The 130,588-nt window shown below is 34.4% G+C and overlaps 4 protein-coding genes and 1 long non-coding RNA gene across 5 annotated transcripts; 3 read left to right on the plus strand and 2 right to left on the minus strand.

The window, feature by feature from the left end:
- Positions 1–39,099: 39,099 nt before the first annotated feature.
- LOC125659068 (uncharacterized) lies at positions 39,100–40,121 on the minus strand. The gene is made up of 2 exons (XR_007363908.2): positions 39,895–40,121; positions 39,100–39,764 (listed from the first exon to the last, which is right to left on the minus strand). It is a non-coding gene; the product is annotated as an uncharacterized LOC125659068 (long non-coding RNA).
- An 11,195-nt stretch (positions 40,122–51,316) lies between these two features.
- On the plus strand, positions 51,317–58,244 carry LOC125659006 (uncharacterized). Its single transcript, XM_048890493.2, has 4 exons — positions 51,317–51,376; positions 51,473–51,771; positions 51,857–51,955; positions 57,783–58,244. The coding sequence occupies exons 1-4, from the start codon at positions 51,352–51,354 to the stop codon at positions 58,086–58,088; spliced, it is 729 nt and encodes a 242-aa protein (XP_048746450.2). The 5' UTR covers positions 51,317–51,351; the 3' UTR covers positions 58,089–58,244.
- Positions 58,245–63,189: 4,945 nt separating this feature from the next.
- On the minus strand, positions 63,190–78,392 carry LOC125658885 (DCN1-like protein 1). The gene is made up of 7 exons (XM_048890321.2): positions 78,230–78,392; positions 77,932–78,145; positions 71,723–71,891; positions 68,792–68,922; positions 67,102–67,184; positions 66,753–66,849; positions 63,190–63,537 (listed from the first exon to the last, which is right to left on the minus strand). The coding sequence occupies exons 1-7, from the start codon at positions 78,335–78,337 to the stop codon at positions 63,461–63,463; spliced, it is 879 nt and encodes a 292-aa protein (XP_048746278.2). The 5' UTR covers positions 78,338–78,392; the 3' UTR covers positions 63,190–63,460.
- A 4,508-nt stretch (positions 78,393–82,900) lies between these two features.
- On the plus strand, positions 82,901–99,033 carry LOC125659222 (DNA replication licensing factor mcm7-like). Its single transcript, XM_048890827.2, has 14 exons — positions 82,901–83,115; positions 83,220–83,299; positions 84,397–84,561; positions 86,437–86,567; positions 87,480–87,660; positions 88,723–88,860; positions 91,234–91,338; positions 91,507–91,584; positions 91,754–91,967; positions 92,095–92,178; positions 95,074–95,285; positions 95,718–95,983; positions 97,426–97,704; positions 97,864–99,033. Exons 1-14 carry the CDS (start codon positions 83,085–83,087, stop codon positions 98,069–98,071), a joined length of 2,172 nt encoding a protein of 723 aa, XP_048746784.1. The 5' UTR covers positions 82,901–83,084; the 3' UTR covers positions 98,072–99,033.
- Positions 99,034–102,774: 3,741 nt separating this feature from the next.
- On the plus strand, positions 102,775–113,766 carry LOC125658909 (uncharacterized). The gene is made up of 11 exons (XM_048890360.2): positions 102,775–102,856; positions 102,934–102,963; positions 103,189–103,271; positions 106,353–106,424; positions 106,755–106,878; positions 107,206–107,300; positions 107,512–107,580; positions 107,673–107,829; positions 109,181–109,582; positions 110,376–110,771; positions 113,307–113,766. Exons 1-11 carry the CDS (start codon positions 102,826–102,828, stop codon positions 113,678–113,680), a joined length of 1,833 nt encoding a protein of 610 aa, XP_048746317.2. The 5' UTR covers positions 102,775–102,825; the 3' UTR covers positions 113,681–113,766.
- The last annotated feature ends 16,822 nt before the right edge of the window (positions 113,767–130,588 follow it).

The raw sequence follows: 130,588 nt of genomic DNA on the forward strand, positions 1-130,588 counted from the left end.
TGGTTGAGGGGTTGTAATTCTTTTCATTGGTATGGCTACATTCATGGTATTTATTGCTACTTTAATGATAATCTTCAAATAATTTTCAGTATGATCCTATTTTCCTTCATTGTATTGAAATATTAACTTATAGTTGATCGCTTTTGGGGTTGTTTTTCAGAGAACAATATGGACAGGATTTTGGCAAGAGTGAACGAATACGGTGTAGTGCAAAATACATTTAACGTTAATAATTTAAGGACTAGGGAGGATATCTGGGAGGTTTTGGACTTCATTCACGGTGGACTTTCCGACAGTATGGCCAACATCACAATTATCTGTCACGTGGATTGCGCGCGCCGTATATTGAAAGAGGTATTTGCTGATTTCATTAATGTTAACCTCTACATGTTCATATCTGATTAATAAGTAAAACAATTATCCAGGTGGAATCAGGTGCCTAGGAGGAGTAAGCATCCCCTGTTGACCGGTCACACCCGCCGTGAGACCTATATCTTGATCAGGTAAATGGAGTTCTCCGTAGTCATAATCAGTGTGCCAAGAATGGTCTAACAATTGGTATGAAATACGTCACAGCATTTGTCCTAATCATAGGTTGTATTCATTTGGCAAGCGAGATCGTTATTACGACTATAAAATTTGGGAAATGCTGACGTTAAACGACCGTTGAAACCCCTTCACCATCAACTTGTTTGTTAGTAGCTTGAATCGATTTTAAAAATGATCATCTGTGGAACAAACTCTTGGGTATCGAATCAGGTGAGAGATATAAACACCATATGCAGGTGATAATGCAATATTGTTAAATAAATATGGGAACTTGACGATGAAGAAGCTGAAATCATCCAGTTTATCATAAAGTTGAATGGTTAGTTTGCCGTTAATATCTAATTTCAATAACATATCCAAGTACGAAGCAGAAGTGGACGACCCTGTGGTGTCTTTTATTTCGAGTTAATAGGGATATGTCGAATCAACATATGAATGAAAATTAATATTGTGAATAGATTGAAACATCGTCGATAAATATAAATGTCGTATAGAAGGCCACAGCAAGAGATTTTTTTCCATCTCACGTAGAAGTTTTTTAAAGATAAATTCTGCTTTATAAGAATATAAAAATAGGTCACCTAACAAAGGAGCACAATTCATGCCCATGGGAATTCCAACAGAAATGTATCTATCTTCGTTACTGAAATAACTATGTTACGGATTATGGTAAGTGTGTAATGTATGTAAATTGGGCTTTCTTTAACATATGTGGTAAAGGAAGAGAGGAGGGTACTTTCTTTTACTAACTATATTAAGTGTTTATATGAGAACACATTGTATCAGAACAAGGTGACACATATCTGCTTCGAGAGTCTTCTTTAAATGCTTTCTGAAAAGGTTTGCATCTGACTTTCGTAGCATTATCAAGTTTTTTAAAAGTATATTTCAAACTTTTACATTAAAGGAGCTTGGATCTTACTGCTTCTTATCGATCAACAAAGTGTTAAACATGACCTTTTTGCACTTAAAAAATTACTTACGATTTCTTTGCAGGATTTAGTTTTGTTTGTTTATGTGAATACTACATAGATAAAACAAATCAATCCTTACATCTAAACAATGCATACTCATGTCGTCTAACAACAGAGGTCTTAAAAAGGTTAATGTTAATAAATTGGAAGGTGAAGATACGGAACAGTGATCAATCTCATACCTTCTATACGCAATACAAATAGAGAGTTGGGCAAACAGGGACCGCTGGGTATAGCAGAGGTGGGATAAAATGCCTAGGAGTAAGCATCCCCTGTCGATCGGTCACACCCGCAGTGAGCCCTATATATTGATCAGGTAAACGGAGTAATTTGTAGTCAAACTCAGCATGCCAATAACGGCCTAACATTCGGTATGAAAGAAGTCAGACAGCATTTGACCCAGTGATAGGTTGTATAATAATTACTTCCATTTATCACACATAAAATTGGTCATGAAATTTGAGAGTTAAAAAGAATATAGTACGAGTATCGTCAGTGTTTAAATAAAAATAAATGAAGATAACAAACATTCATCAATCAAACTAATCCTATAAAGGGAAATCGCCGACCCTGAACTTACCAGCTTCCTAGGAGGTATAAACATGCCGTTGTTGCCCGGTCACAGACGCTGTGAGTCATATATGTTTATCAAGTACCCAAAGTAATGTGTAATAAAAATCAAAAAACAAGATGTGTTTGTGAAACACAAATGCCCCCGATAATGGCCAATTCCGAAGATGGCCAAGGTCAAAAGGAGAAATATCTTGGTACCAGTAGAAATATCTTGTCACAAGAAATGCTCATGTACATAATGAAAGCTCTAATATTTACCATTTAGAAGTTATGACCTATGTAAAAAAAAAAAAAAAAAAAAAGTAGGTCAAATGTCAAGGTATAAAGGTTTAGTACCAAAGGAAAGGTCTTGTCACAAGGTATACTCATGTGAAATATCAAAGCTCTATCACTTACTGTAAAAAAAAAAGTTATAAGCAAGGTTAAAATTTTCAAAACGTAGGTTAAACTCCAAGGTCAAGGGTCAATAATGTTGGTACCCACGGAAAGGTCCTGTCACAAGGAATACTCATGTGAAATATCAAAGCTCTATCACTTACTGTTCAAAAGTTAATAGCAAGGTTAAAGTTTCAGACAGAATTACAGAAGGACAAAAACAACATGCCCCCCGGTCTTCGATCTCGGGGGCATAATAAAGAACGACTTATTGGTATGATACATCCCAGATAGCATTTGTTCTAATGACAGGTTTTATTTGTAAATTAGATTATTATAATGACAATATAATTTGCGAGATATTGACCTTAAAAGAGATTGTTAAAAATCCTGAAACATCAACTTTTTGCCAGTAGATTAATTAGAACTTGTTCTCGTATACTGAAGTAATTGAGAGACATAAACACCATATGTAAGTGAAAATAAAGAAAAATGCATCTTATAGTCAACATTTTGCAAACCTTATGGTAATAATAATGATTTTATTTGGAAAGACAAGCTATCACTGGGATGCATGCTGTCTTCTTAGTCCGGTCTTCACATACTGATTTTGACTACGGATTATTCTGTTTACTTGATCAAGATATAGGGCTCATGGAGGATGTGACCGATCAACAAGGGCTGCTTACTCATTCTAAGCACGTCTGATATGTCAGGGGGTTGTTATTTGCTCTGGTGTCGATGTTTGTAGTTTTTGTACGAGATTCATTGCGGTTCTTTCTTTTCACACTATTTATATGAACTCATAGCACAGGGTAGTTTGTTGGAATTTGAGTTTTAAAGAAAAAATTCTTTCAGATGAATAAGTTGATTGTGATGGATGACTTTAAACTTCTGCTATACACAGTCACATTTAACATTTAGGTACACTAATTATTAGTTTAACTTTACCATATTAAGCTTAAAAAAAACAAATAGTCTATCAATTTCATTTATCAAAACATATATCTTTGTTTTCAATTTTGTACCCAGATGTTAAACACACATTGTCATAAATGAAAGGTGAAGATAACGAACAGTGATCAATCTCATAACTCCTATAACCAATACAAAATAGAAAGTTGGGCAAACACGGACCCCTGGATATACCAGAGGTGGGACCAGGTGACTAGGAGGAGTAAGTAAGTTACGTTAATCATACGATCATAGTAATGGTAGACACAATTTCTTTATTGTTTCAGGCAAATGGATATGACAGTCTGCCAGCAAACTTCCGCCGTACGGCACTTCGAGATCACACTTTTTGGTTCGTGCTTACTTCACTTCCCTGCGACTTGAATGATTTAGTGAATGTTTCCAGTGTGCTCGACAATGTATGTGTGTTAAATCTGAACGTAACCATGGCCGAATCGGTATTTGTAAGTCTCAAACTATTTAACTTTTGTCTTTCTGCATGTAAGCTGAAGATATAAAACATTGCTTTTATTTAGCCATCACAAATACTCAATTACAAAAGTAAGAGCTATGAAAATGGACAAATACATGTTTTCAGAAAGCCTGAGAGCTAAACTTCACGCTTAAAGTCTCATTCAAATCATGATTCCCCAGTGCTTTCAAACAAAAGACATTCAAACAGATTGAATGACATCTAAATTAAAATTGGACAGAAAAAACATGTTACAATTCATAGAAGGAAAGAAAATATCATCCCCAACTTAAAACAATGACAACAAATTCTAATCCAAATTTGAATGGGTAATACAGATAATATGATCATTTATGAAACGATACAACATATGAACACGCTATCTGTACATTATATGAAAGGTGAAAATAATGAACAGTGATCAATTTCCGAATATCATCATTATGGTTTACAAAAATAACTGGAAAATCATTCACGTTTGAATAAATATGGTTATACCTTACTATGAAATATCGATAGATGTGACCGGTCAACAGGAAAGTTTTACTCATCGTACGCTCCTTATCCCATCTGGTAGTCCAGGGGTCTGTGTTTACCATACTCATATTTTTTTTAATTCTTTATAGAAATTATGAGATTGATCACTGTTCCTTATCTTCTCTTTTTCATTCGTGTTTAGCCATCCAAAAATTACTTTTATAAACACAATTCAAATTTCACGCACAAGTATTCTGAAGTTGATATTCAAAAAGATGCTTCACAAAGATTTCAACAGTCTCGATTAAAGTCAACATTTCGGAAATTCTGTCGTCATTATAACGCTCTAGTTTGCCAATCCATTCTCATTGGGTCAAATGCTGTCTGACGTGTTTCATACCAATTGTTAGGCGGCTCTTGGCACACTGACTTTGACTACAGATTACTTCGTTTACTTGATATAAGGCTCATGACAGGTTAGTCCGAAACATCTGACGTTTTCTTGGCTTTTTTATGATTTTGATATTTACCGTGCCAGGAAAACGTCAGAATCGGTGCCATCACATAAACTGGAAATATCCAGCTCGAGGCGGCATTCTCGGGCCGATTTTAAATACTTGCGAACCGAATTCAATGTTAAACTCACAACTAATCAATAAAACGATGCTTCTTGTACTTACTAATATCGATTAAAAGAAAATATCACTTCAAAATTCGGTAACAGAAGCACACAATACGCCAGTTTTGAGATTAGAGCTATCCTGTGTAGGAGGTGCATTTAGTGGAACTTTGAATGCTTAGGTGGGACAGAGTTGTACTACAGTCAATGAGAAAGATAATAAAATGTATTAAAACCGACTTCTTTCTAAATACTTGATGTTGAAAATATGAAATACTATCAAATGAAATGTTTTACTAAAGTGGAAACATCAATACATTGCTATATTTCCAAGCAATACCCTAGATATGATAGGTAGGAGCAACAACATAACGTGATATAATAAGAATTCCAAGTATTTAATTACTTCTTGAATACTTATCATTTACTTAGTTTGTGTATCAGTCGAAATTGGGTGATGAAACTGCGTATGATAAACTTACTGAGCAGATTCACTTATGCAGTGATGAATATCGGTCCCACTCCCGTGTGTAAACAAGTTGTTTTGCACCTTACTAAGTACGAGAATTCTCCAGAGGGAAATAACTCGGACGTATCTCTAAACCGGCGTATTGTGGTCAACCGAATTTTCGCTGTCATATGACTCAATACAAAGCTCGACAGTTTGTTAAAATGTTTTCAAGAGACTGTTTATATGATAAAGAAAGAACCCATTAGATCGATATTAGTATTGATGAATGAATTCGGCTCGCAAGTAATTATTAATTATATAGTGAATATTGATGGATTGAATTCGGCTCGCAAGTATTTAAAATCGGCCCGAGATTTTCAGTTTACGCAATGGCGCAGGTTCTTACGTTTTCCTGACATGGTAAATATCAAAATCATAAAAAACCAGGAAAACGTCAGATAGTTCGGACTAATGGCGGGTGTGACCGGATGACAGGGGATGCTTACTCCTCCTAGGCACCTTATCCAACCTCTGGTATATCCAGGAATCCGTATTTGCTAAACTTTTTATTTTGTATTCCTTTTGGGAGTTATGAGATTCATCACTGTTCGTTACCTTCACCTTTCCATGTTGGAGTTCCCCTTTAACATTATTTACGTAGCCTTTGGGGGTCATTTCTTACGAAAGCATGTGTGTATTCTGAAGAAGCAGAATATTTTTGAAAAACTTCTACATGAAAATGATAGAATTATTATTCTTGACATTTGGATAAAAAGATGAAGATAACTAACAGTGATCAATCTCATAATAGAAAATTAAGAGTTGGGTCAGCATAATCTCATAACTTCTATCAGGAATTAAAAAAAACATTGGGCCAAGATGGACCCCTTGATATACCATGGTGGGCCCTGGTGCCTAGGGTGAGTACGTATCCCCTCAAAATATGTGTTTAAAGAACGTCAGACAGCATTTGACATAATGACAGGTTGTACATGTATTGGGAAACTACGTAACGACTATAGAATTTGCAAAGTTTGCGATGAAGACGCTGAAATTATCACGTTTGTCATGAAGTTGATTTGTTAGTTTGCCGTTAAAATACGATGTTCAATACCATACATATTTAATACGAAGCAGATGTTGAGGACTCTGTGGTGTATTTTATTTCGAGTTCACTGGGATATATCGAATCGACATATCAGTGATATGTAGACGATGTTTTATCTATTAATAATAAGCATTCTCATCCATAGGTTGATTCGATATGTCCCAGTGAACTCAAAGTAAAAGACATCAAAGTGTCTTCCATATGGCTTGGGGTTTCAACATTTTTCTTAAAGTAAACATTTTACAAATGCTATGGTAGTGTTAATGATCCAATATGTAAATACAAGCTATCACTGGGTCGAAAGTTGTTTTAGGTGTTTCATACCAAAACGTTATAGTGGATCTGAGAGGATGGAGGATTTAAAATAGTTTGTGAACACTTCTCTTCCTATATGGTTTATCGGTTAGATTTGAAAGTTTGTACAATGCTTCATTGCTATTTGTAAATGTGCATCTTGTAGGGACAGGAGGATCCAAATATTTCCCTAAAAGTTATTGTGGAACTAAGAGGGTGGGGGATGTTAAAATAGCTTGTGAACACTTCTCCTTCTATATGGCTTATCCAATAGACTTGAAATTTTATACAATACGTCCATGCCATTTCCAAATGTGTATAGTGTAGGGACAGGAGGATCGAATTGTTTCCCTTAAAGTTATAGTAGATCTGAGGGGTGGAGGGAGTAAAATAATTTGTGAATACTTCTCTTGTGTGGCTTATCTGGAGGTTTCATTTCGAGCAATTCCAATTTGGGGAGCTGGGGAGACATTTGTCTTTCATAAAAACAATTTCTAGTTTTATAGGATAGATGAATTGTTCTGAAATTTGTTTACCACTGCTTTAGAACTACACATACAATCGAAGTTTGACCAGGCCAACATTTTGCCGAAGGTATCCGTTATCTACGCTAATGTGGAAAGAAAACTCGGATAATTGGAAAACAGAACTAGTTAGAAGATTTGAAATCATTGGAGAAGTTGAAACTACAGGACAACATCATTTTCACTCGAAACTATTTCCAAATACTGAGTACGGATTCAACATGCGGAATCTGCTGGTCACCACCACTTGGGTAATTGTATTAATGGATATATTGTTTCCATGTTAGCATTACGATACACCTTAAAGGAATTGTTTGAAAGGTGAAGATAACTAACAGCGATCAATGAAAGGCGAAGATAACGAACAGTAGTAAATCTCACAACTCCCACAAGCAATACAAAATCGAGAGTTTGACAAACACTGGATATATCCCTGGATATACCAGAGGTGGGATCGGGTGCTTATGAGGAGTAAGCATCCCCTGTAGACCGGTCACACACGCCGTGAGCCCTATATCTTGATCAGGCAAACGGAGTAATCCATAGTCAACATCAGTGTGCCAAGAACTGCCTAACAGTTGGTATAGCACAGGTCAGACAGTATTTGACCCAATGATAGGTTGTGTTGGCAAACTACATTCTGAATCTACTCATATCATATACAGGTTTTTAACATAAAACTTTTTAGAAAGTTCTATCGAATACAACTTCCCCCTTTCATCTTATCTATTATGTAGGTGCATGTACCCGCTGTACTCAATCATAACAGCACAGTTCCTAATACATGAATCTTTACACTTCTTTAGAATCATTTTTCAGAACTATTTTCCTGCAAATGTGACAGAAAGTATTTTGGGGTAAATATTATTTAGAATTAAATAGTGTTAATGGAGACAGGACAAAATTACTTATACCACCCTCTCTATAGAACCAATCAAAGTTTCTAATTGCTTTTTTGTTTGTGTTTTGTTTCACGTCCTATCATGAAAAATAGCAAAATACAGTATAACATCTAAGCATCATGTTTCTGCTATTATAAATGTTTGTGCATTATCATTTTAACAACATAACATTCTACGCTATCTGCTGCTATCGCATTGCATAGCTAATGGTTTGGGGATTAATTTTATTCATAAAGTATTCAAACCCTTGGGTGAAGGGTTGTATCCTCTACTGAAAAGTAAACTTCTAGGACTTTTATCTGGATGGAAAGAAAATCCCGGTCCTTTTGACATCACACATGGGAGCTTACCACATGTAAAACCAATCATATTTCATGACTTGTACATAAACGGTCAAAACTCTTTAAATTCTACTTTATTAACAATATTAATGGGCGAAAAACTCCTACCTTGTCTTTCGTTTGAGATATCTCCTCCCACTTCCAGTACAAAAAGGATATTTTCTCCTGTTTTTCGTTAAATGGGATTTTTACTCCTACAGGAAAAAAAAATCCCATAAGATGTATTTCTCCCATATGATTTTTCATGGGACTGCTGAATGGAGTGAAAATTCCACCGTAATCCCATGGGATTTTATGATTTCATGTTAACTCTCTTAAAAACTGCAACAACAATTACAGCTGTGTTAACGGCAGAAAATCCACTAATTTTTATGAAGGATTTACTTGCATCCTTGATAAAAGGGTTGACGAAAGTCCGGACTTTTTTCATGTACTGAGTTAGATGTCGCACTGTTTATAGTAATCAAACAGTAGTGTTTGGCAAATCGTATGTGATGGTTTCATTGTCCTTCCGATTGCCTCAAGGCTGCGGTGGGTCTCATGTTTTTGCCATGAAAATATCCTTCACTCTTATCAAGTACTCTAAGGTTATGAAAGTACATTTTGCTAACTGGAATGTATAGTGTAACCCTTTCAAAGAAAAAACTTCAGCTTTGCAAGATCATTGCTACATGTATCATGCAAGAACAAGAGCACTTAATTGTTTCTTATCATGTGTACATTGAAATGATTTAAAGTATCATGTGGAAAATATAGACCATTGAAAACTTATACATGGTTACTATATCTGGAAGAGTTTGATGTAATGCTGCAAATTATTAACATTGGTCCATATTGCATATAGAGGTAATCATTTTCAGAGATTCAAATGTCTTTTAATTATTTATTCTTTGGAAGGTACATCCTCTTGTTTAACAATTAAATACAAACATGCTAACCGTAACAAAATATATTATAGAAAACTTTAGTCTTTTGTGAAAGCTACATGTAACTATAGTATTTTAATGCAGTAAATCAAGAAAAAATTATGGTAGTAAATTATTTCAAATAAAGTTCTGTTTGATTAATTACACTTATTTGATTAACCTTCTTGACCCCTCGTATTTTGGTGACGATTATGATGTTAGCAATTATCCAATAGGGTGCCTCTAGTGTGTTACAACTGACCAATCAGTGTCCAGCATCTTCATTATTCTTTGTTTCATGTTGAGAGTATCTGCTATTTTTCTGCGCTACCCACCTCCACCCCAGCTAAGTCCCTACCACCTTGTATTATTTTATCCACTTTGTTGAGTATAACACTTCGTCAGTGGCATTGCTTGGCCACCTTTTTGCCTTTATTCTATACTGTGAGACAATACGTACATGATGTATGTGATCTGCCCAGTTTTGGGCCTAGATGGTTTGTTTTATACAATGCGTGTTTGGGGTGGCCTCTCGGTATTTGATACGATGCTTGAATTTCGTCATTTCAAATAAATGACAATTATTGAAACAAACTGGTTTTCACTTTGTTTGGCAAAATACTAACTTCATTGAAGGCAACGCTGTTGCTTTGGCATTAAGAACTTTTAGATCAAAGGTTTTGATATTTATTTTGTCAAAGTATACACCCTTAATTTTCTTTTAGAAAAGCATATAACTAGATTCATCCAAAATGTTTACGAATATCTACTCAAGTAAATGAATGTGTAAGATTTCATTTCTATAGTAAATCAAAGTAAGAAGTTTGCATTAAAGCAAACTAAATAGCTACAACAGTTTACTATAGCAAATCAATGTGTCAAAGTTTTCATTTACTTTTTGTTTTGTTTTGTTTCTTTGTTGTCTTGCCACCTACGTTAAAACGAAACTGCGTACCATACATCCTACTGTATTTAGTAGATCAGAAGTGATGAAACAGGTAAATACATGTAAGTCCCATGAGGAATATGTACTGGTTCCCGCTGACAAAGCTTGTAACAATATTGTCTTTGTCTGTAAAGTTCATTGTTACAACTGTATTCAAGATGAGTTTGGCCTCCATTCCACAATTGGTAAACCAAACAAGGTTCGCGCAATTCAAAAGAAGAAATTATTCAAGAATAACTTTGCAGTTTTAAATACATTTAAGAAAACGTCCCAGTCTATGGGACGGATGAATTTGAGTTACTGTGCCTATACTGAATTTCCAAACTTTACAAAAAACCCTTCAAGCAAAGATACATTGCTGGATCCAGTAAATATTCTATCAATCCCCTATCTTTACTCCATACAAAAATTATTGAGTGATGTGGAAGCGCACTATGCCACAACATATACTAGAAGTATTGTAAATCAAATGTTCATTTTGAAAAATTCCAAACAACTTTTCGTAAACTTGAAATCACAATTCTTTTCAAAATCCAACAGTATCAAAATGTACGATTTTTCAATACATTTTAAAAGTTTAAACTGCCATTCCTAACGTAATTGTAAATAACGTTTTGACATCAAAGACAGCTGCTTCTTCAATGAAAATAGAAATGGAACATATTCATATTCTCGCTTGTGATTAATCATATAAAAAATCTTTTGGGGTAGAATTTATTTGTTAACTTCTACAAAAGAGAAGAAAAATCCCCTGTGGCTCTCAACTCGGTATTTAGGTACATTGAGGTCGTTTTATGTTAACAATGAATTTATATGTCGATTTGAAATTTCTCAGGACACACTACGATACATGTACAAAAGGGTCTTCCACATTTGATTCATATTTTAATATTCCACTGATCATAGACATTAGCGGCAAACTAGCAAATAACCTTTATAAAAAAAAACCGGGAAGACTTCCGCTTCTCCATCGTCAATTTTCCATATTTATGTAGCAATATCGTATCATCATCTGCATGTGGTGTACATGTCTCTCAACTGATATCGTATTTGAGAGCATGCTGTGTGTGAGATCAATTTTCAAATCCAGACAGGCTGCTATTAACAAATGAATTTCAGCAATCTCGATTAAAGTCAACATTTCGTAAATTTATTGTCGATATAATGACCAAATACAACTAAACTGATTTGACTACGGATTGCTCTAGTTACCTAATGAATACATAGGGCTCATGGTAGGCGTGACAGGCCAGTACGAAAAGCTTACTCCCCTTAGGCACCTGATCCCACGTCTGGTGTTTGTAGGGGTTCGTCTTTGTTCCACTCTAAATTTTATATTCTTCATATAATTTATGACAGATTCCTGTTCGTTATCCCCACTTTTTTTAGTTCCCTACCGACGAAGTCGAGAGGGACTTTAGGTTTGCACACTGTCCGTCCGTCTGTCAGTCCAATAAATCAGTTTTCCACACTTTTTTCTCTGTTTATGCAGATATTCATTTGATATTTGGTACATTGATTTGTTATAACAAGTTACAGATTAAGTTTGAATTTCGTCTCGAACCGTTGATGTTTTACTACATGTAAGTTTTGGACTTTGAAAAATAGCATGAATTATGTTTTCCGGACTTTTGTTTTTGGTGTGTTTGTAGATATTTGGTACATTGCTTAATCACTACAAGTTACATATCATGTTCGAGTTTCGTCTCGGTCCGTTGATTTTTCATTAAGTTATTGCCCTTGGACTTCGAAAAATAGCACGAATTATCAGATTTCCGGATTTTTGTTTTTGTTGTGTTTGTAAATATTCATTCTATATTTGGTACATTGCTTTGCATTAATAAGTTACACAACAAGTTCGAATTTAGTCTCGGTTCGTTTATTTTTCACTAAGTTATTGCCCTTGGACCAAAAAATTGCATGAATTATCAGTTTACATCCAAGTTTCTCATTATACCCCCCGAACGAAGTTCTGGGGGGGGGGGGTATATAGGAATCACTCTGTCTGTCTGTCTGTCTGTCCGTCTGTCCGTCCGTCCGTCTGTCTGTCTGTGCAGATTCGTGTCCGGGCCATAACTTTGTTCTTTGACTTAGGCATACCATATTTGGCACACAGGTAGATCACCATGAGACGATGTGTCAAGTACCTTCATGACCTCTATATGACCTTGATCCTTGACCTCAAGGTCAAAATTAAAGGTTTTTACAATGGATTCGTGTCCGGGCCATAACTTCTTTGTTCTTTGACATAGGCATACCATATTTGACACATGAGTGTATCACCATGAGACGATGTGTCATGTACCTTCATGACCTCCATATGACGTTGACCTCAAGGTCAAAATTAAAGGTTTTTACAATGGATTCGTGTCCGGGCCATAACTTCTTTGTTCTTTGACATAGGCATACCATATTTGACACATGAGTGTATCACCATGAGACGATGTGTCATGTACATTCATGACCTCTTTATGACCTTGACCTTTGATCTCAAGGTCAAAATTATAGATTTATGCCATGGATTTGTGTTCGGACTATATCTTCCATTTTCTTCTACAAATGCATACCATATTTTTACACTCAGGAAAGAGGTAATTTATACCTATTAACAACACTCTTTGGGAGATTGGGGTAAGCGGGGGGTATTCTTAGTGAGCATTGCTCACAGTACATCCTGTTTATATAGATAAAAGTAAGTACACTCATTAAACCTTCTAGCATAGTAATACAACAATGTAGCTAAATTATTCATGAGCACTTACATTTAACAGTTCATTGACTGCGTGAAAGACAAAAACTTACTTTTTTAAACACCACTCTGATTCCACGCACAAGTACTCTGAAGTTGAAATAAAAAATATGCTAGAGCTCCTCATTGACAATATCTTCGTGGTCTTTGGTGATCAGGTCTTCCAACAGTCTGTTGGAATTCCCATGGGCACGAATTGTGCTCCTTTGTTAGCTGACCTGTTTTTATATTCATATGAAGCAGAATTTATCCAAGAACTTCTGCGTGAGAAGAAAAAATCTCTGGCTGTGACCTTCAATTCGACTTTTAGATATATCGATGACGTTTTGTCTATTAACAATGATAGCTTTCATTCATATGTCGATTTGATATATCCCTGTGAGCTCGAAATAAAGGACACCACAGAGTCGTCCACTTCTGCTTCATACTTAGATATTTTATTGAAAGTAGACATTAACGGCAAACTAACAACTCAACTGTATGACAAACGGGATGATTTCAACTTCTCCATCGTCAACTTCCCACATTTATGTAGCAATATTCCATTATCACCTGCATATGGTGTTTATATATCTCAACTGATTCGATATGCAAGAGCTTGTTCTGGGTATAGTAAGTTTTTAAATCGAGGTAAGCTACTGACAAACAAGTTGATGGTACAGGGATTTCAACAGTCTCGATTGAAGTCAGCATTTCGCAAATTCTATGGTCGTTATAACGATCTAGTTCGTCAATACAACCTCGTATTGGGTCAAATGCTGTCTGACGACGATTGTTAAGCCTTTCTTGGCACACTGATTTTGACTGCGGATAACTCCGTTTACCTGATCAGGATATGGGGCTCACGGCGGGTGTGACCGGTCAACAGGGGATGCTTACTCCTCCTAGGCACCTGATCCCACCTCTGGTGTGTCCAGGGGTCCGTGTTTGCCCAACTATCTATTTTGTATTGTTTGTAGGAGTTATGAGATTGATCACTGTTCGTTATCTTCACCTTACCTAAACCTAATTATAGATTTGTCTTTTTTCCTGGTCTAGTCTTTGTACTTGAATGATTTCCAACCATTCCTCTCCTATCCTGCTTCCCCTGTGTTCCCCTTTACCATAATAAAATTTGAGTACTGTTGCGGTCCAAGAATTTTTGCAGCCAGTAGGGGACTATGTATTGCCATACAATACTCTCAGAATGCTTGTTCATTTGGTCATCAACATGTGTAGCATTTTATTTTCGTTAACAGTAGGTCATTTCTTTCGAAGTATCTCTATTTTGTATTGCTTATAGGAGCTATGAGATTGATCACTGTTCGTTATATTCACCTTTCATCAATCAAAGTATTTTGTATAATATCAAATACAATGTATCTATCATATTCACTTTGCTATTTGGTCTGCAATGACAGTCAAGTTTTGAAATAAATTGCTCATATCAAATGTAGTCATTTTGGGTCGAGGATACAGTGCTCCATGATATTCTGTTCTCTACTAAAATGTAAATTAGGTGACGTCATAGATTATAGAGAAATGATGCAATTTATTTATATAACTACAACATGTAAATATGCAATTGTTTACGACTTTTCAAAAAGTAAAATGTCCTCTTTGTAGTGGCCGCTATTTACAGAGAGAATCGAGAAAAATGGCATTATCATTGGTTATTATGGATTTTGTATTGACTTACTAGATGATCTTGCTAGAGAATTAAATTTTACGTGAGTATAGTTTTATTTATTACGTTCAACATTAACAACATGTAGCATACATTGAGTTTATAAAAAATACACGTCTCAGTTAATAATATTTCATTCTCTCTCTCTCTCTCTCTCTCTCTCTCTCTCTCTCTCTCTCTCACACACACACACACACACACACACTCTCTCTCTCTCTCTCTCTCTCTCTCTCTCTCTCTCTCTCTCTCTGCCAATTCTGTACGAAATCAAAGAGGAATGGAATACCATCCCAACTTAACATCTTTATGGTTTAGAAATTGCTGAAACACACAGAAAATCATTGAAAAATGCATAAAATACGCTTCCAATTGTTGTTTTTTTCTTTCTGAGTCGATGTATTGATTAAATAGACACATTTCATTAAGTAATGAAGGAAGATATGCAATACGCAACCATGAGGCAGTAAACATATAAATACGGAATGAACGATATGGTTGGTGATGTCACAATGCATTCGCAAGAGGTCCTGTAAACAATGTCAAGTTCATTGATGGAAACAAGCTATGAATTTAATTTTGCGAGAAAAATGATGAATTGTGAAATTATAGACATTGAAATGTTGAACAGTTTTCAAGTAAAACCCCGGAAAATTTTGAATCAAAAATATAAAGTAAGAAAACGGAAGACAATATCCCCCAATGACGAGGAATCATGATTATACATGTACAATATATAGAAGTTTTCAACATTACATGGCGAGTTCGTGTGTAGTAACTTCAAGTAAGAAGGTCAATCACTAAGGACCCGGAAACTATATTTCTAAATATCTCTCTCCAGTTTTCTTCACATCTGACCTTTTGGTTCCTAAATTGACAAGGGTCATACCATGGTAATACTCGATAAGAATTACTTTAAGTAAAAAGGGAAATCATATAATGTATAGAAACAGTTTTCGTATTTCAGTGTTTTTTGAAAACCCAATATGAATTATACACATGCTATACCGATTCTATATTGGAACTCTGGTAACTCCAGATGAAGCGTAAATCAGAAAAATCAATTGGGATTGTTAGTCAATTTCTGAAGATTGAGGACTCCGAGAGAAATGAAATATCACTTAAGGTCTAAAACAAATATGCCAAAAGAAAGACGATGTAACCTGTTTTCAATATCCCACAATTTTCAAGAAATAATTACTTTTCTATTCACAGGTTAAAACATCACCCTCTCTTTTATGGATATGTATTTCTATTTCACATCTTTAGTAAATGATATCAAAACATTTGACATGCAAGCTAATCACTCGATAAATCCAATATTAAACATGTTAGGTATACCTACACTGAGCTAATCACTCGATAAATCCAATATTATACATATTAGGTATACCTACACTGAGCTAATCACTCGATAAATCCAATATTATACATGTTAGGTATACCTATACTGAGCCGTTGGATAAGGAGTATGGGCGTATTTTCCCGAACAGATCTTGGAGTGGAATGATTGGACAACTAGAAAGGAGAGTAAGTTTTACTTTTTGTGGATGTTGGGTATGTTGTTTTATCCCATTTAGGATTTTTTCATTGATGTTGTCTGATGTGTTGATATCAGTTGTAAGGCTGATATTTTCATACCGATTACCTAATGAGGACAGATGGCTCGCGGCGGGTGTGACCGGTGAACAACGTTTTCAGAAGTCTGTCTGCCCTGTTATTGATTTTGTATTCTGTAGAATTTACCAGATTGTTCGCCGTTCTTTATTTTCACTTTTTATAGTAGCGCCACGAAGTATTGGTGAAGTGTCAGCAAAATTTCGTAATTGTGTTGCGTTCAAACCGTAACAGTGTGGATTCTTTATTGTCCCATTGTCTATCTACCTGAACACGAGACTTAATGCACTTTTCTCTGTCAAATACGAAAGAACCACGACTTTCACTTTTCAATTTGAACCAAGACAGTTCGCTTCATTCACTACTCAAACACGTTCGACTAAAACACACTAACTTTTAAAACAAATCCTAAAGCTTTTCGTTGTTTGTAAATGTTAATTTTAATATTTCATATCTAATATTTCCAAACATTTGAAACAAACAATCATAATTCAGTCAAGACGATTCGGCCCATTCATGAGTCAGCCCAGACGATTCGAACATTGAAGTTCGTTCTCCTTAAGTAACATATATATCATATAATCAACAGAATTCTTCGGTGTATAACCATATTTCGGTATATTATTCAACATTACTCAATGTACATTACAATGAATATGCACTCAAATTATTCAGAACAAGCTCTTAAAACCCCCTTAAACATTTATGAGGTCAGATGGCAATGCCACACCATTTAATGTTTGTTAGGCAAATTAGATTTTAAAAGAACACTCAAAGCAGCTAAGTTTAAATGGAAGTTCGTTTGAACACCGTCTCACATGTTGCATAACGCGGTGTGATGGGTTAGGAAATCCAGAGTAGTTTTATAATAATGTCTAGTGAGTTGCGTCGGGATCTTGCGAATATGGGCCAAATGGTTCAACCCGAATTGTCAGGATCAAATTTTCCCTTTATTTGGTCCGCTTTGTCAATGAGCCAAATTGTCAGGACACCTAGATTGATCATAATCTAGGTGCTTGCTGGCTTATTTTGTACTAATGCATGATTGTTTTGCGACGGTGACAGATCATTTGCAACGGTGATCGTTTATTTGGCATTTCATCTACTGTTTTCTTTCACCTGTATATTTTGTTATCCATTGTTTTAATTTCAACCTTTTCGCCACTCATAATGAAGGCCTTTTAAGCGTACGAGGGGACGTTTGGATCCGGAGTCAAATCAGAAACCTCCCGGTTGCGAAGCAAACTTCCTAACCGGTCAGTTGAGGTGATGTAGTGCACAGGTGACAATCGAGGAGCTATCAATATCTGCTTTGCTTCATGATATGAGAATTTTGTATGAATTTTATCGGTATGAGTCGAAGAAAAAAGTATTTAAGTTCTCGGTATATTTTAAACGCTTATGCATATTCATAGTACTGAAAGTGGAATAGAAAACGGAAAATCAAAAGGGAAGTATTGTAGTGATAAAAATTCAAAATGTCATGAAAGGAGTGTTTCGACATTACTCTTGTTCATTTGCTTCAAGAAAACTATACAACGTCACAATTGAGAGGGCGTCATTGTAGGCCACGAAGGCACGGCTCCAAAGCGGAGCAAATGTGGTATCAGTGAGTATGAAATTGATTTTCTCATAAAAGTTCTCATGATCCACTGAGACGACACCCCGATTGCAATTAGTGACGTTGTATACGGTGGGAAAAAAAGTATTTGCAGTAACCCGTAACCCATAACTTCTTCCATTTGATCCGCACGATTTGTCAGCGTTACTACATAAAAAAAACTTTCGGAGCATATTTATCATCATTATTCAATTTTTCATAGGAGGTGGATCTGATGGTCGCAGCATCCTCAATACAAGCCGCCAGGGAGCAAGTAATGGATTTTACCCATCCTTTCTATTACGACACCACCACGATTCTGATAAAGCGACCTAATCCTGATGAAAACAAAATGTTTACTTTGGCAAAGCCGCTAAGAATAGAAGTCATAGTCTGCATTGTCTTCATACTTCCAATTTCGGCATTCTTACTGTTTATCATCGAGAAATTATCCCCGTACTATAAAATTCATGGACCAGACAGCAGACAGAACTACCAGACGTCATTCTGGTATATGTTTGGTGCGCTGCTCACGCAAGGTTTGTGTGAAAATACTTTAAAAAAATTAATTCTCATATGTTCATGGGTTTAAAATGCTTCGTAAAAATCACCTACCACTTCACAAAGTTTATCTTGTGTTCCGAAGTCAGGTTACGGTGTCTCATTGATTTTTATTATAATTGTATTTTAATTTTTTATACATCTGCGACTGTTTTTTTTTTTATTTCGCGGCTATGGTCTATGTGACTGGTATTTATTACTGCATCTATCAAAAGATGAGAGAATGAATTATTCTGGTTCATCCGGCCGAAATCTTCAAACAAATCTCTACTATTCTTATTTTCATCTCTATTATTTACAATGCAAGTAATGAGAGAAAAGTCCATTATTGGTTTATGTATGCAGGATATGAAGGAAAATATAACCTTCCAAGATGATTATTTCTGTCTAAGACTTGACAATGCAGATTGCGTTCTTGATCGAAATAAGTAACCCCTTTTGTGAAATCTTTCTAATCCAACATACATACGCATGATATATTCTTTAAGTAGTATTCTCAAATATCTCCTTTCTTGACTGCATAATTCCATTTGTGAAGTTTGATCAATATCTTCATCAATGAAGCTTTTTTATAGTTACTTTTTATCATCGTTTGATATATAATTGCAGTATACATTTTATTACCTGTATCACACAAGCAGAATTCCATAATACTTTTGTTTGTATATTGTTTTACATCCCGTTTGGGAATATATACTTATATAAATACGTCACCAGCTGGAGTGAATATTGAAAATGGCGATTAAACGACATGTTTATCATGTCATAAATACGGTTCTATGTCATTTTGATTCAGTTGCGTGGAGATTGGTACATAAAGTATTCTGCATTTTGAAACAAAACTACAAATTGACCTATGCATGGCTTGCACAGCCATAATAAGAAGAGTTCTTTATCGTATTAACGTCTTCTGTAACAGGTGTCCTGTGTTTTTAAGTAATATCCCAAATACCCGTGAATTTCACACCCCATGTTGGATGCTTTGTAAAGGAACAGTCATTGATTTTGTCAAACATCTTAGGTTTGACGCAACGCTGTGGTCATATATTGCATACGAGACCTTCCTGTTGCAACCCATGTGTCCTAACTCATTGGCAACTACGATCGGTTTTCGCAGCTTAGTTTAGACTCCCGAGAAAAATTATAGTACTGTACAGAATTGTACCTCTGTTAACTTCATTCTACACAATGAAAACATATGTAATACAGGTCTATCGTCGTATCGCGGGAAAAGTAATATTTTCTCGCTATCTACTACCGCTATCAAGTGTTAAGCTCTTTGCATATATAAATCTGCTTCTCAAATGCTTGTCAAATGATCATTTTATGCCCCGTTTGAAAAAGATGGGCATATTGTTTTGAGTGTACACCTGTCGGTCGGTCGGTAGGTAGAACAATTCGTGTCCGCTCAGTATCTTAGGACCTTTTGCTTGACAGACATCATACTTGGAACACTGGTACATCTTTAGAAGGAAAGGCCCTATCGATTTTGAGTTCACCTAATCAAGGGTCAAACTGGATATATCAGTATATGGTCTCATCTATATTTTGAGAACCGTTTGCTTGATTAAAACCAAACTTCGTACACTGGTACATCTTAAAGAGTAAATGAATTATATTGATTTTGAGGTCACATAGTCAAAGGTCAATACATTCTTGGCATACGAATATATTGCCCGTCCAATTAATACCTTGGGAACCCTTTCCTTGACAGACATCAAACCTAGTACACTGGTACATGTACATCTTAAAGGGAAAATGACCAATATTGATTTTGAGGTCACATGGTTGAAGGTTAGTGATCAACTCACTCTAGGCATAGAAATATATTTTCCTCTAATTATCTTAAATGGTTTCGGCACTATTATCAATTAAATGATACATGTGTATAACCTTTCAATTCTTTACCACGGAGGGATACATGTTTCTGAAACATTTCTTGTTTATTTTTCTTTGCTATTATACAGGTTTTCAATTTCAATATATAGCATGAACTACAGTAATTTTGATATTGTGACCTTGAAATCGTTCCTAATGTACCTTTGGAATAAGAAGGTAAAAATGAGTGTAAACAACGAGGCGGCACAAGTGAAAGATGGTGATCGTTTGCTGGTATTTTGTGTGGAATAATGAGCAGAAACATGTAATCTCTGCGAATCTTGCCGGGGAAGTTACAATTTATTTTGATGTTGATATAATTGATCATTGTGATAAAGACCCTCATATTTGACATTTTGGTCGACAATTAACTATGCTAGTAATTTTTATGACATCCCAAACATTTCTCAAGTAAATCTGACTACGCTCTACCTCTTCAATTACTTTATATTTCAATTGTATGGCATCTTTCATTTGCGTTAAAGCTATTTATTGTAGGATCTTTGAAAATTGTAGATATTGGATCATGTGACAATAAAAGGGGATCCTCTTTGGTATATCAAATATTTCTCATTACATCTAACTAATTAACAGCTGTATGGCGACATGGATTTGGAGACATAATAGCAGTTTGTGAAGTTGCTAACTTTATATAGCCCGGGTAACAATAAAATCACTGTGTTACGCTTTTCAATCACAGTTGAATTTCAATGTCCGTTTGAGAATGAGAAAAGTATGATGATTTGGATACATCCTCTGATTTAAACAAATTCAAAAGTTGTCTAATCCTGTGCATATGTTTATTGCTTTTATATCTTCGAATACATTTCAGACATTATAGTTAAATATTTGATAAAAGTTCAGTATTGATAGCTATATGCATTGGCGGTTTTTGTGCATGTACAAAAATGTTATATAATACTGTCTTACACGCTTGTACATTAAATTACAAATTGCCTCTTCAAAATATGGTTCCTTCTAGATCTACAGCTCATCTACCGCAAATAGCAGATATTGCTATTTATCTCATACGTGTGGTGTATATTGAGAGTGAGATAAAGCGTTAGCTTTATCACACGCCCGTTCGATAAAGCACTTCCCGTCCGAACTACTTTTGACACTGTCCCTGCTTGGATGACATATTTTCTGTGTTTATGCATATCCATGCATGAAAATGCATATCCATGCATGAAATAAAGCGTAAAACTTATTATTCTGTATTTATTTAGAATTTCTTTTATAGCAAAATTAAAATAATGTTGCCCCCACTGACATATAATGCAAGTTACCGGCCACAAAAATGCCAACTCGGTCTGTAACTACTCAAAATTTCGATCAGAAAACACAAATATATGCACACTATTATCATCGACAAGGAATCGACGACCTACTGGACAAGCCTAATCGAAAGTACCTCGACAAGCTGCGGTACCAAGTATTCACAAGCACAGTCTCTTTTTTCTGGAGCATATTAAATGTAACAAATCTCAACAGCTTTACTTACTAGGCTGAGTTAAGGCCTATTTAAAGTGCCTCAGGATTTCCTCTCGCCCTTAGATCCAAAGAAACTACGTAAATAAAATCCAAATGCACAAACACTTCATCTACTTTTCATTGTAAACTTTTGAACATTCTAATAACTCTGCATTAAAATATATTTTCCTTGATCTTATTACACATGTTTATTTCAAAACGACGACGACATCAAACTTGTATCAGAAGGTCAGGCCTACGTCAAAAAATTAATACTCGGTCAATAGTTGTTACTTTGTTGGAATGGCAAAATCATTATTAATTATAAAATATAATCCCTTCTAAAACAATTTTCATCCATGATTTCTTTTATAAAAATGACCTTTTGTACTGTATATTAATGGTTTATAAGCGCACTATTTTTTCCCGCGTAAGGTAGACAGATTAAGCACGACGTCTTAGCCATGGAATCAAAACAAATTCAATCAGCTGTTTCTACCATACTGGGGATCATCTCAAAATTAAGTGAAAGAAGACGTATTAGATAAATAGAACATCTATAATTGCGTATTTTGATATTTGGTTTATCCAACTCGTTGATATAGTGTATTTATTCGCTCGGCAAGCCTCGCGAATAAATACACCATATCAACTTGTTGGATAAACCAAATATCAAAGCACGCAATATAGATATCCTCTATATATGTGATGTGTACATCAAACTGTCTGTTTTGGACCGTAATAATTTTAGTAAACTCTAGCACATTCTCTACACCGTTCGGTGGAATTTCTTACAGGATTCTGTCTTTTTGTACAGTGATGTATATATGGCATACATACTGTTTATATATATATATGTTGAAGGTGGGGAAAATCTACCCAATTCACCGAGCGGCCGCACGATGATAACTTTCTTCTGGCTATTCGCCATCATTTTGGTTGCCACATACTGTGGGAATTTAATAGCCTTCTTGACAGTGACAAAGGAAACACGCCCATTTGATTCCCTGGAAGAACTGGTAGAGCAAGATGAATACAAATGGGGATTTGTATCGGGAACATATTTTGTGACATGGTTCCAAGTAAGGCTTTCCACAATTTTGTTATTGAATTTGACAAATTTCCTACATAATACGCGATTCATGCGTATACATATTTCTGGAGAGATGTTTGAGAATTAACAAATTTTTAAATATATATTAGACGTACTTCTTGTTTTTCATAAAATGTGTATTGACTTATTTCATTGAAACATCATGTTACTTTGATTAGTAAACATTAACAATTACATACTGATCCTCAAAATTGTGTAGAAATGCATTACTTTTATAGTATAACATTGTTAGCTGGGGAATTCATATCTATGTTTCAATAATTAATTTCAAAACTTTGAATTCATCATTTGCAAAACAAACCATACTGTTTTGAATCGATGTCAAAATCTTTAGAAAAATGAATTCCCCTTATATTGATTGATTGTATATTTTTATTTTTCACTCATATGGAGACGTCACAATTTTGGATTATGTTCGACGCTTACGGCCTTTGAGCAGCGAGGGATCTTTATCGCGCCACACATTGCGGCCTCATTCAAAGGACCGCCCCATTTAGCCGCCTCTTACGACAAGCAAAGGGTACTGAGGATCTATTCTAACCTGGATCCCATCGGGATACTATTATAATGTTAACCGATTATTGGAAGAAGTTTTAAAACAGTATAATAAAATAAAGCTAAGTGACATTTATGCAAAAGGAAGCCCTTTTTTATGACCGGATGTTGATAGGTCGCTTGACATATTCATGATGTTAGCGTCTAATTATATCGTGCCTAAGACCAATTAGACTAAGAGTAATGATTTTGCTCTTAATTCAATTAATCGTAATCAGTTTTGATCTTTAAATCACCAAATCACCAATTTGGAAGAAGAATAGTTATACTTAGCATAATTTATAGTTTGATCAAGATTAAGAATTTACATCACAACATATAAACAGAACAAAACCAGTGTATACCAGGTTGTCAATCTCTAAGAATCCCCCGGGGATCCGGGTTAGAATAGGTCCTCAGTACCCCTTACCGAGGTCCAGAGTCACAAGAAGTGTGGCACGATAAAGATCCCTCCCTGCTCAAAGGCCGTAAGCGCCGAACATAAAGGCCTACGTTTTGCAGCCCTTCACTGGCAATGGTGACGTCTCCATATGAGTGAAACATTCTCGAGTGGGACGTTGAACAATATAAAATCAATCAATCGATCTTCAAGAAATGAAATGACTCCCTAGTAAAAATGTGACCTCATTTTGGAAAATAGCTGTTCTCCAATATGATTTGACAAGAACATTAAAAAACTTTGATGAAAACTTGCTCTCCATTAAATTCTCAGTCGATCCTATATATTTTTATAGTACATACTTTGATAACCTTAACACAAATCGAATGAATTCTGTTTCTATTTATGTACTATTTTAAAAATTTGAATATTTTAAAAAGTTGATTGGTTGATATGGGAATTGTTGATACAAATTGATCATGCTACCTAATTTTATAACTACCCTGACATAACTCCATTGTACATTCATTATGTTTTGTAATTTGAAATCTAACCATAGATGCAAGAATGTTTCAATATTCTTATGTTTCTATATTTTCATTTGCAGGAGTCCCCTTTTGAAGTTCTACAGAAGGTCTGGGCTGGAGTGGCAAAATTTAACACAACCGATACAGATGTATTAAATCTTGATCCGAAAGCACATGTTGACAAACTGTACAAAGAAAAGTATGCGTTTATAGGAGAAAAAACTTTTATGGAAATGAAAATGGCAAATAATTGTGAACTCGTCACAGCGGCAGAAGAAATTCCGAATATGTCCTACGGGGTCGGCCTTCCTAACAACTCTCTGTACACGAAAATATTCTCCGACAAGTAAGCAACTCTACAATATCAATAGACAAAACAGCTTTTCGTCTCAGGAAAGACGTTTAAAAACTTAATTCCATAAATTCATTAGTTGGATTTCACCATCCTTTCGAACACATTTCGCATATGCAAAGCCACAAATTATATTACTCTTTACCTCATCTTGAGGTCCTGAGTCATATACATGTAGCTGTTATGGTTCTTCATCGTGCTAAGATCTATCATGATACAAGACTTTGTATTTTAAAATATCATCCGAAAGACACCCCTCACACTTTTCCCTATAATGTCGACCACTTGGTGTAGGATCAGGCGTAATCTCCTTTAAGGATCCAGCTCTGTCGCAACCTGGAATCGAGCCAAAGTCGTATGCACACCAAGCGACTGAATGAATGCCACCTACTTACATGGAGCACTTTATTTTGCACAAACAGTGCGTCTCTTAGACACGATCGACTAAGATTTTATTCTTCATACTTTCCAATAAATGTATGTGCCAATTGCATATATACGAAAGCATTTATTTATTCCTTATGTCTACATTTATGGATTCTAAAACCATACAAAGGAAAGGTATAGATTTTCGTACTGATGAATATGTTATTAGAATAAAGTATCGTTAAAAAATTATTTAATGTTATAGTTTTCGTGTGTATCTTACAAATAACACATTTACATACCGGTATCTATGTTTGTTTACAAATTCATTAAAGCCTCATTTTCATTCACAGAGTTCTCTACCTGCAAGAAGGTGGCATACTACAGACCTTCAAGCAGAAACATTGGCCTATTGCTGATAAATGCCAAGGATCTGTGGTGACAGAGGCTAAAAAGATCAGGTTGATCGATGTTCAAGCCGCATTTATTGTAATTGGTGTTGGCATCGTATTTGGGGTCATTGTACTTTTCATCGAAAGAGTTGTTAAACATTTATCAGAAAGGTTGTGTGTGATAAAAGGCCGAGATGAGTGTGAACGTAATGAAACAGTTCCATCAGGAAATGCATGACTTTATAGTCAGCTTGTTTTAATATGTATTACTATGATCTACACAGACGCATTAGGATTGGAGTCTTTCTACAAAACGTATTGAAATTGTATGTAACAATGACCATATCCGACTCTGAAATTTAAACATGATTAAATCAATGAAAAGGTGAAAATAACGAACAGTGATTAATTTTGTAAATCTTACAAAGAATATAGAGTAGGACAAGCACTGAACTACAGGGATATATCATCGATATATGAATGAAAATTATTAATGTTAATAGATAAAATGTCGTCGATATATCTAAATGTCGCATTGAAGGCCACAGCAAGAGATTTTTTTTCTCACGTAGAATTTTTTTTTAATAAATTTTGCTTCATAAGAATATAAAAACCTGTCAGCTAACAAAGGAATGTAATTCATTACTTCATTGGGTTAATTGTAGAGAGCTAATTCGATAGAAAACACTGCAAGTGAAAAAAGCGAGCAGGCATATTTATAACACAATACAATCTATATTTCATCAGCTCAAATTAAATAAATATGAATGAAATATTCTACTCTGCAACTCTTTGTGGTAACTTTGATGTGTATTTTTACGACTGTTATAATTCTATCAACTTACGTTTTTAAACAAACGATGTCTCACAGTGTCTTTGTATTTAATTGATTTGTATTTAATTCTTAATTTCTGAAATTGTCTATTTATATAGTATGCGTGTAATACAATATTGACTGACACGTCGCCCACTATAGAGAGGTGTCACTCTGTGGAGTCTATAAGGGGCACCGGCTCCAACAGTTTGGTTGGTGTCTCTCGTATTACCCTTCGAAATATAAAAGATTTGTCGTATGTATAGTCAAATAATAATCACCGTTGGTACAAAAATCAAAATTCATATACCCAAATTAAAGATCGCATGTGCTCGTTCTCAAAATGTTCCGTAAAAATTGTAAAACTTATGATATACTAATCACTAGAAATCCATTTAGTAGTAATCTCACCGGACGTAGTTTCTGTACCAAAAATTTTGATAATTTGACATGTAAATCTTCTAACGTCTACGCTATTGAGTTTAACCCATGTGGCTAATTTATGTGGGAGAAACTAAGATTCCATTTAATAAAACAATATCGGGGCACAGATTTCTAATAAATAATGGTGACAACCAACTTCTTTACAATAATTTTAATTTACCGGACCACTCCATCTTGTCCATGGAGGTCAGGATTTTGGAGGGAAAATTACCATCACAAAAATAGTCCAATATTAAGTACCCCTTTTCGTAGACAACGAGAAGATCCCTGGATCAGGACTTTAGGTACGGCATTTCCATATGGATGCAATGATAATGTTTATGATATGGGACATTTGACTAGTCCACAAGGAAATAACATGAATGGGCCTCTTTCCCAATATTCAAAGACGGAAACGCGGTCATGGACATTCGTTCATATAAAAGACCAAGTATAAATGATGTTAGGTTTGATTTACTTTTACCTTACGTCAGCAGACAATTAGGTCCATATCATATTCGCATAAAACTTTACTCTGTTCCATTGAGAGTTTTACATGCACTATTTCAAGAAGCCACAGCTAGTCTATACTTGGATTTTTCAACACCTGAATATAGACTGAACTCTATGATTATGGATATTGCCAATCACAGGTCATGGATGATATTCCTTCCAAACAATGCCGCCAGTTCCTTAATTTTAAATTGATAAACAAAGGAATAGATGCCGTCAACATTAGCAACATTCTTTGTCATAAAAGAGTTCAGTCGTGTATTCCAACTCATTTCAAGTTTAAGTCTACACTCTGTATATCCTACAAATATACTTCTACCATTGCATCCAAACTTTTTAATCATAAACAAACTTTGCAGTACGTGTTCTTGTTCTTTATCTTCTTTCAACTATAGTCCAGCTGGACATGATTGATTTATTGATTGAATATTGTTTAATATCCCTCTCCTTATCAGGATGGATCAAAAGTATAAGAAGATTAAAATCACGTGTTAGACACGTGTGCCGTCTATCCTTCTGTGTTTAATAAACCAGAAATGATAAAAGAATTACAAGGTTTCATGATAGGTTTCATAAGGAAGATGTTTTGGTTCCAGCTGTCAAAGCTTGTAACAACATTGTCTTTGGTTGTAAGGTTCATTATTACAACTGTATTGTAAACGAACTTGGTATTAATTCCACTTTTGTTAATCATACTTATACTCCAACTGCCCTGGCAAAAGACGAAATTCTTTAAAACCAGTTTTAGACACATTTAATATCCCAATCAATGGGTCGTATGAATGAATTACCGTACCTATTCTGGATTCCTAAACTTCATAAAAAACCCTTACAAAATTAAACAAAGATACATTGCTGGATCCAGTAAATGTTCTACCAAACCACTATCTTTGCTGCTCACGAAAATATTAACAGCTGTGAAGGAGAAGCTTCAAATGTACTGTGCCACAACATATGCCAGAAGTGGTGTAAATCAAATGTGGATTCTAAAAAATTCTAAAGAACTTTTAGTAAACTTGAAATCCCAAAACTTTTATCAAATCAACAACATCATATCGTATGACTTTTCAACATTTTACACAACCATTCCTCACGATAGATTAAAGGCTAGACTTTTTGACAAAAGTAGAAAACGCAAATATTCCTGGGTCATCCAAAAATTACTTTGTTAAACGTTACTCTGATTCCACGCACAAGTACTCTGAAGTTGAAATAAAAATATGCTGGAGTTCCTCATTGACAATATCTTTGGTCTTTGGTGATCAGATCTTCTAACAGTGTGTTTGAAACCCCATGGACACGAATTGTGCTCCTTTGTTAGATAACTTGTTTTTATATTCTATAAAGCAGAATTTATTCAAAAACTTCTACGTGAGAAGAAAAAATCTCTTATTGTGGCCTTCAATTCGATATTTAGATATTTTGACATTCAAATATTGATATTCAGAGTACGTGTGCGTGGAATCGGAGTGATATTGATATTATCGGTATTGTCAGTTTTCGTTTTGATAAAAAAAAAAAAAAATGTCATATTTACAAAGAAGGTTCACAAATTCGATGAATTTGGTCATGATATTTCTTGAATATATGTTTCACCCATTCCATCGTCCCATATGATTTATTCTTGATGAAGTCTTGTGAAACTTATTCTGTGTCCCCCTTCCGTATTCCAATAAAGACAAGGTTGTCCCTCTTAGACCGCGCCTTCACGTCGGAGACATTTTCTTGTAGATTGGTGTTAATATCTCTGATTTAACAGTTCTTTCTGTACCTTGAGATCCACTGTTTTCTGTAACCGACTGTGCTGGTCGAGGGGTTTTCTGTTCTTCGTGATGGCGCGTGTGTTTGTTACCGCTGCGTATTTCACAGGGTCGGACACGGCGTAATTCACAGAGTCGGACACATTCCCGAGAACATTTATATTTGAATCCCTGTTTCGGAAGTCATCTTTTATGTTCTTCATCTCAGTATTAAGTTTATTCCCTTTGGATTTAAAAAGTTTCAATTTCAATCTACCCGATTAATGAATGATGATGTTGAACTGATATCTAATTCTTAATTCAATGCTTAGAATTTTAATAACGATTGGTATTTTGTTTACCAATGCTTATTTTCGATATGGATAGATAGGTGATACGTTTACAATGTCCATGCGTGATACTGTATTTTCTGTAGGTGGACATTTATGCGATTTAATCCCTTAAAGGTAGCAATTATATATTGCGTTTCCGATTTATGTGGTTGTATTATACCGTTTCGCCATAAAGTGGCTAAAATCATACCAAAACGGCGTAAAACATCGATCAGCCATACCCAGGGCCGTAAATTAACCTTCAATTTGGAGGAGGCAGGAAATTAGGCGGGCGCCTGGGCGGCCCCCAGACGCTGAGCACATTTTGTGCACACTGAACACGTTTCGTGCAAAATCCTTGATTCTAGGGCCTTCTAAGATGTTACTTGACTAATTCATTCTAAAAGAAAGATTTGGAATGCTTTTTAAGGGAGGTATCATGTTCTTAGTTATTGGAAACAACATAAATTCTAATGAACTTTAAATTTTAATTTTTTTTGGCTCAAAAGTTGGAGGAGGCAGCTGCCTCCTCCGCCTCCATGTAATTTACGGCCCTGGCCATACCTATATAACCGGTCCCGTGGAGATCCGGGTTAAAATAGGTCCTCAATACGCCTTGCTTGTCGTAAGAGGCGACTAAATGAGGCGGTCCTTCAGATGTGACCGCAAAAACCGAGGTCCAGTGTCACAGCAGGTGTGGCACGATAAAGATCATTCCCTGCTCAAAGGCCGTAAACAATAAAACAATATTTCAAAATATCGAAGTCATCTTGAAGTCGAATCACCTTCATCTGTTAGAAAACATCCTTGTACGCCCTTGTAAAGATTAACGCTAAAACGAAGAATTTTTACAGCAAGATTTTATGCAAATTACAGGCAATATAAGACAAAAAGGTCACAGTGATATAATCATCAAATTCATGTTATCGAGATATAGACTAATCAAGTAGACAAAGAGATGAAATAACCGAGAAGAATGGGTTTGAATCATCTATTTCAACGCTTTAGTTCTACTCATGATACACTAACGAAGTGTTGAAGGTAAGTACAGGTTTCTGAAATTTGGTGACGCTTGATATGACATATCTACAATACTCGATGCAATTTGACTTTTGCAGAAATGTTTATCCACAGTTACGTCCCTTCTGTTGTGACGCTGTATGCAGTGAAAACACAATTTTACAAGGCCACCAATAACCAGAAATACTTTATAATTCATTTTCAATTTCATTTTACCCTGATAAATGAAAATGTTGATTCACCGTAGCAATATTTAAAAAGTTGATTTAACATTAATTCAGAGATAATCCTGAAAACTAATGGAATGATTCAAATGTTTTGAAGTGATAAAATTAGCAAACATGTAATATCGTACTTATTTATATTTTAAGTCAGGATTGTTTTATCTAAGTACTACATTTGTTTAATGTTTTGCTGTTTGTTGTATAATTTATCAGATTGATCAATGTTCGCTATCTTCATTGAAAAATTAAATCCCAATAAGAACAAATTTCATTAGCTCAAGCTCGAAACACTTTAATCTTACTTGAATTGATAAATAGAAAATGAACATCTCTTAAGATACGCTCTATTTCATAAATTCACAATCAAAACTTCATAATTATTTTAAGTAAAGCAATAAAATGTGAGTCACTGTTTACATATATATCACGTAGGAGAAGATTGCAATAATCAGCGCGTCAAGATGGGGTAAACGCAAAATTTTCACAACAACTTACAAATTCAGTATCTTAATTTTCTGAACAGAAAAACTATGCCGTCAAGATAAGCACCTCGTACACAATTCCCCTACATGTTCTTCCTCTGTTTATTTAAATCATAAATAATGTACCAGCTTTACATGTCAATACTGGCGATGTAAATAAAGTTGGAAATGACGACCTGAAGCCAATAATTTCAAAAGATCCGATATTCAAACAGCTCCAGGCTTTCAATTGGCGACAGAACTTCATCTCTCTTATGACATCTGTCGAACATTGTGTCAGATGGTTGGATAGATATGAAGTGGAAGAACCTGACATTTTGCCAAACTGCATAAAGAGCATCAGAGGAATCATTCTAAAGACAGGTTGTATTTGCAAATAAGATCATTATGACGATATGCATAGAATTTGTAAGAAACTGACTTAAAACGAGAAACCCCTGTTACATTAACTTATTTATCAGTCGCCCGTCTCGAATTTAATCAGTTGAGAGAGATACATAATTGTTTTTGTTTTGTTTACCGTCCCTCTCTATAATTTTTCTGTCGTGTTGAGACGTCGTCATTGCCGGCGAAAAGCTGCAAAATTTAGGCCTATGCTTGGTGCGTACGGACTTTGAGCAGGAAGGGGTCTTTAACATGCCACACCTGCTGTGACACTGGGCATCCTTTTATAAGTTCATCTTCGAGGACCCGTGACATTCACACCTGAAGCCGAGCGAAGATACAATCAATCTTCATGTCGAGTTGAAGCCCACAGCAAGAGATGTTTTTCTTGTCATGCAAGCCTCATACGAATATATAAACAGGTCAGCTAATAAAAGAGCACTATTCGTGCCTATGGGAATTCCTACAGACTGTTGGAAGACCTAATCACCAAAGAATACGAAGACATTGTCAATGTGGAACTCCAGCATTATTTTAATATCAACTTCAGAGTACCTGCGCGTAGGAAATCAAAGTGGTGTTTAACAAAGTAATTTTTGAAATGTTTGATCACTAGATATGAATATTTGCTTTTTCCCATTTTTTGTTGCATAAGCAACTACATATGACGTCAAAGAGTTTAGTCTTTAATTTATCGTGCAAAGTGTTGAAAAATCGTACGTTTGAATGTTCTTTAGAATTTTTTAAAATCTACATTTGATTTACACCACTTCTGGCATATGTTGTGGCACAAAACATTTGAATTTTCTCCTTCACAGCTATTAATATTTTCGTGAGGAACAAAGGTATGGGCTTGGTAGAACATTTACTGGATCCAGCAATGTATGTTTGTAAGAGTTTTTGTAACGTTTAGGAACCCTGTATAGGTAAAGTAACTCGCATCTATTCGTCCCATTGACTGGGATATTTTAAAATGTGTTTAAAACTGAAGCATAATTTCGAAGAATGAAATGTTAAGGTAACGAACAGTTATGAATCTCATAATTCCCATAAGGAATAGAAAATCAAAGAGTTGGATAAACACGGACATCTGGATATACCAGAGGTGGGATCATGTGCCTAGGAGGAGTACGCATCCCCTGTTGACCGGTCACACCCGCTGTGCACCCTAAATGTTGATCAGGTAAACGGAGTAAATTTCATCTTTTGAAAAGGTAGTTGGAGTTTAAGAAGGATTACCAAATTTGGAATCAATGCTAAGTTCGTTTAAAATACAATTGTAATAATGAGCTTCACAAACAAAGACAATGTGGTTGTCAGCTGGAACCAAAACATTTTCCTCACGAAACCTATCTAATTCTTTTATCATTTCTGGTTTATTAAACACAGAAGGATACACGGCACACACACTCTTGTTTTCATGTGTCTAAAACGTGAATTTAATCTTCTTATACTTTTTATTCATCCTGACAAGGTATCAAGTTCGTTTTCATATTTAGCCCATCGTCTGGCATAATCTTCGAGAAATCTAGAAATAATCTTAAAATAAATCTACACCAAAAACTAATGACATTCTTCATTCATAATGTTTGATACTTTTGGGATTTTATAACCTTCCGTAATAGTCCTTGAGATTTCCATGAAAGCCTAAAATTAAATGACACTGGCTGAAGCAACAATCTATACCACCGAAGCAAAAGGATATTCAACTTGCGTTTGAGTACATTAAAATTTCTAATGTCGAACATTTTATTATATTCTCAGACTCCTTATCATGTCTACAGTCAATAAACAACATGGATATTGATCATTCATATATTTGAGATATTTTAAACCGGTACTATCTTCTGACTAAACTAGGTAAAATAGTTGAATTCTGATAGACACCAAGTCATATTGGTATATGTATCTAAGGCAACACCAAAGCAGACAAAGCGTTAAAAAATGCACTTCAAGATGATATTGCACACTTTAAAATTCCTATTCTGAAACTCTATGTAAATTCTCTTTGGCAAATCTATTGGGAGTTTTGTGACACAAGTAAACTTTATTCTATTCAAAGCAAAGTAAACAAACCGTAAAAGATCGCAATGAAACGCCCTGACGGAGTAATTATTTCGAGAATACGCATCGGACATTAAAAATTGACTCATTCTTACCTACTAAACACATAACTTCAGCCTGAATGTATCTTGTGACTGCTCATTAACTATACATTATATTCTTTTATAATGCAGTGGATTTACGCTCCTACGAAAGAGTAAGTTAATAATTTGCAATTAATGCAAGAACTTGTTACGAATATTGATAGTCATTATTTTATTATACAATCTTTACAAGAATGTGATTTTTACAGAAAAAAATTAACCGAGTTTCACTCTCATTATTACAAAGTCTACCTCCGTTAGCGTCGTAAGAACACACACACACACACACACACACACATACAGCTTATGCAGCCAAACTGACATACTACTAGACTAGTTAGAACAAGGATGACAGAGTTATCACGGCTGCCTTGAATTTATATTTGTTAGTGTTTCTCTACAAAAACACTAACCTTTCAATTTGGCATTAAAACGTGTGTATATATGAATGAATGCCTAAATTGTTTGGATTATGGAAATATGAAAACAATGGAGACATTTGTCTCATAATCAGCATCGCATTGAATACTTGATTATTACCTTACTTAAACCACAGGCCTAAGTAAACAGTTTCTTACCAAACATTTTTCTACTGTATGTCTTTATCTTTTCATCTTTCTACGCACATTCCAATCAAACTTTGCACAAAGTATCCTTGGATGAAGGGAATTCAACATTGCTCAAATCAGAGGTCACATTCCCCTTCTATGCGGTATTTCCTCTCAGGAAATAAAATGCGATGTTTATAAATACCAACCAATGGACTGGAAAAGCCAAGCATAAAATCTTCATTATATTGTACCGAGTATAATGAATCAAGTTTGTACAAATCATGACCATCGAATTTAGGACGGACCCAAAGCGGATTTAAAAGTTACAAAAATATTTACATATATATAAATATATACTATGCATTTGGAATCGTTATATGCAATGGGAATCAATATTATTTGGATTTCGAGGCTACACCTACATGTAATACCCGAATTTAAAACCACAAATTAAGCGCACAATTTATGCAACTGGTTCAAAGCGTTGCTGGTCATACTCACTTGTATTTTCAAACATGAAATTTGTTTTTATCTGTAATCTTATTCTATTTTCATTTCTGTCGGAACTTACCGTCCTTAAGATAGACGTACTATATTATTCAAGATTCATACGCACATTGTTCACAGCTGCAGCGAATTCATGAGGAAATGGTTACCATTACGATTTGTAAAGATATCAAATACAAAAACAATATCAATGCTGTAATATGTACATTTGTACTGTTTCAAATGTAACGATATTATATGTTAGTGCGTGAAAGTTAATTAACTATGTATAAAATGTGAAGATATCGAATAGTGATCAATTTCTATAGGGAATATAAAATAAAGAGTTGGACGCCTTGACATACCAGAGGTGGGATCAGGTGCCTAGGGTTAGCATCACCTGTTGTCCGATCACACCCGCCGTGAGTCCTATGTCTTGTTCACGTAGATGGAGTAATCCGTAGTCAAAACCAGTGCGCCAAGAACGACCTAACAATCGGTGTGAAACATGTTAGACAGCATTTGACACAATGATAAGTTGTAATGGCAAACTAGATCATTATAACAAACACAGAATTGGCGAAATGCTGCCTTTAAACAATACTTGAAACCCTATTTCTCAGTAGCCTGTCTTGATTTAAAAACTAATTATACGTAGAACAAGTTCTTTTGTATTAAATCAATTGAGAGATATAAAAACATGCAGGTTGTTGTGTATATTACTATTTGCGCTAAATTGAAGTAGATTGTTCCATAGCCTCATGTTTATTTCTTCATTGACACCTGTGACCTAGATTGTTTTATACCGCTATTATTTTTAGTAGAAAGATGACGTAGTGGTTGCATCACTGTCTTTCAAATTCATTCCTATTAGAAATACACTGAAATTCTGATGATGAAAAGAAGTTCTGGTTAGACACTTTTATATGCTTTTCTATTTTATTACACTGGGAACTAGGATTTTGGAATTACTATTTTTGTGTGTGGGTTTGGGTTGATTGTTCAGTAACTAACTGTAAATTAGTATTTTGCTATTGTTTCAATTTTCTGTCAATTATCAATTGTAAATAAATATTATCAATTTATTGTTTGATTGTCTTTTGTTAGTAAATTCTGCTGTGCTATGATATTAAGGGTTTGTTCTGACTTATAACAAGGTGATAATGGATTATGGGAAGTTGACGATGGAGAAGCAGAAATCAGCCGTTTGTCAAAAAGTTGAGTTGTTAGTTTTTCGTTAATGTTCATTTTCAATACAAGTTCTGTGTGCGAAACAGATATAGAAGACTTTAGGTGTCTTTTTTTTCGAGTTTACTGGGTTATATCGAATTAACATCTGAATGAAAAGGATTATTGTTAATACATAAAGCCTCGTCGGTATATCTAAATATCGAGTTGAAGGCCACAGCAAGATATTTTTTCGTCACGTGTAGAAGTTTTTGAATAAACTCTGCTTCGTAAGAATGTAGAAGCAATTATCAGAAAAGTAAGCCGAATAAATTTGAGTCTATATTCATGATCATGCAAAACATGATCATTCTGTAAAACACATTATGTGCATGTACATCTATTTAGTTTTGCATTACTCAGTCATCTATGTAATGTTACTAAACAATATACATATACTAGTGGGTATGAATTTACTTTTAGTCCTTATTGGAGCAGTGTCATAATATTTTGATAGTTCAAACCCATCAAGTGCACATGCACATTAAACCTTTACGACGGCATGTCCTCCTGTCACAAGCAAACATTAAGGTCAGACAATACTATATAGCTATATATACATCTATGCTGACCTCAAATACAAGCTGAAGTAAAATGGAAACAATTATGGAATATTTGTGTGTGGTGTGACATCAAATAGGTATCTTTGAAATTCAAACAAGTTGAATAAACCAATGGTTTTCGTGCAATATCATGATATTGTTTAAATTCTTATAAAGCAGAGTTTCTAATCAGAATGTCAATTAATGTAGTGCATTAGTTTTCAATGGAACCCTATTCTCTTCTCGTATACGTTCAGTGATCGTTTAAATAAAATCAGTTTCAGAAAATTGTACTTGTTCAAATGTGATTGCCTTTTACGAAATTCATATCACCCTTTCCTATGCCATACTTTCCTGAAAATGTATTTTATTTTCCGTAAGTGGAGTTGTGTTTTCAGAACTCGGTCATCCCTATCTAGAATTTCATTACCAGTACATACATCTAATATGCGTAATCTCTCTCTCTCTCTCTCTCTCTCTCTCTCTCTCTCTCTCTCTGGCATTTAAAATTTCTGGGTTATTCATTTCCTTGTTGTTCAAAGAAAATAGATGTATCTTGAACATGAATGCAGGTGCCTCTTTTCATAGGAAGGGTTTTTAATAATCACAAATGAGAGTTTAAGGTACAATATATCAAACATATGAGGTTCGATGCAGCCGCGCTTGACATTAAAAACATACTGAAATTCCTTACTGGGAATAGCTGCACGTACTCTTTGGCGATCACGTCTTCCAGCAGTCTGTTCAAATTCTCATAGACACACATTGTGCTCTTTTATTAGCCGACCTATTTTATTCTTTCGAGACAGAATTTATTCTAAAAATTCTACGTGAGAAAAAGATATCTTTCTGTGCCCTTCGAAGTTCGACATTTAGATATATCAACTACATTTTATCTATTAACAATAATCATTTTATTTGATATATTCCAGTGAACCTGAAATAAAAGACGCCACAGAGTCATCTAAATCTAATTTTTTTTTACATTGATGTTAACAGCAATTCATTTTTATGACAAACATTTTTATGATTCTTCATCGTCGACATTCCCACAGTCTCCCATATTTATGTAGCAATATTCCATTATCTCCTGCATGTGGTGTTTATGTTTCTCAACTGATTCGATACGCAAGAGCTTGTTCTGTGTATGATCAGTTTTAAATCGAGGCCGACCACTGACAAACAAGATGATGTTACAGGGGTTTTGATAACATTATATCATTGTATACCCATTGTATATAGCTTTATATGTTGCTTCTGCTCTTTTTATCTATGCAGCGTTTATGTGTGTGTCTGCATGGCTCAATAGACCTTTCTTTTCTATTTTTACTTTTATTATTTATTTTTTAGTAAATTCCATCAGCAATGAAATTTTAAATATTTACATGATTAATTTACTACCATCATTTATTTTAATTATATTTAAATTATTTTCAAAAACTCTTATACTATACAGCTATACAGCAAACATAGCTAATTGGTTTGAAATTTAATGATGCTTTTTATACATATACTCTTGCTTGTAGTATTTTATTTCTTCCTCGTAGTTTTATGCTTTCGTATCTGTATATTCTTGTGTATTCTTGCATGAAAGTTTTCTTTTATTTTGTATTCTTTTGTTAATCTGTGATATGTCTGTGTATATGTGTACATGCATGCTATGTGTCTTTGTCCTTGATATACTTGAATGTGATAGTCGGTTAAAAAGCTCTACAGAGCTTGTGTTTGACATGTTGAATGTATATAGTGCCGACTTTAAATAAAATTTACTTTACTTTACTTTACTTTATTGTTTAAAGTCAGCATTACACAAATTCTATGGTCGTTATAACGATCTATATGTAGTTTGCCAATGCAATTTTGTCATTGGTTTAAATGATGTCTGATGTGTTTCATATCAATTGTTAGGCCATTCTTTACACAATCACTTTGACTACGAATTACTTCGTTTACCTGATCAAGATATAGGTCTCACGATGGGTGTGAACAATCTACAGGGGATGCTTACTCCTCCTAGGCACCTGATCCCACCTCTGGTATATCCAGGAGTCCGTGTTTGCCCAACTCTCCATTTTGTATTGCTTATAGGAGTTATGAGAAATATTGATCAATGTTCGTTATATTCACCTTTTCGTTGCGATCTAAGAAATTATTTTCCAAATCCTTTTCAAAGTTCACCCAGACATGCAGTTGGGAAACTTGGTTTGCTTTTATATGTAAATGTGGTGTTTTTTTCAAACACGCTATCCCTATCTGAAGTTTCAATAGCTTGATGAAATCAGATTAAGGGTACATGAAATTATGAAATCAATCTCTGGGTAATTAATCACTTGACTTTCTGTCGTGCTTTTTAAGTATATTGATATTGTCCTGAATTAATTGTATAAGAATTGCAAATTCAAGACGTAAAAGGTCAAGGAACCAGAGACTTATCTACACTTTGGGGGTTTGTGGAAATCCGCTATCGAGAAAGTCAATAGTCCTGGTTTATGAAATCCAGTTTCTCCAATATATGTATACATATGCAGTTTTTCTTCTTTAATAAACATGTAGAGTTTCCACGCATATCTCTCCCTTCTAACACCAGTATTCAATATTAAAATTCTCAATTTCCATATCGTCATAGAATATGATATAAAATTAAATTCTGCCAACTCGGAGAAATATAACACATCTACAAACCATTTGCCCATGACATGACAATTAACTTTTATTACATTATACAAGCAGATTACATATACTTTCATAATATATCTGACACATAATTTGCATCCTTCGCACTGATAAAAATGACATTTATTGTTTTTGTGTTGTGCTCAATATTGAAAGATTAAATTCACAAGCATCAATACATGCACTCCCTGTTACATTCATTATAGGTATGTTCACAATTGAATGAGGAATCGTTTGTTACATATTCTCGTTGTTTTGGGCTGTTTGCAACTTCTCGATGACATTCCATTGTTCTGAACTATAAATTCACTTAGAGGACGTCTAATGTGAACAACACTTTAAGCTGTTATTCCAATTTTTTTTAAAAATCTGAGACACAAAATTTCAGGTTTTGCCTGCATAGTCCAATCCCCATTTGAGACCCCATGGATACCCCATTGAATCCACGACATGTATCACGAAGAGAAAGATCAGCCAAATAAATAGGAGCTTCAAGTAATCCATTGTGGTGGTTATTCTGAAAGAATAAATGAAAAATATAAGGAAATGACTACTCCTCATTTCTTCATTATAAGCAAGGCATTTCAAATAGCGGAATCAATTAAAACACACCTATGATATTAAAACTTACAGACCATACAACTTACCTGATCTGCAGCTCCTATGTGGTGCATTTATATGCAAAACAAACATCAAAATGCTTAGGCGTTGCATAAACAGAATGTTGAGTAAATGTCATTCGTGACACCGGGAAATATTGCACCAGGTGCAACCTTTAAATCTTGAAAAAAAATTCATCCAGATTGGAAAGATGCATCTTCAGATAGAATTAGCCGGTATTGCGAAACCCATGGTTTTTTTGTTGTTGTTCTTTATGTCTTGTATATGTCGTATTTTCAATGTGTGATATAAAACTTTTGCTTATATATATATATTTTTCTCACCAAATAAATTCATACATTTAACAGACTGATGTGGTTGTACATGCATTTTATTTCAAGTAATAAAGGAGAAGAGACATAAATCATCATGATGTCGTCTTGTGTCTGTTTTGTAATATTTACAAGGACATTTTTGCATAAACAGCATGCTTTGTAACCCGTTTAAAGTTCAGAGTGTGATATGTCAGCCTTCAAAATTATGAAAACGACAATACATGCTAGATTTTAATTCATCATATGATAATCATGATGCTGATGAATCTTGATCTGAAGAAACACAACTGGGAGTATACTGATATTTGAGATTTCATAGGAAATACATCATTCTTTTCAACGAATAAATGTTAAATTTTGAACCATGAGATACGATAAAGATATCTTCAGTGTTCAATGAAGTATTATAATATCGGGGTTTTGAGATGGGGGGGGTCTATAAAATTTCATATGCATATTGTATAACATCTATTTTCAACAATTTCCACATGCATGCAACTCTCAAATTAGCTGCAATTTTACACCACGAATAATTAATATTCATCTAAAATGGGGAAATTGTTAGAAAAATTTGCTGAAATTCTACATTCATCTGTTTTATCTGACTTGGATTTCCGATGATTTCTAATTCGTGGAGATCACTTTTCATTTATATTAACCATTTTTCAAATCGTTTTAGGATTTATTTTTTCTTCATCTGAAGTGTTTCTTTCATTAAATTGTTACTGTTTGTTTCAGATCGAGATTTATAGCCTCTTGCATGTTTACTAACCTATTCTTTAGCAAAGAAAAAGATAGGTCAAAGTTAAAGAAAAAATTGCCATCGCAGGACTATGGAATAAGGAAAAAAATTAATGAAATAGATATGGCTTCGTAAGTAATTTTTATTAAAACGAAAATTTTTATTGATGAATAACTCTTAAAACTATCAATTATATTTTGGATAGAGATATTTTTTATATAAATCTCATTTTTCGAATTAAAAAAAATAATGAAACTGATTGCAAAGAAGATGGTTTGGTTGTTGTCATTTTTTGCCATTGAAAATCAAATATTTTACTATTTTACAATACTTTAAAATACAGTAATCGGTTTTATTTCGGGTATAACTGTTTAGCAAAGATATAAGATATGACGTCACAAAACTTCGAATTTTCATATTTTTACAAAATATGTAGACAATCGAGGGTTTTGTCGGCGGAATATTCAATATTTTATATGGTCTGAATGAGTTCAACATCAGTTTTGGAGAAATTCTCTACAGCGCACTTTTGCTGCCTCTTGAAAACATTTAATTGATGAATACATGTATCAGTGTTTAGAAAATATATAAACATGCAGATATTCTATTTAAAACCCTGCTGTTTTAAAAAAATTGTACAAAATATTTTGAATTTATTGTTTATATATGATAATTGTTTCAGATTAAAAAAGACAGTATCATTTTAACTACATTTTATTGATTGATTGATTGTATCTTGCTCAACGTCTCACTCGAGAATTTTTCACTCATATGGAGACGTCACCAAGACCGGTGAAGAGCTTCAAATTTTAAGCCTATACTTCGCGCTTACGGCCATTGAGCAGTGAGGGTTCTTTAGCGTGTCACACCTACTGTGACACGGGTCATCCGTTTTTAAGGTCATCTCCGAGGACCTGTGACATTCACACCTGATGCCGAGCATTTGGCGAATGAACTGTCACTACCTGTTTTAACGACTTAGGTGTGTCGCGGTCGGGATTCGAACCCCGGGTCTTCCGAATGCGGGGCGAACGCTCTAACCTCTCGGCCACCACGGCGGAAACCACATTTTAAAAATCTAGGATGATAGATATGAATGCAAAACGAGGCAGCAATGTAATGTAACCCTTGTCAAGCCGGTGTAGTTTTTTTTTTTTTTTTTTTTTTTTTTTAAATAATTTTTATCATTATTATTAAAGCAGGCAAAAAAAACCCCAAAAAACAAAAAACAAAAACGGAATGAACTGAGAATGTTATTTTGCTGTACAACATAATTATATATAAAACATATGCTATACAACATAATTATATACAAAGCATGTGAAGTTTTATTGCGTTAAAACAGTGACGACGGGGCTCTGCTTTGTGAAAACAAATCAATAATGATGACATGACTAAAATCAGGAGTCATTTCCATGAGTTACAAAGTATTGTAAATATAGGCAAAAAAGACCACAGAATAAAAAACAGAACATATTGCAAAAACTAAGGATACAAACATATATTAACAACGAATTATACAGTAAAATTCTGTCTTCTGTACTTTTCACATTAAAGTTTGAAAAAATATATCATTTTCATTCAAATGAACGCTAAATTATGAAATACATTTCCACTGTCTAAACCAAAAGTATCAGTTATATGTGTAAATTTTATGGTAATGTGTTTGTGTAGTCATTAGTGTTATGCTGTTGAACAAGTTGAAGCTGACACGCTCTGATAAATGGGAGACAGGGTTTATCACCTCTGTGAAGTTCCTTGCCAATATACGGATGTTCAATTTTTTTTCTTCATTTTATTGCTGTTAACTTGGATATCAAATGGCACATTTATAAATCAAATACTGATAGCCGATAGGTCATTTGCCTTTATTCAAATGATTTGAATAAGGTTCACAACATAAGACTTTGATTAGCCGGACTTTAATGAAAGCGCTGGCTGTAGACTCGCAAATCTCCAGTTTACTATAAATGGCATAACAAAAAATAAACAAAAAACATAACAGCCTCAAAGTAAAAGCTTTCGAACTACAAAATAGAGACGATAATTTATCAAACATATGGATGAAATTGAACTTTTTGATTGGGAATAGAATGGGAGTGGCAATATGGATTTTCTTAATTTTTATTAGGTCTCCTGAGTAAACTCAGGTGACCTTCTGCAATTGGTAGTCGTCCATCGTGCGTTAACAATTGAACATTTTTAACTTCTTGGTAACTACCATTCCAATTCTTTTCAAATTTGATATTAGACATAGTTGGGACAAGGGGGACTTTTGAGGGGCTAAAAACTGCCAAAAATTGACAAATTTTCAAAAATCTTCTCTACAATCACACACGTGTAAGGAAAACTAAATGCATAGTGTTGTAGAACAGGAAGACCTCTACCAAAATTGTGAATTTCATGATCCCAAAGGCAGAGGTTCTGACCCCAGGGCGGGACTAAACTTGATATATAGTTTATGCATAAAACGCTTTTAAAATAACATTTTCTTTAGTGCTATTGATACTAAATTGAAACTAAATTGATATATATAAAGAATGGTCAGTTATTAAATATATGAATAATAGAACATTTTAAACTTCTTCTTGGTAAGTACCATTCAAATTCCTTTCAAATATGGTATGATGCATCTTTTGAACAAGAGGGATATAAAATGTAAATTTCCTGCACCCCTGGAGCCTTATGGGTGGGGCAGAAACTGCCTATGTATAAGAAAAACTAAAAACATGGTGATGTAGAGCAGGAAGGCCTCTACCAAAATTGTAAATTTCATGATCCCCGGGGTAAGGGTTCTGACCCCAGGGCGGGGCCAAACTTGGTACATGCATATGACGTTTATGCGTAAAACATCTTCTTAGTGCTATTGATATTAAATTGAAACTAAAAAGATCTTTAGATAGAATAGATATTCCTTTCCCAAAATTATGAATTTGATGATCCGAGGGGTAGGGGTTTTGGTATCACGTTGGAGTCAAAATGGTCAGTTATTGAATGTGTGAACAATAGAACATTTTTAACTTCTTGATAAGTACCAAGTTCCAATTCCTTTCAAATTTGGTATGAATCATCTTTTGGAAAAGAGGGACATAAAATTGTAAATTTCAGGACTCCTGGGGCCTTAGGGGCGAAGTAAAAACTGCCAAAAATTGCTGAATTTTCAAAAATCTTATTTACAATCATACATGTGTAAGAAAGGTTAAATGCATAGCGATGTAGAGTAAGAACGCCTTTACATAAATTGTAGATTTTATTATCCCTGAGGTAGAGGTTCTGACCCTAGAGTGGGGACAAAGCTTAGTATTATATAGTATAAATGTGTAAAACACTTAAATAATATCTTCTTTAATGCCATTGATGCTAAATTGAAACTAAATAGATATTTAGAAGTAGTAGGTCGACCTTTACCAAAATTGTAAATTTTATGATCCCAGGGGGTAACGGCTTTGGTTTCAGAGCGGAGCCAAATTCCTTATAGTGATTATTGTCTTTACCATTTGAAATACTTCTGTATGTTTGCTGTTACGGTATAAAAACTAACTGCATATTTAGGAAAAACAGGGAAAGATGTACTAACATTATGAATTTTGGAACCTTAGGGTTTTTACTCTAGGACATGTCCACATTAGTCATATCGTGTTAATGTCGCATACATTATATTATGTAAAGCCTTTCTTCAGTATAAGCACTTTCGGGGGTATTTGAATTTTAAAAACACATCTTGTTTTATACTTTTGCTAAATATTAGAATTTAGCTTAGATATGCAAAATAGGATTTCATAGCCCCTGGCACTAACGATACTTTTAACTAATACTCAGGTGACCGATAATTTCTGTGCGCCTCTTGTTCATATCATAAGGACACCAGTAATCAATATATAAATGTTGCATCACTTTCGGCTTATGAAAGCGGATGCGATGAAACAAACATTCTCGAGAAATGGTTCCAATTGCAAAAATAAGCTGTCGCAGGGTTTTATCAGCACTTACCATTCTATTTTCATTCATATGTGTACATTTTTTATTATGTTAATCAAAGGAAGCTAATCCAAAGGACCTCCCAACTTTAGCTGTAGCTTTTGGGCCTTTTTACCATCCCTCTTTTCAAAGAAAAATTGATTTATCTATCATTCTTTTATGGCAAATATTAAACACTGGTGTACCTTCAGTAAATTCAGTTCTTTTTCCATGGGATATTGGAAAATAGGAGTAAAAAACTCAGTTTTAAATGGTCACTCTTGGCCTGAAAACTACAGAATACTACCCGAGGTCAATACAGGCAAATAAGGTAGAAAGAAAAGGTATAGTTTTTGCAGATTTTTATTGTATTTATTTTTATGAATTCCATCACTAGTGCAGCACAATGTCTAGTCTTGCCTTTTGGATATAATTTTCTTTATTACAAAAACGAATAGAAAAGAGAAATCTGGACAACCTTGTGCTCGATATAAACATTTCCATTCTCAATGACCGTGTAGTGTGTGACAGCGTGGCGAGAATTCCATCGCCATTGAAATTCGGAAATTTGGTTCCGCAAGTCGTGAGTTCAGCCCTATATATATGTATATATATATATATATATATATATATATATATATATATATATAAAGTGACTATATGAAAGTTCTACCTCAAATAGTTCAGATTTGATTGTACAGGTAAGATTTTTATTAAAACTAGGCCAAACTTCTAGGCCAAGGTCTTAAGATTACACACCATTGCATCACATTTTAGGAGAGGGTCTACATAGGCTATGCCTATTTTATTGAGTTTCTCAATAAAATATGTTAAACTATAACATGAAAGGTCTTTCCTTTAAATTGTATATACAAAATATGAAAGCCTACTTCAAGAGTTATTTGTTTTTTAAAAATCCCATCTATCAGCATATAACAATCTCACCCTCCATTGTGCCCACATCCTACCCCCGGGGACCATGAATTACACAAACTTGGATATACTCTATGTCAGGAAACTTAGATGTAGATTTGAACTTTTTGGGGTCAGTGGTTTTGAAGATTTTTTAAAGATGTTTCCCTATATACTCGCATGTAAAACTTTGATCCCCTATTGTGGCCCCACCCTACCCGCAGGGATATGATTTGAAGGAACTTAAATCTGCACTTTGTCAGGAAGCTTTCATAAAAACTTGAACTCTTCTGACTCAGTGCTTCTTGAGAAGATTTTTAAAGATCTTCCTTATATATTTGCATGTAAAACATTGACCCCCTATCCTAGTCCTATCCTACCCCTTGGGTGCCATGATTGAAAGAAACCTGAATCTGTACTATCTGAGGAAGTTTTCATGTAAATGTCAACTCTTCTGGCCAGTGGTTCTAGAGAAGATTTTCCCCATATACTCACATGTAAAACTTTGATCCCATATTGTGGCCCCACCCTACCCCAGTGGAATATAATTTAAAGATTCATAAATCTGCACTATATCAGGAAGCTTTCATGTAAATTTGAACTTTTCTGGCCTAGTGGTTCTTGAGAAGATTTTTAAATGACCCCATCCTATTTTTGCACTTTCGTGATTATCTTCCCTTTGAAAGGGCATGGCCCTTCATTTGAAGAAACTGAAATCCCCTTCATCCATGGATGATGTATACCAAGTTTGAAATTGGCCCAGTGGTTCTGAGGAAGATGAAAATGTGAAAAGTTTACAGACAGACAGACAAGACAGACGACGGACAACAAATGATCAGAATAGCTCAGGTGAGCTAAAAACTATTATTATTCGATGAATGAATTATCCTTGTCCAAGACCTAAAAGAAGAAATGTCCACCATGGCCACAGTCATCAAACAAAGTAAATCCAACATTTAGTGTAGTCATCAAACAAAGTAAATCCAACATTTAGTGTAGTCATCAAACAAAGTAAATCCAACATTTAGTGTAGTCATCAAACAAAATAAATCCAACATTTAGTGTAGTCATCAAACAAAGTAAATCCAACATTTAGTGTAGTCATCAAACAATGTAAATCCAACATTTAGAGTGCATTTTACATTTCTTTACCCAATTTTCATTTTGTTCTATTGACGTGGTCAAACTAAAATTTTGGATCAAAGTTCCAAAATATATATGGATGCAATGATAATGTACATGATGTGGGAAATTTGACTAGTCCACAAGGAAATAACGTAAATGTGATGGGATTCTTTTCCAATACTCAAAGACGGAAACACAGTCATGGACATCGTTCATATAAAAGACCAAGTATAAATGATGTCACGTTTGATTCACTTTTACCTTACGTCAATAGACAATTAGGGCAATATCATATTCGTACAAAATTTTACTCTGTTCTATTGAGAGTTTTACATACGTTATTTGAAGAAGCAACAGCTAGTCTATACTTGGATTTTTCAACACCTGAATATAGACTGAACTCTATAATAATAATAAAAATAATACCATATTTATATAGCACCCTATTCATACACTATGTACGCTCAAAGGTGCTTTATGGATGTTGCCAATCACAGTCTCTTTAAACAACCACGGGTCATGGATGATATTCCTTCCAAATCATACCGCCAGTTCCTTAATCTCAAATTTACAAACAAAGGAATAGATGCCGTCAACATAAGCAACATTCTTCGTCATAAAAAAGTTCAGTCGTATATTCCAATTTATTATAAGTTCAAATCTACACCCAGTATTTCCTACAAGTAGACTTCTACTATTGCATCCAAACTTTTTTAATTATAAACAAACTCTGCAGTGCCTAGATATACATGTAGACCATCTTTTACTTAATCCATCTACGTGTTCTTGTTCTTCATTTTCTTTCAACTATAGTCCAGCTGGACATGTCATTACTGGTGATGTTGATATAGTTGAAAATGGGGACTTCAAATCACTTATTCTAAAAGGTCCTAAATACAGAGAAGTGAGAGAACCTCGGTCTTTCAATTGACGATAGAATTTCATCTCTATTATGAATTCTGTCGAGAATTATGCCAGACGATGGGTTAACTATGAAAAAGAACTTGATACATTGTCAGAATGGATTAAAAGTATAAGAGATATATCAAAATCCCGCTTTTGACATATTGAAACAAAAGTACATACCATCTATCCTTCTGTGTTTAATAAACCAGAAGTGATAAAATAATTAGATACATGTAGGTTACATGAGAAATACGTTTTGGCTCCAACTGACAAAGCTAGTAACAACATTGGCTTTGTTTGTAAGGCTCATTATTACAACTGTATTTTAAACTACCTTGGCATTAACTCCATTTTTAGTAATCATACTTATACTCCAACTGCCCGTTCAAAAGATGAAATTCTTCAAAACCGTGCTTCAGTTTTAGGCACATTCGGTATCCCGGTCGGTGGGTCGAATGCATATGAGTTGCCGTACCTATACTGGATTCCTAAACTACATAAAAACCCTTACAAACAAAGATACATCGCTCGATCTAGTACGTGCTCTACCAAGACTCTTTGCTCCTCACAAAAATATTTTAACAGCTGTGAAGGAAAAATTCCAAACGTACTGTACGACTACATCAACAGCACATGTAATTAGTGCAATATCTTTTTCTTAAGTTTCAGTTCATATTTCAAGAAAATATAGGCTGATATTGACCTTTCCAACGCGTGGCTCTAAGTCTTTACCTCGTGTTTCTCTGTTTCATGTTGAATGCATATTTAAGTGAATTATTATCGCTGACGTTGTAGGATTATTTTTGTAATTGACATAATTTGTTCTTACATTTAAGTTATGTAATTGATTAAAATGAACACAGTAAGATATTGTTTGTATCAACCTATCTCAAACATTATTTTGATCATCAATGATACTCGTGTGTTTATTGTCTCTTTTCATTTAGTTCTTATCTTTATGTATATAAACCTGTGATATTTCCATGTTTTGTGATATATCGAAATGCGCATCTGGTGCATCAAAATTGGTACCGTATAAGTTATACATGTTCTCGATATGTATATATTTTATAGACATTACCACAAACTAGTTTATATAACTAATTATGTATAAATAAAGGATATTATTATTATCATTATGTATTCGAAACCAGCCACTTTGTGATTCTTTCTATTATTACAATTAATTTTATTGTCAAACCTTGAAAAAAAATGTTTTGCATTGACACAATGTATCATTTTTGTTTATACATTATGTAGTTTTTCATAAATGAAATTATTGATTGTTGAATGGTTTAATGTACACCACATGGTCACACATCTTTGTAATCGTTTTCCCTCAATTATTTCGATGAGTTTGATTGTTAAACATTGAAATCCTTGTGTAATAAATATTGACATATCGTGCCGTTTTCGTTACCTTACATAGTTGAGAAAGATTGATATATCTATGTGTTGTTTAATGTATATGTACTTTTTATCTTAGTTTTGTGCTAAACTTTACTTGATTTTGATAATAATGTTAACACAACGTTAATTATGTACCTTTTTATTCATAATCTATACATTGTAGTCTCTGCCTGTAGATTTAAGATTCCAATCCCGTGGAGATCCGGGTTATTAGGTCCTCAGTACCCCTTACTTGTCGTAAGAGGTGACTCAAGACCGCAAAGTCCCGTGTCACAGCAGGTGCGGCACGATAAAGATCCCTCCCTGCTCAAAGGTCGTAAGCGTCGAGCATAGGCCTAAATTTTACAGCCCTTTACCGGCAATGGTGACGTCTCCATTTCAGTAAAATATTCTCGAGAGGGACGGTAAACAATATATACAATTAAACAAGCAATTCAGTTTTACACCAAGCATACTTAATTATGCAAAAAAAGGAAAGCCAAGCCAATTGAAGAAAATGGTGGTGATTTTGCATTCAAGGTTTACCAATTGTTGATAAGCATCATGTTTGCTAATTTAGAAAGCTTTAATTTTTATGTTATTTAGATATGAAGTTCTCATAAATATAGTATTTTGGTGTTACAATCTCATACTAATGACAACTGGATGTACTATGTAATGGTTAACACCAACATTGATCTTTTGAAATGAGTATTTGAGCATTTTTATTTTTCCGGTGTTTCTCTTTTTAAGGTATTTCAAATAGTTCAAATATTCAACAACAAAAAAGAAGATTTATATTGGTATACACTGTACATATTTATTTATATGGCATACGCGGATTTTCATGCAAACGACAATTTAGATTAAGCAGGTGTTGTTGAAAGGTATGTTCTGAAAACAAAATACTACTTGTAATTATATTTTCATGATTGTTTTTCTTTTTACATGTTACGTATTTTTAATTGTTTCTCCGTGGCCGAGTGGTTAGAGCATCGCGCTCAAAATTACAGCCTCTCATCTCTGGTCGGCGCGGGTTCGAATCCCGCTCGCGCCGGTAAGTGAGAAAGTTTCCCAGTTTACTTTCGGAAGGTCGGTGGTCTCTTCCCAGGTACATTGTATCTGGGTTTTCTCTTCCACCAATAAAAACTGGGCGCCACCAGATAACTGAAAAATTGTTGAGTTTGGCGGAAAACAGCCAAACAATTAATCAATCTCCAATTTCAAAAGCTCATGTACATGTATATTATGCTAATTACAATGAAAGTTCATCTATACAATGTACAGCATAACAACATACAACTGTAATGCATATATGACCCAACTTGACAATCAAATCTCTCTGTGTAATTTAATGACTTTATACGCCATATAAGAAATAGGTAAGTATCTCGCATATGAAAACTTGAGATTTTGATGCGCAAATACTTCTCAAAAATTGAGATAGATTCTTTATGGATGCTGTTGCTAATTTACCTAAAAGTCACAGGAACAAATTTATAAGGTTTCTGCTTCAACACCTGCCATACCGAATTAAAAAACTCAAGCTATGAAAAGGTAGAATTTTTTTTCGATTATTCACCTCGATTATGCAGCGTAGCATGTTATCATAAAAGACCGTGGGGATTCCAGTTAGAGTAGGTTCTCAGTACCACTTGCTTGTCGTAAAAGGCGACTAAATGGGCGGTCCTTCAGATGAGACTGCAACAACCGAGATTCTGTGTCACAGCAGGTGTGGCACGATAAAGATCCCTCCCTGCTCAAAGGCTATTAACGCGGAGCATAGGCCTAAATGGTGACGTATCCATATGAGTGAAAGATTCTCGAGCGGGACGTTAAACAATATACAATCAATCATCATAAACCCCAGCTTACAGTACTTACTGTACTTTGATTATAATTGTCTAGCTTGTGTGAAAACCATGACACAATCCCAGTTTTGGGAATTACTGAATGGGTTCCTCTTCAGCATAACTGGAATAAAAATTGAAAGTGTGTTGAGCAAAAATGTAGAACTGACCGAATCAGATGAACGAGTTTTTTTTTTAAACTATGACACAATTAAGTGGGCAGGCGGCTATATATATGCAAGTATGTTATGCTTAACCGATGTAACTTGCTGACTGTTTTCTATCGTAATGGCGCTTCGTTTTTATTTCAAATGTAAGGTTGTAACAAATTCTCAAGTTCTGAAGTTTTCAAAATCTATTTCAAAGTTTTTTTCATTAATAAGTGTTGTCTTTATTATATTATGTGCAGTTATGGTCGTAAGTGGCATATTCTGGGTATGGGACAGAGTTCTAACAATGGAGACCAATCCAAGATGGCTGCGGCCCTGTTACGATCCATTTTTGCCTACTGTAAATTACGGTACTTCCGACGAATCTCTCCATGAGGATTTCACAGAAGAGGATTCTCGCTATATTCAAAGACATATTGTTACTTACGCCCAAGAATGCTCGGAAATAGTGATGAACTTAAAGCATGCCTTTACGATTTCTTCCTGTCTGTCTAGAAGTGAGAGGGGTCACTTTCATCGAGGATATCTTTTGACTACTGTAAGCATTTAAACAAAAATAAATCATATGTAAGAAACTTTCATTCAAAATAAAATAATTTCACTACATGTTCTCTTATGAACAGATTAATAGAAGAATATCCAGCTGTGATCTTTACAAGGCACTTGAAACACATCATTTGGATGTTTTCTACCAATATTTAAACAAATCAGAAGACTTGCAGGTATGATTTTTTTCTTCATTATTTCATCTGCATGCACTTTTACAATGAGTTTGATTTATTGTTATCAGTATGTATTAAAAACTCCCAGTTATGATTAATTTACAAGATCAAATAACAATTTATCAGGTTAATCAGTACAATCTGATAAATACTTTTTAAAAATATCATTTTAAGAATCCAATATCTTGACCACGAATTCTCTGTGTTTCTAAACCGGAAAGGCGCTTGAATCAATGAATATAAACTGAAAAGAAATGCAAAGTAGGGAATCACTCTCTTAATAATTGATATCAGAATCATACATGTACTGTTCTTTTGTTTAATAATATTTTGCTTGTTGGACACAATTTTTCGGTCAGTTTTCGTGTAAAAGTTAATATTCTCTCAATAAGAGGTAACCTGTTGGTGATGTCAGAGAGTGCTAAAGTGCGTTTCGATGACAAAATTATATTTTCCTTGTTGTTCAAAAATTTATAAACGATACAGATAATTATTCATATTAGATATAAACGTCAAAGCATGTAGTATATATAAGCAGTCACAATTGAGGTATGATTGATTAGATATTCAAATAACAAAGATATTCAAATAACAAAGAAAATCTCATTTTTGAGAAAAGACAAAGTTTTAGAATATAATAAATACAATTTAATTTTAACACCACTTGTGAAGTCAGTTCCAATTCAGTTAATGACAAACAAGGTCTAACCCTAACAAGATTTTAGGGGAATGTAATGGTGTTTGAATGCATTGTAACTGATTAATCAGTTTGTTAAAAATTTATGCAATATACTCAATGTTGTATATCTCATCATTTACTTGCTTAAAATCAATGTGTGAGCCCTGTGATTATGTGTTTATATATGGGAGTTTATATAAATGACTTTATATATGGGATTTGATCCGACTAGAATTCAATATAATATAAAATGAATATAATTTTATGAATTTAAAATAAATTTTATGAATTGAATGTACATATTTTGAAAATGACATGAATTCTGTCAGGTATTTCTTTCCATTTTCTTTGCACATAAAAATGATTGGAACATATTCTGAAAACTCACTCAGCTTAGATATAACGAATTGTCATGTAAAGAAATTGATACAAGATAAAATTACCTACGTGCACGTGACAAACTATTTGAATGCACAAGATTAATTCATATTCATATGGACAGCAGAAAAAAATGTGGTTCAGTTCTAAAGATGATTCTTTATTGCCCCAAAGTAATATGTGTACCATGTTTGAATTATATCTAAATACCATAATATTATTACATACAACAAAGTAAATATTATATTAACTTGCTACTTAAAATGAGAAAAATTGGCTACTAGTAGCCAGCTACTGAACCGGGAACAGTTAGCTACTAGTAGCAGCAACTACAAGGCATACAAGTTATGATTACCGACAGCTATCTATAAGATAAAGGTTACCGGTTTTGAATATAATCATCTATCAGGTTTATTTAGATGGCGAGGAGTCTTATGAAATTTCAAACTTCACGCTGAATTTTCCCCGGTTACTTAACCATTGCAATACAAAATACGAATAAACTTTTCCAGTTGAATGTTTCCTTTGAAAATCATACAGATTGTATTCAGACCTTCACACATTTGATATACCATCCATTTTCAGATATCAGCTACTTATACATTATGATTCGAGGTACCCTGAAATTTTGTAAATACCATAGGAACTCTGTGTTTGTATTAGATATTTGACTAATTCATGACTATGCATATGAGGAGGAGTGTTATTGGATATCTCAATATGCCATCAATTTTGAGATATCTCGCTTAAAGAAATCACCTACTTATACATATACCTTTTGATTCGAGGTACTATTTGTGTGAATAATTTCAGGAACTCTGTGTTTGCATTAGATATCTGACTAATTTACAACTATTCACATGGCAGGGAGTGGTATTGGGTATCTCAATACGCCATTAATTTTCAGATATCTCGCTTAGGGAAATCAGCAAGTTTTACATTTTGAATCGAGGTACCATGAAATTTCAACGTTTGCATGAATACCTAAAGAAATTAGGTGTTTGCATTAGATATCTGACAAATTTATGACTATACACATGACGAGGAATGATATTGGGTATCTCAATATACCATCAATTTTCAGAATCTCGCTTAAGGAAGTCACCTTTATACATTTTGGATCAAGGTAAATATTCCATGAAATTCCAATATTTCTGTGAATGCTTACTACCTCGAGGAACTCTAGGTTGTATTGGATATCTGTAAAATTTAAGACTATGTACATGAAGAGAAGTGATATTGTGTATCTCAATATGCCATAAATGTTAGATACCACGCTTATGAAACCAGCTACTTCATATATCTTAATTCGAGAAACCGAATTGTCAATTTGTACTGTATTTGTTTCCGGTTCAATTTATTTCATTTATTACTTTTTTATCTTCTTCTTTAATCATGAGAGATGAATATAACGAACGGTGGTCAATCTCATAACTCCAATAAGGAATACAAGATAAAGAGTTGGGCAAACACTGACCACTGGACATATCCGGTGCCTAGGAGGTGTAAGCATCCCCTGTCGACTGGTCACAACCGCCATGAGCCCTATATCTTGATCCATTAAACGGAGTAATCCGTAGTCAAAATCAGTGTGCCCACGGCCTAACAATGGGCATGAAACACGTCTGACAGGATTTGACTCAATGATATGTTGTATTGGCAAACTAGAACATTATAATGACCATAAAATTTGCGAAATGTTGACTTTAAACGAGACTGTTGAAACCCTGTAAAATCATCTTGCTTGTCAGTAGCTTGCCTCGATTCAAAACTTATCATACGCAGAACAGGCTCTAAGCTCTTGCGTATCGAGAGATATTCACACCATATGCAGGTTATAATGGAATATTGCTACATTGTACATAGGTATGGGAAGTTGACTATGTAGTAGCTGCAGAACTGTAGCTCTCTGAAAAAATATTTTGACATAACAGAGAGCTACAGAGCCACCCCTTATAAAAACCTTCGATTTACGGCGCACAAAAAGCTGCGCACGGTTGAGGCTTTATATCGTTGTATTCTTGAGTTGCTGTCTCATTAATTTAATAAAAAAAAATTCTTAACATATTTTCCCACTATACTTGTGTCCAAACATACCTTCAAATATTCATTAAAGCCCCATGCGACCTGAAAACTCCCAGCTTCAAATGATTTCGTTTGTTGACGTAGCCATATTAGGTAGCCGGTCAATTCGTACCCTGTTGTTGTTGGTATCTATTCATAAAATTCGTTATATGTTATGCATTCGCTCTCCATTTATTATCAATACGAATAATTTATAGAAATAAAAAAAAAAAAGTTTTTCTAAAGGTAAAATAAGCTCTTGATTCATGAAAATGCTACTAAAGTCCTTAACACTCGTGTGGCAAGGATGGAGACCGGACCAGACTAATAAAAGACGCATTGCCATGAGTTTAGCTATTTGAATAATTATTATTTAAAGGCACTGGGATGATATATTATTTAAAATATTTAGCTGAAATATTTGTGGGGATATTAGTTCACATTTAGACGTTATTGTGCAAGTATGGAAATTAACCAGGTTCGAATTGACCGGCTACCTAACATGGCTACGTCAACAAACGAAATCATTTGCAGCTGGGAGTTTTCAGGTCGTATGGGGCTTTAATGAATATTTGAAGGTATGTTTAGACACAAGTATAGTAGGAAAATATGTTAAGAATTTTTTTTATATTAAATTTATGAGACAGCAACTCAAGAATACAACGATATCAGGCCTCAACCGTGCGCAGCTTTTTGTGCGCCGTAAATCGAAGGTTTTTAATAGGGTTGGAACTGTAGCTTTCTGTTATGTCAAAATATTTTTTCAGAGAGCTACAGCTCTGCAGCTAACTATGTAGATGCTGAACAGAGGGCGTGTAATTTTTTTTTTTTTTTTTTTTGGCATTCCAGAGAAGTGATAAATACATGGATGTAAAATTGTTTCTACTGACTAATTTTGTTACCATAGCAATTATGATATCTTAACTTAAAAGATGTTCGTCCTGAAGAGATGTACAAAATGCATATCGTCAATGTGGTCCGATCTTTTAAAAAATAGAATGATTTCTTTCATCTTCTGCGTCCTGCGTATTTCTTGTACATGCATATGAATGTATTGGAAACAAATACCGTATCAGAGCTTTTGCTGGAATTCATTTTTCATTATTTTTATCATGGGATGTTTTGTCTATTTGAGAGAAATAATTGACAAATAAATCGTAAAAATATCTTAAGCTAGATTTTAATAATTTTAAGACATTGTCCTAAATATTACGATTAATATCATATTCTACAATGAACCCATTAACATTCCGGTTTAATTCAGACATTAAGTTGCTACATTATGGGTTGGTGTTTTTTCCCCCTGTTTGACTACATTTCATGAGATTTATCAGTGCATTACAGACTTCTCAGTGTCTTTACTTAAAAAATGCACATCAAGTGCTTCTGAGATTACTCAAATAAGAAATATCAAATATGGAAGTGTTTGAAATACGATAGTCGTTCTTGTCCACCATTTCCTTTGAGCTTTATCAGTACACTAGATAATATGATAGCTGCTTTGTAAAGAAAGTTATATCATAAACAGAAAAGATATACCTTTATTTCACTATATATTTCCCCCATTGTTTGCATTGACTATTTACGTTAATGTATGTGTCAGCTAGCTGTTAATAGGTAGTAAATAATTTAAAGCAGTCACATAGTTTGCGATTGCTGATAAACACGCTGTTACACTAAATCCATCAGGAAGTAACGGGAAATATGTTCTCTGAGTATCAGCAGCAAGTACTGGTTTGTTGTGAAGCATTTACCAATCGAAATTCCACAGTAGAATTTTTATTTTGACGACCAGTGTAGTTCTCCTTGTCCAAAGAACCATCACATTGATTTCCACCAAGTTAGAATTATGTAATGATGAAACCTAAAAAGACTTTTAATTAATAATTTTTTATATGAATATTTCTTCATGAGAAAGTCAAACTTTGTAATAATTAATCAATAAGAATTAAAACTTCTTACTGCAGCATAATTTAATGATGAGAAGAATTAAGTTATCAAACAAGCCATGATATTCAGAAACATAGAATTTTATATTATGACTTGTTTCATAACTTACATGTAATTTCTAAATTTGACATATCTATTGTTATTGGTGTTTTCTAATTGTTATTATTATTATCGCTATTATCAATCAAAGCCTGTGATTAGTCAATTGTTGTCACGTGATTTTTTTTATACTTTTATTTATATGCGACATTACATGTACTACCCGGTATTCTATCATTTTTCCGGAATTGGACATGTTAGTCATTAGGGTTTCATATTGTAATTTCACACCTATTTATTTGATCTGATCACAGGGGCTCGTCACGAATTGACCCTCTTTATGCTATATTTACACTGTAAATATAGAGTAGATGATGTCAAATTTTAATAAGACAAATTTTCGTGACGAGCCCCTATGATCTGATTTGCGTATGCACGTCCGTCACTTTTAGACAAAATATCTAAACTAAGATATATAAAAATCAACATCTATTTTAAGTAGCATTTCTATGTATATAATGGATTTACACGACAACATTCAACTGATCACAGGCTTTAAAATGATATCATAATAATATCAAAGTGTTTGGTTCATTATTAATTTTTATTATAAAACAATTATATATAATCTAGATATCGGTCAATACATGTTTTATTGACCTGACACTCACTCAGGTCAATGAAAACCTGACCTTAACAAAATACTTTGTATTGCAGATGACATCACAGCAGCGAGTAAGGAGGATCCTGACGTACTCTGTGGCCTACATGGAATACATACATGATATCGAAACTTCTTCAGAAGTCAGGACCAAGATAACGCGAATCATAATCAAACTCTACGGTATGCTGTGTTGGTCAGACCAACTTGGTACCCCGCTGACCAATGACACTTTTCAAGTTGAATCTGTGAGTGTCCGGAACAGACAAATAAGATTTAATTTAATTTTTGTAGTTTTGAATAATGTTTTGAACGTTTTACGACATTTGATTTCTGATACCTTTAATGAATTAATTTTGTAAGCGAAATTAAAATTATATCGAATATGATTTCACTCACTTGGTCAATATTGGGTATTATTATGAAATATAAAAGTTTAACTACTAAAATGTATCCCAATACTTTCATACGTCTAGTGAGTATTATCCACGAGGGCTCATTCTTGATAAAATTTGTGGTCAAATCTTATATTCACCGCTAATTTTTTAAGCAGTGGTGAAATGAAACACAAAATGAATTCCATATTCATTCTTCTGTAAAGATACCTTATATGATTTATGAGATATCTTCTAATTTTGATGAGATATCTAATAAATTTCATAGGATATCTAATAATTTTCAGTTTATAAGATAACTCATAAAATATAGAAGATATTTCACAAACTATGTATAAGATATATCATAGTCTTTATAAGTTATCTTGTATACTATAAATTTTATGAAATATATAATAAAAACTAGCAGATATCTTATGAATTTGATTTTATAAGATATCTTATAAAACATTTAGCATATCTCATCCGAAAGATTATCCCATTTAGTCGTCTCTTACGACGAGAGGTACTGAGGATCTAATCTAACCCGGATACCCATAGGACAAAGCTTGTAAGATGTCTCATAAAATTTACAGTTTATGAGATTTCTCATAAAATATATGACATCTTATAAACTATATGAGATATCTCATAAACTTTATAAGATATATTGTATATTACACAAGGTATCTAATAAAGTTTATAAGATATCTTATAAAATATATGAAATATCTTATAAAAATTTCTTTTATAAGATATCTTATATAGTTCATGAGATATCTTATATTAAAAACGTTAATGAGTCAAATACATGTACTTTATAAGAAATTTCATATATTTAATGAGATATCTTACAGTGTATAAAGAAAAAATCATAAGATATCTCATATCTTTTATAAGATATCTCATAAACTTCAGAAGATATCTTATAAAATTTATGAGATATCTTTAAAGAGGAATAAATGTAGAAACTGCATGCCATACAAACATCTTTTAAATCTACCATGAAAGCCTCCCGATATGAAGTAGCTGCAGATCTGTAGCGTTATGGTTTTATATTCTTGTCTTTGACCATAACGCTACAGTTCCTGTAACGTAAATATTGTGCAATTTACGGCGCAAGATTTTCTGCGCACGTTTGGGGATGTATTTGTCCACTTTCCAGCATTGGGCAATCATCTACCCTTCATATTTTATTACCAACCTGTATATTTTATCCACCTAAAATTCTTCATCTCAATAACAGCAGGCTTATGATTAGTCACAGCTAGTACAGATTCAAGTTTGTTCACATCAAAGGCGCCAGCGATAGGAAGGACCACAATAGAAGATCAACGTACTACATGGGAATATACATGAAATTTACTAAAAGCAAATTCTTTTCATGAGTAGCAGAGTCACACTAAATCATATCAAAATGCAAATGTTTCCAAGTTGTGTTGACTTTTTATGCTCCCGCAACTCTCTTGTCTGTCTGCCCAAACTTTGCTCATAACCTTTGAATGATAAATGGACTCTCATAGGCCTATTTCATATGTGTATTCCTTTCAAGACCTTCTTTTAAGGCACCAAAGTTTTTAACCTTGTGACCTTGACCTCAGAGGTTGACCTATGTATAAGAAAACTATCTTCTGAACTATTCAAGGTAAATCTTTATCACTTATGGCAAGGCCTTTCCTCTCACACTATGGTATTTGACCTAATGAACCTTATCCAGAACAGCAAGGTCATACGAGTAATATTGGTATTGAGATATCCCCATGTTGTGTGAATCAAAGTTTGCTTATGTCATAACCTTTTGAAGATAGGGGTCACAATATGGGGTCAACATTTTTCATAGGAAATAAATATTGAAATTTTTGTTTATAAATCACAACAGTTGAACAGCAGGCCCGTCGTGACTCAGGTGAGCGATGTGACCCATGGGCCTCTCCTCTTTGATTAGATGATGTTGTAACCGCTTCTTAGCTCAAACTACAGGGGTCAGACGCCTATCATAAAGTTTACAATATAGGGCCTAACCCTCAGTGCCACAGCGTAAGTCCCCACTAAGTGTACTAAATTAAATACAGTACCGGTACACAGCGTAAGTCCCCACTAAGTGTACTAAATTAAATACAGTACCGATACACAGCGTAAGTCCCCACTAAGTGTACTAAATTAAATACAGTACCGGTACACAGCGTAAGTCCCCACTAAGTGTACTAAATTAAATACAGTACCGGTACACAGCGTAAGTCCCCACTAAGTGTACTAAATTAAATACAGTACCGATACACAGCGTAAGTCCCCACTAAGTGTACTAAATTAAATACAGTACCGATACACAGCGTAAGTCCCCACTAAGTGTACTAAATTAAATACAGTACCGATACACAGCGTAAGTCCCCACTAAGTGTACTAAATTAAATACAGTACCGGTACACAGCGTAAGTCCCCACTAAGTGTACTAAATTAAATACAGTACCGATACACAGCGTAAGTCCCCACTAAGTGTACTAAATTAAATACTGTACCGGTACACAGCGTAAGTCCCCACTAAGTGTACTAAATTAAATACAGTACCGGTACACAGCTAGCGTTAGTCCCCACTAAGTGTACTAAATTAAATACAGTACCGATACACAGCTAGCGTTAGTCCCCACTAAGTGTACTAAATTAAATACAGTACCGATACACAGCGTAAGTCCCCACTAAGTGTACTAAATTAAATACTGTACCGGTACACAGCGTAAGTCCCCACTAAGTGTACTAAATTAAATACAGTACTGGTACTTGGGTATGCCATGTACATTGCGTCTGAGCCCTGTGAGTAAAACAACGTACCGGAAACATGCCCGATGCATACATCCAAACACCTTGTCTACCGAGCCGGACCAAGTCTATGTACAATAACGTAAGCGTTTCTCTCGTCTGATAATGAGTTTTAATAGTGGCTTGTTAAAACATATTTTATGAAGTATGGTTTCACCATCGAAAGAGTGATACAAGCTCTCAATTACTTTATATGAATTTTTTGGTGATTTTTCCCGGAATGATAAAAAAGGTGTTTTGTTTGCAGATAAGAGATTCTCGAGTCCAAATTTCGCTGATTTGGTGCATGATATGAATATCTCATAAAACATATATCTAAGACTCAGATATATAAACGTTCTACATGTGATTTTTTTTTTTTAGAAAAAAATATTTATGAAAATTGAAAACGTTATTTGTTGATATATTTCAAATCGACGGATAAACTTTTCAAAAACCTGTCAGTTTGAAAAGAGATATATCGAAGAAATATATTTTAAAAAGAAATTGAAACGAAGTGACCAAATTTCAGATAATATCACTATATTTAGAACAAATGAGAGAAAAAAGTACCAATCCCGATCAAAATTGATAAAAATTACTGAAATAATCAAATTGTTGTTAATTGTATGCACTTTTCATCAAGAAATTACTTTCCTTTATAAATTCATTTAATTTGTAAATCATTTACATCCAAGGAATGAGTTTTCTGATTACAATGTTCTCTTTAACTACATTTTCATACCTCCGATCGGGCTTGGTTCAAATACGAAAAATCGTAATATTTCTGAATTTTGACTTTTTCATTTCAATTTCAGTTTAAAATATATTCTCTGATATTTCTTTTTTTCTAAATGTTTTTTTTGAAGATTTAAAAACTAAAAGCAAATAACGTTTTCAATTTTCATATTTTTCTATCTAAAAAAATTTGAACGTCTATCCGAGTCGTTTCGGCATTTTTTTTTTTTTTTTTTTGGATACATGAATTCATATTATGCATCAAATCACAGCGAAATTTGGACCCTAGAGTATCTTATTTGCAAACAATGCACCTTTTTTTATCATTCCGAAATAAATCAAAAAATTCATATAAAAAATCTTCGAGAGCCTGTTTCACTCTTGGTGGTGTAATCATACTTCACAAGAGGTGTTTTAACGAATTTTATTGTAATGAGCTATGGATGCATATAGTCTGTCGCATACAACCACGACACTATGACCTGAATTCATTGAATTTCTGCGAGTGGTCATCCCCCGTTGGCCAGAATGGATTCAAAACTGGAGTCGCAACCCGTCCCCCTTGAAAATTATCTAAACTTTACATTTGGAGGCAAAGTAAAAGAAGTCGGTGTACTTTTATTGTGTACAACATGCATTACCATAAGGTGGAGTAATGCAACGTCATAATGGCCGACTTATTTTGAACGAGGAATGAAAATTAGAAGTATCATCTATATAATGTACATTCCTTTTAAAGTAATTGCCTCGATGGGTAGCTCTGCAGGTTAATGATTTGACTACTGTTCTGTAGATCATGGGTTCGAGTCTAGCAGGGGTTTTAATCCACCCTCCACCCCCAATTACCCTCTACTTAAAATGTATTTTTAACTGAATAAGGTAAATTTGAAAGTTTTCAATTTCAAAATATTATTGTACCAATCCTCCACTTTCCACCATGTCAGATTTCTCAGGCGAGTTATTCTTCCTTCTTTTCATAAAAGCTGTATATTTTTTATGCTCTGCTACCGGTAGGCTTGTACCTGTTGATTTAATGGTGTAGCACCACAAGACACCAAAAATAAAATAGCATTCCGAGTATCTCCACCACTGTCTCTTGAGTCTTGATGCACTTTTTATTTAGTCAATAAATTGATGGGAATGGGCAGCACCCTTAGCCAATATGAGCACTCTCCCTAATGATGTACGTTTTCGCTTGTAGGCCAAAATAAAAGCATACTTTACACATTTGTTTGCTTTTCTATTCAAAATCTTGTCCTATGTATTATTCATATACAAAATGTAATACTTGAATCTACACTTCAATAGGATACATTCCATTGTTTTGACAGAGTGCAACCGTATTGTCATTTAGTTGGGAAATATTTTCAACATATCCCTTCATAAATAAGACTTTATCCTGTAGAATACAGACAGAATGACTGACTGACAGACAGACAGACCCAAAATTAATGTCCCCCAGTTTTTGGTAAAAGTTAATGACAGACAACCAGATAGCAAATAGGTCACCTGAGTGACTTGAATGACCTTGAAAATAAATAACACACCAAAGAAATCATAACATTTAAAAGATGTATTACATAAAACATACAAAGACATCACTCCATAATCAATGTAAATAACTAAATATATCATTAAATAATTTGAATATTTAATATTCTTTGCATGTCCATTATATTGTGGCAGATAGGAGGTATTGTGCTATGCTTTATGAAACAAAACAGGAATTTTCACATTATCGATGCTGGTATTTGTGACAGTACAAGGCTGTTGTCCATGTGATCCTCCTCAAGAAAAATACAGTACAAAATATCAAGGAACAGGCTGTCTCAAACTGTTGTACTTTTAGGACCAATCAGTGGTTTTGCATATTCTACAAATTCATCAATTAACACCGGCCATGCTCCTGAAAATAAATAGAACCATGTACATATTTGAACAAAGATCCAAATAAAAGCAAGCTTTTAATTATGAACAGAAAATAGTAAAATGAAATTACAAATTTTGTTTTTTCGTAATAATTTCTTCCCTACACAGGTAAAAAATACGATCAAAAGCAAGGCCTCATAAAATACTGATTCTCGGATGCATGTACACCTAAATCACGGCACAAAACAATTGTTACTGTAATTCTAATAAAATCTTGAAAATTCCTTTGCCCATTGCAGTTCTACTATGCTACATTATTCTATCTGTGGAATCCAGAATGTGTTCAGTGTGAACAATCTGATGGAATTAATGCATCAACAATCATTTCCTGTCATAGCTAAGAAGGTAGTTTGTTAAATGAGTGTACATTACCTCGTGTTGAAATATAAATGATCATTATTCAAAATAAACAAGAGGCCCATGGGCTGAGTATCACACAGAATAAAAAAATTATAAATGTTGTGTCATTGTGTGTAAATTTTTTAAACTCTAAGAACTGAATGTACTCTGGTCAGAGAGGATACTCCACTATTTTACTGTTTCCCAATTGTAAAATTATGACCTGGATTTATAATAAGGAGAGGAAGGGACAAAAATCATGTTTCAGAACTAGATGAGTCAGTTTGACACCGTATGCTGTCGCTGACATACAAGTTTAAAATATTGGAAAGTCCACGGATGTGAAATGACCGAGGTTCAGGATCACGACACACTGTCTGAGTACTGTAGATTCCTTATTTTATGCGAATACTTAATATCACCAAATGAGTCACACGTCAAATTGCAAAAACATAAATTCACAAGTGCTCTGTTGATCAAAGAGTTTTTTATATTTATTTTAGCAGTTTAAAAGCTCAAGAAATGATGTGATAATAAATTCCTCGCATATGTTTAGGAATCTAAGCCATAAGAATTAATCAATAGTTTCTTAGGCACTGCTGCATCCGTTGAAAAGGTACTACATGGAATTTTTTTCAACTTTTATTTGTTTATCTATGTAAATGAGGTAACTCTTCTGGTATAAATATTTATGTAAAACCTTTTGAAGGTTTTAATGAAATTGAAGGTCTATTTTTTATCAAAAAATTATTGAATGCATACTCATTTACGTGCAAGTGTTTAAGAATAATAGTAAGTGATGCGAAGCTTTTTTTATGAAAATTAAATCCCATTGCTTATTCTATATAAACATGAACATGAGAAAGAAAGTGTAACATATTCTACAGTCAACATAAAAAGGAAAGATAACTGCCTAAAAGCTAGGTAAAAAAAAAATAATAAAAAAAAAAAAAAAATACCCTGCCTGTCTCATCAACATTTGAAAATAAATTTTGGCCTGAGAAACTATTTATCAATAATTGTTTTTGGCCTTACAGTGCTAGCAATATTGTTGCCAAATACGAACTTCTATACATCAAATGTCTTTGCATTACTGCTAGCAACAAATATTTTGGACATGTTTTATTCACCAGTGTAATTCAGGTGGCTTACAAATACCTTCATGTTCCATCTGTTTCTAAACTAGATGTGTCCGTGTGACACAAATGCCCCTGCTGACATCCGTGTTTAAAATATTTAAAAGTCCATGGACGTAAAAATATTACTTTTAAGTGCAAATAAAAATCAAAATAGAATATAATATTGCAAGTTGTGAAAAGAATTGAATTAGACTAATTTTGTATCAAAGGGCATGGAAGCCGAAGGAGGACCTGTTTATTAAGTTTACTGTGTACTAAAACACTGTTTGGATGGGGAAAGGAATGCATTTATCTATTTCATCAATTGAGATTTTATATATATATATATACTAGAATATCATATTCATTTAAAGATACAAAAACCATATTGACCATGTTCACAATAAAATGCCATTATGTACAAATTACATTTAAAATGACGTTTCTGGCAACATTATCCTAATTGTGGCATCCAGATGCTTGAAAAAAATTATCACCATTTGTTCATTTTATTAATGTATACATGTAAAGTCTAATGAAAAAATATAATTTTGATACCGACATGTATATTTTTTAAAGTTCTATGGCAATAAACCTTATAAAAGTAGATTAGTATTAAACAAGTGAAACATAACCTGTAATTCATTATAATAAAGGTCCACAGTGACACTCTCACTTAGATCATGGTCTGAGAAATTAACAGTGGATAATTTTCATAGTCCAAGGGCAGTAACTCTCGTAAACACGAAATTGAGTTACCAGTATTTATAGCGACACATACCAAAAATCAACTCATAATCTATAAACACCGCAAATAAAGGTCTGCAAAATTATGATGGAATGAAATTACAACAAATGGAAAGGTGAGTAATAGCCATTTCATGGCGGGGGTATAAAAAAAATATAACACAACAACCAGGTATTATTTTCCTTAAGTTTAATAATTTACTTCTGAGTTCTGGTTGATGCTTGGGGATCTGTTTCATCTTTGGTCTATTGTAAATCATTTTTGATACGCCAAATTGTTGAGATGCAATACACGGTATACAACACTATGGTAGCTGCAGAACTGTAGCTCTCTGAAAAATATTTTGATGGAACAGAGAGCTACAGATCCACCTCTTAAAAACCTTCGATTTACGGCACACAAAAAGCTTATGACGAATTTTATGAATAGATACCAACAACAACAACAGGGTTCGAATTGACTGGTTACCTACCATGGCTACGTCAACAAACGAAATCATTTAAAGCTGGGAGTTTTCGGGTCGTATGGGGCTTTAATGAATATTTGAAGGTATGTTTGGACACAAGTATAGTTGGAAAATATGTGAAGAATTTTTTGATATTAAATTTATGAGACAGCAACACAAGAATACAACGATATAAGCTTTTTGTGTGCCGTAAATTGAAGGTTTTTATAAGGGGTGGATCTGTAGCTCTCTGTTCCGTCAAAATATTTTTTCAGAGAGCTACAGTTCTGCAGCTAACACTATGGCAGCTTCCAAGTAATAGCTATACAGAATGTACTTCATAAAACAAATGTACAGACTATATATTAGTACCAACATACTCTATACTAGTCTATATTAGTACCAACATACTCTATACTAGTCTATATTAGTACCACCAGCTTAAAATTGGGGTTGGTAATACTACTCATTCTTAGTAATTGTCTTTTGAATAAATTTTACATTTTTTTTTTCAAATTTCCTTTTTTATTGTATGTTCTTACCTTCTTCATCATAATTTGACATATCTTCATTAATCATATTACAAAAGTCTAATAACAGATTCCAGGTGTCCTTGGGAATTGATCTTTTGTGATGTTCCTAGAAAAAATAAATACACAATTTTTAAATGTTGTTCAATTTCACTGTGATTAAATTGATCCTGTTTGTGTTCTAGAATTAAACTTTTAATCAAGATAATTTACCGTACTTTGTTTAACAGTTACCCAAGAAAAAGCGATGTGCTGTGAAGGCTATTATAAAGTATGCACAGTCCTTGGCCATGTTTGTTTGCTTTTTATTCATTTCAGACAGGTACATAAAGTGTCTTTATATGCATTTTTGAAACATTACCTGCAAAAAGTCACTCCATAATTTTAAAAATTTGAATCTGCCTGCAAGAACTATATTCCAATATGCTATTGCCATATCAAGGTCTGTAAAAGAAAGGGTTAAGACTGTGATCATCGTAGAAATAAAATCAGATGTTGACTACATATTTCATATTGCAAATTCTGAATACATTTTTCTCATACTTCACTATAATAGAGACAGTCTGAAAAATAATTTGATCACTTGCTATCTTGAAATACAACAATTTAGTCTACATTATAAAAATAACCAATTTCACACAATGCTATACCTGGACATGTATGAGTTTATATTCAGAGACAATTTACCCTAACAATATGCATGCACTTCTTAAAGAATTACATAAATCATTATTTTATTAACTAATATCTAACCTCATTTCTACAGTTCTAATCCTTAAATTCGGAGTTTCTGGGTACTTCATAATCAAAAACTGTCTTTATACGTACAATTCATTTTTAGAATATAAATTGTACTTCCAATAACTGTTTTTTCCCTCGTAACTACCATATACACGATTCTAATTTATGTGACCTTGGTCATTTGTAATGATCTTGATGGAGGGTCAGGACTTAAAAATCGGCTAAGTTCTGGATGAGATGCACCATCCGTTTTATGCAACCTGGGTGTCACACACGCGACATCATATGTTTTTGCAAAAATTTTAATTAAACTATGTGCATAACAGAAGTGTATCTTCTGTAGGAATTTTATTAACAGGGTGCAATAAAAAATATAAACTTTTTAAAACTGAAAAATCTTACATGTTAAATAAATATCTAAATATGTTGCCAAGGGCAATAACTCATATGCTGGCATTTTTTCTATTGTATGCCGACATCCCTGAAATTGATATATATAGTATTTATAAAGTGGCTTTTTTTTTTAAACTATCAAAATTTTGTCACTTCAGATTATAATATCTCAAAACAAGCATATAAATTGATAGATTACCAATTCTTATCTGTACAGAAGGATTTTGAAAATTATAAAAAATTACTTTATAGAATACAATGTTTATATAAAAATGATTTTTGTTAAAATCATATATCATACAATTCTGTTAAGTTTTTATACCTGAAGAGAATTTTTATTTTACCTGTGAAGGAGAAATATTCATTTGTTGTCAAAGGGGGGAAGTTACCCTATAATGGTAGTTAAAAGAACCTAGATGGATTCCTGTAACCCCAACCTGATCTTTATTTGCAGGGGTATAATTATTGTAATCATGGTATACTTAAAAATTTTCAATTTTGAAAAATTATGAGATCATAAACTGTAACACTTCACACCAGCATACTGCTAAGTTTATGAAACGCATTAGCACTTCATGAAAAGCATACTGGCATGAAATGTTGCAGCTCAGACTCATTTATTTTCATTAAAAAAAAACCTTATTTCTTGTACATTTACTACTATTTACATCCTACTTTCATTTCTGTCAGATTTTCATCAATGAAATACTAGTAGACATACTATATTCTTTACAACTGCATTGCGTTCATGAGAAAATGCCTATCATTACAAATTTGTAAAGACTTTACAGGCATATGGACATACATAACAAGGACGAGTCACTTGTTCCTGTACAATCTTGATGTTACATGATGGTATCAACCTTACACATGTACATAATGCACGCAAAAATGAAATTTCCAATGCATCCGCTTACCTAACCCTTTTTGTCCTGGATTTTTCGCATAATTAAACGTGAATTGATAAAAGTCTTTAAACCTGCTGGAATCCCTGATTTCCTGTTCTAGCACTGGACATTTACTTTTTAGTTTTTCTACTGAATCACAGCTGAAACACAGATCAAGTACAATTCTATAGACATAATTCATAAATGCTATTCAAATTTCTTACTGATAATTGATACCACCTAAATCTGTTACCTTTATAATACAAGTATTTCATGACTTGATTGCTTCATAATCTGATCAGCATAGTTGCCAACTCACCTGATTCATCGGGTTACACCCGATTTTTTTCGATCCGTAACCCGATTATTTTTCATGACCTGGTGGGTCATCCTTTTCACACGGTTTTTTTCTAATCAACCCGAAAATCTCCTGATTTGGTTTGTAAATTATTTCACACATTTCATTTCCAGTTATCACCCCAAGCTTGGATCTACATAAACAATGCTGATGAACAAAGGCTGTGTATCGGTAAATTATAAGCGCAGGTGTTATTGCGATAATATATCCGGGACATGTTTCGACTAATCAAAGTAAGAAGTAATTATAAAATGGCTTTTGACAGAATGAGATCCTCACCAGGGCCAGCAGGAACAACACCATCAACAAAAAGAAAATCGATATTTATGTACAAATAAAAGAATCTTGAAAAAAAAAAAACTTTCACTGGATAAAATAAACTGAGAGACGATAGTGTAAGGCTAATAGTATTTTATATTTAAACTGCCCTTGTTTATTAGATTTGGCGATATAAGTTCTCCTTCAAATCATGATTAGAACAGGGACGTTTATATAGGTCCCTGATTTGAAATACTTTCAAAATTAGCTCAAACTTCCCTTGTTCTTCTAAACAGCAATGCATATTCTGAAAGGACTTGCAGTGTATGAAAAGAAAAATACACACTAATTTTTGGTCAATGCTAAACAATGAAACCTTCAATGCCCTTTTATCATGTAAATTTAATCAATAAATTTGATTCATGAAGTATTCCTGTTTTCTCATTGTAAGTTACAAGCAAGCTCTGTTACACTACAACTCCAATATCATCGCTATCATTATTCGTAGGGGAAAGTAGTCCCGGAGAATTGACACTGTAAGGAATTTGAGTTACAAGGCTTCTTTTCAATAAAATAAGTAAGTTACGTGTTATGACCAGATTTTTAACTCTCCAAAGAGCACTGGTATTAAACTGATGTACGCAACTGCAGTTACAAACATCCCAAGATGGAGGAAGAAGAAACGGGTAATTTTTTAATTTAGATTATATCTTATCCTATCAACTATTCAGTGATATTAATTAGTCAAGTTTGTGTATTTCTTTACGCTTTATCGTTCAGAATGGTAAAATATGTTTGTTTCTCCTGAATGGATGAGTTAAACTCCTGTGTAAAAACACATGTGATGTACGTAACTCATTAAAATATTTTTGGTTGATGTACGTAATTTTCCTATATGATGTACGTAATCATAGTTTTCTATATTTGAATAAAAATCAAAGAAAAAAATTAATTTGCTTTACACAAAGAAAGTTTAAGGCAGGCCTTTTTTCTTCTTATTTCATTATCAGTTTTCAAACTGTATAGTTTTATTATTCCCTCATCGAACAGAGTTCAGGATGGGATATAGAGTTATGCCCGTCCTTCCATTAGTCCGTCCGTAACACTAGTTCAATGATAGTTTTAGGATATTGATGGAAAATCAATGATATTTAGTCATTAGATGCGCATTGTACAGTAATGCAACTTCCGCCAGAATTTGGTCAGTTTGACCTACATTTTCAGCATTTTGCCTAGGGACCAACCATGTGACTTGCGGAAAGGGACTATGGTTTTTTTTTTTTTTTAATTTTGTTGCTGACAAAAAAAAAATTTTTGGTGCAGAAAAAATAGAAAAAAAATTATCTGAAGCAAAGTTTTGCATTAATAGTAGTCCCAGATAAAAGTAATGCAAAATTAAACTGGAAAAAATTGTCGCGAAGTGTAAATTAATAAAAAAAAAAATTGTCGTTCACTGAGTGTGGAAAAAATTCTGTCGTAACACACCCCCCCTTCCCCCAACCAACCAACCAAGTTAAATGACCAGTCCCTTATCCTTTTGTTATAAAAACATGGTCGATGCTGTACTTGCTCATACATTAACGAGTTTGGTTACCGTTGAAGAATATTGGTGGCATACTTTAATTGAAGTTTATCTGTGAATGTGCCATTTTTTGATTGATTGCTTTTTAACTTATAGCATTATAGGTACTATGTCATAGATATGAAAGAACATTCCTAAATCTTCTTAAAAGAGCTTAAATTGAAAGTTTGATTTGATGGCATGTTGGTAGCATTATTTAACATGTGATTTTTATTGATGAAGGCATTCTATCGGGCTTTTTGAATGAACAAATGAATAAAAGTTTAATGGAGATCTTTTGAGTTATGTACATCTTTTATGTGCAAATCAGAAAGTTACGTACATCATATTGTGAAAGTTACGTACATCAATCTACGTATTTCAAATACTGATTGCAGCAAATTCGGGACAGTATCATGAAGACTTTGGGTACAGTTGTGAACTATTGATATAAATAGACATCCTCTTTTGTGAAGTGTATTTCACTTTGCTTTCTAAAAGACAAAAACATCGCTATTCTAATTTACCTGTTTCTTCTTCCAACATCTTGGGATGTACGTAACTGCAGTTACGTACATCAGTTTAATACCAGTGAAAGAGGGTCATGACCAGATTTTTGCATGTTGGAGGTTGGCAAGTATGCTGATCAGAAAGATCTCAAAGTATTCAAACCATTCTTCAACTTACAACCAAAGGACAACTATACCATTTCAACATAGCATGACTCTCAATATGGCTTCATCAACTAATGAATTCTTTGTGATAATCATAAAAATGAAGTTACTTTAGTTCTGCCATTCCATTGACAAATTCTTCTTTTGTGAATTCACACTGCGTCGCCGCCTTGAACTTCCATGCTATGAGCAAAACAGTTCTAGACTCAGGACTTAAATTCATATCTTCCAAAAATTTCATCACACCATCCACTGTCATCTTGTCTTCTTCATGAGGATCTACCAAGTTACAAAAAATAAACATCGGTTGAATGTATATAAGTATGGAAGCAAAATGAATTGATTGAAGGGATCACCAAGAGCTACAATTTGTTCACTTATTTGATAGAAAGCCACTACACAGTATATACACTTATTAGAAATATTTACAAGGAACTATTCACACAAACATTGAAGGAGACAACTAATTTAAAAATACATCCATTCTGTCCTTCTTACATTAATTCCCTTTAACTAAAATACACTGTTCTTCTTAATATATATATATATATATATATATATATATATATATATAATCTTACATTAATTTTTTACTTTAAATCCCTTTTAATCCCTTTTAGCATGTGTAGAATGATTATAAATATGATTAAGAAATATCGTTCAGTTTTTGTGAAAGCAGATGAGATGACACGCATGCACCTCGATCCTTTTGACACCGGAATATATTGACTGGAGCAACATGTAAGTGTTTCATGAAATACACTGGTGTGAAGAGGGCTCAAACCACATCATATCTCATACTTTCAAAAACTACAAGACATTTTCTTTTATAATTCACATTCTACTAATTTTTATTGCATTTCATATGCTACTGTTTGCCTACATTTAGATTAAGTCCAGTGTATTCATACCCAGCATCAGAATAGCCTATTTCAAAAGTTGAAAGTTTATAAGATATGTAAATAAATTCACGATTTTCCCCAAAATTTTCTTTTTCACTTTTAATGATCAAAATCTACTGTCTAATGTGTTTAAAAGAGTTCACATAAAAAATAAGGTTATACATTATCACACAAGCTCATTTTAGAGATTTTATTATTTGTTTTGTAAACAAAGATTGCGGTATGTTATTGTTTACGAAATTTTCAACAGAAATGGATATCGATCAAAGTTTATTATATCTTTCACATTTCAAGTATTTTTGGGGTAAAATGTGTCATCTAAAAGGTAAAATTTGTGACTAAGCAAAATTAAGATGCCTTATATTACAAAATCAATATTTCACTTGTTTGTACATAAAAAGACTCGAGTGTTTGTTTACATAACACAGATTCAACGCTAAAATATTGCTTTTATTCTTGCATTCAGAAGGTCAAAATTTGGCTGTCAACATTAAATGAGTTATATTTTTAATGTTTAACATCAAAAATGAAAAATATTTTTATCAAAAATCATGACCCAGTCCCTTTAATTAACCTTCAATCTCAGTTTAATAATAAAATTAAGTGGAAACACAAATATTGAGTCTTTTAATATCCATAGCGCACTAGTCAGTGGTCATCTTTACAAAAGTAATTGTAATTTAATGCATTACTTTAAGAAAATATTGTAAGCCCAATTCAACTTAATTAGTAGATTATCATCCAGGGTCACAAAAAATATGGGGTGGGTGGGAGGATTTTATTTTCTAATATTTATTTCCCGAGAAAAAAAATTTATGACAAAAGGCATCACACAAAGTGTTAATCAAGTTAACATTCAAAGAATCCTTGGTAGAAGATATAAAACCAACATTCAGTGACTTTAATCATTCACTAATATCATTGGGAAGCAAGTTTGTTTGAAATCATGATTTTTGCGAAAACAAAAAAAAAATCGGGGCGGGCCCTTTTTGAGGGGTGGGCGGGGATGATAATCTATCAATTAATTTGAATTGGCCTAATTGTCTAATACATTTTACAAAATAGTTCCCCTGACAAACTGCCTGGAGACATGATACATGTATTTCATTGATGATTGTCATGAGTACCACCAATAAATCTCCCAGCGTACCAAATAGGACCTTTCTCTTCAAACTACTCTGTTTATCACAACCACAGATGATCATGTACATGTGAATAATGCACGTATTGCATCCTGTCATATTACTGTAATCTCTTCATATGCTCAATAACACAATAATAATAGTTTATGTGTCACATAGTGTATTAAAAAAAATGTATGGCTGTTGAAAACTTCTCTACACAGGCTTGAATGAAACTGCCTGATCAAAGGGGTGGCAGGTTTCCCCGAGAAGTTTATAGAATGATTTCATGATATTTTGTCTAAGTTATCAGTTTTCAGTCTATGAAAATCAAGAAAATGACTGTACCATTTGATAATCATCATGCATACTGATGTGTTTGTTCTTTATTCACTGCTGTACTGTAGGATGCAGAACTATGTTGTTTGATATTCTACTCATTAATCATGTTCAATATCTGTTTAATATTCAATTCTGCACAGAAGTTAAAAGGGTCACTTGGACTGGTTGGTGGCATTAATTAAATTTCCAATGCTTCTGATCATGTTGATATCTTTACAAATTGTAATGATAGCCATTTCCTCATGAATGTGCTGCAGTAAAATGTATACGAATTTCGATAAAATATGGTATGTCTATTTTAACTGCTGGGACTTCTGACAGAATTCTTTACCATTTGAAGTTAAGTCCGTTGATAATAATGTAAATTTCAAATCATAAGTTAAAACACATCTTGCACAAGAAGCCTGCCAGAGGGAGAATAGGGGGTTTGTATATAGAAATTGAACCTCATTCATGTTTTATTATTCATTTTAAGTTTTTAATTGTACATTGATCTTACTCTATTCAGGCCACACTACATCATTTATTTACCAAATTATTTTATACATTGCTGTCCATGTCATCCAATTGTAATTTATTTATTGACATAGACATATTTTTAAATTTTCAAGGACCCCAATGGAAATAAGCAATAATATTTTTGCTGTAATGGGTTATCCTAGGTAGACTGTGATATAAGTACATAATGCAGCAGTGATACTATCTTGTATGTGATGACAATACTGTGATAAAATGACTGTGATAACATCTGGTATGCTAAGTTTTATACAACTGACATTTGTATTTATTTATTTATATTTTGATGTTTTATACAAAAATGATTGTTCTGCCTGAATAAAACTACTACTACTTCTACTATTACTACAGAAATGAAAGTAGAATGTAAATTGATAAGAAGTAAACTTCACATTTGCTAACACACTTATTAATGAATTATGCCAGCATGAAGCATCACAGTTCATACCCTCATGAATATATTTTCAAAAATGAAATTTATTTCTTACAGAAAAAAAACACCTTGACATCACAGGTAAGCAATAGAAATTATGTACTTGCATTTTTCAAAACTCCAGTCTATAATTTTCACACCTAACCAGATGGTCATATTTCATTCCTGGCCAAGGTTAAACTGACACCCCTCTCATCAATATTGTCTGTCTTAAAGGCTGAGATTATAAGCCCCACCCAAACATTTACCCTGGTCAAAGTTAAAAGAATTGTTGCTTTTTAGTTAAGATGAAAAACATAGAATTGATTAACATAACCATCCAAGCATGACTGTTACATGTAAGTGATTGCCTCATGGGTTTTGATGACAATTAATACAGCCTTTTCCCTAGATGCTGATTATGAAATCTGATTAGTTAATCAAAATAGTTGATTAATTACAGTAAAGGCATGTAGAACAATTTTTCAAAAAGGAGGGGAGCCAGCCTAACAGGAAGTTTAGGTTTTACCACTTTAAATTCTTGACAATCAAATAAAAACTAGATGTGTTGACTAGACAAGAATGCCCCCGCCTGCAACAAAGTCCAATGTATATAGGAAATCCATCAAAGTATGGCAGTGAATGTGGTATTCAGATTGTACGATACACACATTTCGTTCAATGAAGAACACACATTTTGTACAATGAAGAACTAAACAACAATCCTTTATATGGGTTAATTTTTTTAACAGTAAAAATAAATTTTTCTACGTTAGAGGGGCACATCTCCATCAAAAGTCAACGAACCAGAACAAAACTCTAACTCTATCTGTAACTCATCAATATGTACTCCTGCATACAAAAAAATCTACGAATATCTCAAGGCATTTAAAAAAAAAGTCTGGAAAACTGGTCCTAACATTAATTTTACTACATTAAAGGGGAACGACACCATAAAAATTCAAAATACTTAAATCAAACTCAAACTCGATCTGTAACTCATCAAGATACATCTGCATACAAAAAATCAGTTCAATATATCAAATCGTTTAGAAAAAATGTGCGGAAAACTGGGTGCTGCGGAAGGACAGACAAGGGTAAAACTATATGCCCCGACCACTTTGTGGCGGGGGCATAAAAAAGGGTTTCAACAGTTGAACCAAAGCCCAAAATCCTACATCGTTGGGAGGAGTGGGATACTTCAGTATGTGGATTCAATTCATCAATTCAACTTTACATTTCCACTACTGCCATAAAAGTAGGGTGTGCAACCTGCTGGTGAGTCAAATTTAGTATGTTTCTTATTCTCATTTATCACTTGCTCAGAGTTCTTGAAAAGTGTCGGATTTTCCGATAATAATAGTAAATGTCTGACACAAATTACTTAATTGTTGTTCCTGATGGCCGATAAAAGTTCAGGACCAAAGTCCATTTTTTATTGGGAAAAATGGTGGCCATGTGACCCATAAAATTTTAAACCGATGCTAAACCTGGCAAGGCATTCAAACGTAAACGTGAGGAATCTGTCGAGGATCTACGAGGAGAAAAGAAACTTATTGTTTCAATCCGCCTGGCAAGCCGGAAGACAATGGCTTCTGTTTGATGAGGTTACTTAGGTGACACCATCTGCTCAAAATCCAAAGACCAACTACACCCAGTCCAAAGTGAAAGAAAGAGTAGAAAGAACAATTGGAAGAAGAGAAATAAGTTGAGAGGAAAAGACTGGATAGAGAGAGAGAGAGAAGTGGAGGGTGTGGGAGAGAAGTGGAGGAGAAGAGAAAAGTAGAGGTTGAAAGAGAACGAAAGGCGAGAGAGAGGTAGAGCAAGAAAAAGACTCAGTGAATTTCAAAGTGAGTAGGATTCAGAGTGAGAGCAAGATGAGAAAGCGAATGAAAGGAGAATCTATGAACAGGATGGAGAGAATTGATATGGAGATTGAATACAATTAGTTGATTATAAATAAAATTCTTAAAAACCTCAAAAGTGATGCATTTTTTTCTGGACTGACAAAATTTTAATTTGGCTGACACTATTTCTAACAGTGTCAGACCAAATGTCTGACATTTCAAAAGAAATTTCAAGAACTCTGCTTGCTTGATCAGACAACCAGGGTAAGTACTAAGTACATTAAATCTATGTAATGAAAGATAAGCAGCTATCATGACAATTTTGCTTATGACAACTGGAATGTAATGTTGAAGTCGCTGTTCATTCCAGTGGTAATTATTTGTAAAAATAAATCATAATATCATAACTTTATTAGCTGGTATGTCTTTAAGATTTTCTGACATAATTTTCAATTTGATGATTTCCAACAATTCAATCATTTTCCTATACATCGGCAATTGAGATTTACATTTTTTGTATGTATCTACTTGTATCAACATCTTTAGAAAAGATCTCGAAATCCATACCAGTCACAAGCTTACATACTAGCCTAAAGTTGTAGGTTACATACCAATCGCAAGCTTACATAGCCTAAAGTTGTAGGTTACTTTTTGTGGTAAAAGGAACAAGAAACTTTCCTTGTTTTTGTTAACTACAATTACACCGGAAATTACTATGCCTTAAAAAATTCACGCAATAGTCACTAAAATACATAATAAACACGGACATGGAAGAACTCGAAAATGCCCTAAATTCTAGTATATTTTGGCAGCAATCACAAATTCTAACATTGACGTGTTCTGAAAATTTTGAACAGTCAGTGTAGTTTAAAAAAAAGAAAATGCAAAATTCAAGATTTTTCACTTGTCGCAGCCTGACAGTCCACTACTCATTCTACTAACACTGAAACAGGTACAAATTGCTATAAATAAAAAATAGATAATAAAATACACTAATTTTCAATCAATTTGAATGATATGAGCTGTCTTACAACAATTCAAGATTCTTGATGAGACGTAATAAAGTGTAAACTCGACTTTAGTAATATGAACTTGTCAAAAATGAATTTCATTCTTTAAATAAACATTGTGGAGAAAATTCGAGCCAAGCCACAACAAAGCCAAATATTCAGACTATACCTTTATATCTTTGCCATAAACTATCGAGTTTCTTTTTGTCAACAGATGACCTGGGTTCGCTGCTGTAGCGATCTGGGTTTTGAAAGAAATTGTCGACTGCAACATCGAGTTTCCAATCGTGAGCTCCTAAGCAGTTTATTGCTGACTTCTCTCCCGTTTGAGTGAAGGCGATAAATTGCCTCACTTTGTCTTTTTGGGAACTTTTCAACTTGTGCTACAATATAAAATTATCAGGTATAACTAGAAATGTAACTATAGTTCACAAAATGGATAAAAGTTTATTTTGCCATTTCCTTACCATTTCAGATGTTACTCCATAGTCTAGGGTCATGGAGGTTTCCGCGCATGCGTTTTTTGAAAGCATGCCATTTGTGGAAGGAAAAAAAAGAACATCCTGAAAGCACATTTTTGTGGTAAATATTGATGCATTATGAATTTTCAAAAAATAAATAACTGGTAAAACAACCCTTGGCTGCCTTGATTATGTAAGAGGCAAGCGTTTATCTCACTATGATCAAGATCTATGCCATGCCTTCTGAATATATTATAATTCTGGCAGGCCCAATGCAACTTACTAAACTGAAATTTTTAGGAGTGATGGTCAAGCTAGGATTGCTATAAAGGGGTGACCTCTTGGAAATAAAGATACATTTAATGGCGTACGTACGTTAAACAGCACGCGTACGAAGACACACTTGCACAAATTCGGGGAGAGAGAGAGAGAGAGCCGATTAAGATCGTAATATTAATTATTTAGTTTTCACACTAATTTTAAGAATTTTTCAATGTTGAATATTCTTCCACGTTAGAAATATTACATATAGTGCCCAAAATTTTCCTCAAGATGTTATTTTTCATGAAGTTGAATAAAAGCTTTATTCTCGTTGGGAATTTTTCGTTCAATTTTAGGGAAGTTTTGACAATTTTTTGTTAGGGATTTGAAATTGCCAAAATAAGGTACAATATGTAGAAATTCTTATGCATGAAAATGAAATACTACGGTCTAAATTAAAATAAGAGAAGGGCCAGGATGAGGGCTACTGTACATACATGTAGTTCGTGGCAGGTCAAAGGCGGATCCAGACCGAGGGGGGGGGGGGGTCCGAACTCTCCCTCCCCCTTTTGCGGACTAAACAAATTATGCGTTATTCAATTTTAATGAGTCTTTCAGCCAAAATGATATGGGAGATAGATACTTATTCAAATTTATCAACACCAGTGTATCATTTAATTCTAGGATAACCTGAAAAAGACGACACCTAGCTGATATATATTTACGATATATTTTCGTCAGATACAAGTATCACTTAAGAATTCTTAAAAAGTATATTATAACATAACAGTTTTGTTTAAAAAGTAGGCAATTTTAAAATGAAAAAGAAGTGCCAGGAAATGCTCAGAATGGAGGATTTTGCAACATTTACCCCAGACCCCGGCCTCTTGGGAGTAACCTTTTTAAAAATCTGTTTTGGGGGTAGGTTTTGTTTTGTTTTGGTTTTTTGTTTTTGTTTGTTTTAATGCGAAATCAGACCTGAGTATGGTGATGACATTTACCAGAACTTTGAAAACAAGTAGTAAATGAACTAAACATTTACATGTATAAAACTACTTCAAGATGATGTTATTTACATTAGGCAAATGGTGTAAATGGGGTAGGGGTGGACGTTGTGAAAAGCACCTACAAGATCAAGTGCTAGACCCCCCTTCTCACCAATTACTGGATCCGCCTCTGCATGTATACCGACTACGCTTGGTTTGTCAATCAGACAATAGGATTGGACACAAGTCCCAAAACTTTGATAATACTCTATGGTAGAGCGTTTGCTTCGTAACCGGGAGGTCGTGCCATGGCTGCGTCAAACCTAATTATACCCCAATATTCATACGACAGAAATTTACTTATATACGTAAATTTGCACATAAGTCAATGTACTCACAAAAGTAAAATAAATTGCTACGCGTTCAGACAAAGTTCAAATACCGTAAGTAAATTCTGATAAAACTTATTTGTAAAATACACGTAGAGATGGATCGATTCAGACTTGTCCGTTTTCATAAAAAAATAAATAAATATTAAGCTGTTAGTTAACATTGTAAATGATTGAGCTCCGTCACCAAACGCTCGGAATTTAGAAGCGAGAAGCACGGATCTTTCGGGTATGACCTTAAAAAACGGAGCTCCCGTGTCGCGACAGTCGTTGGCGCGAGACACGGGGCGCCCCTGAGCGCTAAGCATAAATCTAAATTTGTGGTACTTCACATCAGCCGGCGTCTCAATATGAGTGAAAAATTCTCAACGAGACGTTAAAAAACAATCAATCAAAATACCATCACCATCAAATACTCATAAGTGAGAAAAGGTGTAATACTATCATGTCTATCGTTTTCATTGTTACAATTTAATGCTTGTATTATCATATTTTATGTAATGTGAAGCAAAATTAGAATTAAAACCACCAGTATATCTGAACAATAACAAAAAGCTTCACATATTCCTCTTCAGAGAGAGATTCATCACCTCCAGAATAATGAATGAACACAAATAAGACGAACGTAAATTATCTATTTTGGAAAACCTTGCATTTACGTATACAAAAAAGAAATGATCCCGTGGGGATCCAGGTTAGAATAGGTCCTCAGTACCTCTTGCTTGTTGTAAGGGGCGACTAAATGGAGCGGTCCTTCGGATGAGACCGCGAAAACCGAGGTCCCGTGTCACAGCAGGTGTGGCACTAGAAAGACCCCTTCCTGTCCTGTATAAGCGCCGAGCATAGGCCTAAATTTTGCAGCCCTCCGCCGGTAATGATGACGTCTCCATATGGGTGAAAAATTCTCGAGAGGGCGTTAAATGAAATACAACCAACCGGGGAAAAATGATAGGCATGTCCTCATGAAGACCACATTTATATTTTGGACTAGGAATCATATTGCATCTTCTTAAAATTGATGTTGTTTCCCTCACTACACTACTTGTCGAATTCAATCTGCGAACAGTTTGTGGTATGAATGATCTTTTAAAATTTCTAATCTGTAAAAAAGCGGGTAGATTTTACTCTGAAGAGTTTTATAATGTGTTATAAATTACCACGCTTACACTCCGTTACCACTAATTGGGTAATGAGTATGAAGTTTTATGATTAAACATTATATCTGAATTCCCCTTCTTTGCATTTTAAAAGACAATGTTACTACTTCAATTAATGAATTATTATTTCATATATACACAAATGAAGTCTTGTAATTATCCAACTCTTCGTATTTTTAAGTCAAGCCAAACCAGTATAATGAATGAAATAAAATATATGCTAGCCTAGAATTTTTTTTATTTGAAATATAATTTTATGTACTTATGTGCAAGTATACCAATAATGTATGTTATTTGTAATGCCTGAAAGGGTCCTATCAATCTATTAAAAACCCTTCATGACTAGCTCTTCTTTTACACTGATTGTCGCTTCACACAATGAACAAAATTTTAAAAAAGCGCTAAAGAAAGATTGATTTTAATCAGACTGGTTAATTCCCCGCCGATCACCGTCAGTATACAATCTGATTAAAATAAGATCTTTGATCCGCTCCGTTATTGTTATGTCGCTGTAGCTACATAACAATAACGGAGCGGATCAAAGATCTTATTTTAATCATATTGCGTCAGTATACGTCATTCTGAATTGTCAATTTCTTCTTCCTGTACATATGATTTTTAGATAACCATAAAGTCGTTCTGAATAGTCAGTTTCTGTATGCTTTTGAGATGACTACAAAGTCGTTTTGAATAGTCAGTTTTTTCTTTCTGTACGCTTTTGAGATGACCATTTATGGGTATTATGAGCAACTTTATGGTAATCGGCGAGAAAATCACATATTTTTTGAGAAATTATCGCTCCTATATATGTTTTTCCCCCCATTTGATAGAGGGGGGTATATATACATAATCCACACTTCAGGTGTCCTTGAATTCAAGGTATATGGTAAACCGATTTTTCTCTGACAGATAAAAATTTGTAGATTTTTTTGCACCCTGGTCGTTATTTCTGGCGCACTTATACTGCTGAAATATTTTTTAAAAAGTTTTATATGATAACACTGGTAAAATAAGAAATATTACGACATAAAATAAAATAGGGGTATCGGATCATATGAGACAGATTTTTTTTTCAATATCTAAAGTGGGGAGAGGTTAAATAATAGGGATATAAAAAGTGGGAGTAAGTCCCTCCCCCTAATAGAACACCTGTATACGTTCTTACTTCGCAATGAAGAATAGAGAATTAATATGATCTAATCTACATCGCATATATCTATATTTTATTTGTTAACACCCTTCATTGCATGAAGGTAATCATAAGCATGTATGCGGCGAATTATTTATTCTAAATGTTTAATCGGTATATACGTATAGACCTACATGTAATGTATACATGAATACAGATCTACATATATAATACCAAGGCTAAATCCATTATTATTTAAATTCCAGTGGGGTCCGGCCTTTGATGCACGGATGTTGGCGCTTGAGGGTCATTGTGTGGAAGGAAACCTTCATATCCGAGCGGGCAACCACTATACCCTCTCAAATACAGCACTGCTGATATCAATCGGATCGCAGCGGTGAGAAGCGAGAACACTACCTTTGCGCTAGGCCTACGTACCCGCGGACACTTTGTTAAATTTATGATTTGGATTTTATCATTAATTAAACATTTCTTATAATATTTACTTACATATAAAATAGTAAATTTGGTGCTATATCATTCTAATCTCTTTAGAAAGATAAGCTTGTAGATTTTAGTTTTGAATAGATCTAGTACCTATGCACAAGAAGTTTTCTTTGGATCGTTCTGCAGAAAATGTGCAGTTAACGTTCTTTTCTAAATAAAAAAAAAAGTTTGTTTTTAAATATCCTAGCTATATACTATGTTTTCCTTCTTTGTCTTTTGGGGTTTTGTTTTGTTTTTGTAATTTTTTTATTCTATTTTAATAGTTTTCTTATTTGCAATGAGAAATAAATTCAACAATATCCGATCAACGTATTTTAGCCTTTTTGATAGAATACCACTACATTCTAACCACGTGGTACAAACTTCGCGCCATAAATCGAAGGCATTGTTGTTGTATGTTGAAAAGATCAGAAACTAAAGACACTAAGAAATATGCCACCCAGAGATTACACAGCCGATAAAGGTGAGCGTACAGTAATATAGAATCATGATACGAGTTTGATGTTCAAATATATGTAAAAAAAAATCTTGAAAGTAGTATGCATCCATGGATCTTTTCTGTTGCAGAGAAGATCAAAACATTTTTGAGGGAGTTCTATGTAGATGGAGAAGATGGTGGCAAGGACTTTGTTTATGGACAACAGCTGGTATTAGTTAATTTAATTCAAAACATTAAATTCAGTTATGAATACTGCACAATTGAAAGGTAGTCGATAAATTCTCTATAAGTTTGAGTAGGTCTAGGAGCGATACACGATTTTATAATAAACTTTATGTCGTGTGGATCACACGCACCTGATGAGTGGATATTGTTTCTAGATCATGTGATGTGTATAGAAACCAAACCCAAATCCCCCATCGTCGGAACCCACGGGCATTGAATGCAATGTATTAATGGAAAGAAAACCAGTGGATTCCTACACCCCCCCCCCCCCCCCCCCCCCTCAAATTGAACCAACAATTTCTCTAAAACGTTATTTCCTCGCCGTTCACCTTCACAATCATGTTTTAATCGTGAGTTTCTACCTTTCTGTAACTTTTAAGATGACGACTTTTAAATATAGGCCTATGGTTATTAAACAAACGGGGCTACATCCACTGATTTGTGGGATATAAACAACTTTACAAAAGGAATTTCGATTTCAGGCTTATGTACTTTTACCCTATCTTTCATCTAAACCTCATGCCATCAGTTTTGTTAGTTATATATATAATTGGTGTGTATTTCACCCACAGGAGTTCGAGATTTTATATTTATAATAGTCAATAAAATTCACTTGAATGGCCAAGCCATGAGATATTATTCACACAAAAGATCATCACAGTTGTTCATTAGGCCAAAATAAAAAAATATGTTTGTTTCAGGTCGCCCGACCGACCCTAGATCTATAGACCCTATTAATTTCAATTTATCGATGTACAAACTATTTCCCGAAATGCCAAGACATTTATTGTAAATGCGTATATATATATATCAAAACTCAATCACATACTGTGTAATTTGTCAATTAAACATTGTGCTCTGAACACATTTTTTTATCTATTAAACACATTGTATAACAACTATAACTATCAAATTTTCATTGAATCGAAGGCACATTTATTTAAAAAAAAAATTAAATTAAAAACCTACCTACCGACCCTTTTTTAAAATCAGAGGCTACCTGAAACAAACATTTTTTTGGCCTTAGAGGGATGCTCTTTGGAATAGGGGGCCAAATTTTGTATGCTTGCATTTTTACAGGTTAAAATAGCTCACAGAGAACAGGTGGCTTTAACCATTGATTTGGACAACATTGCTGATTTTGACCCTGAACTCAAGGATGGCATTGAAGAAAACACTCGTAGATACACAGCACTCTTTGCCGATGCCATTCAGGAAATTCTTCCAGATTACAAAGAAAGAGAAGTAAAGTATCTCAATATATGTAATTTCATTAAGCCTTCAAAAAATAATCTGTGTTTCCTACTACATCTTCAAAATTTGATTTGGTAGTTTGGTAATGAAAACAAAATTTTTTTTCCCAAAATATATCTGAACTTCCAGAAACATGTCATCTCGCGAACAATTCCTATATTCTTCCTAAAAGATGTCTGTTAAACTGATGCGCTTCAAGCATTAAAGCACATTTATACCGATCTTCTATGTGCTTAATTACATTTTGCAATTCTGAATGCAAACATCGAGCTAGTCAGAAATTCCTCTGACACTTGCCCCCACTTTTACATTGGGACATGGGAGAGTTGGGTTAAGCACTAGTCCTTACGGACTAGTGACTTGATGTTCACTAGTCTACAAAGCATATCTAGTCTGTCCAGTGTATCATGAAATGCATTATCCCATAAATTCATTTTATGCAATAGTATTGATCAATCCAAACACTTCAGTTGTCAACAATCTACGTTGGACATACCCACATTGAAGAGCACCGTACCGTCTGTCCTCACCGGTGTTCGTTGTGTTTGGCCGACACCCCCTGTCCCCGGACAGCAACCATAAGTTCAAACATCTGACAAATTTGCTAAAATCAAAACCTATTGCAGATTGATATCCAGATTTTTACTGGTCCATATGGACTGGTGCTATAGAGAGTATACTAGTCTGACATTTTTTTTTACTAGTCTCAGACTTGCGGACATGAGGTACCGTAATTTTGTACCCTGGAAAATCGGTCCGGATTCCATTTTGAAAAATGGAAATTCAGCATCACCAGCTAGTTTTGCTTTTACAACCACATCAGAAAGTAATTACAGTTCATTTAAACTGATGTCAAAAACCTCCAAAATGCTGGATGTATATATTTTTTCTCCACCAACCCATTAAAAAAAAATTGGGGGTTCAATAATAGGATTGGTCAGGTTACTGGGAACACAGAATTTTTTTGTTCTTAAGCCTTGTGTCATTGATTAACTGTGCTTTTTTAAGGTGTCAACAGTCTTCTAGCAATCATAACAAATTCTGTGACATAGTTCATTTCAACTTTCCTGCCTCCTTAACTATTTGCAATTTCCCTCTACTTCTCAATACAATGCATCATAATCAGTGATTCAGATTGGTGTCAGCCATTGGCAAATGGCTAATAAATATTCAAAATGGTCGACTAAAATTCACCAGATAGACCATAATGGCATATAAAAATATTTGTTTTTCGGTCAGTATGGCTGGTCGTTTTTTTAGTGGTTGCCTGCCATGGGAAAATAAATGCTATCCATCTGGTTCGTCGTAATACAGGTACTTAATTGATCGTTTGTAAAGTATATTTTGATTAGTTTCCGGAAAACTTCCGTCCAATCAAAATTACTTATGGGGGGGATAAAACTGGTACCCCTGTTGATCTCGCTTCTCTTGTTTGTGTGTAGCACCAGTCAGTGGGGAACCAGTTTAGAGAGAAAAATGGCTCCAAAGAAGAGAGTCTGGCTTGATGCTGAGCAACAAACCCTAATAAACATTGGGTATTCCAGTCACAGTAGCTCAGTGCTTCGTAACTGTAAGAGTCGCACTAGTGCCATGGCCGCGTCAAATCTAAGACGTAAACATAGGTAATGATTGCTCCTTCGTCAAACGCTCAGCATTTACTAGATAAAGAAGTGAGAATCACAGGTCTTTCGGATATGACCTTAACAGAGGTCGCAGCAGGTTTCAGCAAGTTTTTTCCTTTTCTTTCAAGCTAAAGTTGGAAGAAGAAAACAGACCATAGATTTTTTTTCAATTTTATTTCATATGAATATAAGGAAAATAGTGGATGTAGTTACCAATGTGTTTGATTTAATTGCTTGCATATAGGTAGTTCACAAAGATGCCCTTGATGTATACATTGAGCATAGGCTGCTTATGGAACAGAGAAACCATCCTGATGGTCAAGAACTTACCCGAGACCCCAGAAACAAATACCCAGCAGAGCTCATGAGGCGATTGTAAGTTCTGACACCCACTGATTTTTATTTTCGAAACTATTGAAGTTTAACAATTTTGACATATGAAATCTAATTGGGGATTTGGGAGGTTGTATGGCAATCTCTATCCAGAGTTATCGTTCCTTGCTCTCACTTACACCTCTGTTAACGTCTCAAAATAGGCAATGTTATTCCACATGTAAATCCACCTTTTTTATGGCTAATAAAACTATTAACTATTTTATATAATATTGGGGGAAATGTAGGACAAGCAACTATTTGTAGATTTTTTCCATTACTATATATTCTTCATGTACATATGTATAGGCCTGGTGCAATAGAACTACCCAATATCCACGTTTCAACCCAAATCAATGCTTCTTGTGTCACAAAAAGACTTGACATCTGCTCAATATTTATTTACTTATATTTTTGTAACTGAAGTCAAAACCATACTTTATTTGAGCATACATGCCATTTTACAAAAATCTTGTAAAACCCTTGAGACGTTGACAGAGGTGTAAGTGAGTGTAAGGAATGATAACTCGGGGTAGAGATTGGTTTTATGGTGGGGTTTTGTTTTTAAATTTATCAATCGGGGTTATAATGTACGCCCATTATTAGAAAAGTAACACACACAAGCATTCTTCCCCAAAACATTCAAAACTTTCTGGACAATTCCCAGTGAATTGACTGGCCCACAGTGAAATTTACTGGGCCCCAAATTTTCATAGCACATGTTTACATGTAACAGTGACATTGGTCACATTGATCTTTTTCCTCAATGCACAAATTGCAGTTCATAATGTCTATGTTCCTGCTCGTAGTTTCTCCTCCATACCATGCAGTACATGAAGGGGAAAGTGAGTGTAAGTTGGGGAAGAAGACATTTGTTTTTAACAAAAAACAAATAATATTTTGTGCATGTTGTAGTGAGTTGTATTTCAAGGCACCTAGTCATGAGAAACATCGAATGATTCGAGAAGTGAAAGCAAACTGCATTGGAAAACTTGTTCAAGTGAAGGGCATTGTGACGAGAACAACAGAAGTAAAACCAATGTTGGTCGTGGCAACATACACCTGTGATGTGTGTGGAAATGAAACATATCAACCAGTAAGTTGCTAAGATTTTAAAATTCATTGTATTTTGATTGTTAGCATGACGTATGATAAGAACCTATAAGGTATAACATTTTCTTAGGGGTGTTATGCTTGCGTGGATTGATTTGAAACTTGCAGTCTAGTTTCAGTGTGGCAAACTACAAGTTCGTATTTTGTAACATTTGATAGACAAGTTTTTTTAAGAGATTAATTTTTATATTTCACATATACTTTATTCATCGGGATCAGATTGTGTTCCAATGGAAATGCGGTAGAAGTAGGACGCTTGAATAGAAGCAAAAAACAAGCCTCAGTCGCTGATTTTGTGAAAAATCGTTTCATTAATTTAAAATTTCAATTTCATTAATCACAAAAGGAACATATAAATGAAAATATATATCAAATCTGTTATTTTTGCAAGTAATTTTGTGTAGTCTGTGAGCGAAGTCTGGTTCATTGGCAGTTCTTAATTTACCATATTCCTGTAGTTACGGGTATTCAAAATTGGCCTTCAAAATTGTTGATAACAAGTAGTATTTTGGAGTCCTTTATAGGTATAAAAGATATACAGATATGAATGTTATATCAGTGTGTTTTGTGTCCAATTTGCGCGATTATTTAAGTAATTCCCCCACATATTTTGTGCAAAGACTACTTCATCCCTTATAAAAACTGCATGCATCAACTGTATGAACAACAAAACATTAATCGCATTTGACACTGGTGAACATGGTGACTTGGTACCAATGTATCGGGTCACAGTTCAAGGTCAAACAACATCAAATACACATTTTCTCGATTATTAAGTACAGTCATTAATTAATTGGGGCGTCGGTAGGGGACATGTATTGCTTTTATGCAATATTTTCAGAATGTTTGTTTCACAGAGTGTTTGTATGGGTATTGGAGATGTGCATGTGGCAAGGATTTTGATTGTCTTCAATTTTTGAGAAAATTACACTTTGTTCAACTTGGTCTTCCCAATCTTTACACCAAGTTCAGTAATGTATTTTCCAATAGATAATTGCTTGATATTCATCTATATTGTTCATTCTTAAATTTGTTATACTTGCAGATAAACTCTCCATCTTTCATGCCTTTGATTATGTGTCCTAGTCAAGAATGTACCACAAACAGATCAGGTGGAAGGTTGTATTTACAAAGCCGAGGCTCAAAGTTTGTAAAGTTCCAGGAGATAAAAATACAAGAACATGTAAGTAGAAGAAAATGATATTTAGCATGTGCATTTCTTGTGAGTAGACCTTTCCAACGATAACAAGATTTGTTAGTTTTTGGAAATTTGAAGAAAAAAACATTGTCTTGCAGTTCCAGTTTGTTGTAATCTTGGTTTGAAAGTGTATCACAAACAAAATTTTTTTTCATGTGCAAGGGTAGTATGTTCACTTTCCTATTGGTACTTAAGCATAACAAGTCATTATTTTTGTATTCCACACTACAATGACATCAATATTGAATCTGTTATACATCTTTTTCCTCTGTGTGCAAAGTGTAGTGTATAATGTCTATGTTCCTGCCCATGCTTATTTCTCCATATCATGGCATGCAGTATATTAAGGGGAAGGGGGTGTAATTTGGAGCACTTTCAATATGGGGAGCTTGGGAGACATTTCTTTAACAAAAACAAATTAAATTTGCTTTAGGATCCCCATTATTCTTCAGTTAATTAGGCCAACATTTTTTTTAGGTGTGTTTCAGATTGCATCTGGAGGGGGGGGGGGGGGATAAGATCGGGCGTTGCAAATTTTTTTAAAAATTTTATATTTTTATTCAGTCAGTATTTGCCTTGTATCACCGGGAGGAAACCTTACATGATACATACATTTATTTGTGAGTACTGACATGTAGCATCAAGTGTTCAATATTGGGTTAAAATACTAAAATGAACCAAAAATTGCATTTTGACAACTGATTTTACCCTATTTAATACATGACATTTTCCAATAATTTGAATACCGAGCCCAAACTTATTGCATTTTTTTTTAATTTGAGAAACGAAGTGTACATAAATTAAGGACTGGAAATAATCCAGAAAATTAGGGTTGGGATAAAAATTTAGGATCGGTCAGGTAACCAGAAACACACCTATTTCTTTTTTCTTTTTTTTTTTCCTTTTTTGCCTCACGGGCTGACAAATCCCATTGCCCAACGCCCGGGGCGAGTGATTTTTCCAATTGGGCAAGTAAAAAATAAGTACGAACTTGCCCGTGGGCAAGTGATTTTTTAAACCACAACTATTGGTTTTGCATTGGAAATGAAAGTAGATTTTCGTACGAGTTAACAATTGACGATTTTTAGTCACGAAAATGCTTTATGAAATGAAGGTCAAGTGCGTGAAAAACATATATGTATGTGTTGACATTGCGATGCGGGTCCAAGCATGGACAAATTTATAACTAAAGTCAAGCAAAAAGGCTCGGACACACATGGTGACCAGCAATTAGTTGACGTTAATAACAACGAAAACCTTCGGTATCAAAGCATGCGAAGTGCGAGAAAACTCAGAGGAAGCGGTGTTACATCAAATCATGGGAGGATACGTGGCCGTGTGTGAAATATGACGTTGAAAATAACTCAATGCACTGCACTATTTGCAGGGAGTTTCCTACTGTTAGTAACGCTAAGAACAATTCGTTTTTTAAGGGTTGCAAACTCTTTCGCTTGGAATCCCTGAAGTCTCACCTAATCAGTGAGGTTCACGCGATTACCGTGGCTAAGGATATGAAGTTTGAGAAAAGTGAATTAAAGAACACAAATATTTTATACATTTTATTTTAATGAGGGTGTTCATTAAAATTTCTACCACAATGTGAAATGTTGGTGGGGCAAGTAGATTGAAAGGTTGGGCAAGTAAATTTTGCCTAACCACTTGCCCGAGGGCAAGTGCTTAAAAAATTGTTTGTCAGCCCCTGGCCTCAAATTATTTTATTTTATCACACGAAATTAACCAAACCAGGAAAAAAACAAAAAACCAAGGTTTTGTGTCCAGAACTGAAAAATGTCTGAACCATGACAGTCTTGTTTCATTTTGTTCACGCTGTAACTACAGGATACAACATCACAAACGAGGAGTCGTCACTATGGATTGTGACATTGTATGTGGTGGTAACCTCAGGGGTTATGAAGAAAGATATGTTGGAAAGATTAAAATCTTTTAAAAACGTCAGTGACAGAATCTGACAATTTAGTAATCGAGCACCCTCGTGTAGATTGACCATGACCCTTGGGGCATATACACGGTAGATGTTTAGGTTTTATAAGGGAAATGCACGTGTACGGAGTAGCGATTTTGTTCTTGAGCTTCATGTCAATTATCTTCATTATGATTCTCATTGTCAACCAAAGGACCAAATTTTCTCGCATGTCGTAAACATAAGCAATGAGAAAGCGATCATGTTTTCTCTGTGTTTATTTAGTTTGAATCATTTTAATAGTATCCTTGATGTTTCTTGATTTGCCACTTCAAATGTCAACATAACATTGCTAACTGATGAGGTACAAACTGTTCCAAAAAGGGGGGAGAGGGTTAATCTTTTAAATAAGTACTATTTAAATTGTTTAATTACAGAGTGATCAAGTTCCTGTGGGGAACATTCCCAGAAGTATGACGGTAATATGTCGCGGGGAGACAACGAGGTGCACCTTGCCAGGTGACCATGTCAGCATCACAGGGGTATCCTTTGTTCAACCAGTGTGGTATATTATATGGGTTTTAGATTAGAAGGGGGGGGGGGGGATGTTATAATTTCTTACATTTCCTCTTTCATGTTTTACATTTTCAATTTTAAGATTTCTAATTATTCACATTTCAATTTGGAAAAATTTTCTTAACTCTGTGAAGGTATTTTTACCTTTAATGAAGCAAGGATATGGACAAATTCAACAAGGGCTTTTGTCAGAAACATACTTAGAAGCACATGTAAGTAAATATATATAAATGCAATGGCACACATGATGCAAGTTTTATGATTTAGATAGTGATGATTGAAATATATTTTAAATGTTTTAAATTCGGAAATTTTTTGCAAAAACTTCCAAGATTCAAATTGTGAGAAATTGAAAATACTGTATTAGTGATGACATTGCAGAGAGTGGTGAAGATGAACAAAACTGAGGACGACGAGTTGGGGGCTGAGGAACTCACAGAGGATGAGATTAAACAGGTGGCAGAGGATGACTTCTACGATAAACTGGCCAGCAGCATTGCTCCAGAGATCTATGGACATGAGGATGTAAAAAAGGCCCTCCTGCTGCTGTTAGTTGGGGGAGTGGACAAGTCTCCTAGAGGCATGAAAATAAGAGGTACCGTTGCTTGTATGTGTATCTCAACAGTTATATTGGAAGGATGGTTTGACAGGGTTCATTACTTGCATTACATGGTTTGATTTTTACTATTGATATTTCACCTGTGAGTTGGATCTTATTTCAGGTAACATAAATATTTGTTTGATGGGTGATCCTGGTGTGGCCAAATCTCAGCTGCTTTCATACATTGACAGATTGGCTCCAAGAAGTAAGTTGTTGGAGAAAAACTCCTGTAATTTGATGTATTTCAAAAATTTATAGATGGTCATAACTATGACTAGTGTATAAAACAATTGTTGTCAGTGATGAAAAGGATGAATGTCGCTGACTACTATAGCAAATGCATGCAATTGATTGATTGTCAATACAATTTTCAAAAACAAAAAACAATAGTCTTACCGAGGTCATTTCCAGTATTGCTCTCAAGGAGAAGTCTCTGACTATAAAACAAGTGTGACTGCAGTATAGTGTTTGGGTGCAGAATCAACTTGTAATTTGTATCCTCTTCTAGGGGCCACCAGATTTTTAATGATGTTTGGAAAGGGGGGTGGGGGCTAGACAACAACAGTCATTTGCAACTGATCATTTATAAACGAAAGTAAAACTCAAGTTTGTATGAACATTGTGGTCTAACATGAAGAAAAATCAAAATCTTTCAATAATCTGAATAACTAGTATTTACTGGAATGAAATCGTTTTTAAGCAAATATGTCGGGAATTGAAATACCTTTTTAGGTCACCTGAATCATTCAGGTGACCTATTGCTATCTGTTTTTGTCCGTCGTCGTGCGTTAACATTTGAACATTTTCAGCTTCTTCTCTGAAACACCTGAACCAATTTCAACCAATTTTGGCATATAGCATCTGTGGGTGGAGGGGAACAAAAATTGTGAAATTCGTGGTCCCTGCCCCCCTTGGGCCTGAGGGGTGGGGCAAAAACCATCAAAATGAGTGTAATTTTAAAGAATCTTCTTCTTTACTCCTGGACATCAAGAAGCCAAACTGTGGGCATAATTATAATGAGCGTTGAGCCCTCTACCAAAATTGTGAAATTCATGGCCCCTGGGGCAGGGGTTCTTGTGTTAGGGTGGGGCTCTATTGGTCATATAGTGAAAGTGTAGAAATTCTTTGAAAATCTTATTCTCTGTCTCTGGGTATTAAGTAGACAAACTAATAGCATGGTAATGATGAGCAAGGATGCCTCTTTAAAAATTGTGAAATTCATGGCCCCTGGATCAGGGGTTCTGGTGCTAGAGTGGGGCTCTATAAGTCATATAGTGAAAATGCATTATTTCTTTGAAAATCTTCTTCTCTGTCCTTGGGTATTAAGTAGACAAACCAATAGCATGGTTATGATGAGCAAGGATGCCTCTTTCAAAATTGTGAAATCCATGGCCCCTGGGTCAGGGGTTCTGGTATTAGGGTGGGGCCCTATTGATCATATAGTGAAAATGCATTTTATTCCTTTGAAAATCTTCTCCTCTGCTGCTGGGTATTAAGTAGACAAACTAATAGTATGATAATGATGATCAAGGATGCTTCTTTCAAAACTGAAATTTATGGCCCCTGGGTCAGGGGTTCTGGTGCAAAGGCGGGGCTGGTTGATCATATAGTGAAAATGCAATATTTCTTTGAAAATCTTCTGTTTTTGTCCTTCGTCGTGCATTAACATTTGAACATTTTCAGCTTCTTCTCTGAAACACCTGAACCAATTTCAACCAATTTTGGCATATAGCATCTGTGGGTGGAGGGGAACAAAAATTGTAAAATTCGTGGTCCCTGCCCCCCTGGAGCCTGAGGGGTGGGGCAAAAACCATCAAAATGAGTAATTTTAAAAAAATCTTCTTCTTTACTCCTGGACATCAAGAAGCCAAACTGTGGGCATAATTATAATGAGCGTTGAGCCCTCTACCAAAATTGTGAAATTCATGGCCCCTGGGGCAGGGGTTCTTGTGTTAGGGTGGGGCTCTATTGGTCATATAGTGAAAATGTAGAAATTCTTTGAAAATCTTCTTATATTGGTTTTATCTAAGGAGTAAATAACCCTTTTCTTTATGATGTCTCAGACCTAGGTTTTTTAAAAAGGATTATTGATTGAACATAAAAATGACACGTGTACTTCATGACCACATAGCTATTCAATGTTTCTTCCATCCAAAAGTAAAATTCTTATATTTAAACACAAACCTAATTCAAACATTGGAAGGTTGTTACATGATACTCAGGTGACCTATAAGGCCCCTGGGCCTCTTGTTTAATCGGTAATTTTTAAAGTCTTGCTTACTCAGTTTAGTTAGTACAGTCACTGACGGTCAGTATCGGGTGTAAAATTTGCACATCTACAGTATATGCTTTAGGAAACCCTTAAAAATCTTCAGTTCTTTGGATAGGCATCATGCACATGCAAGTAATTGATATTGAATCCAGTACATCAATTGCCAACAAAGGAAAACTTGGTGACTTATATGTAACTCTGTAATGGACAGAAAAAATAAACTGACATTACAACTATTTTTGTATACATATTTAAAAGGAAAATGTCCTGTTGAAAATTTTTGTACACCTTGTAAAAACAATTGAATTATCAAGCATGTGTATCTGTATGTCACATCATACATTATTCATCTTTTTAAACCAGAATTATTTGGTTTTAAATCTGGTGTTTTACAAACAGTTGTCACTTGGCCACTTGTAATTCATATTCAGAAGATAAATTAAGTGACAGTCACATGTCCAGGTCGGACTTCCAGAGGCAAGATCATTGGTGATATTGTCTGTGTAAATCTTACTGCAGTATCTTGCCACAAGTTTTAGAAATAAAAATATCATTTATTGTTTTATGCTCTTTCAAACCTAAATTTTGTATGGTTGTGTCCGAGTTAATGCATGGTGTTTGGATTTCCCTCGTGCTCAATGGGCCATCAGTGTTGAATCTTTTTCTCTATCTTTTTCCTCAATGCACAAAATGCAGTTTATGTTCCTGCACATGCTTTTTGTATACCATGCAGTACGTTAAGGGGAGTGAGGTGTAATTTGTAGCACTTAATGTGGGGAGCTGGGAAGACATTTGCTTTAATAAAAACAAAGTATATTGTTAAACTAGGTCAGTACACCACTGGACGAGGATCTTCAGGAGTGGGTTTAACCGCAGCGGTGATGAAAGACCCAATCACAGGGGAGATGACATTGGAGGGTGGAGCTCTGGTGCTGGCTGATCAAGGTGTGTGCTGCATTGACGAGTTTGACAAGATGATGGAGGCGGACAGGACTGCTATTCATGAGGTCATGGAGCAGCAAACTATTTCCATTGCCAAGGTCAGCTATATTTTGTTAGGTTTTGGTTGTCATGGAATGTTACGGTTTCGTGTAAACCAAGGATGAAAAAACTCTGGATTTGCTGTATCCTGTGTACTGTAGAAGAAATCATTACATGTTGTGTAAGTCCTGTATGTCTTCAAGTTGATTTAACTAGTCTCAGAAAATTTGGGTGTAAGTTAAGTTCTTGCAAATAAAATGTGATGTACAATATCCCTCATTTGATACCAAGTGCTTCTAGGGACTTACAGATTGGAATGTCATATGCATGAAAATTGAGTAAATTCACACCTTGAAAGGAAATTCTATGTATGTGTATTTAAAAATGTAGTGGTAAGTTCTAACTTTGACTATGTTGTGACATTTTGCTAAACAAGTTTAAATTGCTGTAGATTTTGGTATTGATACCTACTCCTACTTTCACTTTCATAGGCCGGAATCATGACAAGTCTAAATGCTAGAGTCTCCATTCTGGCAGCTGCTAACCCAGCATATGGTCGATACAACCCCAAAAAGTCCATTGAACAAAATATCCAGCTGCCTGCTGCTCTTCTGTCGAGATTCGACTTGCTGTGGCTTATACAGGACAAAGCGGACCGGGAGAATGATCTGAGGCTTGCTCAACATATTACATATGTCCATCAGCATAATGTTCAGCCTCCAGCTCAGTTTACACCCTTGGAAATGAAGCTGATGAGGTAATGACAAGAGATTTTAAATTTTTAAATCGGACAAATAAATATATTTTAACTTAATTGATTTCCAAATGGTTATCAATTCAAATTCCTTTGAAACATGAAATCTATGTGGCTGTCACGGTTGCAGGAATTGTAGGTCGGTTAACATTCAACTTGAGTTTGGATTCTTTAAATCTATTTTAAACTTGATCATGAATTTAACTTTAAAACCTTTGTTACACTAAATTCACTTTTTGAAAATGAACAATATGACTAGTTTCCTGAATAGAGATTTAAATGCATATTTGAAAAGCTTGGAGAGTAAACTGTATGAACCTGTTGCTGACTAGAAATTCTTCACATTACTACAGTGTGTGTACATGAATAAAGAAACAATCTGCACTAAACAATAACAATGTCTATCTTAATATTAAAGCACAAAATAGTAGTTATTCTCCAAAATCTATTCAATCTGCTTAATCACCTTTCCCTTGACAGTCCCCAGGGCAGACCCTGTCTCCTTTACACTGTACAAACTTTGTCACTCACAGACTTTGTCTTCAGTGATCGATTTGCCGTGCCTAGGCTACAGTTAGCGACAGTATGGCCTCTATGTCTTGTTTTCAATCTTCCAGGGGGAGACATATTGTTTTTGCACTTTATGTCCGTCTATCTGTCGCGAAATCTTGTGCACATTTCTCCCCTTATATGGCTTATCAGATAGACTTGAAACTTTGTACAATGCTTCATTGCCGATTGTTAATGTGCATATTATTGGGATGGGAGGATCCAATTATTTTCCTTTAAGTTATAGTGGATCTAAGAGGGGTGGAGAATGTAAAATAGCTAGTGAACACTTATATGGCTTATCTGATAGACTTGAAACTTTGTACGATGCTTCATTGCTAATTGTAGATGTGCATATTGTTGGGACGGTAGGATCCAATTTTTTTCCTAAAGTTTATTGGATCTGAGGGGTGGAGTGTGTAAAATAGTTTGTAAATACTTCTCCTATGTGGCTTATCGGAGTTCATAATGTCTATGTTCCTGCTCATGTTTTCTCCTCCATACCATGCAGTACATTAAGGGGAGGAGGTTCCATTTGGAGCACTTCCTATTTGGAGAGCTGGGGAGACATTTGTTTTTCATAAAACAATCTCTAGTTATTCCATGCTTTTGTAACAAGTGTTTGATAGTGGATGAAGTGGATCCAGTTGAATGTTCTGTTGACTTGCATGTATTTACTGACATATTTTATACATGATAATTGTTTTCTCAATGACAACAATTGTTAGAGGGTAACAATTTTGAATTCAACACCATCTTTACTAAACCTGAAGTGACATCTGGAAAAATAGAACGAAAACCAACTTTAGAATTAAATTTTTTTTTAATAACTTCTCTCATGTGGAAATGTAGGTTATTTTGCATTCAGCAGATCTTGTATGTTTTCATTTTTGTAGGCGCTACATTGCATTGTGCAAGAAGAAACAGCCAGTGATCCCAGAGAACTTGTCAGATTATATCACTGGTGCCTATGTTGAAATGAGGAAGGAGGCTAGAAACAGTAAAGACACCACCTTTACCTCAGCCCGTACTCTGTTGGCCATCTTGCGTCTGTCCACGGCCCTCGCTAGACTACGATTGGCTGATGTCGTGGAGAAGGAAGACGTCAATGAGGCAATGAGACTGATGGAGATGTCTAAGGATTCGCTTAACCCAGCTCATGACGTGCACAACAGGTAAAGAGAATGTCAACCATGCTAGTCTTGATGATAATGCTTCCAGTTGGCAAATTTTAGGGGCAATTTGAAAGAGTATCTCTAGCAAATATCTTTATTTTTATATGTTTTCAACACAGCATGTCTTCATTGATACCAAATTTTTAAAATTCTTTTCAGGGCACACAATGTCACAGATCAGATTTTCGGCATCATCAGGGAAATAGCCCCTTCTAAGGGACTACGTTCTGTGAAGATCTCGGAAGTTATGGAACAGTGTGTTTCTAAAGGATTCAAGCCTGACCAGGTGGATGCTTGTATTGAGGAATATGAAGAGTTAAATGTCTGGCAGACAAACCAAGCTCACACAAAGATCACATTTATTTAAGTGAGGAACCTAACCATGATGCCATTATTTAAGAATGGAAATAGAAAGATCACATTTATTTAAGTGAGGAACTATATGGATGGATTTAGAGGCCTAACCATGTTGCAATTATTTAAGAATGGAAATAGAAAAAGTAGATGAAAGGTGTTTCAGTAATGTTTTTACTCGTCAGATACTGTAAATTATGAATATATGTTTTTAGAGGTTAGAGCTTTGTTTATGATTTTTTACACAGAATGTCTGAGGTGAAGTACTATGTCCCAATTTTTCAAACTACAGTACAGTACATCATTGATGCAGAAATGTATTGTTTGTTCCATTAAATTCATCACCTGTCTGATGAGCTGGCAGTCCATAGATTGTACATTTGTAGAATTGCAATTTCTTTGCTACATGTGAATATTAAATATCCAACTGACAACTTTTATTATCCCCTTGCAATTTATTGCAAGAGGGACTATTAGTAATGGCTTGTTCATGTGCGGGTGAGTGAGAGTGTGTAACACTGAGCTCACAAGCACTCCACAGACCACATTTTTTTTAAAGCTGTATTGAGATCATGCTTCAAATGTAGTTAGTTATCAGGAGAGGAAGACGGGTCCAACGGTCAAGGTCAGTGCAGGGATTCATTAAAAAAAAAGTTTATTTAGACACTCAATGTTAAGGGATATATGCCCCACCTTGCAGAACTCTTGTTACTCTTGTTTGAATTTATGACAATTTTGACCTGTGTTTTTTGCCTCCTTGGCAAAGATGGTGTTCAGTTGCCACCAAAGATGTGTTCAAGGCATGTTCAGAATTTTACAAAAGATGTGTTCAAGGCATGTTCAGAATTAGCAGTGTACAAGTCTTAAGCAAGCATTGATTAAAATCTGAAATATTATGCTGTGCATGTATATTGTATTAATGGAAAGAAATTGATCATTTCATTCATGAAGTCAATTAAAATAGGACTAATCAAATATTGGTTTTCTTCAGTTACTACCCAAAGGAAGATTTGCAATCTACATGAAATATTGAAATTTTATGGGAATTGCAATGTATATCCCTGTTATTCGGAGACCTTGCACGCCAAAAGGAATGTAAAAATCTGAAAAAGGAATTTAATTAGGACTATTAGTATTGTCAGAGGTATTGCATCGCGCCAAAGTGAAAAACTAAGCAGTTCCTCGTGTGTGATTTTTTAATGAACAAAATGTATCAGAGGAGAGACGTTTGATTAGAAGTATGAAAGATATGAAAGGTGTATATGATGAACAGATCCGTATTGAAATCTGGGTCCAATCTTAGAACGTTGACGAAATCAGAATTTAGTTTACAAGCATGTCGGACTATTAATGTTCTAAGAAACTTGCCCTGAAAATATCGCACTCTGACTTATTTTAAAGCGGGAGAGTCATATTTTACAGAGTTTCTCGATATACATGACTTGTATACATTTTCGTGACATGCCTTTTTCTGTAAGAAAAAAAAATGATATCACTGGGGTTATTTTAGAGTTTGTATAAGTTTACTAGTTTCTGATGGAAGCAAATTCTTGTGCACTACAGAAGATTGTATATGGGGACGTGAAGCTGAAGGAACAAAACTCTTTTGATCGACATCGGGGACCCTTGCGATATCAGTTAGGTGATCTAACCGATGAGAGATATGTGGATTCTAGCAATGTTACTACAATATTAAAATATAGATTTGTTTTGCTAATCTCCTGAATCATGCGGATGAGAAGAAAATATAGTTTTAGGGTGGGGGGAGGCAGAAACATGGCGAGTTTCTAGAAAGACCGAGATTCTCTGAATTTAGGACCTTTTAAAGTGCATGTGACTTGAGGTCCTCATTTTCAATTATGTTGATCAACATCACCTGTAATGACATGTCCAGCTAGACTATAGTTGAAAGAAGATGAAGAACAGGTAGGTGGATCAAGTATAAGATGGTCTATATCTAGGTACTGCGAAGATTGTTTATGATAAAGTTCGGATGCAATAGTAGAAGTATACTTGTAGGAAATACTGGATGTGGACTGTTGAAATACACAACTGAAATTTTTTTGGACAGAGAATGTTGCTTATGTTGACGGTATCCCTTTGTTTATAAATTTGAGCTTAAAGCTGTATGACCCGATGTTCATGTATTATTTTTGTACATAATTACTTTAAATCAGATTAATTACTTTATAAAGTTATTAACGTTCCCTTAATTACATGCTTGAAAACATCTGCATGTAAAAGAAAACTGCGAATATTATTTAGAAAGTAAATATAGTGGGTACATATATAAATCATCCCATAATAGACGTCTATAAATAGACCCACGCGCGTCAGGGGAATCCCAACATGATGTATAAACTCATACGCAACTGTCTAGTTTTAAGGCTGAAAGAGCGTAAAACAACGAATTACTAAGAGGTATTTGATATTTTTATTTCTATTAAACTTATGGTACGGTACTGTTATAACAAAATACACAGCTTTACACAGATAAGACCACCGATGATCTGAAAGTTTGAACTGGTCACAGAGTGACGCGGTTATTTGTAAACATCGATTTAAAATCAAATTATTTGGGTTAAAACAGGTGAAATAATTTATGATATGTTGTACAGCCTCATAACTACATACGTGCGATGATTTAATAGAGTTTTTACGAGATGGAAAAAAAATGTTGCAATTCGGACCATACAGCTTTAAGGAACTAGCGCCATGATTTGGAAGGAATAAATCTAGCCTGTGATTGGCAACATCCATAATCATAGAGTTCAGTCTATATTCAGGTGTTGAAAAATCCAAGTGTAGACTAGCTGTGGCTCCTTCATATAAAGTATGTAAAACTCTCAATGGAACGGAGTAAAGTTTTGTACGAATATGATGTGGACCTAATTGTCTGTTGACGTAAGGTAAAAAAGGTAAATCAAACGTGACATCATTTATACTTGATCTTTTGTATGAACGATGTCCATGGCTGCGTTTCCGTCTTTGAGTATTAGGAAAGAGTCCCATCACATTCACGTTATTTCCATGTGGACTAGTCAAATTTACCACACCATATACATTATCATTGCATCCATATGGAAATGCAGTACCTAGGGTCCTGATTCAGTAATCTTCTTAATGTTGGATTGTTAGTGTGATGGTGATTCCCCCCCCCCCCCCCCCCCCCCCCCCCCCAAACCTTACCTTCATGGACAAGATGGAGTGGTCTGGTGAATTAAAGTGCTTGTAAAGAAGTTGAGTTACCATCATTATTTGAAATCTGTGCCCCGATATTCTTTTATGAAGTGAACTTTTGGTTCCTCCTACATAAATTAAGCCAAATAGGTTACACTCAATAGCGTAGATAACATTAGAAGATTTACAAGTTAAATTATCAAAAGCTTTGGTACAGAAACTACGTCCGGTGAGATTACTACTAAACACTGTGCTCCCATCAACTCACCGGCCGTATTGATCCACTGGAGATGTTTAGTGGTACTGATATGAGCTTTCATTTAGTAGTAAAACTGGATTGGTGAATAGTCATTTCCTCATATTTGATGATTACGTTTGTCGTTCTGCTTCATATTAATAAAATATTTAAGATTTGAATCTGTGTTTTTCTTTTAGTGTGCAATATGACATAGTTTCTTTGAGTTTTGGGTGAGTTATGAAAGAATGATTATTAATTAGGATATTTGGTTCTGTTTTCACTTCTTTTGCTCAATTCTTTAAGAAATTTTGAACGTAGACATACTAAGAATAATTTCATACTTAAATTCAGTATCGCGAGGTGTGACTGCATATCTTTCGGTTAGCGGCTGTTCGGGATTTGCACAGTAGATATGTTTGTTGTATACTAGTAACTAGGTATGAATTCTAGGATAGCTCGGTTGTCTGTATCTGTAGGTATATACGTGCCCCGGCTGTCCCCTTCTTCTAGGTCCTTGCTTGTTAACGATACACCCGTATTAATGATAAAGGTTTTATTTGTTTCCAAACTAAAATGGTTAATATTGTTATGAGATTGATCACTGTTCTTTATCTTCACCTTTCATGTATCAATAATGGCGTTATATAATGCAACGTCAAATATTTAATTTCATCCCAGATGGAGATGAAGGTTCATTCTTTACTAATTTAACTCTCGGACATCATCGTTTATCTTGATTTGTGTGATATGCATTGCACACACCTTCACACGTAGTCAGAAAGAAAACAATAACGTCGGTAAGTTTCAACATCGAGTTCATCTTTCACGTACATGTATATAGGAATTATGTGCTAAATTCATTATTCTAAATCATGTGTAAAACATTATAGGGGTGTTAGATATTGCAAGAATTGGTGGAGAAATAGCGGGCGGTATGCTAACAAGACAGTCACGTGGTCAGGACTCGGATCGTTTTTGGATTTCTGGAGATGGGAACTGCAGGAACTGTTTTGGTATACGAGCTCTTTGATCTAGATATGTGTTTAACTCTTAACATCTGGGAATACATGTAGTGTTTTTATATCTAATGGACCGATTTTTAAGTATCATTGTTTTTAACAATTTTTGTATTAAAAAATGTGAAAAATGAAGATTCTTATTACTTTTGGAAACCTAACCCAATGAAATTATACAGAGTTACCGCTCATGCAATATCATACATAAAAAGATGGTACGAAATAACCTGGTTTCTCCATATTTGATAAGCCATATTATATAAAGCCTTATCTATGGAATAAGACTACGTCAAGTATATTTCATATAGAGGCAATTGTGAAATCTTAGTTGTCATGGTATTTGCCATTCGTGTTTTTCTGTTCGGTATGGTCTCTCTATTGTACTCCTCTTTCTCCATTTCTCACTCTCTAAAACATTACATTTTTTTAACTTAATTTCAGGGTTAACGTCGGTTTGGATAACTGTAGAAGGTATGTATTCCAATTCATTTTGGAGGAGGGATTTTACATTAGATAAGTTATTTGAACGCCTAGCTGCTTGTTAGATATGAAATAGTGGTTTCCCTACAAGTTCAGAAAATAGAAGGTGTAGTTTTATTTTATAGTGATTCTAAACTTTCATATATTTCAATAATCTCAGTGAATTATTTCAAGAGTATCATTTGAAATACTTTTGAATGATATATGTCTATTCAGGCCTCGGTTTAAGGTGTTTACGCTGTGATGACGTCTTAGAGCCTCGTTTCTGCGAGAGAATTGAATACTGCTCAGCTGGAGACGTGAGTAAACTAAAACAAATTAAATTGTTGAACCATGTGCTTATTAGGTTTTCTCTATTAATTAGGATATTAGATATGTAGTTGTAATGATAGTCCCGCTGCTGTGGAGGGGTGGGGTGGGGGTTAAAACCGTTCTTTATTGGGGTTTTGTGGAAAAGAAAACAAGAAGTTTCAAAAATAAAATTCCGATTCAACTTTAATACTAGCAGTTTTCTCATCGATTCTATCGAGTATGTACGATATGACTTTTCACAATGTGTCAGCGACAAGATGAGGAATGATATCAAATAAGCCAGAAACGATATATTTTAACATAAAATTGTGGAAGAGAAGTTTTTGTCTATAAAAGAGGGAGAAAAACACATCGAAACTGTTTATTAATCGTAATATTTACGTCGAAGATAATTCAAAGACAATTGAGTGTAAGAATCATACAATATGAAAAATATGTTGCAGCTCAAAACAAAAACCGAGAGTCTTTCAAAAAATTAATTAATCTTTTGAAAGTGATGTATTTAAGTAATTTACTCCAAAACTTGCCCTCACTTTGCTGTTTTCCCCAGTAATCAGTTCAGAGAAACCATGAATTGAAAATCGACAGGCCTGGGTATCTCTATGTCTGATTCATCGAACTTGGTAAGGCGGAGTAACCTTGAAATTTTCATACGGACGATTTTACTCACTTTTCAGTTATGACATGCTGTAGTAAATCAAAAGATTTCTCCTCATTACAAACCTTGTATGTAATGTTTTTATGTAAAACACAACGTGCCAAAAAATATTGCCAATTTGATTGGATATAACAATACCACATATTCAAGTATGGTTTAAGGATAATAGTTTTCAGTGTGGTTTAGATACTGGTAAGCCTTACATTTGATTAGATAATTCCTACGTTTTCCATTTCCATATGATTAAACAGGTACATGTAAATTGACAGGTAGAATTTGAACAGGTTCTTTTCCATTGTCCTTGTACACCTGTACAGGTAGTGGTAAGATACCACAATTTACAGTTTTTCATTCAAACCCTCTTTTTGGGACTCATCTAGGTTATAACTGAGTCCACTTGGTTCCACCTTACTCGGTCACCTGGATTTTATAAAAGTGTATTTTTTAAAGATTATCGGCCATTTTCAGCTGAAGTAGTAATGCATAGGAAATGGATATCCAAGAATTGAAGTCATTTGGAACCAGTAAATGAATTTGCTTCAGCTTCTGAAAACTGAGTTAAAATTCCTTTTCAGTGAAGTATACTAGTATTTGCCTTTACATAGTTCTTTGGTAATCACAGTGCTAAATGTAATGGAGAGCATACACAACATAACTTGACTCAAGTAGAGGATGTGCAGCTATATTTACGAATACAACTTGTAGACAAAATTCTGACATAGTTTAACTAAAAGTACTTTGCATACATGTATCTTCATAGATCATGATTTGTGACTAAATTTTATAGAAATCTGAAATCTCCTGTGTACCAAATTTTGCATGATTCTTAACTACATGGACTACATGTATATTGTTGTATAGGGGAAGGGAAGCGGCCTGTGTTATGAAAAGAAAAGAAAAATTGACTACCGTATAACGTGTATTTTCTGTGGTTGTCCATTTTTGTGGAATTTTGCGGAGAGGAAAAAAAATTACAATCGCAAAATATATATACACGCATATAGGTTTAATGCAACCGCAGAAATTAGAAACACAGAATATAAATTGCTACCATTTACAAATCATATCGCAAAACTTCCCAAACGCAGAAAATATCCGTGATATGTTATTTAGAAAAATCTTGGCGACAATTGTTGTGAAACGACGATGAAATTGGACACTAGGATTAAAATTTGGGTCAGCCAAGTTTAAATCTGTAACCAACATACTATCTTTAGTTGGTGTACAATTATGGGACAACAACATCAAATAATGCAACGTCCAAGCCGTAAACGTGTTATATGACAATGGTTTATTCTCATAAACTGACAAAATGTACAGTGTAGAGATACATTACACTAATATAGTTAAATACATGCATACGTGAGAAAAATCAAGCACAGTATCTGATAATGAGCTATTAGATCAGGAGAGCTAACTCTCTTAATAATAGTTGTTATGAATTTACATAGTTTCATCAATTTAATTTTATTTGTTGTGTTAAAAAGTTCTCAAAACTTATACACATTTGGGTGTAAATAAAAGTACTTTGGTACATAGAGTAATCTTGATTACAGTATAGATGGATCATTACAATTGAAAAAATAATGGTACTCATCGCCAATATCATTTTTCAAACATAAGTTACAGATCCTATTTTCTCCTGGTATATTATACCATCTTCTAATTTCAATTGTTAGTTTAGCATTACAAGTTCTGAATCTACAAAAAAGTTTCAATTATTTTCAAGGATAATAAATACCTCTCTAGGCAAAAGAACGTCTTAAATATTCTATAATTCAAGCCTTTGGAAGAGTTAAACATATCACTATACATCGACTGCTTAAACTGATCGAATAATGTGTTGAAAAATATGTTCTTAATTCAGGGTAAATTCACTGGATTCATAGTTTACCAAATATGAGGAAGACCACATTCATTTAGTATAGATTTGATGAAATTGCACCATGGGTTATCATAGTTTCTTAAAACACTAAACAGATTTGATGACAATTTATCACCTTGTGTTGCAACTAACTTACACCAGAAGCTAATCATTCTTATTTCGATATTAATCAAAATAAGATATCTACCTAGTTCACCATACACCATAAAATTGGGTGTAGATAACTTTAAATCTAATATATGTTTACAAAATTTCAGATGCAGTTTTTATATGACAAAGTCAAACTTGGGATAATTTTAAGGCTTCCAAGGTTAAAACATGGTATGGCCAAATGTTAAGATTAAAACATAGATGATCATGATTGAATGTTGACATGCCCAAAGTTAACAATCGGTGAATGACCATGATTGGGACACGGAATGGCCATGATTTAAAACAATGAAATATATACGTATTGTACACCGTGACTTGTGGGGTCCTCTATGACTTTCCATATCTTTTACCTTTCCTATTGATTTACTATAGGTGTGCAGTGTGCAAAGGTATCGAAAAGATAATGGTGACGTCACTTTCTGGGTGGGTTGTCTCCCCCAAACGGTAAGTGATAATTAAAGAGATCAGGCCTCAAGACCATAAAGTGAGAACATTTTTAAGTCTAAATTTCAAATTCAGTTGAAACAATTTTCATAAACAAATAAGATTTTCAGTATATGTTTGCATTTGAAGTTTTGATAAACCTGCAATCAATTCATATCAAAATTTTGACTTAAGTCTATTCTCAGTTTATGGTTTTTGGGTTTTATGGTTTTATAATTAATACCCGATTTAACAAAAATCAATTTCAATAAGACAACACACTGTTCATATAAATTGGCAAACTAATTTCTTCAGAAAAGTCTTTAGAATATATACTCTATATTCATATAGTCGTGTTCTAAAACACCAAACAAAACAGTGCTCCACTCAAATAGGCGTAGCATCCATGGATCTGTGGTATGTAACGATTGTTGCTATGGCGATCTGTGTAACGTGGATGGGTGTGGATCACCAGGTGAGTTGTTTCACACGGTCATTTTGGCGCGAAGTTTCGAATTTGAATAAAAATTATAGTGTCACCAAGTTTTAATTTCTAATGATTTGTTATAGATTAAAAGTTGGGAAATAATATGAAACTGAGTTTAACCGTAAGAATCTAAACATTATTCGGAAAGTATGATCCATTTTAATTCTGTTAGCATGATCGGGGAAAAAAATCCGAAAATAATTTGAATACAAATTACACCAGTAAGGCAATAATCGACTAAAGGTTCATGTAAGTGCGCATGGACATAATTAAAAACTTTTATTGAAATTTGAAACCTCTGTTGATTTTGGACAGCTTTCCCGACCTCCCGTGGACCAATTTGTTTCAACTGTGGTCACACACTAAATCCAACAGATTGTCACCACATGACTGTGTGTAGAACCAATGAGGTATGAGAACCAGTTATCACAGGAGGACCAGATTAGCCAAACTTTTATTGTACATGTAACCCATTTCCCGAATCTATATCATATTGTCATATTACCCTTTGTAGTATACCTTCATTCAATTAAACAATATTCAATCAATCATTCAAATTTAACACACAAAATGCATACACATTCATTTTCCTGGGAGATAAATGTGTGCCATGTTCTTCAGTTGTGCTTCCTAGGGGAGAAACCACTATTTGGGCAGCGTTACTTCACCAGCCATTGTGAAGACATACACGTACGTATTTCAGAAGAATGCCAGACTAATATACGTACATGTAGTGTTTTGAATTATAATAATTCCATATCTTCCCGTTCATAATTTATAAGGCGTGCAACAACCATATATCAGCGCCGATTATCGTTGGAAAGAAAAGGTCATACACCCCCTGCTCTGGATGTTGCCATGGAGATCTATGTAACAATGATTGCAACGCTAATTTTACCTCTGGAACTGTTATCAACACAGGAGCACCGGCACTGACAGGTAAATAATGCCACACAATACCGGTACTGACAGGTAAGATCATGCTATACAACCCTGTCACGGACAGGTAAGATAATGATACACCGGCACTGACAGGTAAGATAATGCTACACAACACCGGCATTGACAGGTAAGATAATGCTACACAACACCGGCATTGACAGGTAAGATAATGATACACCGGCACTGACAGGCAAATTAATGCTACACCGGCACTGACAGGTAACACAATGCTACACCGGCACGGACAAGTAAGATAATGCTACACCGGCACGGACAGGTAAAATAATGCTACACAACACCGGCACTGACAGATAAGATAATGCTACACCGGCACCGACAAGTAAAATAATGCTACACCGGCACTGACAGGTAAGATAATGCTATATACAATTTCAGATAAACTGCGATTTCCTTGCGGTACTGTATAGCAGCTTTTCCTTGTAGTAGATTTTCTCCTCGGACAATTGCCTTTATAGTAAATTTACCCCCTGGGAGGAAAAGAGAAGAACTGCCCCCATAGTAGTAGTTTTCCTTCTCGCTTTCGGTTTCTAGAAAAATGTTTTATGGGGGAGCCAATGTGTTTATATATATCTTGTGGAACGATGCTGACATATATCTAGAATAAACAAGAGGAAAACATGGACTTTTTAGAAGTGAGTTCTATATAAACAGACATAACTAATATTGTCTTGGTGACAATTAGACCTATAAAATATTTCGATGTACAAAATTTGGGATCCGCGCATTTTGACGGGTACCGCGGGTGCACTTCGATCTAAGATCATATGTATCCACATGTATATACATGCAATTTTACGCATTAAGCTGATTAAACAAATTCAAATGATACAACTTAGAGATTTGTCATTTAAGTGAAAAATAATTATTTTACCGATATCTGTTCTTAACATATTGAAAATATTTACCGAAGAATGCATTAAACGTATCATTGCATGTTGAATATTGATCTACGTATACTTCAAACCACAATTCTAACCATTTTCTAGAAACCTCCAAAAACATGTAAATTTTTCCAAAATGTGACCCCGTAATGTACAATGAGATGTTGGAATTCATATAAACAGCAGCTATCCACGCATTGTTAGGTGTAAGCGCTTGGTTGATCTTTTTAGACTTCAGTTAAATTTTTACTCCACCCCTAGCAATAATTCTATATCCGCCCTTGGTCCTGGGATCTTATTTCTCATGGCTAAAGTTGTCATGTAGTCAAGATATGATCAGACAGGATCTTGCTATGGGTAATGAAATTACATTTGATATGTGAGACAGAATGAAAAAAAGCAAGTTTTGAAAGTTTTAAAATTATGGGATTTTTTTTCCATTAAAGTGAAACCAACTACCTTGGAAACACCCGGGAATTACGCATTCTATGCTCAGCTGACATCCTCCCTGTCGCAAAATAACGTTATCTTTAATAACGTCACGACTAATGAAGGATCGTCTTACAATGGCAGAACGGGTATATTCACCTGCAAGTACAGTGGTCCTTATGTGTTCTCCTGGACTGTAGGGACACATGGCGGAAGGCAGGCAAACGCAGACCTGATTGTTAACAGCAATGTCAAGGGCACAATTCACTCCGACTCACTCGGAAGTTCAAAAAACACAGACTCAGCGACAGGTTTGGTAGTCACTAAGCTTCAGGTGGGAGACGAAGTGAGAGTCCGGGTTTCCAATGGGACGATTGAAGGGCAATACTCTACATTTTCTGGATGGCGGCTTAATCAAAGTAATTATCCCAAAGTGTTTGTCGAAAATGTGGTTGAGCGGGGGGAAAATATTGTCAGCGACAATCAACATTTTGAAGATGGCCTTTCTGTAGGGCATCGGAATTCATGTTGATTCAAAATCACAAAGTAGGCCGCAGACTTACATCTTTCAGCAACTATAATACAGCTATTTCAGATTTACATCTTTTTGGAATACTTTCGTGTTATCTATATATTAACAATCTCAATAATCTTTTATGCATGTTTTTATGTAATTCAATTATTCGATTGATTTCCAAGATTTTTATCTCTCCTGTTAATTATCCGATCTTTTCAAAATTTTATGTTGGAAAATTTGTCATTTTGAGCAAAAATATTTGTTACAAAATTACCTGAAATACTCACTGATCAACCACTCCTTCATCGTATAGGTAAATCTTACCGTAGCTGTTTTATGTTGATGATTTATTCATTTTCTGTTCAAGCTTAGAAGCGCTAATCTGAATGCGAGAAAAACCACAGTTATATTAATGATTTCAACATTCACCCAACTGCATCGATCAATGTTATTGAAATGTTCCAAATAATGAATAATGACGAGAGAAATATTACAAGAATAATTTGATGCTGAATAGAGCTTTCCAAACGATATATGATCTGCCATCTTTCTTTGCAGCTAGAGTGCAGTAACTCTAGTTTATTTGGAATGTTTTAGAGCGGATTGTATTAATTCAAAAAGAAGTTGGCGCTCATATACATCTATAGTAAAGAGCGCTTGCTATTTTCTTCAAATTCATTTACATTTCTTTCCAGATATTTCTTTCCATGCAAAAGCTAAAACTGCTCTTTCGAAGCCTTCTAGTAATCGGCATGGCTTTATTTTCGAGGAAGTTGACACTAACAATGGACACTCGTACTTTTCCGGAAATGGAACTTTTGTGTGTCCAGAATCTGGTCTTTACGCTTTGGCGTTCACTGTAGAGGCTAAGAACAAAGACTACATGGTTTACTTTTACAAGGACAGGTCTACAGTTAACAATCTGGGTGTGTGGCCGGATTCCTCAAATGGTGAATATCTGGACTCTTCAGCAACTGTACAGCTATTTCAGTTAAGTACTGGGGATGCTATATATCTATACGCTGGGGATAGTGATGCTCAGCTGGAACCGATACGATCGACTTACTCTGGATGGCTTATAGAGCCTGGTAGTAAGTATGTTGATTACAGTTTTCTACGGGCTAAATTTGATGCCGTAAATATAAATACTCATCTTTGTTTTCTTCAAACTGTAGTTTGGACTTTATCTATTTTACAACGATTAGCAAAGAATTTCTAAACCTTCCATGTATGTTGATGTTTTTCATCAGCTTGGACATTAGTGCGAATGGGTTATTGATGTGGGAGGAAACCCACGTGTCCGAGTGGACGAGAAACAATACCCTCTCACATATAGCCACTTCGCTACCCATAGAATGCTGGACAACTCGTCCACAAGACAACTCTCCCCTTCTTTGGGACAACTCGCCCCCACTCTTGAGACGTAATTGATTAAAAGAAATAGATGTCTCCAATATTAAGAAAATTTTGACGTTTTTCTTTTGGAAGGGGGAGGGGTCAATACGTTATGTACGAGGACTGTTCGATATGTAATGTGTATTGTACTATATCTCAAAAGCATTCGATTCAAATAGTGAAATGAACATTACATCCCTTCAAAGTATTCTCCGCAGTTTGATTTACATAATTTCAGTCTCTGAATCCATTTCTGAAATGCGTCACGGTACGCTGATTTGGGTAGAATTATGAGACACTGACTGATTGCCGAGTCATGGGCTTGTCGGGACTTCTACCGTGTTTAGTTAACCATATTTTGTTTCCAATATTTCTTACTGGTTCGAAATAGTGAACTCATGTTTCGTCATCAGTAACAATGTTTGCAAATTGTCTTTGATTGAAATTGGGAAACATTTTGAGCAATTGCTTAGCGGTTTGTACTCGTACCCGTTTTTGGTTATCTTCAATATATGCGGTATCCATCTGGCAGAAATCTTTTGTACTTTCAAAATACGCTTCAAAGTGAAATGCACCTGCGATAGCAATATGCCGACAGCTTTGGCAATATCACGAATCGTGTATCTGCCATCACTTTCAATTATTTCCCTGACTTTTGAAACATTTGCCTTGCCTGGTACAGTCACAGGTCGGCCAGATTTTGCCGCATCTTTGACGGACTCTGTGCCAGTCAGAAATTTCTTTCTCCACCTACGAACTGTCTCATAAGATACCTTATCAGACCCATACACTTCTCCCAATTCAGTAAAAATCTGCATTACCGAATGACCGAGTTTTGTGCGAACTTTTATATAAGCTCTAATTTCTTCAATATTCTCATCCCGTTTCCCAACCATTTTTACAACAGTGGTCAAGGACTGGCTCTATTGAAATGACTAAGTTTAAAACTATGTGGAGCTGAAGACTCGTGTTTATACCGTTGGAAAGGTATTGAATAGAGCTATTCAAGAATATCATCATCCACGAAATCGTGCAAAGCGTTATCGCGCCGTGGTACAATACACATTACACATCGAACAGTCCTCAGTATATACTATGTAAGTGTAACTTGTGAAGTGAAGCGTGAATATATATGTAATTATCTTTCAATACCTTTCTCAAAAAATTCTTGTTGAAAAATAATAAAATTTCCATTTAAGAAATTTTAACATTTGAAGTAAATATACAACAGCTTGGAGGAAATCAAACAATTGGATTTAAAGCCATAGAAACAGATTATTGATAAATAAGAGCCAAGCTAATACAATCCGGGTAAATCCCTACCAAAACCTAGGCTGTGTCTGCTATAAGTATATATTTTACATGAAAGTGATTTAAAATATATTTTACTCACAAAGTGAATGGAATTGAGCAGCAGGCATAGCCTATTTTAGCCCTCTCTACACTAAGGTCAACTGTGAAATGGGAATATAAGGCACACACATAAATCGCAAATAAATAACATGTACACTAGAGAACACTCACATGAACGTGCACACATATAAAAATACAAATAGACATAAAAGTGATGATGAATTTATTGGACCCAAACACGGGATTTTCACGGCTTGTTATAATTGGATCTTTCATCTTGTTTGATGTTTATATACCGGTATACATGTCTTTTTGTCTACAATTTAATCTATTTTCGCTCTCTTGGGTTTAGACCAAAAATAATAATTGTAAACATGTATGGTATGAGGGGGCGAGTTGTGTCAAGAGAGGGGGCGAGTTGTCCTGAGAAAGGACGAGTTGTCCTCAAAGGGGGCGAGTTGTACCAAAGATGGGGCGAGTTGTCTTGGGGGCGAGTTATCCTGATACCCTTGGGTTCGATCCTTGATTATGTCATGGCCGCTTAGAACCTATAATGTAAAACTTTACAACTTCTTCAATCGCTCAGCATTCCGAGGTGAGGCGAGAGTTGTGGGTCTCGTAAGCTGAGGTCCCGTATTGCAGTAGGCGTTGATAAGATTAAGAGCTCTCGGTATCATGACCCTGAGCGCCATGCATAGGTCTGAATTTGTGGCGCTTCACGTACAGCTGATTAGTCTCGATATGAATTCTCGAAAGCACGTAAAACAAATTAAAAAGACTCACCACTATACAGTAGACCTTTGTAAAGAAAATCAAACTTGAATTAAGGAAAGCTATCTATAGGTATTGTATTATTACTTTTTACTTTGTCACTCCAGCAAGCGTAAATACCCCAGCCTTTCTGGAACAACTGACGTCATCATCACCGTCATCACACAGCGCAGTGCTATTCAATTCTGAACTTCTTGATACGACACAATCGTTTTATAGATCTACGGGATTCACTGCTCCCCAAAACGGCGTCTACATGATATTCTGGAACATGGAAGCAAATAATAGATATCTGAAATCTACATTAGTGGTCAATGGGGTGGAGTATGGTTACACAGTGTCAGACGGTGCATCATCGGATTATGATAGTGGTTCCAATGTGGCCGTTCTGCGACTAAGGTCAAGTGACGTTGTGAAGGTCATACAGTCAACCTCAGCGGACGGAGATCAGACAATAATATCCGGATACAAATTGTTTTAAACGTACATTAAAAGAAACAAAATGTTGATCATATTTATACTTCTTAACCTTATATTAAAAGAAACAAAATGTTGATCAAAATCATATTTCTTGTTTTCTCTCTCTGTCCTCTACTTAAAGCTGACATGAATTAATAAATATAGTATAATTCTATATGTCCGCCATATTTCTCTGCTAATCCGCCATATTAGTTGGAATTTCTATTGTTATATGTATCAGGGTTCGCATGGTATATGAGGGGACGAGCTTTGCTACGCTTCACTTCACATCAGTGTCTTCGATTTACCTGTGCGGGTAGCTTCGACAGGTAACACGTACATCTCCGATACTAATTTATAGGACATCAAGAAGAAATGAAATCACGTTTTGGAACACCACGCAGTGCTCAAAATTATAATAAACATATCGTACAGTAGTAAATCATTCTAAATATATATATTTGGATAAATATATATATAGAATGCCTTTTCTTTACGTGAACGTGCGTACATTTGCAGTAAATATGTCAAAACTATACAAAAATGCGGACAAATATTTCATCTTTTATCTAATAATAAAATGGAATAAGCAAAGAGTATACAATCTATACCATTCACAATTACTTCAAGTAAAAGTCAAAGACATAAATACTACTGTACTTATAAAAATGGCATGTATGCTCGCCATGAAAACGCATCGAATGCGGACGACTATTTACCTGGGCCTACTCGTAATATCTGTAAAGGACCGCAGGTGTATGTGTACACTTGTCGAAAATACTCTAAGTAGTAGTAAAACTCCCTTTATTTGCATAATCCATGAAACAAAACGATAAACTCCATTTGCATTCCAACAGTAAACAACATTGTCCATTGTACAGACTGCGACACACTTAGCCCGTGCCGATCAGCTATCTTCAATCAGGGGAAGTATCAGAGTATAATATTTACCCTGCATTGTGCATGAATCCTTATACCATATGATTTACTGGTCAGAGTATTGCAGAATAAATTCGGAAATCATTTAGGTACATAAATTTGCATATACAACACTGTACGAGTGTGTGGGATGAGAGAGAGAGAGAGAGAGAGAGAGAGAGAGAGAGAGAGAACCGATGATCTTGTAATAATCGTGCTCTTATTAAGACAAATGATATCGTTAATTCAATAAAAAGAGAACAGTACTAGTAACTCAATACTGCTCTCATTAATTGATAATACAGATTTATTTGATTCATTTAAAGCACGCAATAATTAAAAATTAAACATATTTTTAAATAATGTTATTTTCAATTACTTCATTTTATGCTAATTTGGCGCTCAATAGATCTTATATGTCTATGCCATTTTGCGTTATTACATTCTGCGTCGAACTTGACGCAAATTGTAGTAATGCAAAATGTAATAATCGAGTTTATCATATTATGCGTCGTTATCAAACATCAAGCGGAGTGGACAAGAGTGTCTGTCACCCACCTTTAATAACAATATCCATTTTTTGTTAGTTTGTAATGCAAATAAAAGATACATTGAGTGACAACCCCTCCCCCACTTACCCCAGCTTGAAAGTTCTGATATAATAGTAGAAGACACACACCACCACCAATTAAGAAAATGAAGATATGAGGCACTCATAGTAGAGGACTCTAACCACTGCATCCGACCCCAACGATTGAAGAAAATGAAGTGTAGGGGGAAATTATTGAGGTAGTCAAAGTAAAAGACTCTTTAACCCTTCACCCCCACATTAGGACTTTGAACATCGGACAAAACATCTTGGTTTGTTTGGGTGTTTTGTTTTATTTTATTGCTGTTTTCGTTCATCTTTTTTAATTATTATTTTGAATGGCAAAAGAGTTTGAAGAATCCAATTTTCCATTTTCCCCCCTGTTGTACCCCCCCCCCCCCCATGAAAAATGACGATACATGTCAGGTTATTACATGTACATTTTGCTTTGAAACACATGCATGTATACTAATTGTATGGTGCATGTAGAATTGCACCCTTTATCAAGTTTTCCTTCATTTACACAGTGTAAGGAATGGTAAACCAAAATCACAAAACAAAATGCATAAAGACCAAGATATTTTCAAGCGTAGGAACTTCATTCATGAATACAGTATGTACATAAATACATGTATTCAGAAAAATCGCATGCATGCATTGCAGGACTATAGCATTTGTGTGTTTTAACGTTTCCGTAACATGCCATAATGATTACTTTGAGGCTTGAGTGTAATTTATTCATAAATATTTTCATTTCGTAGAACTGGCGCAATGGTCATACCGCTGTACGTAGAAATTTCAAATTCAAATGTATTAGATAAGATGTTAGTATGCATAAATCAGTAAAATTCGTGTTGAGGTTTTATTTGATATGATACAATGTCAATATACTGTAATGCATTAGTAGGATATGCAAAAGGCAAGAGTATAAACATTTTCTTTTTTCATTTTCAGTATCAATATCTATATGATCACGAAAAAAAATTATATAATTTATATCCGGATTCATTTATACCGATTTAGATATCAATAAAAACAAAACTGCATAGTTTGGGAGAGGGGTTTCTAATGAGTCAGATGAAATTAAAAGAAGGAACCCCACATTTGCATTCAAACTAGATGTACTTCAAAATGAATTCATTTCTGCTCTGACTGAAAGCATGATTCTAAATTCGGGAACGAATCTTGCATACAAAATAATTAATAGGGGAGCACATAAATTCGAGCTCCTTTGGAATTTAATGAAATGTAGATATGCACCTCTCATTCAACACGAATTGATATGTTGTTTCAGGCACGAAAACAGGGGGTTGGGGTGGGCAGGAAGGCTGGTCTGCTTTTCCCACTTTTTTTGACAATTTACTTTTTTCCCATTATTCTAACATACAAAGTCAGTATTCTCTCTCTCTCTCTCTCTCTCTCTCTCTCTGAATATGGACATGCAGAGACCGTAAATAATTATGTGGTTCCAAAAGAGACAACAAAACTATATTTCGTTTATAAATTTCCTTTCATATCTGTCTTTGTGTAATGAACTGTTTATTATGGATTGCAAATGTAATACACGCATTTGCACACAGATGTATATTTTCGATCATTATTCCCTTATTTGTATATCCAAGTTTGTATATGATCATCAAGAAATTTTGAATTGTGCACGCAATATATCCAACCAGATATTAGATTCCCGATTTCTATAAACTGCAAAACCTCGACCAGACAAGCATTCAATACAGGAAAAATGTTCGACTCTGACATCTCCCCTGATTGAAGACACCCTATTTGGCACGGGTGAAGTGTGTTGGAGTCTGTATAATGGAATGACAACGTGTTGTAAAGTTCTAACGAGATACAAATGGAGTTTATCATTTTGTTTCGTGAATTTATCAGAATAAAGAGAATCTAATATTTTCGGTAAGTGCACATCTCCGATACCTGTTGAATAGACGCCCGTATTTGATACTTGTTTTGGCGATTATACCTTGTGCATTGCATATTATGCATATGGCATGCACCTTTATTTTGCAAGAATTGATATAAATAATATATTTTATGCTCTTTGCCTATTCCATTCTATCAGTATGTAATTGGCAAATGATTTATCCGCATTTATTTTATTAGAAAATGCAAATATTTGCATGCACTTGCAAGTATGCAAGAATTTTTTTTTTTTTTTTTGTATTTTTGTCTAACTTATCTAAACTTCCAGAATGTTGCATTGGTATACAATCAATATTTTGTAATTTTGAGCAAAGCATGATGTTTTAAAATGTTATTTTATTTGTTTCTCATTCCCTATATATTACTATCGGAGATGTGCACTGGTCGAGTCCACCTAGAAAAATCACTCAGGTGTGACAATCACATTTGGGGTATATACGGGTAGAGTAAATTAGGCTACCTGAGAGAAATATGGCGGATAAGATGAGAAAGATGTACGTATTTATTAATTCATGTCATCTTTAACTCACATACAAACTACAAGCTGGTTACTTTTTCCTGATCGAATTTTGTGCGGCATCCATCCGTCAGTTTGCCGTAAAGTTTAACATGTTTCCCTCTCTTAGACATATCAGTATTTATCATATTTGGATGAGTGAGAAAATATTAATACAGCGCCGAAGGTAGATAGTCAGGCTTTTACAAAACCCTTACAACCCAACCTGACCAGGGGGTACAGGGTTTTAAGAATTCTAACTCTTTCGCTCACACAATCACACGGACAGACATTCATACTAAACGAAGGCTAGAAGTAAAGAAAGTAGAAAAAATTAACAATGTACTCTGGCTGAGTTCATAAATATCATACTATGATAATTAACAATCAGATATATGATGTAATACCAAGGTTGTTATTTTAAAAATACTACTTTAAACACACTTATTGATTGAATATACATTTACTTCACCTCGTACATATACGAAGAAAAATAAAAATTATAACAAATGTATATAATATTAAAAAAGAGGCATTTTAGGATATTTTTGTTTTAACATAGTTTCCGTTATACTTGAGCTAATGTTTCAAATAATTTCCATTTCTTTTCAAACTGATGTAAGGTGAAGATAACGAACAGTGATCAATCTCATAACTCCTACAAGCAATACAAAATAGATAGTTGGGCAAAAACGGACCCCTGGACACATCAGAGGTGGGATCAGGTGCCTAGGAGGAGTAAGCATCCCCTGTTGACCGGTCACACCCACCGTGAGCCCCATATCCTGATCAGGTAAACGGAACCATCCGCAGTCTGTACAATTATATTTACTTGCAATTTGTTTTTCCACTCTGTATACATTAGTCCAAGTGGCTTTAAATTTACTCAATGACAAATAATCTCCTGTACATTTGGAACAGTATATATAATGTTTCAAATGGTAATTTACAAAGTTTAACATTTTAATTTTCGAACATCCAAGGATAAAAGTCTTCTTATCAGTTATAATATTGAATGAAAAGGTTTCAGTAAACCAACATTGCACATTTCTTTAAAAAATACTGACTTTTTCACAATCATACATAATGTGTTCCAATGATTCTTTCTCCTCTAAACAAAAAGTACATAAATCGTTGTCTGATTTCCCAATCATTTTCAAAAAAGTGTTTGTAGTTAAAATTCTATGATTTACTCGATATTGTAACCATTGTAATTTACTATCTTTTGTGTTCATAAAAACATCCTTATGAATTCCTCTCCATTCTTTACTAGATATTTCAAGTTGTTTATCCCATTTTTTTGTCCAGTTGGTTTTTCTTTGCTAGAATTCAATATTTTGTAAATTTTTCTATTGTTGGTTTTATTATCTAATAAAGGTAAAATGTGTAAGGGAATAGTTGGTTTTTGTTCTTTAATCAGATGATCAATACTAAAATCTTTCATCATTTTCTTTAATGCTTGTGTTACTCAAAAAAAAAAATAGTTTTAATATCAAATATTGTTTTGAATTGAGCATAAGTCATTATATTCCCCTCCTCATCCAGCAACACATTTATTAGGTAAATATTGTTTTTACTCCATTCCTTCAAAGACATTAATTTTTTATCTACCTTAAGTTTTTCATTGTACCAGAGAACAGTTTTACCCATTTTTTCTGGTGTCAATTCATTTTCAAAACAATTCTCCAGTTTTTTCCAAGAATTAAAAACATCTTGCCAAAATTTGTTTTTTGATTTTTCAATATTCTTTAATTAATATGTTGGGCCATGTCTGATGACCTGACTAATATTGATATCTTCGCCTATGACAAATTGCCATTTTCCTGAACTCTGCAGCAATTTTTTAACCCAAGATATTTTCATCCTTGCAATGAAATTTTCTATATTTATCATGTTTAAACCACCCTTTTCATATTCCTGGGTAACTATAGACTTTTTAACTTTATGAACAGGACTTTTCCACAGGAATTCAAAAAATAGACAGTTTAACTGATCAATAGTATTTTTTGATGGATTCGGTAAGGAAATAAACAAATGTACAATTTTTGATATTGCTAGAGATTTTATAACAGTTATGCGGCCAATTGGAGTCAGATTTCTTCTTTTCCATTGTTTTAATGCAAGGTGAAGATAACGAACAGTGATCAATCTCATAACTCCTACAAGCAATACAAAATAGATAGTTGGGCAAACGCGGACCCCTGGACACACCAGAGGTGGGATCAGGTGCCTAGGAGGAGTAAGCATCCCCTTATGCTTAAATTAATAGAAGCAATTTTTTTGTCATAATTTATCTTCACCATTTGACTTAAATTAGTGTCAAACTCAATTCCTAACACATTAAATTTTGTTTCATTCCATGATAATTCTGTATCATCCACTAATTTTCCTATTGCATTCCTTTTACTTCCAATCCATATTACTTGGCTTTTAGAGTAATTAACCGATAGTCCTGACATTTCTCTAAAGTCTTTTAGTTCATTCAAAGCAATTTCCAGCGAGTTGTTAGTGCCATCTAAGAAAATAAAAGTATCATCTGCAAATTGCGAGATGAGATGCATTATATTTCCAATTCTTATACTATTGATTTTATTATTACCCCTTAACTTTATTGCTAATATTTCTGCACACAATAGAAACAAATGGGGAAAGATAGGGTCCCCTTGTCTACAGCCGCGTCCATTTTGAAACCATCTAGATAGATTTCCACCCTGATTTATTGTTGTTGTGATATCGTTAAGAAAAATTTTAATCCAGTTGATGATAGATTCACCAAAATTGAATAGTTTCATAACACGAATTAAATAATCCCAAGACACCGTATCAAAAGCTTTTTCAAAGTCTATGAGTAGAATTAGACCTGAAATGTATTTTACTTGAGTATAGTTCATTATATCATAAATCAGTCTAGTATTTTCTGCAATATTTCTGCCTGGTATAAATCCTGTTTGATCCCCATTTATTAATTTTGGTAGAATATGTTTTATTCGATTTGCTATACATCCTGATCCTATTTTGTAAACAGTATTTAATAAAGTTATTGGTCTCTAGTTTTTTAAAAATTGTTTTGGTTTGTCTTGTTTTGGTAAACAAGTGAAAACCCCCTGTTTTTGAGTACTAGATAGTTCTCCCTTTTCATATGCATAATTTAATAATCTAGTTACAAAATGGCCTAAATCTGTCCAGAAAAATTTGAAAAACTCTGTTGTAAAACCATCACTTCCTGGACTAGTATTATTATTCATTCTTTTTAATGTGTCTGTTGTTTCTTTATAGGTTATCCCCCCTTTTAAGTTATTGGCTTCCTCATATGATAGTTTTCTTATATTTCAAATACTTCATCTCTTTCCCATTCCCTCAATTCACCCTGTGTTTTTTTTATTTTGTACGAGTTCTCATAATATTTACATGTTTCTTCCAATATATCATCTTGATCTGTAATAACCTTTCCATCTTCCTTCTCAACTCTTTGAATTGTCTGATTTGTGTAATTTCTTTTTTCAAGATTACAGAAATATTCTGTGGGTTTTTCTCCTTCATCTATACATTTTGCCTTCAATCTAATCATCGAACGTTTTAACTTCTCAATTCTTATTTTTTCCAGCTCTTTCTTTAATTCATCCACACTACAGTTAGATTCTCCTATGTTACATGTACCTGAATCTTCCTTATCTTCAAGAGTCTTGATTAGTGTTTTCAATTTTTCTTCTCTATTTCTTTTTTGTTTTTTAATGTATGTTGAATACGATATAGACTGCCCTCGAATTTCCATAAGCAAAACCTCTAAAAACAACTGATCATTAATTTGAAAATTGATTTCATTATCCGGAATAGAGCCAATATTTCCCTTACTGTAAACAGAAGCCATGTACTGTTGTTTAGTTTGTAAAATTATACGTTTTATATTTTTAACATAATCTTGATCGTAAAGCAATGAATTGTTAAACTTCCACAGTCCTTTACCTTTTTTAAAATCTTGCATTTTTACAGTTAATATTACCATTGAATGATCTGACCTATAGCTTGGATCTATGGCACAATCTTGAATGCTATTAAGTAAAGATCTAGAAACCAAAAAGAAATCTAATCTAGCCAATTTTGTGGGATTTTTCCTCCTCCAAGTATATCTAAATTTTTCGGGATGTAATTCTCTAAAAATATCCAAAATATCCTTATCTTCCATTGTTTCTAACATAACACTTCTAGCATTAGGGACATGTACTTGAAATGAAGGAAGACAACATTGGAAGAAGAGCTATACATTTTAAAAAACAACTTACGACAAAGTCGCAAGTCTTAAATTATATTACACAGATATTAGTTTGAATGAAAGAAATAAAACGTTTCTGAAACTTAATTTTCAACATTATTTCTTCATTATTTTACATTTGAGTGAATTATATTACAATAAACCGGAGAATTCCAATATGTAAAGTTGGTCGTAAGTTCTTTTGTAAAATGCACACCAGGTGCCTAGAAGTAAGCACCCCCTGTCGACCGGCCACACCCACTGTGAAGTTCTCCGTTCGGTAGTCAAAATCAGTGTCCCAAGAACGGCCTAACAATCGGTTTGAAAAACACCAGACAGCATTTGACCTAATACATTTTACATTATGACCCCTGGGTCGAGGCCTCTATGCTGATGGACTGTTAGTCCCCGAGGGTCTCTACAGCCCAGTAGCTAAGTACTTCGTTTCTAGCTTGAAACTACTGATGTATATTTAATTGTTGTTATAAAATTTAGAAATTCTTCTCAAAATTAATGATTATCTCTCTCACGCATAGCTCTTATCCTTAGAAGAATTTGACTCCACTTTTTGGCACAGTGTTTTTCCCTATAATAGCGAGCGAAGCTCGCGTCGCGACGAGCTCGCTCCAATGATTACACATATGAGTCACGTGATTTGCTCTTTATCAGTTGAAAAAAGATGAGTATCACCCATAATGCTTCTGGAAAAATGTCGCCGTCACTGCGGTATACTTCATTTACAATTCCGTAATTAAAATAATTAGATTGTTTAGAAAGTACCATAAACATTTTTAAATTCCAGGCAAGATTTCTCATAGCTTCAAACGTTTTGTGTTTGCTTGGAAAGAAGAAGAAAATTGCAGCTAATATGACGTCACAATGTAACTGTTTACATCCACCGCATGATATCTCCCGCGTTAAATAAAGAGGCGGATAAAATGTCTATAAGTCGTGTTGAAAGATGTTAATGGGCTTCGCTCGTCTCAACGGTCACACCGTACAACATATTAGCTCTAAAACTTCATTGTTATTTCAGATTTCAAACATTTCTGTTGAGCATCACTGAAGAGACATTATTATCTGGTGCATCAAAATTGGTACCGTATAAGTTTTTACATCGTTATAACGATCATAAAATTTGCAAAATGGTGACTTTTAACGAGACTGTTGAAACCCCTACACCATCAACTTGTTTGTCAGTAGCCTGTCTCAATTTAAAAACTTATACATAGAACAAGCTCTTGCGTATCGAATCGGTTAAGATCTATACACACCATATGCAGGTGATAATAGAATATAGCTACATCAATATGGGAAGTTGATGATGGTCAAGCTGAAATCATTCTGTTTGTGATAAAGTTGAGTTGTTAGTTTGCCATTAATATCTATTTTCAATAAAATATCTAAGTATGAAGCAGAAGTGGACAACTATAGGTTTTTATTTCGAGTTTAAGGGGATATATCGAATTAACACATGAATGAAAACTATTTATGTTAATAGATAAAACGTCGTCGATATATCTAAATGGCGAATTGAAGGCGACAACAAGAGATGTTTTCTCCCCACTTAGAGGTTTTTCAATAAATTCTGCTTGATAAGAACATAAAAATAGGTCAGCTAATAAAAGAGCACAATTTATGTCCATGGGAATTCCAACTGACTGTTGGAAGGCCTGATCACCAAAAGACTATGAAGATATTGCAAATACTCTTTACTGTGGGTTAATGTATCACGGTTGATTTCCAGTCATTGATTAAACAAAATCAGTGTTGTTAGAAAGAAATTCTAGTGGATTCGCTCAGATAAAATTGTTTCTGATGCTAAATTTAGAGTCCTTTAGAAGCTTACCGACGCCAACTTTAAAAGTCTCCTGAAGAATACACGATTCACGTGCTATCGGCTAAATTGTGACTTTTAATTGGGATATATTGAACGATCGAATCATTACTAGTACTACATATACACATTTAACAGCAGTCAATAAATATTCATAATACATTATAATGGTTGTTATTCTCTTGATAAAAATTACATGAAACGAAAACTGAGCTCGGCCATTGAAGAATTGCCTGCACTTCTATATAACGTTAAATTTTTAATTACAAATATTGATACACATTGTATATCTCCTCTATCCACGGAAATAAATCCTCCCAATGGACGATGTGAATCTAGAATATCGTAACTAAACTGTGTCTCCTGAGATCGGGAAATACTGGAGTTACCGCTGTACTCTGACACGATTAATTTTTGGTTTAGAAAATTCATTATGATATTTGAAAGAATTCATCTTTACTTATTATTTTTCCCCTGTTGATGAAGGCCTTGGAATATTTGATATTTTTCGTAATGAATCATACAAACTAAATTACAAAATTGTCATAAAAAATATACGCAAAGCGTCTTTTTGTTTTCTATTGGGTCTTGGTCTAAGATACGCTGTGGTTATGTTTCAGAGAACTTTTCATCTTTGTAAGAGAATCCAATATTGTCTAGATAGAAACTTGAGTAAAAAGTAAATAATTTTACTGGTTCAAAACTAAAGTGCTACAACTTTCAATTCTAACGACGATCTTTTCCCTCACTAATCCAAATCCAGGCTGCAGGGTGTGTGTAATAAAACCCGCGGTGAATCCCCATACGAATTTATTTCCTGTTACCAAATGATATTAGATACCATTTTTCGGTGATTGAAATAAGGAATTTCATGTCATATGTTGGGAGAAATGTGGCGGTCAGAGGGTTCAATCGTCGGTGGCTAGTTAGCTCATTTGGTAATGCACCCGACTGGAGATTCAGGGGCCCGGTTTCGAATCCCAGTCTGGTATGTTGCATTTTCCCCTTCCTGTTGCAATTGAATTGTGATTAATACGCTTCAAGGAACAAAGGTCTTTTGTTTTCACTGCGTGTGATGTTAACGGATGTAGTTGAACATGCACTATGTACATGAAAAGGTGAGGATAACGAACAGTGATCAATCTTATAACTCCGATAAGCAATAAAAATAGAGAGTTGGGCAAACACGGATTCCTGGACACACCAGAGGTGGGATAAGGTGCCTAGGAGGAGTAAGCATCCCCTGTCGACCGGTCACACCTCCCGTGCGTCCTATATCTTGATCAGGTAAACGGAGTTATCCGTAGTTAAAATCAGTGTGCCAGATAGATTGATTCATTAGAATATATTCTGTTCTCCGCAGCAGCAAAGAGATTTCTGCATTAGATAGATATAAAGTGAAAAAGGCTAAATAAAGGCTGTCATAAAGGACCGTCATAAAACTCTACAGAAACGTTCCACTTGCAAAATTGAGATTTTAACGACCCCTACCCCTGTTACCAAATCATGATGATATAATATTTTCCTTTCAAAATTGTAATGGTTATCATTGTAATGGTTATCATTCTTAATGATTAATAAACCTTGCGTTGAATACGTTGAACCAACTTGTCGACCATTGTAGCTTTGTCATTTGGAATCAGAGGCTGAATAAATCTGGGGGATCAATCTATCGAACTATGCATGTAATAATAACAAAAACAGTTGTTAGAAAAATAAGGTAGAGTGTTGCTTTATGCATGTGTTTGCATCACTGTTAGTGTACAAGTGTTCAAGATAAGGCACACTTGAAGACTTTCATTTTCATAGACATGTTGAGAATTTAATTTTCTTCGGTAATTGTTAATTTACTCGACGTACTCGGCTACCCCCCCCCCCCCGCCTTTGGATTTACATTAATGATTAATAAACCTTGATGCAACTGACTAACTACGAAATACATGTACATTAGAATGATAACCATTACAACTTTGAAAGGAAAATATAATATCATCATGATTTGGTAACAGGGGTGGGGGTTGTTAAAATCTCAATTTTGCAAGTGGAACGTTTCTGTAGAGTTTTATGACGGTCCTTAGAAATTAAACATACAAATTATATACACAGAAAAGGGATAGGTCATTATCGGACCCTTCGGGTTCCGACCCCTTGCTCTTAAGTGCAATATCAATAATGATTTTTAATAAATGATTTGAATCATATATCATCACATAAAGCGGGAGTCCCGTGGGGATCCAGGTTAGAATAGGTCCTCAGTACCCCTTTGCTTGTAGTAAGAGGCGACTAAATGGGGCGGTCCTTCGGATGAGACCGCAAAAACCGAGGAACATGTACGGTGTCGCAGCAGGTGTGGTACGAAAAAGATCCCTCCATGCTCAAAGGCCGTAAACGCCGATCATAGGCCTAAATTTTCATCGGCAGTAGTGACGTCTCCATATGAGGGAAAGATTCTCAAGAGGGACGTTAAACAATATTCAATCAATCATAAAGCGGGAAGTATTATATGTTTACATGCCTAAACGGAAAAAAGATACAAAATACAAACTCATGGGGAAAATAAATTTTAAGTCATTTAAGGGACAAATTGAGTCCACCGCGATTGGTTTGAAATTTATATGGTACAGGGGTTTCAACAGTCTCGATTGAAGTCAGCATTTTGCAAATTCTATGGTTGTTATAACGATCTAGTTCGTCAATACAACCTATCATTGGGTCAAATGCTGTCTGACATGTTTCATATCGATTGTTAAGCCGTTCTTTGCACACTGATTAACTCCGTTTTCCTGATCAGGATATAGGGCTCACGGCGGGTGTGACCGATCGACAGGGGATGCTCACTCCTCCTAGGCACCTGATCCCACCTCTGGTGTGTCCAGGGGTCCGTGATTACCCAACTATCTATTTGTATTGCTTATAGGAGTTATGAGATTGATCACTGTTCATTATCTTCACCTTACAGATATGTGAATATATACATGACTAGTGTTATAGCGTGTTACAACAAACTATAATTAAACTCAAATACATGTATATATCCATGGTTTGAAGTGTGTTCTATGCAGGATACTTGTGTGCGATTTTTTTTCTCTTCATTTCATTATCATATTTCTCTTTATCAATATCACTTCTCTTTTTAAATTCTTTTTTAATCCTTTGAATGAATTGTACTTATTGATAGAAACTTGACTCGCTTGAGCAGATCGATACATGGTATTTAAAATTTTATAAAATGTAGATCTTTTATGTTATTTCTTATATCTTTTTTTAAAATTTTAAGTTGCATGAACGACCATTTAACCGACTGAGCTACTGTACCTAGCTATCTATATAAAATTTCCATTCATTTAAAGGAAGTCAGCCACAGTATATCTCATTAATACTATTTTCAAAATGGAGAACTTGCACATAGTACACACCCAATCTGTATTTGTTTATAGATAGATCTGCTGGTCACACCCGATGTGTATTTCTTTATAAATAGATCTGCTGGTCACACCCGATGTGTATTTCTTTATAAATAGATCTGCTGGTCGTTTTTCTGTAGCTTATAATTTATTTCAATCTTTGTGTGTGCATTATATACACATCAATTTCTTTTTTTTTATTTGGTACATGTATATTTACTGATGAAAGGTGAAGATAACGAACAGTGATCAATCTCATAAATCCCACAAGCAATACAAAATAGATAGTTGGGCAAATACGGACCCCAGGACACACCAGAGGTGTGATCAGGTGCCTAGGAAGAGTAAGCATTCCCTGTCGACCCGTCACACCCGCCATGAGCCCTATATCTTGATCAGGTAAACGGAGTCATCCGTAGTCAAAATCAGTGTGCCACGAACGTCCTAACAATCGGTATGAAACACGTCAGACACCATTTGACCCATAGTCGGAAACCCACGGTTGATCGCTCTATTCGTTTACCTACCGTGGGTCAGAAGGCCGATATTTTCAGATAACTCATTAAAATACGTGATCTTACGTGACCTATCGAGGAGCAATGGGAATCGCTGTAAATATTCCCGGTACTCAAAGTGTCAGCTGTAATGGCGGTGCCCATGAAAGTGTGTGTGTTTTGTTGTGCCACTATGAAATATATCAATATGATTTGGCACCCAAAATGGGCGATTATTTTAACTAAATAAATACTTCTCTTTCACGTGTGCCCCCCTCCCTTCGGAAATCCTGGATCCGCCTCTGGTATGTTTATTATCATGACTGCTTCATGGCAAGTGTTTGAAAAAACACATTGCTCCCGTATGATGGAACTATGTGCTGAACATGGAGACCTGCACATAGACTCGTACGCAGTACGATAGTAAACGCATGGTAACACAGGCTTTTTCCTCCCCTGTCTTTATAGACACAAATACACCCTCCGCTTCAATAATGCAGATAAAGCATCTCGCTGAAAGTTTTGTAAATTGTTCAACTTAAACATAGTCAAATCTTGGCTTCGAAAGCATGTTTTTCTATGCTACCGAGGTCTGGAAATAAGGGGCTTTTTCATTGGTTGAATATCGCAATAAGGAATGGTAATGCGACCAATCGCATGTAGAAGCTGAGCGAAAATACTCGCCTTGTGACCCACGGTAGGTAAACGAATAGAGCGATCGACCGTGGGTTTCCGACGATGTATTTGACCCAATGATAGGTTGTATTGGCAAACTAGATCGTTATAGCGACCATAGAATTTGCGAAATGCTGACTTTAAACGAGATGGTTGAAACCCCTGTACCATCAACTTGTTTGTCAGCAGCTTGTCTCGATTTAAAAACTGACCATACGCAGAACAAGCTCTTGCGTATCGAATCAGTTGAGAGATATAAATACCATATGCAGGTGATAATGGAATATTGCTATATAAATATATAAAAAGTTGACGATGGAGAAGCTGAAATCACCCCGTTTTAAGTTTTTAGAACCTGTGCCCAATCCTTTTGTTATAACATCTGGATAATGACTTATGTTCAAATCAATAGAGAGAGAGAAATTTTCCCGTTCCGTCTAGAATCACTCAGATTTCCTCTTTGACCACAAACTTCTACTTCAATTTCCATAATGTTAAATTTAAGGCGTTCTTAAACTTTATTGACGGTAAATTAAAGGGAGAGTAAATGTCATTTCTATCAATTTTTTGAAGGAATTAAAATGTGTCCGAATGACTCATACAAGTCATTTCCTGTTTATAATAACACTTTTATACGCATATCTGCATTTCTTTCAAATCTAATACGATTATAATCTTCAAATTATGTTCCTTGAATTTTTGCTTCCGCATTGAATATGCTATACAAGTTGGCTTCTCGAGTAACTTTTGACAAACATGCAGTCATTTTAAAATTGAAAAAAAGTGATTCATATATCTTTTTAATCTATATTAGAAATGAATATTAAGAGGATTTGGGATGGGAGAAAAAATTTCACCAAAATGAGCTTTACTATCCCTTTAAAAAAAAATCAGCATTACCGGGTAGTACAATCTGTGGAATGTAAATGTGATGAATACTAAAGGTCAGACTCGAACGACTCATGGTGCAGATATAGATTGTATACATGTACATCAACTGATACAAGTAAACCATCTTCACACGTCATTGTACTCAATTCTATGTATGTTTTTTTGTTTTTGTTTTTTATCTTTTATCAAAATGCTCATTTCATAATGCATGCATACATCACAAAAATCACATTGCATATCATATATCAGAAAATTTCATTTCATAATGCATACATCATAACAATCGCAATGCATATTATAATGCATATCATGCATCAGAAAAATCTTTTCAAAAATCACCATACATCTTGATGGTAGTAGATGATCGTTCAGTATGGTATGTTCGAGCTTCATTGTTTCTATCATGGATGCCATCACGCTGGAATTTCTTTTGTTGGACCTTTTCCAGATCGGAAGTCAAGGCCGTGTTATAAGTGGTTATAATTTTAGAAGCCTCCTGCAATTCAGTTGGGGTGGTATCCAGTTGGAGATACGATTCCAGTGAAATGATGTCACTCTCAATTTGCCCTAACTAGTGCTATATAGTTTTTTTTTTGGGGGGGGGTGGTTGTGTGTGTGTGTGTGTGTTGATATTTTTTTCTTATTATTATCTTTTATAAATTATTTATTCTTAATGCATAGTTAAAATAGAATCTCTCTGGGTACGAATTAGCTTTACTAATTGTCAACGTAATTGGATTAATTGGGTTAACTCGTTCCACGAACAGTGATCAATCTCATAACTCCTATAAGCAATACAAATAAATAAACAAACAAGTGAAATATTGATTTTGTAATATAAAGCATCTTGATTTTGCATAGTCACAAATTGTAACGTTTTAGATGACACCTTTTACCCCAAAAATGCTTGAAATGCGAAAGATATGATAAACTTCGATCGATATCCATTTCTTTTAAAAATTTCGTAAACAATAACATACAGCAATCTTTGTTTACAAAACAAATAATAAACTCTCTAAAATGAGCTTCTGTGATAATGTATAACCTTAATTTTTATGTGAACTCTTTTAAACACATTAGACAACAGATTTTAAGAGTGAAAAGGAAAATTTGGGGGGAAATCGTGAATCAGTCCCTTTAATGATAAAGAATTTATATCTTTCCAAACTTACAAGGTTAATATCAATGTATCAATAATGGCGTTATATAATAACTTAATATGCAACGTCAAATATTTAATTTCATCCCAGATAGAGATGAAGGTTAATTCTTTATTAATTTAACTCTCGGACATCATTGTTTATCTTGATTTGTGTGATATGCATTGCACACACCTTCACACGTAGTCAGAAAGAAAACAATAACGTCGGTAAGTTTCAACATCGAGTTCATCTTTCACGTACATGTATATAGGAATTATGTGCTAAATTCATTAT

This window comes from Ostrea edulis, chromosome 9 (assembly GCF_947568905.1).
Source record: "Ostrea edulis chromosome 9, xbOstEdul1.1, whole genome shotgun sequence".
Taxonomy (NCBI): Eukaryota; Metazoa; Mollusca; class Bivalvia; order Ostreida; family Ostreidae; genus Ostrea; species Ostrea edulis.

Bases quoted from the DNA above. Each gene is read 5' to 3' on its own strand.
- LOC125659006 (XM_048890493.2), top strand. From the start codon at position 51,352: ATGGCGCTTCGTTTTTATTTCAAAT. The intron at 51,772-51,856 runs GTAAGCATTTAA...TCTTATGAACAG, and splicing joins GAGGATATCTTTTGACTACT to ATTAATAGAAGAATATCCAG. The intron at 51,956-57,782 runs GTATGATTTTTT...TTTGTATTGCAG, and splicing joins ACAAATCAGAAGACTTGCAG to ATGACATCACAGCAGCGAGT.
- LOC125658885 (XM_048890321.2), bottom strand. From the start codon at position 78,337: ATGTGCTTTCAGGATGTTCTTTTTTTTCCTTCCACAAATGGCATGCTT. The intron at 68,923-71,722 runs GTAACTTCATTT...TCTGTGTTTCAG, and splicing joins AATGGAATGGCAGAACTAAA to CTGTGATTCAGTAGAAAAAC. The intron at 66,850-67,101 runs GTAATGTTTCAA...TATTTTTTCTAG, and splicing joins TATGGAGTGACTTTTTGCAG to GAACATCACAAAAGATCAAT.
- LOC125659222 (XM_048890827.2), top strand. From the start codon at position 83,085: ATGCCACCCAGAGATTACACAGCCGATAAAG. The intron at 87,661-88,722 runs GTAAGTTGCTAA...TTATACTTGCAG, and splicing joins GAAATGAAACATATCAACCA to ATAAACTCTCCATCTTTCAT. The intron at 97,705-97,863 runs GTAAAGAGAATG...AATTCTTTTCAG, and splicing joins GCTCATGACGTGCACAACAG to GGCACACAATGTCACAGATC.
- LOC125658909 (XM_048890360.2), top strand. From the start codon at position 102,826: ATGGTATTTGCCATTCGTGTTTTTCTGTTCG. The intron at 102,964-103,188 runs GTATGTATTCCA...ATGTCTATTCAG, and splicing joins GGTTTGGATAACTGTAGAAG to GCCTCGGTTTAAGGTGTTTA. The intron at 106,879-107,205 runs GTGAGTTGTTTC...GATTTTGGACAG, and splicing joins GGATGGGTGTGGATCACCAG to CTTTCCCGACCTCCCGTGGA.